The sequence below is a fragment of the Oncorhynchus nerka genome, linkage group LG20, assembly GCF_034236695.1.
Source record: "Oncorhynchus nerka isolate Pitt River linkage group LG20, Oner_Uvic_2.0, whole genome shotgun sequence".
Taxonomy (NCBI): Eukaryota; Metazoa; Chordata; class Actinopteri; order Salmoniformes; family Salmonidae; genus Oncorhynchus; species Oncorhynchus nerka.
The window spans coordinates 10,765,289-10,909,467 of NC_088415.1; the positions used below are offsets into that span (position 1 = coordinate 10,765,289).

Here is a 144,179-nt window from a genome sequence, read left to right on the forward strand (position 1 = left end):
GGTTGGACCTCTCCATCACGGTTGACAACTCCATAGTGTCCTCCTCCCAGAGTGCAAAGACCCTTGGTGTGACCCTGGACAACACCCTGTAGTTCTCTGCAAACATCAAAGCAGTGATTCGGTCCTGCAGGTTGATGCTCTACAACATCTGTAGAGTACGACCCTACCTCACACAGGAAGAGGAGCAGGTCCTAATCCAGGCACTTGTCCTCTCCCGTCTGGACTTCTGTAACTCACTGGTGGTCTGGGCTCCCCACAACCGACTACTCCGTTCTGCCACCTCTGGTCTCTTGGCCCGCCGACCCCTACGGGAGGGCAGCTCCCGCTCCGCTCAGTCAAAGCTCTTCTCTGTCCTGACATTGGTGGAACCAGCTTCCCCCTGAAGCTAGGACAGATACCTTGCCAATTTTCCCCAAAACATCTGAAACCCTGCCTCTTTAAAGAGTAATAATAATAATCCCCCCAACACACACAAAAAGAGCCTTTCCTGATCTAAACACTCACACTTGACTTTTCCCCCCCTACTAGCTCTGACTGCTGATAACTACTAAATGAGATACAGTGTACATACTAGAGTTGTGAAATGTGGTTGTCCCACCTAGCAATCTTAATATGAGCGCACAAACTGTAAATCACTCTGGATTACTGTCTGCTAAATTACTAAAAATGTCAAATGCAAAAGAGTAACTTCTTCCTGCAGACTGGGTTCCATAACAGTCTCATCCATCCTGTCTAACTGGGTTTTACAACAGTCTCATCCATCCTGTCTAACTGGGTTCTGTAACATTAGTCCCATCATCCTCTGACTGATATATGAACTTGCACATTCTGTTAATTTTGGTTGTTGAAAAATGTATCATGTTATTTAAATGCATGTTTTTGTATTTTCTATTCATTAAACAAAACTTATATATTCAATGTTTGCCACATTTGTTTTATATTTCCAGCTCATGGAATCCAAAATTATACAAGTGCATGTAAATTCATTTCTTTATTACTTTTTCATTAAAATGTGATAAAAATGTACATCATATACTATCAATAAGAAAATACTGACAATTTTCAGCACAAATCTATACCTTGATTTATCTGACAAGCAAAAATCATTGCTCATTATCTTGGAAAAAAAAAAGGAACAGACACAAACCAAATTCCGAAGCCTGGTTAGAGTTCTCTGAAACATACAGGTTTCTCCCAGCCTGGTTAGAGTTCTCTGAAACATACAGGTTTCTCCCAGCCTGGTTAGAGTTCTCTGAAACATACAGGTTTCTCCCAGCCTGGTTAGAGTTCTCTGAAACATACAGGTTTCTCCCAGCCTGGTTAGAGTTCTCTGAAATATACAGGTTTCTCCCAGGAAGAGGAATTCACAGTACAGGAAAAGTGTCATAATCTACACCCCTAGAAGCCGTTTGTACAGAAAATAAGCTATTTAACAAAATCACTTTTGAAAAAAGGGAAAGAACAGATTAGAAATTGAAATTAAACCATGACTTAACACAGTGGATCAGTTATAACACGTTAAAATGTTTACTGACTTAGCAATGAAAAGGAATATACAGAAACATGATTAGAAAATAAATAGTTGTGGTTACGATCCCCATGTCCTGTGTAGTTAAAACAATAATAAATTAACAGATAAAAATCTTTCCATTCTAAAATGTGACTCATCATGCCTTGAATGTTCCAGAAGTGTTTGGAATGAGAGAGAGCGAGAAAGCAATCCCAACTCTTCTACACCCTGTACCATAACAGAGAATAGAGTAGTACTGTACCTCACAGTATGAAAAGGAGGGCTAGTGGAGTTCACATGATACCCTACTCTGGGTAGATGGCATGTCTGATAGGGAGGGCTAGTTGAGTTCACATGATACCCTACTCTGGGTAGATGGCATGTCTGATAGGGAGGGCTAGTGGAGTTCACATGATACCCTACTCTGGGTAGATGGCATGTCTGATAGGGAGGGCTAGTTGAGTTCACATGATACCCTACTCTGGGTAGATGGCATGTCTGATAGGGAGGGCTAGTGGAGTTCACATGATACCCTACTCTGGGTAGATGGCATGTCTGATAGGGAGGGCTAGTGGAGTTCACATGATACCCTACTCTGGGTAGATGGCATGTCTGATAGGGAGGGCTAGTTGAGTTCACATGATACCCTGCTCTGGGTAGATGGCATGTCTGATAGGGAGGGCTAGTTGAGTTCACATGATACCCTACTCTGGGTAGATGGCATGTCTGATAGGGAGGGCTAGTGGAGTTCACATGATACCCTACTCTGGGTAGATGGCATGTCTGATAGGGAGGGCTAGTGGAGTTCACATGATACCCTACTCTGGGTAGATGGCATGTCTGATAGGGAGGGCTAGTGGAGTTCACATGATACCCTACTCTGGGTAGATGGCATGTCTGATAGGGAGGGCTAGTTGAGTTCACATGATACCCTACTCTGGGTAGATGGCATGTCTGATAGGGAGGGCTAGTGGAGTTCACATGATACCCTACTCTGGGTAGATGGCATGTCTGATAGGGAGGGCTAGTTGAGTTCACATGATACCCTACTCTGGGTAGATGGCATGTCTGATAGGGAGGGCTAGTGGAGTTCACATGATACCCTACTCTGGGTAGATGGCATGTCTGATAGGGAGGGCTAGTGGAGTTCACATGATACCCTGCTCTGGGTAGATGGCATGTCTGATAGGGAGGGCTAGTTGAGTTCACATGATACCCTACTCTGGGTAGATGGCATGTCTGATAGGGAGGGCTAGTGGAGTTCACATGATACCCTACTCTGGGTAGATGGCATGTCTGATAGGGAGGGCTAGTGGAGTTCACATGATACCCTACTCTGGGTAGATGGCATGTCTGATAGGGAGGGCTAGTGGAGTTCACATGATACCCTACTCTGGGTAGATGGCATGTCTGATAGGGAGGGCTAGTGGAGTTCACATGATACCCTACTCTGGGTAGATGGCATGTCTGATAGGGAGGGCTAGTTGAGTTCACATGATACCCTACTCTGGGTAGATGGCATGTCTGATAGGGAGGGCTAGTGGAGTTCACATGATACCCTACTCTGGGTAGATGGCATGTCTGATAGGGAGGGCTAGTGGAGTTCACATGATACCCTACTCTGGGTAGATGGCATGTCTGATAGGGAGGGCTAGTGGAGTTCACATGATACCCTACTCTGGGTAGATGGCATGTCTGATAGGGAGGGCTAGTGGAGTTCACATGATACCCTACTCTGGGTAGATGGCATGTCTGATAGGGAGGGCTAGTGGAGTTCACATGATACCCTACTCTGGGTAGATGGCATGTCTGATAGGGAGGGCTAGTGGAGTTCACATGATACCCTACTCTGGGTAGATGGCATGTCTGATAGGGAGGGCTAGTGGAGTTCACATGATACCCTACTCTGGTTAGATGGCATGTCTGATAGGGAGGGCTAGTGGAGTTCACATGATACCCTACTCTGGGTAGATGGCATGTCTGATAGGGAGGGCTAGTTGAGTTCACATGATACCCTACTCTGGGTAGATGGCATGTCTGATTACAGTGATCCAGTGTTTATGATTCTCATCAGGTATTTCTGCAGGTAAGACCCATTGCAGTCAGACTGAGGAGGAGAGAGGGGGGTGAGGGAGGCAACTGTTCCCAGTACATTTAGCTTCCCCATCAGAGAGGATTGTAAAAAGCAATAGGAGAAATGGACATCGATACACCATCTGCTCTCTGTGGAGTCTGTTAGCGTCATTTAATGTTTACATGTTGAGTACAGCCTTAGTCTAAATTCTCATTATACTTCACAACAAGCTCACTGGCAACTAAACACACAGAATAAAACTACATTCTATTGGAATGAGGATATTCTGCAGTGCTATCCTGTCTTTTTGTGTTTTGGGGAAGTCTGTTGGCTCTACACTAATGACATTCTAATGAACTTGCTGGTGTTCACCTTCCTAAACAGGTAGGTACAGTCATCAGGTGATGTCATGTGACCAGGAACAAGTGGGAATAGACCTGTGCTCACCTGATCCAAGTCATAATGCATAGCGCTAGACAAACTCCACCTTACTCAAACACAGAGACCGGGTCGGTATGTGTGAGAGCGTGTGCAAGACAAAATAATCTAACTTCTTTCTGCAGACTGGGTTCTAGAACTGTCCCATCCATCCTCGCTGGGGTCATTAGCGTCTCTAAGTTACATAACATCTCTGTAGTACTCTGTCACAGTCCAGCTAGTCATCTATACCAGTATCACATTCTGTTGAAGATCGACTGAGGGGTTACTCCAAACAATATACAATGAAATGGTGAATAAATACTGTACATGAAGCGAGGACACTCTTCAAATGTGAATGATTCAGGCCACATCCAAGTGAACTCAGAGTTGGAAAACTAAGAAAGCCACCATCTGTTGTTACAAATACATCCTCCCAAACCAGACAGATGAGAGAGCGAGAGAGAAAACATGCTGAGGTGAGTGAAGCGTCATGGTCTGAGAAATCAGAGAATCACATTTACAATCACATTCTGTCACACTACGTACACGAAGTGGGGAAATTGCCCTTGTCGTGAGGAAAGAGAAGTTGGATGAAAAACAAGATGGACCTTCATCCAGGCAGGGACAGCACACCTGTCAGATGAGGTGTTGGTCCGTGGCGGTGGATCGAGATACTTCTTTTCAACTAAATTTAAAAAATCATACAGTGAACCATTTTAGATTGAAATAAAACCGTAAAATAAATAGAATGAAAATATTTAGAGCGGAAATCTGCGGTTCAGAACAACAAAACTGACTCCCCGCCACTATTTTGGTAGAAGGATGGGGTTTATAGAATTGAAAACACTCTCGAACCCATGGACAGATCTACGGATACAAGGAATGACAATCCATGATAACAAAATGATAGTTCTAACCATGTTGAGGCTATACAGTGTTTGTTTGTATTTACCTAGTCTACAAACAAAGGGGTATGACAAGCTTCTATTTTGGATTCTGATGGGGTTCGACAATAGAACTAAGCTCACAAGGCTTTTATTAGTTATATTCTTAAAGAATCAATGAGTATGTATGTGTGTAATATATATACACACACATACATACATACATACATAATTCATTTAAAAGTCTAACATTGGATGAAGCAATTACAGATTGCCCCTTTAAGAGATTTTGTCATTTCAGTTGCTTTGTATAAATTGCTTCTAGTTTTTTTCTTGTGATTATCAACATTAAAAGCTTGGAGACGAAACACAGGAATAGTGGTTAATGTCCGGGTCCATGAAGAGAGACCCATATACATTGTTTCTCCTCAGACTAAAATCTGAGTGTTATTGCAGACCTCTACTCTTTGGTAGTTAGTATGGTAACATGTAGGATAGAAGCCATTACTTTTGTTCCCAAATCACAAGATGTAATCTCCTAGGGGAGTGGTTGTTGTCGTTTGCAAAGTGACAAGGCAAAAGCAGATTGTGAAATGTAGTCTCCTCTATCAAACAAACCAGGGCAGAATAGCTAGGGAAAGGTCAAAGCCTAAAGATATCTGCAATCATTCATTCATTCATTTGTTCATTCATTAAAATCAGTCCTTTCCTATGCTTCACAAAATTTTAAAAACAACAGTGTAGCATCTCATTGCTGCCCTCAAGTGGAAGACCACAGAAACACAGTCTCCCCCTCACGAAATAGAAACAAGTGCTTTTTATGGTTGTCAATGAGAAGTTGGAGGCCTTTCTCAGAGGCAGAGTCACTTTCCTCCTCCACACAAAACACCACGGGTAATCAATGTGTCTGTCAGACAGCATAGGGAGGGCGGTGTCGATACTATGGCAACGCATGTGTGGATGTTGTCGTTCTTTGTGTATGCATGAGGGTACGCTTCAGTGTAAGTCAGACTATGTGTTAGCGTTCCCGTAAATACTGTGCAACTTACGACAGTGTGTGTTTACAGTGTAATGACGGTGCCTTCCTCCTCTAAGCTCCTTCCCTCCAGGCCCCTGTCGGCAGTGCTGAGCGTGCCCAGTGAGCCGGAGAGGTTGTGGGAGGCCAGGGCTCCGTTGGTGGTGCGGAGGTCCAGGTGGGGCATGTAGCGAGGAATGAAGGGTATGGTACAGCTGGCCGAGGAGGTCCGTGGGATGGGCATGGCCTCTCCGTCCACCTCGATCACCAGGTCCTCATCATCCTCATCACTCTCCAGCTCCTCTGGATGGAAGTTCTGGATGATGTCTGCCGGAGTCGTCGCCACGGCAATGCCCGGGGAGGAGTAGCCGTAGAAACTGGTGCCACTGTCGGACGAGTGCCCCGAGCTCCCGGACGCTGCCCCGCCCCCGCCACTCCGTACGATGTTGTTGCGCTGGTTGGCCGGCTTCACCGTCACGATGAGATTGTGGCTGTTGGCGATCATCATGTCTGTCACCTGGTCCAGGGACTTGCCTTGCACCTCGATGCCGTTGACCTCAAGCACCTCGTCGTTGACAGCCAGCAGGCCAGTGCTCTCAGCCAGGCCCCCAGGCACCATGCGGGAGATGAAGATCCCAGGAACCTTCTCCAGGCCCTGGGGCGTGACCCGGACACTGGAGCCGTCTCGGATGTAGAAGCCCAGCGGTTTCTCCTGGCCGTGCTTGTAGAGGCGAACCCGGCGGTGTGTCTCAGGGAGGATATCCACATCGATGATGGAGGAGACGGGCCTGAAGTCCCTGGGCAGGCTGATGATCACAAGGGGCTTCTTCCGGTTGGCATCAGGCCGTAGCAACATGGCCGCTAGGACCATCTTCTTGGGACGGGTCAGAGAGTCCAGACCAAACGCAGAGTAGTCGGCTTCCTCTGGGGGAGGGAAGAGAACAATGCATCAGAACCATATCGATATCACACAATACAGGATCTAATCTCATACCGGAAATGCTTACTGATCTTTATGGTGGAACTATAAATCATTACTGACATTCTACCTCAGACTATGCTGTAGTTATGCAAAAGCGATGGTGTTGCTCTAAGCCTGAGGCCTAGGGTTCCTTTATCTTAGAGCCCCTCCCTTGCCTTGTAACAGGGCTTTCCCCATCTCTTCCCTGGGCTTATTCTTCATGTGTAGTAAATGCAAGCGTCGACTCAGGTCTCTCGTGGGTAGGGCTTTTGGAATTCTTCAGAGGCTTACTCACGGCAACTGAGCTGCTCTGAGAAATACCTGGACTTTCACCTGAGCATGGCGTAGAGCGGGGACAGGGTTCAAGACTCGATCAAAGGTCTAAGACGAGGGAGAAGCAGGGCCATGGCTCTCTAATGGTTAACCACCAGCATACGGATGCCAAACATTCATATCATAACGTTCATTCCCTCCTGGGTTGTGCCCCAGTCCCCCCCTTCATCGCTCTCTGTCTCTTCTTCCTCCCACTTGCTATGTATGTTCTGGAATGAATTACATTTTAAATTTCACCTTTATTTAACCAGGTAGGTCAGTTGAGAACAAGTTCTCATTTACAACTGCGACCTGGCCAAGATAAAGCAAAGCAGTGTGACAGAGTTCCACATGGGATAAACAAACATACAGTCAATAACACAATAGAACAATCTATATACAGTGTGTGCAAATGCAGTAAGATTAGGGAGGTAAGGCAATAAATAGGCCATAGTGACAAAATAATTACAATTTAGCAATTGACACTGGAGTGATAGATGTGCAGAAGATGAATGTACAAGTAGAGATACTAGGATGTAAAGGAGAAGAAAAAAAATAAGGGGATGAGGTAGTTGGGTGGGCTATTTACAGGTGCAATGATGGTTAAGCTGCTCTGTCAGCTGATGATTTTTATCATTCGTTCCAGTCATTGGCAGCAGAGAACTGGGAGTAAAGGTGGCAAAAGGAGGAGTTGGCTTTGAGGATGACCAGTGAAATATACCTGCTGGGGCGCGTGCTACGGGTGGGTGCTGCTATGGTGGCCAGTGAGCGGAGATAAGGCGGGGCTTTACCTAGCAAAGACTTAGATGACATGGAGCCAGTGGGTCTGGCGACGAGTATGAAGCCAGGGCCAACCAACGAGAATACAGGTCGCAGTGGTGGGTAGTATATGGGGCTTTGGTGACAAAACGGATGGCACTGTGATAGACTACATCCAATTTGCTGAGTAGAGTGTTCGAGGCCGTTTTGTAAATTACATCGGCAAAAATCATGGATCAGTAGGATAGTCAGTTTTACGAGGGTATGTTTGGCAGCATGAGTGAAGGATGCTTTGTTGCAAAATAGGAAGCCAATTCTAGATTTAATTTTGGATTGGAGATGCTTAATGTGAGTCTGGAAGGAGAGTTTACAGTTTAACCAGACACCTAGGTATTTGTAGTTGTCCACATATTCTAAGTCAGAACCGTCCAGAGTAGTGATGCTGGGTCGGGCGGGCGGGCGGGTGCAGCGATCAGTTGAAGAGCATGCATTTAGTTTTACTTGCATTTAAGAGCAGTTGGAGGCAATGGAAGGAGTGCTGTATGCTCATCTGATGCTCATCTGGAGATGTGTTAACACAGTGTCCAAAGAAGGGCCAGATGTATACAGAATGGTGTCGTCTGCGTAGAAGTGGATCAGAGAATCGCCAACAGCAAGAGCGACATCATTGATGTACACAGAGAAAAGAGTCGGCCTGAGAATTGAACCCTGTGGCACCCCCATAGAGACTGCCATAGGTCCAGATAACAGGCCCTCTGATTTGACACACTGAACTCTATCAGAGAAGTAGTTGGTGAGCCAGGCGAGGCAGTCATTTGAGAAACCAAGGCTGTCGAGTCTGCCCGATAAGTATGCGGTGATTGACACAGTCGAAAGCCTTAGCCAGGTCGATGAAGACGGCTGCACAGTATTGTCTTAAATCAATGGTGGTTATGATATCGTTTAGGACCTTGAGCGTGGCTGAGGTGCATCCATGACCAGCTTGGAATCCAGATTGCATAGCGGAGAAGGTATGGTGGGATTCAAAATGTTTGGCGATTTGTTTGTTAATATGGCTTTCGAAGTCTTTAGAACGGCAGGGTAGGATATATAGGTCTGTAACAGTTTTGGTCTAGAGTGTCTCTCCCTTTGAAGAGAGGGATGATCGCAGCAGCTTTCCAATCTTTAGGTAGCTCAGACGATACAAAAGAGAGGTTGAACAGGCTGGTAATAGGTGTCGCAACAATTGCAGAGGATAATTTTAGAAAGAGAGTATCCAGATTGTCTAGCCCAGCTGATTTGTAGGGGTCCAGATTGTCTAGCCCAGCTGATTTGTAGGGGTCCAGATTGTCTAGCCCAGCTGATTTGTAGGGGTCCAGATTGTCTAGCCCAGCTGATTTGTAGGGGTCCAGATTGTCTAGCCCAGCTGATTTGTAGGGGTCCAGATTGTCTAGCCCAGCTGATTTGTAGGGGTCCAGATTGTCTAGCCCAGCTGATTTGTAGGGGTCCAGATTGTCTAGCCCAGCTGATTTGTAGGGGTCCAGATTGTCTAGCCCAGCTGGTTTGTAGGGGTCCAGATTGTCTAGCCCAGCTGATTTGTAGGGGTCCAGATTGTCTAGCCCAGCTGATTTGTAGGGGTCCAGATTGTCTAGCCCAGCTGATTTGTAGGGGTCCAGATTGTCTAGCCCAGCTGATTTGTAGGGGTCCAGATTGTCTAGCCCAGCTGATTTGTAGGGGTCCAGATTGTCTAGCCCAGCTGATTTGTAGGGGTCCAGATTGTCTAGCCCAGCTGATTTGTAGGGGTCCAGATTGTCTAGCCCAGCTGATTTGTAGGGGTCCAGATTGTCTAGCCCAGCTGATTTGTAGGGGTCCAGATTGTCTAGCCCAGCTGATTTGTAGGGGTCCAGATTGTCTAGCCCAGCTGATTTGTAGGGGTCCAGATTGTCTAGCCCAGCTGATTTGTAGGGGTCCAGATTGTCTAGCCCAGCTGATTTGTAGGGGTCCAGATTGTCTAGCCCAGCTGATTTGTAGGGGTCCAGATTGTCTAGCCCAGCTGATTTGTAGGGGTCCAGATTGTCTAGCCCAGCTGATTTGTAGGGGTCCAGATTGTCTAGCCCAGCTGATTTGTAGGGGTCCAGATTGTCTAGCCCTGCTGATTTGTAGGGGTCCAGATTGTCTAGCCCAGCTGATTTGTAGGGGTCCAGATTGTCTAGCCCAGCTGATTTGTAGGGGTCCAGATTGTCTAGCCCAGCTGATTTGTAGGGGTCCAGATTGTCTAGCCCAGCTGATTTGTAGGGGTCCAGATTGTCTAGCCCAGCTGATTTGTAGGGGTCCAGATTGTCTAGCCCAGCTGATTTGTAGGGGTCCAGATTGTCTAGCCCAGCTGATTTGTAGGGGTCCAGATTGTCTAGCCCAGCTGATTTGTAGGGGTCCAGATTGTCTAGCCCAGCTGATTTGTAGGGGTCCAGATTGTCTAGCCCAGCTGATTTGTAGGGGTCCAGATTGTCTAGCCCAGCTGATTTGTAGGGGTCCAGATTGTCTAGCCCTGCTGATTTGTAGGGGTCCAGATTGTCTAGCCCAGCTGATTTGTAGGGGTCCAGATTGTCTAGCCCTGCTGATTTGTAGGGGTCCAGATTGTCTAGCCCAGCTGATTTGTAGGGGTCCAGATTGTCTAGCCCAGCTGATTTGTAGGGGTCCAGATTGTCTAGCCCAGCTGATTTGTAGGGGTCCAGATTGTCTAGCCCTGCTGATTTGTAGGGGTCCAGATTGTCTAGCCCAGCTGATTTGTAGGGGTCCAGATTGTCTAGCCCAGCTGATTTGTAGGGGTCCAGATTGTCTAGCCCAGCTGATTTGTAGGGGTCCAGATTGTCTAGCCCTGCTGATTTGTAGGGGTCCAGATTGTCTAGCCCAGCTGATTTGTAGGGGTCCAGATTGTCTAGCCCAGCTGATTTGTAGGGGTCCAGATTGTCTAGCCCAGCTGATTTGTAGGGGTCCAGATTGTCTAGCCCAGCTGATTTGTAGGGGTCCAGATTGTCTAGCCCAGCTGATTTGTAGGGGTCCAGATTGTCTAGCCCAGCTGATTTGTAGGGGTCCAGATTGTCTAGCCCAGCTGATTTGTAGGGGTCCAGATTGTCTAGCCCAGCTGATTTGTAGGGGTCCAGATTGTCTAGCCCAGCTGATTTGTAGGGGTCCAGATTGTCTAGCCCAGCTGATTTGTAGGGGTCCAGATTGTCTAGCCCAGCTGATTTGTAGGGGTCCAGATTGTCTAGCCCAGCTGATTTGTAGGGGTCCAGATTGTCTAGCCCAGCTGATTTGTAGGGGTCCAGATTGTCTAGCCCAGCTGATTTGTAGGGGTCCAGATTGTCTAGCCCAGCTGATTTGTAGGGGTCCAGATTGTCTAGCCCAGCTGATTTGTAGGGGTCCAGATTGTCTAGCCCAGCTGATTTGTAGGGGTCCAGATTGTCTAGCCCAGCTGATTTGTAGGGGTCCAGATTGTCTAGCCCAGCTGATTTGTAGGGGTCCAGATTGTCTAGCCCAGCTGATTTGTAGGGGTCCAGATTGTCTAGCCCAGCTGATTTGTAGGGGTCCAGATTGTCTAGCCCAGCTGATTTGTAGGGGTCCAGATTGTCTAGCCCAGCTGATTTGTAGGGGTCCAGATTGTCTAGCCCAGCTGATTTGTAGGGGTCCAGATTGTCTAGCCCAGCTGATTTGTAGGGGTCCAGATTGTCTAGCCCAGCTGATTTGTAGGGGTCCAGATTGTCTAGCCCAGCTGATTTGTAGGGGTCCAGATTGTCTAGCCCAGCTGATTTGTAGGGGTCCAGATTGTCTAGCCCAGCTGATTTGTAGGGGTCCAGATTGTCTAGCCCAGCTGATTTGTAGGGGTCCAGATTGTCTAGCCCAGCTGATTTGTAGGGGTCCAGATTGTCTAGCCCAGCTGATTTGTAGGGGTCCAGATTGTCTAGCCCAGCTGATTTGTAGGGGTCCAGATTGTCTAGCCCAGCTGATTTGTAGGGGTCCAGATTGTCTAGCCCAGCTGATTTGTAGGGGTCCAGATTGTCTAGCCCAGCTGATTTGTAGGGGTCCAGATTGTCTAGCCCAGCTGATTTGTAGGGGTCCAGATTGTCTAGCCCAGCTGATTTGTAGGGGTCCAGATTGTCTAGCCCAGCTGATTTGTAGGGGTCCAGATTGTCTAGCCCAGCTGATTTGTAGGGGTCCAGATTGTCTAGCCCAGCTGATTTGTAGGGGTCCAGATTGTCTAGCCCAGCTGATTTGTAGGGGTCCAGATTTTGCAGCTATCAGGATTTGGGTGAAGGAGAAGTGGGGGAGGTTTGGGCGAGTTGCGGAGCTGTTTACCGGGGTAGCCAGGTGGAAAGCATGGCCAGCCGTAGAAAAATGCCTATTGAAATTCTCGATCATCATAGAATTATTGGTGGTGACAATTTCCTAGCCTCAGTGCAGTGGGCAGCTGGGAGGAGGTGCTCTTATTCTCCATGAACTTTAATGTCCCAGAACATTTAGGAGTTTATGCTACAAGATGCTTTCCTAACTGCCTGTGAATATTGGTTCCTAACTTCCCTGAAAAGCTGCATATTGCTGGGGCTATTCAATGCTAATGCTGTACAGGATGTTTTTGTGCTGGTCAAGGGCAGTTAAGTATTGCGTGAACCAAGGGCTATATCTGTTCTTAGTTCTACATTTTTGGAATGGGGCATGCTTATTTAAGATGGTGAGGAAAGCACTTTTAAAGAATAACCAGGCATCCTCTATTGACGGAATGAGGTCAATGTCCTTCCAGGATACCTGGGCCAGGTCGATTAGAAAGGCCTGCTCGCTGAAGTGTTGTAGGGAGCGTTTGACAGTGAGGGGTGGTCGTTTGACCGCAGACCCATTAGGGACACAGGCAATGAGGCAGTGATCGCTGAGATCCTGGTTCAAGACAGCAGAGGTATATTTAGAGGGCAGGTTGGTCAGGATGATATCTCTGGGGGTGCCATGTTTATGGATTTAGGGTTGTACCTGGTAGGTTTCTTGATCATTTGTGTGAGATTGAGGGTATCAAGCTTAGATTGTAGGACAGCCAGGATGTTTAGCATATCCCAGTTTAGGTCACCTAACAGTACAAACTCTGAAGATAAATGGGGGGCAATTAATTCCCACATGGTGTCCAGGGCACAGCTGAGGGGGGTCTATAACAAGCGGCAACAGTGAGACACACATTTCTGGAAAGGTGGATTTTTAAAAGTTTGGGCAAAGACCTGGATAGCATGACAGAACTCTGCAGGACATCTCTGCCGCAGATTGCAACTCCACCCCCTTTGGCAGTTCTATCTTGGTGGAAAATGTTGGGGATGGAAATTTCAGAATTTTTGGTGGCCTTCCTAAATCAGGATTCAGACACGGCTAGGATCCGGGTTGGCAGAGTGTGCTAAAGCAATTAATAAAACAAACTTAAGGAGGCTTCTGATGTTATCATGTAAGAAACAAAGGCTTTTACAGTTACAGAAGTAAAATTATAGCATCTGGGGAATAGGAGTGGAACTGGGGGCTACAGGTCCTGGGTTAACCTGTACATCACCAGAGGAAGAGGAGGAGTAGGATAAGGGTACGGCTAAAGGCTATAAGAACTGGTCGACATGTTCTTGTAACCCATGGTGTGTTGTAGTGTGTTCTAGAGTGAATGACATGTTCTCGTATCCCATGGTGTGTTGTAGTGTGTTCTAGAGTGAATGACATGTTCTCGTATCCCATGGTGTGATGTAGTGTGTTCTAGAGTGAATGACATCATCAGTAATTGTGTGTGTGTGTGTGTGTGTGTTCTGGGATAGGGTGCAGGCAGGTTGTCGATAAGGAATCCAGCCAGCCCTCAGGTTGACAGATCCTCCCCCCCCCCTCTCCCCCCACCAGAAAAACAAAGGATCAAGTGTAGAGGAGTATCCCATTTCAGTTCTCATGAAACATAAGTTCATTGCCTCCTTACTGTCCGGACATTACAACTGTATGCATACAAAATATAGGTTTGCATATTCACAAAAACACACACTGATATGTTAATCCAAACTCAGCTAATCTGTATGATGTAAACACAGAGGAAGCCTGCAGGGCCTTCATAAATATTCACACTCCTTTGACTTACCCCACATTTTCTTGTGTTACGAAGTGGGATTAAAATGGATTTAATTGTAATTTTCTGGGGTCAAAGATTTACACAAAATACTGTGTCAAAGTGGATGTAAAATTATAATATTTGTAAAATAAAAACACTAACATGTCTTGATTAGAGTATTCACACCCTTGAGTCAATACATGTTAGAATCCTTTGGTAGCGATTACAGCTGTGAGTCTTTCTGGGTAATTCTCTAAGAGCTGTGAGTCTTTCTGGGTAATTCTCTAAGAGCTGTGAGTCTTTCTGGGTAATTCTCTAAGAGCTGTGAGTCTTTCTGGGTAATTCTCTAAGAGCTGTGAGTCTTTCTGGGTAAGTCTCTAAGAGCTGTGAGTCTTTCTGGGTAAGTCTCTAAGAGCTGTGAGTCTTTCTGGGTAATTCTCTAAGAGCTGTGAGTCTTTCTGGGTAAGTCTCTAAGAGCTTTGAACACCTGGATTGTGCAACATTTTCCCATTATTATTAAAACAATTCTTCAAGCTCTGTCAAATTGGTTGTTGATCATCGCTAGACAACCATTTTTCAGGTTTTGCAATAGATTTTCAAGCAGATTTAAGTTGAAACTAACTCGGCCACTCAGGAACATTCACGGTCTTCTTGGTAAGCAACTCCAGTGTTGATTTGGCCTTGTGTCTGTTGGAAAGCAGACCGAACCAGGTTTTCCACTAGGGTTTTGCCTGTACTTAGCTCCATTCCGTTTCCTTTTTATCCGGAAAAACTCCCCAGTCCTTAACGATGACAAGCATACACATAACATGATGCATCCACCACTATGGTTGAAAATATGTATAGTGGTACTACTCCGTGATATGTTTGGGGCAAATCCAACGACACAACACTTTGTATTCAGGACAAAAAGTGAATTGCTTTGCCACATTTATGCAGTTTTACTTTAGTGCCTTGTTGCAAACAGGAAGCATGTTTTGGAATATTTGTATCTTGCACAGGATCTCTTCTTTTCACTGTGCCAGTTAGGTTAGTATTGTTGAGTAACTACAATGTTGATCCATCCTCAGATTTCTCCTATCACAGCCATTAAACTCTGACTGTTTTAAATTCACCTTTGGCTCATGGCAACTGAGTCAGGAAGGACGCCTGTATCTTTGTAGTGACGGGGTCTATTGATACACCATCAAAGTGTAATGAATTAATTCACCATGCTCAAAGGGATATTTGATTTTGACCCATCTACCAAATCGGTGCCCTTCTTTGCGAGGCATTGGAAAACCTTCCAGGTCTTTGTGGTTGAATCTGTTTCAAAATCACTGCTCAACTGAAGGACCTTACAGATAATTGTGTGTGGGGGTTATAGAGATGAGGTAGTCATTCAAAAATCATGTTAAAACAACATTATCGCAACTTATGTGACTTGTTAAGCAAATGTTTACTCCTGAATCTATTTAGGCCATACAAAAGGGGTTGAATACTTATTGACTAAAGACATTTCAGCTTTTCATTTTGGGGTATTGTGTGTTGGCCAGTGACAAAACAACATTTAATACATTCAGGCTGTAGCAACAAAATGTGGAAAAAGGGGTGTGAAAAATGGGTGGTAGTCTAGCAGTTAAGAGGTTGGGCCCGTAACCGAAAGGTTGCTAGTTCGAATTCCAAAGCTAGGTGAAATCTGTCAATGTGCCCTTGAGCAAGGCACTTAACCCTAATTGCAGCTAGCAAGGCTTTCAGTCTCATTACAGCAACTAGCAAGGCTTTCAGTCTCATTACAGCAGCTAGCAAGGCTTTCAATCTCATTACAGCAGCTAGCAAGGCTTTCAATCTCATTACAGCAGCTAGCAAGGCTTTCAGTCTCATTACAGCAGCTAGCACGGCTTTCAGTCTCATTACAGCAGCTAGCGCGGCTTTCAGTCTCATTACAGCAGCTAGCGCGGCTTTCAGTCTCATTACAGCAACTAGCAAGGCTTTCAGTCTCATTACAGCAGCTAGCAAGGCTTTCAGTCTCATTACAGCAGCTAGCAAGGCTTTCAGTCTCATTACAGCAGCTAGCAAGGCGGTCAGTCTCATTACAGCAGCTAGCAAGGCTTTCAGTCTCATTACAGCAACTAGCAAGGCTTTCAGTCTCATTACAGCAACTAGCAAGGCTTTCTGTCTCATTACAGCAACTAGCAAGGCTTTCAGTCTCATTACAGCAACTAGCAAAGCTTTCAGTCTCATTACAGCAACTAGCAAGGCTTTCAGTCTCATTACAGCAACTAGCAAGGCGGTCAGTCTCATTACAGCAGCTAGCAAGGCTTTCAGTCTCATTACAGCAGCTAGCAAGGCGGTCAGTCTCATTACAGCAGCTAGCAAAGCGGTCAGTCTCATTACAGCAGCTAGCAAGGCTTTCAGTCTCATTACAGCAGCTAGCAAAGCGGTCAGTCTCATTACAGCAGCTAGCAAGGCGGTCAGTCTCATTACAGCAGCTAGCAAGGCTTTCAGTCTCATTACAGCAGCTAGCACGGCTTTCAGTCTCATTACAGCAGCTAGCACGGCTTTCAGTCTCATTACAGCAGCTAGCACGGCTTTCAGTCTCATTACAGCAACTAGCAAGGCTTTCAGTCTCATTACAGCAACTAGCAAGGCTTTCAGTCTCATTACAGCAGCTAGCAAGGCTTTCTGTCTCATTACAGCAGCTAGCAAGGCTTTCTGTCTCATTACAGCAGCTAGCAAGGCTTTCAATCTCATTACAGCAGCTAGCAAGGCTTTCAGTCTCATTACAGCAACTAGCAAGGCGTTCAGTCTCATTACAGCAGCTAGCAAGGCTTTAAAGAGTAATTTCTAATCTTTTACACACACCTGATCAAAGAGTAGACCTTTCCTAAATGTTATCCCTCCAACCCGCCACCACTGGTTTCCTATGGTCGATAAAGCAAGCGTAAATAGTCAATACCATGGAGCTAATGCCCCAGGACCCAGACTAATAGTCTGTGACAGTCTCGGTGAGTCCCTTTGGGGGTCAGTGTCATAACATCACAGTTACCTCTGGGCCGGGCCGCCGGGGTCACCATCACGCTCAGTGTTTTGATCACAGTTACCTCTGGGCCGGGCCGCCGGGGTCACCATCACGCTCAGTGTTTTGATCACAGTTACCTCTGGGCCGGGCCGCCGGGGTCACCATCACGCTCAGTGTTTTGATCACAGTTACCTCTGGGCCGGGCCGCCGGGGTCACCATCACGCTCAGTGTTTTGATCACAGTTACCTCTGGGCCGGGCCGCCGGGTCACCATCACGCTCAGTGTTTTGATCAGTTACCTCTGGGTCACCATCACGCTCAGTGTTTTGATCACAGTTACCTCTGGGCCGGGCCGCCGGGGTCACCATCACGCTCAGTGTTTTGATCACAGTTACCTCTGGGCCGGGCCGCCGGGGTCACCATCACGCTCAGTGTTTTGAGACTGTTGATCAGTCTCAACTCATTTTGTTCAACGGTTGGCTGATAAAATACACATCTCACCTGGAGATATGAGTTCACCTTTATGCTCAAGGTGACAAACGTTCAGGAATGCAATTGAGTAAGTTAGCATATGTGAGTTAATAATTAATCTAACCAATCAGTGATAACAGTGTAGGAAGTAAACACCAGCATAACCCTACAGGATGAGCGTTAGGGTTGGGCACAAGGCCTCCAGGGTGAGCGTCGGGGTTGGGCACAAGCCCTGTCCTACCCAAACATCACATAAAACCTACTGACCACGACCTGTCCTACCCAAACATCACATAAAACCTACTGACCACGACCTGTCCTACCCAAACATCACATAAAACCTACTGACCACGACCTGTCCTACCCAAACATCACATAAAACCTACTGACCACGACCTGTCCTACCCAAACATCACATAAAACCTACTGACCACGACCTGTCCTACCCAAACATCACATAAAACCTACTGACCACGACCTGTCCTACCCAAACATCACATAAAACCTACTGACCACGATCTGTCCTACCCAAACATCACATAAAACCTACTGACCACGATCTGTCCTACCCAAACATCACATAAAACCTACTGACCACGATCTGTCCGACCCAAACATCACATAAAACCTACTGACCACGATCTGTCCTACCCAAACATCACATAAAACCTACTGACCACGATCTGTCCTACCCAAACATCACATAAAACCTACTGACCACGATCTGTCCTACCCAAACATCACATAAAACCTACTGACCACGACCTGTCCTACCCAAACATCACATAAAACCTACTGACCACGACCTGTCCTACCCAAACATCACATAAAACCTACTGACCACGATCTGTCCTACCCAAACATCACATAAAACCTACTGACCACGATCTGTCCTACCCAAACATCACATAAAACCTACTGACCACGACCTGTCCTACCCAAACATCACATAAAACCTACTGACCACGGTCTGTCCTACCCAAACACATAAAACCTACTGACCACGGTCTGTTCTACCCAAACACATAAAAACTCACTATTTAGGTCAAAATCCTCTCAGAGTAGAAATGCTGAGCTAGAATCAGTTCAGCCTTTCAGACAATAATGAAGAAGATTATATGGACAGGATAATAGAGCAGCACTCCTATTGTACTCTGAGGCGCTTGATAAAACGGGGCCAGGAGTGTTTATCCTAAATCAGGTCATGTGATCAGCTCCTAGCCCTTAGATACAGCGAGGGGGGGAAAGTATTTGATCCCCTGCTGATTTTGTACGTTTGCCCACTGACAAAGAAATGATCAGTCTATAATTTTAAATGGTAGGTTTATTTGAACAGTGAGAGACAGAACAAAAAAAATCCAGATAAACACATGATAAAAATGTTATAAATTGATTAGCATTTTAATGAGGGAAATAAGTATTTGACCTCCTCTCAATCAGAAAGATTTCTGGCTCCCAGGTGTCTTTTATACAGGTAACGAGCTGAGATTAGGAGCACACTCTTAAAGGGAGTGCTCCTAATCGCAGCTTGTTACCTGTGTATAAAACACCTGTCCACAATCAGATTCCAAACTCTCCACCATGGGCAAGACCAAAGAGCTCTCAAAGGCTGTCAGGGACAGGATTGTAGACCTACACAAGGCTGGAAAGGGCTACAAGATGAGACCAAAATGGAGCTCTTTGGCATCAACGCAACTCGCCATGTTTGGAGGAGGAGGAATGCTGCCTATGACCCCAAGAACGCCTTCCCCACCGTCAAACATGGAGTTGGAAACATTATGCTTTGGGGGTGTTTTTCTGCTAAGGGGACAGGACAACTTCACCGCATCAAAGGGACGATGGACGGGGCCATGTACCGTCAAATCTTGGGTGAGAACCTCCTTCCCTCAGCCAGGGCAGTGAAAATGGGTCGTGGATCGGTATTCCAGCATGACAGTGACCCAAAACACACAGCCAAGGCAACAAAGGAGTGGCTCAAGAAGAAGCACATTAAGGTCCTGGAGTGGCCTAGCCAGTCTCCAGACCTTAATCCGACAGAAAATCTGTGGAGGGAGCCGAAGGTTCGAGTTGCCAAACGTCAGCCTCGAAACCTTAATGACTTGGAGAAGATCTGCAAGGAGTGGGACAAAATCCCTCCTGAAATGTGTGCAAACCTGGTGGCCAACAACAAGAAACGTCTGACCTCTGATTGCCAACAAGGGTTTTGCCACCAAGTACTAAGTCATGTTTTGCAGAGGGGTCAAATACTTATTTCCCTCATTAAAATGCAAATCAATTTATAACACTTTTGATATGTGTTTTTCTGGATTGTTGTTATTCTGATCATTTCTTTGTCAGTGGGCAAACATAGAAAATCAGCAGAGGATCAAATACTTTCCCCCCCTCACTGTAGGGCCCTGTGTTTTGAGCAAACAAGTGACATGCCTGGATTTAAACCTGTTAATAAAATATTTTTCATCAAACTGCCCCATTTGATTTTTTATGTCAGATGGTCCAGCACCATGCTTAGACAATTGCTTAAACTTCTTGTGTAATTCAAATTTTTCAATGATGCTTTAAAGTACAGGATAACATCTTGCTATGTCACATGATTGAACAAACACAGGGACCTATATCAGTCAGATATTAAGTCTAATACTTTCAAAAGGCTACCGTTACAATATCTATATCTCAGGAAAAGGGAGGGTCCTAGTACCGAACACTGTTCTGCCCGGTGACTTTATCCCTGACGGAGCCACTGGACATCCTGTATGTTGCTAGGTCACAGACAGAGCAGAGGGCCATGTCAGTGTTAATGGGACACCATTATCAGGTGACAGCAATTACTTTCACATAGCAACAGGACTGTCAATCACCCATAAACCCAGAGCCATACATTCTAAATCCATTGTTCTGTCATGACCAACAGAGCATTGGGAGTTAATGACGCTAAAACAACCAATGTGTCAGTCATCCAAATGTAGATCTGGAATATGGCTGTAGTTACTGTACATTTTTAATATTGTATGACTAGGTTTGTGTTGAACTCTAGAGAATACATCTGTTCTGCTCTGGACCGAATGTTGCTCAATAAGAACTGCTCTGGAAACGGTCTCATAAGCTGACGACAGGCCTGGATTTCCCACACATGGTGAGTACCATGGTGTTCCAGGCACAGAGCGATACAAACGGGGGAGGGAGTGCGTGGGGGAGAGAGGGTGCTTATTAAAGAATGAAGAGAAGGGGGAGGGGTGGAAAAAAGAAAGTGTTTCTATTCTGTGAGTAATGAACATACCTCCCTGGTACAGCTGAGATATGAGCTGTATGCTGATAAGAGAGGGAACAGGAGAGGATAGGGAACAGAAAACAGGAGAGGACAGGACAGGAGAGGACAGGAGAGGACAGGACAGGAGAGGACAGGGAACAGAAAACAGGAGAGGAGAGGACAGGACAGGGAACAGAAAACAGGAGAGGACAGGAGAGGGAACAGAAAACAGGAGAGGACAGGAGAGGACAGGAGAGGAGAGGGAACAGAAAACAGGAGAGGAGAGGACAGGGAACAGAAAACAGGAGATGACAGGAGAGGACAGGAGAGGAGAGGACAGGAGAGGATAGGGAACAGAAAACAGGAGAGGACAGGAGAGGGAACAGAAAACAGGAGAGGACAGGAGAGGAGAGGACAGGAGAGGACAGGAGAGGGAACAGAAAACAGGAGAGGAGAGGACAGGACAGGGAACAGAAAACAGGAGAGGACAGGAGAGGGAACAGAAAACAGGAGAGGACAGGACAGGATAGGGAACAGAAAACAGGAGAGGACAGGAAACAAATGAGGAGAGGACAGGAGAGGGAACAGAAAACAGGAGAGGACAGGAAACAGAAATGAGGAGAGGACAGGAGAGGGAACAGAAAACAGGAGAGGACAGGAGAGGGAACAGAAAACAGGAGAGGACAGGAGAGGGAACAGAAAACAGGAGAGGACAGTAGAGGGAACAGAAAACAGGAGAGGACAGTAGAGGGAACAGAAAACAGGAGAGGACAGGACAGGAGGGAACAGAAAACAGGAGAGGACAGGAGAGGGAACAGAAAACAGGAGAGGACAGGAGAGGGAACAGAAAACAGGAGAGGACAGGAGAGGGAACAGAAAACAGGAGAGGACAGGAGAGGGAACAGAAAACAGGAGAGGACAGGAGAGGGAACAGAAAACAGGAGAGGACAGGAGAGGGAACAGAAAACAGGAGAGGACAGGACAGGAGAGGACAGGAGAGGGAACAGAAAACAGGAGAGGAGAGGACAGGAGAGGAGAGGACAGGAGAGGAGAGGACAGGAGAGGAGAGGGAACAGAAAACAGTAGAGGACAGGAGAGGAGAGGACAGGAGAGGAGAGGGAACAGAAAACAGGAGAGGACAGGAGAGGGAACAGAGGACAGGAGAGGACAGGACAGGAGAGGAGAGGACAGGAGAGGACAGGAGAGGGAACAGAAAACAGGAGAGGAGAGGACAGGAGAGGAGAGGACAGGAGAGGACAGGAGAGGGAACAGAAAACAGTAGAGGACAGGAGAGGAGAGGGAACAGAAAACAGGAGAGGACAGGAAACAGAAAACAGGAGAGGACAGGAGAAAGGGGATACTCTAAGCATTCAACGGAAATGTGTCTTCTGCATTTAACCCAACCCCAGGTGGTTGCGGGGGGGGGGGGGGGGCTGCTGCACTAATCAAAGTTCCCGATATCAGCGCCTTGGGAGCCGTTGTTGGGGGTTAACTGCCTTGCTCAAGGGCAGAACGGGCGTTATTTCCACCTTGCCGGCTTTCGGTTACTGGCTCAATGCTCTTAACCGCTAGGCTACCTACCGCCCCTCCAGGGGAGAGTGTGTGAGAGAGGGGGGAGGGGGGGAGGAGAAAAGCAGTGGGGAGAATGAGAGGGAGAGAGCAAGAGAGGGGTAAGCCAGGTCTAAGGTAAAGGGAAGTAGTAGGAGCAGAGACCAGAAGAAGAACAAAATAACACACGGACTAAGCTTAAGATCCAATGATATAATTCATATCATGTTGTACAACAACACATTCATGAGCCAAAAGTGGCCCGGTAACATTCACAAAGTCCAAATGAATCTTAAATCAATTAGCAGGTCATCACTCTTCAACTGTTTCCATCTCCAGCATTATTACAGTACTGTAGTGTAGAGGGATCTTTCTGTACTGCTTTGTCTTATATGCTTCGTCTCGCCACCCTACTGCCCCTTTCTCTCTGTCCTTCCCTCAGTCTCTCCCTGCCTCTTGCAGTCTCTGCTTCGCCCTCTGTCCCCTTTCATCCAGACTGGCTTGGTTCTCCCTGTCCTGTCTCTCAGCGCTGTCTGATGGGGACTGATGATGCTGCTGCTGGGCCATGCCTGTGCTGAATTTCAGCTTCCTGCTGCGGCCTGTACACGCAGCCTCCAAGGTGAGGGGGAAGACAGAGGGGGAAGACAGAGGGGAGGAAGGGGGGGAGGAGCAGGCACGTGGGTCAGTAATTCCCTTCCCTATCCGGGCAACCCTGTCGCTCATTCTCCTGAACAAAGACTTTACTGGTGATGCAGCCTGGCTCAGAACACCTCGGTCTCCCTCACCACATCGCTCATCCTCCTGGGGTTCTGCAGAGACAGGGAGCCCAGTGGTCACTTTGATCTGGGCTCTGAGGGACAGGTTAGTGTAGAAATCACATATACATTTTATACTGCACCGTCTGCCTATTTAGAGCTGGGCGATGGAGACAAATATTTCCTCTTTCAGGAATACCTAGGATAGGATAAAGTAATCCTTCTCACCCCCCTTAAAAGATTTAGATGCACTATTGTAGTGGCTGTTCCACTGGATGTCTTAAGGTGAACGCACCAATTTGTAAGTCGCTCTGGATAAGAGCTCAGCACTAGTTCCCTCCCTCACCCCTCAGTAGCTCAGCACTAGTTCCCTCCCTCTCTCTCCCTCCCTCACCCCTCAGTAGCTCAGCACTAGTTCCCTCCCTCTCCCTCCCTCACCCCTCAGTAGCTCAGCACTAGTTCCCTCCCTCTCCCTCCCTCACCCCTCAGTAGCTCAGCACTAGTTCCCTCCCTCTCCCTCCCTCACCCCTCAGTAGCTCAGCACTAGTTCCCTCCCTCACCCCTCAGTAGCTCAGCACTAGTTCCCTCCCTCTCTCTCCCTCACCCTCAGTAGCTCAGCACTAGTTCCCTCCCTCTCCCTCCCTCACCCCTCAGTAGCTCAGCACTAGTTCCCTCCCTCTCCCTCCCTCACCCCTCAGTAGCTCAGCACTAGTTCCCTCCCTCTCCCTCCCTCACCCCTCAGTAGCTCAGCACTAGTTCCCTCCCTCTCCCTCCCTCACCCCTCAGTAGCTCAGCACTAGTTCCCTCCCTCTCCCTCCCTCACCCCTCAGTAGCTCAGCACTAGTTCCCTCCCTCTCCCTCCCTCACCCCTCAGTAGCTCAGCACTAGTTCCCTCCCTCTCCCTCCCTCGCTCAGCACTAGTTCCTCTCTCTCCCTCCCTCGCCCCTCAGTAGCTCAGCACTAGTTCCCTCCCTCTCCCTCCCTCGCCCCTCAGTAGCTCAGCACTAGTTCCCTCCCTCTCCCTCCCTCACCCCTCAGTAGCTCAGCAATAGTTCCCTCCCTCTCCCTCCCTCGCCCCTCAGTAGCTCAGCACTAGTTCCCCCTCTCTCTCCCTCACCCCTCAGTAGCTCAGCACTAGTTCCCTCTCTCTCCCTCCACTGGGCCTCAGTAGGTCAGCACTAGTTCCCTCCCTCTCCCTCCACTGGGCCTCAGTAGGTCAGCACTAGTTCCCTCCCTCTCCCTCCTCGCCCCTCAGTAGCTCAGCAATAGTTCCCTCCCTCTCCCTCCTCGCCCCTCAGTAGCTCAGCACTAGTTCCCCTCTCTCTCCCTCACCCCTCAGTAGCTCAGCACTAGTTCCCTCTCTCCCTCCCTCCCTCACCCCTCAGTAGCTCAGCACTAGTTCCCTCCCTCACCCCTCAGTAGCTCAGCACTAGTTCCCCCTCCCTCCCTCGCCCCTCAGTAGCTCAGCACTAGTTCCCTCTCCCTCCCTCCCTCCCTCCCCTCGCCCCTCAGTAGCTCAGCACTAGTTCCCTCTCTCTCCCTCCACTGGGCCTCAGTAGGTCAGCACTAGTTCCCTCCCTCTCCCTCCACTGGGCCTCAGTAGGTCAGCACTAGTTCCCTCCCTCTCCCTCCACTGGGCCTCAGTAGGTCAGCACTAGTTCCCTCCCTCTCCCTCAGTAGCTCAGCACTAGTTCCCTCTCTCTCCCTCAGTAGCTCAGCACTAGTTCCCTCCCTCCCTCCCTCGCCCCTCAGTAGCTCAGCACTAGTTCCCTCTCTCTCCCTCAGTAACTCAGCACTAGTTCCCTCCCTCTCCCTCCCTCACCCCTCAGTAGCTCAGCACTAGTTCCCTCTCTCTCCCTCCACTGGGCCTCAGTAGGTCAGCACTAGTTCCCTCTCTCTCCCTCCACTGGGCCTCAGTAGGTCAGCACTAGTTCCCTCCCTCCCTCCCTCGCCCCTCAGTAGCTCAGCACTAGTTCCCTCTCTCTCCCTCAGTAGGTCAGCACTAGTTCCCTCTCTCTCCCTCCACTGGGCCTCAGTAGGTCAGCACTAGTTCCCTCTCTCTCCCTCCACTGGGCCTCAGTAGCTCAGCACTAGTTCCCTCCCTCCCTCCCTCGCCCCTCAGTAGCTCAGCACTAGTTCCCTCTCTCTCCCTCAGTAGCTCAGCACTAGTTCCCTCTCTCTCCCTCAGTAGCTCAGCACTAGTTCCCTCTCTCTCCCTCCACTGGGCCTCAGTAACTCAGCACTAGTTCCCTCTCTCTCCCTCCACTGGGCCTCAGTAGGTCAGCACTAGTTCCCTCTCTCTCCCTCCACTGGGCCTCAGTAGCTCAGCACTAGTTCCCTCCCTCCCTCCCTCGCCCCTCAGCACTAGTTCCCTCTCTCTCCCTCAGTAGCTCAGCACTAGTTCCCTCCCTCTCCCTCCCTCCCTCCTCAGTAGCTCAGCACTAGTTCCCTCTCTCTCCCTCCACTGGGCCTCAGTAGCTCAGCACTAGTTCCCTCTCTCTCCCTCAGTAGCTCAGCACTAGTTCCCTCTCTCTCCCTCAGTAGCTCAGCACTAGTTCCCTCTCTCTCCCTCAGTAGCTCAGCACTAGTTCCCTCCCTCTCCCTCCACTGGGCCTCAGTAGCTCAGCACTAGTTCCCCCTCTCTCCCTCAGTAGCTCAGCACTAGTTCCCTCCCTCTCCACTGGGCCTCAGTAGCTCAGCACTAGCTCTCTCTCCGTCCCTGGCGGGGCAGCCCAGCTAACTTCTGGCCCATGGCTCCAGTGTTGTGTATGGCCTACTGTCCAGTTTAATCTACCCAGCAGTGGTGATCAGAGGCTAGCCACATTCCACTCAATGAAGCCCCCTCTTCCAGCTCCCCATCCCCCATCTAGGGCCTCACTCTGCATTCTTCACCTCTCTTCCGTTACGTCTCCCTGCCTCCATATCATGCCGTCTACTCGGTCTCTCTTAAAACCCACAGTCATCATGCTTCAATGATTGCTTTACTGTGTGGGTAGAGAGTATCTCTTACTAAAACACTATGCAGTGCTGTTCGCTCTTTACGAGGCATGGTTACTAATTCTATTCGCCCTCATAAAAAAAAAAAACACTTGTGCTTTTCACAACTGAAACTATGACGGTGATGACATTAGTTCAACAAAAACACACCCACCCAGATTCCCTGAATAACGACTGGGTTCAATCAGTATGGAAACCTGGACAGTCTCATGCTGTGCGGACAGGAGGTGAAGATACCGATTAAGATGATGTCATACCGCAACGGAATTCTCTTTTGACAAACCCTGTGTTCCACTTGTCCAACACACGTCACCTGTACACCACACCATCCCCGTGACAACTGATAAGCCTTAGCCACTGTATCTGAGAAGAGTAGTGTTGACGAGAACAGCTCTCGTTCTCTGGCTGACCACAATAAACAGCATGTTACACTGACCTCAGCAGAACCCGTGTGCCTGTGGGGCATGAGGGAGGTATGGGTAAAGGCACAGTGCTCTCGTGCTCGTCCCATTCAGTACAACTAAACAAAAACTATGTGAATTTAGAGCATACTGTACTGGGACCAGATGCAGCAAACTGGACTTTGCAAACAGCAACCAAGTTGTCATGCGAAGGACAAACACAATGCATCATTCATAACCCTTGAAGTTCACACAGAGTAAACCTCAAAACACAAAATGGCAAAACAAAAAAAGTTTAAACTATTATTGTGTGTGTGTGTGTGTGTGTGTATTTCCCCCAGCAGGCTTTGCAGTTCCCATCAGCCCTAAACAATACCCCTCTTCAGGGCTACCATGGTAACAGGTCAACAGGCGGGGACTGGTGGCACTGCACTGCAGCCGTCCAGACATTGTGTTTGTGTCCAAATGCTTTCAGTGTGACAAGCTATTGATCGAGAAATTACCTAGTGATTCTCTCTCTCTCACACACACACAATGAAACTTGACACCTTTTGCTGAAAGAAGCAAGGTGTTGTAGCAAATTATGCTGGTTGCAACCCCCCCCCCCCCCTTCCTGCATCAGCAGAACATGCAGTCAGGAGCAGAGGAGAAAACTGTGAATCTTAAAAATAAACTATATAAAATCAAATAAACTCTTCAAATGATTATATTGGTGACCACAGTCATTTGGCTGACCAATAACTTGCATTCAAAATTCCATGACCGTCACAGCTCTAGTCAAACATTACCATCAGCAGTGACAACTATCTTGTCCAGGAACAATCTTTCCCACATCATGAAGCCCCCAGAAGTGGCACGTGAACACAGAGAACATGATTCATTCAGATTATGTGAATACCACTGCGTGTTTAGCATAAGTGCGTTGCCAACATATTAAGTCCATACACAGTCCACAGAAGATGTACAATATTCCACATCAACAGCTTATCGGTAAAGCATTCCACACAGCAATACCATGACAACTGTCATTCTTCAAATATGCCCATGGAGAAAGATCCCTTTAGGCCTGTTTCCACAGGGACAATGTCAGCCATGGCTGGAGGAGAAACATTCTTGCTAAACACATACAGCGTTCTTCACCTCTCAAACAAACGTATAACATCTAGACACAACTCAGCAGAACACAACAGATGGGAGTAAAAGACAGGGACAACCTGCTTTTTACATCCTAAAAACAGGCTTAGCCCAGAGGAAGAACCCTGACACCATTTAGCCTAATGGTCCATAACCCATTAGTACAAGGAGACAATATGTGGACCGACATCAAGACAAGTCCCTATGGCTAGGCAGTTCGCTCTAACTTCTCCCGACACTGTTGGGGAAAGGTAGTGGGGAAAAATGTAAAGCGTGTGTGTGGTTGGAGGGGGGCTGCAGCCACAGAGACCCAGCATGACGTTAGTGTCTAGCGTGTAATTGAAACCCAGGGCCTACACGGTGTTACACAGAGACCACTGTAATCCCCTCCTGACAAAGTGGCTTAGCATCTATAGGTCATACGGCACAGCAAGAGAGCTTAGACTCACAGACAACAGCCCAGTGCCTTTGGATTCAACAGATCGCACTACATATTTAATAAGGAACGGGGCATTTGAGACTTTTTAACTATTCAAATAATTTCATGCCATTTTTTCAGATATTCCAGATACTCTAAAATAAATATTGTTATTGTCCGAATTATTATTTATTTATTCTCACACACACACACACACACACACACACACACACACACATAAAAATAAATAAATACTATACATACATATATATGTATATATATTTTAGACTTGATCAAATAAGCATAGATTGGTCACTTTTCTAATTTGGCACACAAACTAGAGGCTGTGACGTGAGTAACTTAGTCAAAAATAATGGCAACAATTGGGCTATAGGGGCCGTTGTTATAAGCCGTCTCAATTAAACCCTCATATCAGTCCGTTTCAAAATAACACCAAATTATAGGCATACATCTCTTCATTTGAGAAAAGCTAAGGAATTTGTTAAGAGATGGCTATTTTGTTATTGATAAATCAGGAAATTAGATTGTACGTGTCAAATGAAAACCTTTGTAAAATAGTGGCAGCAGCTCGACGCAACATTACAGAGGTTTGTTTTATTCAACTAAGAATTTCAAATGGTATATTCTTGTAGGTAGAAATGTCACATGGATCATTTAGACAAAGCTTTTTCATTGTTAAAAATCGTTTCCAATAACGAACACTCACTCAAGTAATCTAATGCCAATGTCCGTTTGGATATCTGGATATTCCATTATCCGTGTCCATCCCTACACTCAATTATGACGACAACAAGACTACGAAGACGGAGTTCAACACCAACGCTAAAAACAGAAATGATCAACAACAACAAATGACTGAACGGGCACACACACACAACTAAAGCTAAAATCACTGCTCAACGACTATCAACTATGTCTAGGATGCTACAGTACCACGGTGAGAGAGCAGGCTAAACCGAATACTCCCCGTGCAGTCCGAACATGATCTAGGCAGTAGCTTGATAGGCCTATTTACAGAACACATGTTGTCATACTGAAACAATCCAGAATGTATAGGCATTTACAATAGCAGAAGGCAATGACCATACAGAGTGTGGAATAGGACACTTGAAGGAAGCCTCAGAGATCGTTTAGGAAACGGGGGAAAGACTGGAATCACACACTCCTAGAATATTCCATGTGACTGAAAGCTGGTATGAATAAAAAACAAGCTAACTCACCTGAACAAGGAACACCTGTGTAACTAAGCAATTAAGAAATCCACTACAATCACCTTGCCCTCCATCAGCAGCGGGTTTGAATTTAGAATGGAAAAGTTATGCGTTTATGTAACAAATGTTAATGCATTGAAACGTGTCATATCGCATCAATTCGTTCTCTAATCAAACCGAAACGTGTGAAACTAAAACATATCCTTTCTGTATGGTATCAGGGCCATATGAAAGCAACAATTTCAAAAGAACTGTAACTGAGTAAAATCATTAAAGGAAATCGGTCGACTGAAATAAATTCCTTAGGCCCTATGTGGGAACACATATGCATGTGTTGGACACAGACAGCTTTAAAAAATAATAATAATAACATTTAAAAAAAGGGAAAAAAGTTGCTGGATATTGGCGGGAACTGGAACACGCTTTCGAACACGTAGATCCAGAGCATCCCAAACATGTTCAACAGGTGACATGTCTGTCAGTATGCAGGCCATGGAAGAACTGGGACATTTTCAGCATGCAGGAATTGTGTACAGATCCTTGCGACATGGGGAGGTGTATTACCATGCTGGAACATGAGGTGATGACCGTGGATGAATGGCACGACAATGGGCCTCCGGATCTCGTCACGCTATCTCTGTGCATCGAAATGGCCATCGATTAAAATGTAAATGTATATTTGTTGTCCACCCCACCATGGGGCATTCTGTTCACAATATTGACATCAGTGAACTGCTCACCTACACAACACCATACACTTTGCATGTTGCGTTTATATTTTATGTATCAGGGCCCATGTATCTAGATACGTATCCTTCCTTACCTTTCAGTCTGACCACATTATCCATACGGAGGATTACTGCACTGCCGGCGCTAGAAACATAAGCATTTCCCTGCTAAATGTGTACTCAACCAATAAAAATGTAAGTCGATATGTTGTACGACCTCTGTTCCATTAGCAACGTTGAAGATGTCATACTAATAATGGAGGGATAAAAATAAAACGTCCAAAATGTAACAAACTGCCCTGAGGCTAGGTTGTACCTTTCCTCTGCAGGAAGAGGCGTAGCACGGGGTCAGCCACGGAGATGGCTTTGCGGTAGTTGTCATCGTTGTTGATTGGCAGCAGGTCACCGTGGACGTCAGCATAGCCCACCAGCAGGTCCACGTTTGGGATCCGGTGCATGTGCTGTAGGAGCCTATAGAACTCATCAAACCGGCCCGGCTTGGACCGGTCCAGGGAGAACCGGCGGAATTCAGCCACAAACTGGGACACAGGAGAACGCAGACAGACAGACAGGAAGACAGACAGAGAGACAGAAATGTGACACACTTTGGATTGGAGGAATGATAATGACCTTGGTGTTTGTAGAAAGAATTTAGCAGGAAACAGTTAACAAACAAGAAAGACATTACACAGTGGTTGACATAGGCAAATTGCCTGTTTAAGCAGTAGGCCTCCTCTTCCAGAGCACACAGCTCTAAAGCAATTAACTCATGACTGCTGTGTGACAGAGCAGAGTTCACAAACCGGCAGGAGATTTTATTTGGCCCCAAACAAATTATTGTTGAAAATCACAACGAAATCGGCCCAAAGTGATTTTAATTGAGGAAATCTGTTCCCACGCATAGCTAGAGAAATAAACCATATGTGATCACATCCCCATGTTTATTTGACCTTTATTTAACTAGGCAAGTCAGTTAAGAACAGATTCTTATTTTCAATGACGGCCTAGGAACAGTGGGTTAACTACCTGTTCGGGAGCAGAACGACAGACCTTGTCAGCTCGGGGATATGAACTTGCAACCTTTCGGTTACTAGTCCAACGCTCTAACCACTAGGCTACCCTGCCGCCCCATGTAATCAAGGTTTGAATTGATTCTGTTTTTGTCAAATACTATCCGTTTGGGCCTCTTGCGGTCAATTAGCAGTGTACAAATTATTTATAATTTAATAACACCCCCCCCCCCCATCTGCTCAAGAAACAAATTGTCCGCAGCTGAATGTGTTTGGGGACTAGGGGTGTGCTGGTCAACTGTTTGTTCATCCGAAACCACCCGACTAGATGTGATAAAGTGAAAATCTGAGGCCTGCACCTAACCCACGCTGTAGGCTACAGTCAAATACCGCGGGTGCAGGACGGTTTTGACCGCGGGTGCAGGACGGTTTTGACCGCGGGTGCAGGACGGTTTTGACCGCGGGTGCAGGACGGTTTTGACCGCGGGTGCAGGACGGTTTTGACCGCGGGTGCAGGACGGTTTTGACCGTGGGTGCAGGATGGTTTTTTGCCTAATTTAGATCTGTTTCTGCTTGTAATTTCCAACATTTCTGTAGGCTGTTTGTTAGTCAACTTGTATATAATTAGATCCATGCACCTTCTCATCGGTCATTATATGTTGCCTTAGAAGACTAAATAAACCATTGCTCAACAGAATAATGTAATTGAAGCATTCATTCTATCAATCTATCTAGTTGACATCCATAAAGTTCTCTGTCATCTTTAGCAGAGCAGAGGTTTAGGGACCGGGGAGAAAATACATCTTTATAATAATCTTTAAAATACATCTTTAGCAGAGCAGAGGTTTAGGGACCGGGGAGAAAATACAACACAAAAAAAAGGGAAGATTTTCCGTACAAAAAAAAAAAAAAAAAAAAGTCCAAATGACATCAGTTTGACCGGAAGCAAGGAAATAGACACTTGTGAAAATGACCAAAAGTGTTTCTGATAAGATTTAAGCTCAGCTTCGATGCATATTTTGTGTGGTTGAAATGCTATCAGCATTTATGATGAAGACGGCCCCTGTAAAGATGGTACAGTATGTGGCTGAGCATTGAGTTCTATCAAGATGCAGAAAGAAAGAAATCATATTTCTCCACTCCTGTTCCCAAGTCCAAATAACAACATAACACCACTATCATCCTCTAACCACATCACCTGACCTAACAATCATCACACCACTATCATCCTCTAACCACGTCACCTGACCTAACAATCATCACACCACTATCATCCTCTAACCACGTCACCTGACCTAACAATCATCACACATAACACCACCATCATCCTCTAACCACGTCACCTGACCTAACAATCATCACACATAACACCACCATCATCCTCTAACCACGTCACCTGACCTAACAATCATCACACATAACACCACTATCATCCTCTTTAACCACATCACCTGACCTAACAATCATAACACCACTATCATCCTCTAACCACGTCACCTGACCTAACAATCATCACACATAACACCACTATCATCCTCTTTAACCACATCACCTGACCTAACAATCATAACACCACTATCATCCTCTAACCACGTCACCTGACCTAACAATCATAACACCACTATCATCCTCTAACCACGTCACCTGACCTAACAATCATCACACATAACACCACTATCATCCTCTTTAACCACGTCACCTGACCTAACAATCACACCACTATCATTCTCTAACCACGTCACCTGACCTAACAATCACACCACTATCATCCTCTAACCACGTCACCTGACCTAACAATCATCACACCACTATCATCCTCTAACCACGTCACCTGACCTAACAATCATCACACATAACAACATAACACCACTATCATCCTCTTTAACCACGTCACCTGACCTAACAATCATCACACACAACACCACTATCATCCTCTTTAACCACGTCACCTGACCTAACAATCATCACACCACTATCATCCTCTAACCACGCCACCTGACCTAACAATCATCACACATAACACCACCATCATCCTCTAACCACGTCACCTGACCTAACAATCATCACACACAACACCACTATCATCCTCTTTAACCACGTCACCTGACCTAACAATCATCACACCACTATTATCCTCTAACCACGTCACCTGACCTAACAATCATCACACCACTATCACCTGACCTTTACCAAACATGACCTTTCTGGCCCTCCATTCTATTTGTTTTCACCTCTCCTTCAGCAGCTTTTGTCTTATTGAATTAAACTTCGACAATGGCCTTTTTGCCTCCGTGGATTGACGTTAACCTTTCCTGCCCATTCCCAAAATCATTATTTGGCGATTGGCTGTGTACGCTATTTGGTACGGGTACAGTTAAGAGTTAAAGCTTAGGCCTACACACTAATAGCAGATAGGCTAAAATAATTTAAGACCTCAATGCAGAATATAGATATAAATTGCATAAGAAAGCTACCTTAAAAATCCATATGCATTTTTTTTCCTTCAGGGGATAGATCAGCTTTAATATTGCAGATAGATTGTGGCTTCCATCAATGTAATTGTCTGCATCATTTACAATCCCACATATTTTCTGTTGTTGTAAATATAAATATTTCTGAATATATATGTTTTTGAAAATATATATTATTTTCCCCTAACCCTTTCACCCCTCCCCTAATTGGAGTAAACTAATGTACAACAACACGTAGGCTTCTACATACTATAAGCATTTTACAGACAATTTATTTTACAATAAAAATTTAAATTAAATTGCATCCTTCAGCTACCCTCAACCCCCCTACCATCTCTCTCTGAAAACCATCCGGTTTCATTTGTATTTGTCACATATTTTTTAACTGTGCAGTTTCACAAAAGTTCTGAATCTACATATATTTTACGGAGACAGTATATTTTACATTAGGTATCGTTTCTCTTTATTCAACCAGCCCACCACCCACCCACCTGTCCTTCAGCCAGACAATATTGGATAACCCTAAACCCGTTCTGAGTCAACCTGTGCATCACTATCGGGGTGTCTAGAAGCCCAGAGCGATACTGATGATTATGTGTCCTTGGCTTATTAGTGTAAAAGACGAGTACAATCTGTGCGTCATTGAGTGAGAACGTTTGATATGCATCTGTGGGTGTGCCTGTAGTGTGTCACCTATACTAATACAACAGCAGATCCACATTTGTAATGTAATGTAATATATAGTAAAAAGAAAGAAAACCTGTGGAATGAGTTGGTGTGTCCACATATATATATATATCTTTATTTTTACTATTTTCAACATTGTGCAATAATAGTGAATAAGATCACAACTGTGAAATAAAACATACGGGAATCATGTAGTAACCAAAAAAAAGTGTTAAACAATTCAAAATATATATATTTAATATGAGATTCTTCTAAGTAGCCTTTGCCTTGATGACAGCTTGGCATTCTCTCAACCAGCTTCATGCTAGTTGAGAGGCAGTCCCCTGGAATGCATTTCAATAAACAGGTGTGCCTTGTTAAAAGTTCATTTGTGGAATTTCTATCCTTCTTAACACGTTTGAGCCAATCAGTTGTGTTGTGTTAAGGTAGGGTTGGTATACAGAAGATAGCCCTATCTGGAGAAAGACCAAGTCCATATTATGGCAGGAACAGCTCAAATAAGCAAATAGAAACGTCAGTCCATCATTACTTTAAGACGTGAAGGTCAGTCAATCTGGAAAATGTCAAGTGTAGTCGCAAAAACTATCAAGCGTTCTGATGAAACTGGCTCTCATGTGGACCGCCACAGGAAAGGAAGACCCAGAGTTACCTCTGCTGCAGAGGATAAGTTCATTAGAGTTACCAGCCTCAGCATGCAGCCCAAATAAATAAATACTTCAGAGTTCAAGTAACAGACATCTCAACATCAACTGTTCAGAGGAGAGTGTGAATCAGGCCTTCATGGTCGAATTGTTGCAAAGAAACCACTACTAAAGTACACCAATAAGAAGAAGAGAATTGCTTGGTCCAATAAACACAAGCAATTGACATTCGACGGGTGGAAATCTGTCTTTTGATCTGATGACTCCAAAATGTGAGATATTTGGTTCCAACCGCTGTGTCTTTGTGAGACGCAGAGTAGGTGAACGGATGATCTCCGCATGTGTGAAGCAAGGAGGACGAGGTGGTGTGATGGTGCTTTGCTGGTGACACTAAGTGATTTATATAGAATTCAAGGCACACTTAACCCAGCATGGTGCTGTTGGAAAAACATTCCAGGTGAAGCTGGTTGAGAGAATGCCAAGAGATATCATCAAGGCAAAGGGTGGCTACTTTGAAGAATCTCAAATATAAAATATATTTAGACTTTAACACTTTTTTAGTTACTACTTGACTCAATGTGTTATTTCATAGTTCTGACATCTTCACTATTATTCTGCAATGTAGAAAATAGTTCAAATAAAGAAAACCCTTGACTGTGTCCAAACTCGACTGGTAATGTGCATGTGGGCCTACACCACTGATAAATCACTGTGATGTTTATTGTCCCTTGCACAATATATATCAAAACACACATATTTAGCTCTGCAAAGGCGCACTTTTAAATGGATAGACGTTGGCTAAACCCTGTGATGGCACCCACAGCTACTAGCAGTGTTGTGGTTAGTGCTACACAATGCTAGATTCCGTGACCCCTTGTCTAACCAGCCTGGGGAAAAAAACAAGCAAATTTTATTCTTCTTTATCTGCACTTGGGAAACTAAAGACTGGTACTATTGTCATCCTTTTCACGTCTAGTCTTGAAAGCATCTCATTATTGACGAGTGCTGATTGATACATATAAGTTACTACTTGGAAGTAACCCGGAATTACTATTATGTGACAGTGCAATAGTAGTAGTGGCTATTCATTGAGGATATCGCAATCAAGGAAACTGTAGTTAATAAGTATGAAATATGTACCAAATAGCGAAACGTGTGTTTACTACAAGCGATCCATTGCGGAAGGAACCGAGATCAACTGTGACTCCTGCGCAAAGGACAATAAACAGCACAGTGATTTATCAGCGTCCTAGGCCAACAACCTTCAATACATATTCATTACCAACCAGTCAGTAGGCCATACAATCTGTGTCTCAGATGCTTTTGAATCCTACGGTTCTAGCATGTAAAACTTTAACTAGTTTGTAAATCATAAATGTATAACCAAACACATCCTATGCAATTGTGTAACAACCTCAATGGATCAACCACAGAACTGTCTGGTTTGCTGACAAGTATTGGCTCATGATGTGCCTGGCTGGGTAGTCACAACATTGCCTAATCCGACAATAAACTAATAATGGAATTCGTACAAATAATAGAACGTGATAAAACATTGATTCCAAGCATTGGCTACCAAACACATGCCTTCCTCACACCAATCCACATTTGACAATTGTTCATTCACTGGCTAGATAAACTGACTGGCCAACTAGTTAGCTTTCTAGATAGTTTGCAAACTGGCGCAGACGAGATAATTACAACATAACTTGCTGACAAGCGAATAAGCAGGTACATTTAGCCATGATTTGAAAGTAAGGGGTTTGAAGACTTCGATAACTCACACATACAATAGTTACATAGCTAGCTGTTTTGTGTTGGCAACTAGCTAGCTAATTTAGCAAACAACGCACCTTACTCTTCACCTCCACGGCGCCCAGAGTCCGGTTGCTCGGCACTCGGTGGTTCTTGTTCATCTTTCGCTAACAGGAGCGCCACAGCAAACACTTGCCCTCACGGGGCTGCCCTCTTCTGCCCTCTATCCCAAATTATATCAACACAAGTTATTCCAGTTAGCAGTGTGTCCTAATAAAATACTTAAATTATTGTCCTCCTCCACAACCAACCTGCTCTAAACTTATCTTCTCAAAACTCGCCGTCACATCGTCCGTTTAACCACTTCAACGCTGTCCTGCGTGACGCTTCTAACGCACCCAGGAAGCGGCCCCTGCCTGGAGCCTCGTTCCCAACACGCACACTCCCGCTACTGTCAGAATCAAGTCAAACTTATCTTGATCACTTTTAATAAGGTCCTGTACAATTCTATGACGCAACCGAAAAGTCAATAAATGTTTTGTCTTTTGTCCACATTATCTTGTCTACGTTTTTTAAAAATGTTTATCTGCATGTCATATATTGTGAATACATGTCTAAAATGCCATGTAAAGTATTTAAAGTACGAAGAAAGTAAAGCATAAGGAAATGCGCTAGGTTTTCTGTCACTGTCGTGTACATCGAAGATAAACCTTTGCAATTCACCTTGGCCAAAGTGAGGTCCTTTCCCGGACTGCTTGATGTTTGTATGTTGTTCAATTGCGCCATCTGTTGTTAGCGCAGACAGTTTCCTTCAAAATATATAATTCAGCAAAATACAATGAAATATCATTTTATTTGTCACGTGCTTCGTAAACAACAAGTGTAGACTAACAGTGAAATGCTTACTTACGAGTCCTTTTCCAACAACTCAAGAGTTAAATATAAAAATATATAAAATAGAAATAGTGACACGAGGAATAAATACACACTGAATAATGATTAACAAGAGTAAAATACCATGGTTATATACAGGCAGAAGAATATAGCACGGCTATATACAGGGAGTACCAGTTTCAATTTGCAAGTTCAATTTGACATACAAAATGTCAACCAGTAGCGTAGCCTGAAATTCGTTGGTAGGTAGGCCTGCTGAAATTTGGGTGGGCCCCACAATTTTTATAAAACTATTGTTTTGGGAAAACCGCTAACTTCCTGCAATTCTACACATTTTGCTATGGGGCAAAGATAAAAATGTGCAGTTTTATAGCTTAATCTTATGTTATTCTACACATTTTGCCATGCATTTTTTAAAGCTAATTAAAGCTCAAATATAGGTGTGTTGACACTTGTTTGCTAATTGAACAAATTAAGTAGGCAGTGTCAGTGCACATAGCCATTGAAGCCCAGTGACATATGCCTCAATGCAGTCACTCTCGTGGCTTCTTAGAAGTGTCGCTTTCAGCTAGTTATTTTTGGACCACCCATCTCATGAAAGTGAATGTCATTCCAGTGCATCTGAATGTTATTTCAGTGCACTGCTCGCTCGGAATTATATCTGATGGTGTTTGCATGTTTAGATAAAAATACAAATAATGTCCCGTTTTGTAACACTGACAATTAGAGAGCATTTAAACATGATTTAGATATTTTTTTTTTTTGTTGCTCAATCTGATTGGGATGTCCACATCAACTAATATGAATAATCCCGGAATATTTATGATTTATCTGGTGTCTTCAAATACTGTGACACATTGACGACAGATGGTATTGTTCCCTTTAATACTCATTGGTGTATTATTTCCATTAAAGCGCTTCACGGTTGGCTATTTGATAGGTCATTGCGATCTAAAGCTCCTGCTGAAGATGATGTGCTCCAGTCAATGGCTATGTCCCTGGAGTTTTATATTTTCTTAACAAGATCAGTTTGGTCAACAAATTGGACAACAGCCACGCCACGATGACACCATTGAACCATCGATATATGAAATCACCCTTGCCCGAAATAGATGTAACACAGACAGGTAAAAACTCATCCCCAAATACTGTGCTGACTGTTCCTAACCTTTGGTGCTCTTGTTGACGCCATACTTACAGTGTGTTGTGTTTAACACGAGAGACAGTACAGAGACACTCTAACTCCAGGGGGCACCAGTAGGAGCTTCAATTCCTCACTGCCTCACTCCATTCCCCTCCCCCTCTTCTCCCTTTCTTACTTCACTCCCTTCCCTCCTCCCCCTAATCTCCCCTCCCTCCCTCTCCTTCTCCTTTTCTCCCCTCCCTCCCTTTTCTCTTTCGTTCTCCATCTCCCTCCCCTTTCTCTCTCGTTCTCCCATCCCCCTCTCGGTCTCTCTTCCCCCGTCTCCCCACCCTCTCTTTCCGTCTTCCTTTCTCCCATTCCATTCCCTCCTCGCCTGTCTCCCTCGCCTTCTCTGCCCCCCTCCCCCTTTCTCTCCCAGTCTCCCTTCCCCCGTCTCCCCCACCCTCTCTTTCCTCCTCTCCCCGTCTTCCTTTCTCCCATTCTATTCCCTCCTCGCCTGCCTCCCTCCCTCCCCTGCCACCCCCTCCTATTCTCTCCCGGTCTCCCTTCCCCCTCACCCTCATTCTCCCTTTCCTCTCTTGTTCTCCCATCCCCCTCTGTCTGCCTTCCCCCTGCCTCCCCACACCCTCTCTTTCCTCTGCCAGTCTTTCTTTCTCCCATTACATTCCCTTCTCACCTGCCTGCCTCCCCTTCTCTGTCTCTCTTTCCCCCTCCCTCACCCCCAGTCTCCCCCCAGTCTCCCTCCCTCACCTCCCCCAGTCTCCCTTCCCCTCAGTCTGCTTAGCACTCCTGCTGCTCACAACACTGCAGATGAGGCCTTCACATCTCCCAGTCTGCTAGGCCTCTCTTTCAGCCTCCCCCTGCCACTCCCTCCCTCCCCTCATACCAGCATAGCAACACTGAGCAAGCCAGCAAGGGGGAGGATGCGCTCTCGCAGAGGGGCAATTTCCCTCCATCTTATATCATTCTTACCAGGAGGCTAGAGACAATCTATGCTATGAAATATAAGCACAAAACACACATTTGTAGCATAATGAATAACTCGTATATAAAATCATCACTATAAAACAAGCGGAGTCAATATGGAACTGTCATAATTTTTGGGGTTTGGCACCAGATTGATACACACTAGAGCAAATTAGCCTCAACAAAGGGTTAATACAATCCACTAACAAAGAGTTAATGCAATCTACTGTTGATTTCTCATCAACCATCACCACCTCAACCAGTAGTGGGTCCACTAAATCCCAGACGCCTCATGCTCCAGTCTCACAGAATAGCATAGCACACATGGACTAAACTCATGAACCCCTTGTTTTACACACCGAAAACTGTGTTTAACCTTGTGTAATTTACTGTCAAAATTAACTGTAATAATACCAGAGACAATAGGATTTGTACCACCAGTGACCGTTTACAGCTAGCTCATGGGTTACGTTTGGGAAAACCTAACTTGAAGTGCTACTTCTTAGGACAAACCATATCTAGTCTCCATTAAAAAAAAGGGGTGTGTCACATCAGAGTATAAGACATAGGAAAATAGGTTCGACTAGGAGAAGCACAATGCAACACTTTATTGTTCATAGATGCTCAAGTTAAAAACAAAAACAAATAAAATGGAAGATCACAAATTAAAACATACACACAGAAACGTCATATTAATAGCGAATGCTCTCTGTTTCAAAGGCGACAGCAAACGTCTCGGTGGTAAAATAGGGAATAGGTGAGTGAAGAAAGTACGGTCTAGACTACAAAGCACAGGGCTACAGAGATCAGTCGAAATGGCCCTTCCACTAACGGGGAGAAGGATATGAGGAAGTCTTTCAATAGAACCAAAGTTATTACTGCAAATAAAAAAGTATAATCAATCATAGTAAACAAACAGCGAAAAAAAAAGAAAAAAAAAAGAAATCAATTATGTTCATTTAAAATTTGCATTTATATATATAGATATATTATTTAGCAAAAACGCTACGGTTTTGTTAAAAAAATAAAAATAACAAAACAGAGAAAATACCAGTCACCAAAGCAACATCTAGCAAACCAATGTAGAACATACACAGCTAGCTTGTACACAGAAAGAAAATAAAATATTTCATGAGTACATCTATAGCAACTTCTCTCCAAACAGATCTAAAAGACTGTACAAATATACACTAGCTATTCCTGCATACCTGCAACGAAACAAAATGGGGGATTCTCTAGTTTCTCTTAAAAGCTAGTAAATCGTAATAACTCCAGTTATTTGCCACAGTGAAACTCGGCGCCAAATGGACAAGAATAAGTACTAATCTGAATTTTCTCGTAAAGTAAATAGAAGGCAAATCATTTCAGGGTTCTCTTACCCCCTGGAGGTAAGATATAAACTGTTCACAAATCTGACATCACTCACAGCTACTTTAGGACTGCAGAGCAGCTTTAATTGGCCTTTTGACATGACTTGTTTAAACATCATTGGATGGCTTGTGGAAGTGAAAAGGAAAAGAGGCTCTCCTTCTCACCTCGTCTCCTTCATGACACCATTGACCATTTCTAGCTCTAAAGTTCTGGTGAGGCAGAGCTGTTGGATCAAATGTAACGTCTCTGTGCGCGTCGTGTCATTTGTTTGTGTCAATTGGTCAGACCTGATGCTTGCCGAGTTGGGCCCTAGTTTTTCCACTTCCCGATTGACCCAGTTTGGCAACAGCTTCCTTCCCTTTAGCCTGCCTTTCCAGCAGCATTGAGCCATATCCATTCTCTACATGACCCTCTTCTTCCTCCTCCTCCTCCATGTCCTCTAGGTCTGGGCTGGAGTGGGCCCCTGTCCCTACCACCTCTCCCTCTCTCCCAGCAGTCAGCCTGTCATCACCCATGGAATTCACTTCTACTGCTCCCGTTTCATCCTCCTCCTTCTCCTCCTCACCATCATCATCATCTATTTCATCCTCATCGCTATCCGAGTCAATAGCTATGGGTTCTGAAAGATACTTAGGCCCCCTCTGTTTTAAGGTGCTTCCGATTGTCTTGTTTTGGTCGCTCTTGGCCCCACAGTTGGGCTGGGTTGTGACCCTGGCCTCACTGCCAGACCCTGTTGAAATACCCAGCTGGAGAGTAGCACCACCGTTCGCCACAGCCCTCTCCTCCATGCGCTGAATGGCCTGCTCAGACCGTCCGATGCACATGCTGGACGTCCGCCTCTCCACTGTCTCGCCACGGTCTCCTTTGCCCTCAAACAAGCACTCAGAGTCGAAGGTCAGTTCGTGGCTGAGCTGGTTGATGTCCTGCATGTTGAAGCCCAGCAACACCTCAGCCTTCTGGGTCTCACAGTCCCGCGTGCATTTCCTCCTGCGGTTGGTGAAGTGGCTGGAGATATCAGACTTCCACAACCACAGACTTGAGGCTAGTTTTTCCACCTCCCTACGCGTTGGGTAGGGCTCGCGGTTGAAGTACTGCGAAAGGAAGGCTTTCCGCGCCTCGTACGACTCATCCTCGTGACCTTTGGGGTCAAGGATCAGGTTGACAGGGTCATCTGGATTCTCTACAAAAGCTGCAGGGCTCTCTGGCTCTCCAGGCGGCAGCTTACGCCGCTTTGGGTCGTTTGGGTCACAGTTTTCGAAGCCGGCCCGTTTGAGGCTAATGCCCTGGGCCTGGGAGACCCTGGGGGAGGGCGCAGGCCTGCTATCCTGCCCGTTCTGGGTCTTCCCCACACCGCGGCAGTGGACGAGGTGCAGTGTGATGGTGGAGGCTGTCATGTTGCTTGTGTACACACCCAAGCAGTGGATACATTTGTAGGTGAGTTTTTTCTCCACCGGGTGCACGGTTTGGATAACCTGATGCCTCTCTCTCAGATGGTGTGCCAGTGCATCAGAGATGGGACCCTTGAGGATGGAGAAGCACAGCGGGCACAGAGTCTTGCCCACGTCTTTCTTGTACGGTACGGCCGCCTGAGGTGCACTCTTGGCAGGCGAGCCATCTTCTGAATCAGAGGGCATCTTTGGGGGTTGGCTGGGCACGGTCCTCTTGCCCGTCTGTGTGGACGACGAGGCACTCTGAGCATGGAGGGCCATGGACTCCTGCGGTGCGTCTCTCATGTTGTAGGTGGTGACAATCAGCTGGACGTTCTTGGGGTTGCCCTGCTGAAGAGTGAGGTCGAAAGTCAGAGGGGAATCGGTGCGCGGCCCCACCGTCTCGTCCGGGTGGGACTGTCGCATGTGCGAAACCATCTTCTCCACGTCGTTGAAGGTGGCGCGGCAGTGCGGGCACGACAGGCCGTGGATCAGCATGTGGTTGAGGAGTGTGTCGCTGGGCAGGTAGCGGTTGCAGTACAGACACTTGCTGGTGAAGTTGTGGATCTTCATGATGTAGTTGGCCACAGCAGGTACTTTCTCCGCCTTGTGCTCCTTCTCAAAGTGCGAGCTGTACACATTCTCAGGGAAGAGCTCGTTGCAGATGGTGCAGATTTTCCACTTCTGTGTGTACGACGTGCCCAGGACAGAGCTACCCCCCTTCCCCTTGGCCGTGACTGAGGCCACTGTGGCGGCAGCCGCCTGGACCCGGGAGTTGAGCGTAGACGAGGAGGAACTCACCACTATGGGGCTCCGCAAACCACCAGTGAGGTTCTGTTTGGCTGCTTGAGAATGCTGGGGCACAGACACTTTTGCGTTGCCAGGCAAAGTGATTCTCACCTGCTGCCCGCCTATAGAGAAGGATTGGGTAGTCCCACTCTTTAACCCAAACACCCCTTGCTTCAGGTGAACCCCAGACAGGAGTCCCGTTGAGCTCAGGCCTGACTTTGGGATGACGATCCTGCTGAGGTTCTGGGTAGAAACGGAGCGGACCCCCCCCACTGTGGTGGTCACTAGCTGACCTTTAGGTCCTACCCCGATGACAGTCTTCTCCCCCGTCTTCGGGGATACCACGATGACAGGTTTGGCGCGAGGTACCACCACGTTTGTGTGACCAATCATGGCGGTCACCTGGTAACCGATTCGCTCGTGGTCCTCAATAACATGCTGCACCAGTGCCTCATAGGTGCGTGGCAAAAAGAGGCAGCGCTTGCAATGGATGGTGTTGCTGTTGGCGTTAGCATTACTGCTGCGGTCTGTGTTCCCTGTGCCCGTGGTGTTACCTGCTGCGGCACCGTTGGGCGTGGCCTTTTCCTCAAGCTTAACCAGGTAGGGCTTGGCCACATGCTGAAAGTGTTCTCGGTAGATGTGTTTGCGCACCACGTTGTAAAGCGGGTCCCTGTAGGTGCACTTCTTGCAGTAGTACACCGCCTGCTCGATACTCTCTCCAGGCCTCTTGCCCAGCTGCATGCCGTCCTTCAGTCCACCCACTGCCCCCTGCATGCCCCCGGGGCCCTGGCGAACCACGTTGTTGGGCATGTGGAACAGCTTGATGTGCGTCTCCAGAGTCTTCTTGTTCCCATTGTAGGTGCAGTAGGGGCAGTTAAGCAGGATGCGGCTCTCGAAGTCCTCGCTGTGGACATTGCGGAAGTGACTCTTGTACGCTGAGAAAAATTTGGAGGAAAAAGGGCAGCCAGAACAGCAGAAAGGCTTTGATCTGTAGTCCTGGGAGACGGGGGAGATAGAGACAGTGGTCAGTCGTGTGATGACATTTACTCTATGTAAATAAAACGTTATTTATTGAAAATACAGACAATAACCCAGTTAAAAGCTTTTAAGAGACAAAAGAGCAACAACGCTAAAATACAAGGTGTTCCAGTGTGCCCCTCCAGGCAGGCAGTGAGCCACTCACCTGGGATTTGGTCAGTGAAGGATCCCACACACATACATCATCCCAGGTGGTGTGCTTGATGTAGAACTCGTTATTATCAGGGACATAGTCTTTGTAGTCCTAAAGGGGAGAGAAATACACGATTAATCACAATTCATATAGAGTCAATACAAAACGTCAAGTCTGATAGAGATTTGCTAGGAGTCGACGACCGATCATAGTTGCGGACTGGGCTCATTTATTATAACGTCAAACAGACGGGAGAAATGTGAGGCTTCCTAAGTTGATGGCTGAAATGTTTCTAGACTGATTAATTAAATTTGCTATTAATGAATGAGCTATTATCTCTTCAGTGTGATAATGTGTATCAAGGGGCATGCTCACACATGGATGGCAGAACAGATCAAACGATGTGCTGCTCACCTCAATGTGGTCTTTACAAAACTCCAGGCCAATGTCTCCCAGAACCCGCTTGACATTTCTCCTGGCTTTTCGTAAGCTGCCCAGGTTGTTGACCGGGAGCTGGAACATTCTGCCCACCTGGAAAAGGGAGGGACACAGGTAGGTGGACAGGGGAGAGCAACAGGTGAGCTCAGGGGTGTATTCATTAGACGAAGACCGTAGTAAACAGTTGCTAAATGTTTTGCAATGGAAAACATTTACTCCAAATGGAAAACGTTTCACAATAAAAACAAATTCAGGTAGGTCCCACCCCCGTTTCCTTCTGTTTGCTTCCATTTAGTTCCTAGTGAATAAACCCCAGGTCAACATATGAACTGATCATTGTTGTAGAGAGCAGCCTTCAGTAGACCCAAAACAAAAACCCTGGGGGATGGAAACACACTTCCCAAATAACACTAGAGCTAATATCCACTTCAGTGATCGTTACTCTACTGCCCCTTGTGAAACAATGCCACAAGAATACCTGCTGTCTGCCAGTCACCTTTTCATCATAAATCCATCAGTGGTTTACCTCAGCAGCATCACTCAAGTCTATCCTTTATGACCTTACCACCACCACCTTCATACATCTGTCTGTATGGGCTGTTTGGTTTGTTATATTCCAGCCAATGCTGCACAATGGGAACACTATAGAATTGATTCTCTATTCAAGTCAAAGGTCAGGACAAGATGCTTTAGCAACAAGCAGTACAAGGCCAAACACTCTTCATCCATCCACCCACCCATGCCATAGCTCTTGTTGTATGTTCCAGAAGATGGAACATTGCTGCTGAGCTGAACGTTGTCTGGCTGCCTGACTACCTTGCTGAGCTGAATGTTGTCTGGCTGCCTGACTACCTTGCTGAGCTGAATGTTGTCTGGCTGCCTGACTACCTTGCTGAGCTGAACGTTGTCTGGCAGCCTGACTACCTTGCTGAGCTGAATGTTGTCTGGCTGCCTGACAACCTTGCTGAGCTGAATGTTGTCTGGCTGCCTGACTACATTGCTGAGCTGAATGTTGTCTGGCTGCCTGACTACCTTGCTGAGCTGAACGTTGTCTGGCTGCCTGACTACCTTGCTGAGCTGAACGTTGTCTGGCTGCCCGACTACATTGCTGAGCTGAATGTTGTCTGGCTGCCCGACTACCTTGCTGAGCTGAACGTTGTCTGGCTGCCTGACTACCTTGCTGAGCAGAATGTTATCTGGCTGCCTGACTACCTTGCTGAGCTGAACGTTGTCTGGCTGCCTGACTACCTTGCTGAGCTGAACGTTGTCTGGCTGCCTGACTACCTTGCTGAGCTGAACGTTGTCTGGCTGCCTGACTACCTTGCTGAGGTGAACGTTGTCTGGCTGCCTGACTACCTTGCTGAGGTGAACGTTGTCTGGCTGCCTGACTACCTTGCTGAGCTGAACGTTGTCTGGCTGCCTGACTACATTGCTGAGCTGAATGTTGTCTGGCTGCCTGACTACATTGCTGAGCTGAATGTTGTCTGGCTGCCTGACTACCTTGCTGAGCTGAATGTTGTCTGGCTGCCCAACTACCTTGCTGGCTGAATGTTGTCTGGCTGCCCAACTACCTTGCTGGCTGGGCTTACTCCTGCCAATGTTTTCTCCCATGGCTTGTAGATGGCGCTAGAGGACAGCTCTGCCTCCATTATGTAAGGCCTCCATTGCTCTGCCTGCCCCCTTTTCTGCGATCACGGAATGGCGCCTCCTATTGAGTCAGCAGCAGAACCCAACATCTACAATGTGTCTACAGGGGAGTGGGGGCTGGGTGGGTAGCCGGCAGAGAATAGCCACTCAACAGCTGACGAGAGGAAGACAGTAGTAGTCTATATTTTACCCATAAACCTTATGTCCTATCTCATATATACAACAGAGCTCTGTCTGTCCTAAGAATCAATAATACCATTTGCTCTGGTCACCTCTGATCCTCCAAACTCACATTGCTTACCAAAAAATAAAAATAAAGTTGATTGTATCAGTCATATCCTGTCAGCAAAGGGTCATCTATGACCATAAACACCACATAAAGAGAGTTGGCATTTAAATAGAACACCTAGCATAAATGACCAAAAGGTTCAATCGAGTTCACCACCAGTCTTCATCCGGATTGCCCTCACACCAGGGACCATGTGAACAGAGGGTTGAATCAATAGAGTATGCAACTAACCTCCAAGACAATGTTGACACCGTACATAAAAAAAAGCTGGAACATTAAATCACATAGCAATTGTGATAGTTGCGTGACGTGAATAAAGGAGGCGGGACACTACTTTCTCATACGACATCACGACAGTCAAAATCAAACCTGCGATGTGCGGATAATAACCCCGTGTCACCTAGTCTCTCTCTCAAGTTGCTGAATGAATCTGGTAACGTTACCAGACTTGATTATAAATCCCGGTTCACTTTAAAAAAAAAAATAATGTTAGAAAAATACGGTTGCATTTGATAAGAGAAGCGACCTAATTAATATAGGTCAAATGTGACTAGTAATAACTAAGCGAGTAGGGGAGGTTATTCACGAGCTATCTCCATCTCCCCTCTTATTGATGTGGTTATGGCTTTGATTGAAGTCAATGATTTATAATTGTTTAATGTCTACATCTGGTTGACCAACGAAAGAGGATACACATAGATCTAACACGATTACTACATACATCTTTCCATCGTGGTACGCCAAAATAACATCTGATCTGGTATTATTCTCCACTCACGTTAGATTCGATAGGTGATAGTAGCTTGCTAGCAGTAGCTAGTGTAGTAGTGAGCCACCACAAAGGGAAGCGCACGTAGAAACACCGCGAACTAGCAGCTGCTAACCGAGTATAAGAAAAAGCTCTTCGGTCGGTGCTGATTCTGAGCGCCACTCAGTGCCCAAGTTTAGCGAGCCAAAAGCGGTGTCATGTTCACCGACAACTTATGATATACGCTATCATAATTGTATTTTTTATTTATTTATTAATGGATTGTCGCTTTCATTTAACTATTATATCATAATACTCCACGTTGTTTCATTTGTTATCCTCAAGTATCAACCCATGTCATGTTAAGATTATATATATATAATTTATCTTCTTCTTCCCCGACCGTAACTATGAACGAACAACGCATCATCATAACGTTACCGTGGCTAAACCCAGTTAGCTGTGTGTCCTAACTAGCTTGGTTATCTGAAAAGCGGAGTATGATGTGTTTACCTGGTCTCAAATCCGGTGCTCGCTTTTTGTAGTAAATTATATCACTTCAAGAGAAACAGGGAGACAATGCGTTAGGCACGTTCACTCCTATTGCTCCAAATACGCAGCCGGGGTTAACCGCCTTGCCGTCTTCTCTCCAAGCGGTCACACCACACCGAGAGAGGGAGCTCGACTCCTCTCACTACTGTCCGACACACACTATCCTTCTCGGCTACCGGGTATGGAGTGCCATTGAAACTAATTTAGTTAGCTAGATAAAACACATAGAACGCCCATTGTAGGGACATATAGTGTGGCTGGCGTTGTAGTAAATATTACGAGGAACCCCTCGTCCAAGAATGTGTTAACTCTGTGACTGTTCACTGATAACGCACTCCCGTCTCTTCCTATAGAGACAATACACCCCTAGCAGCCTGGAAACTGCCCTATCCAAAATGGCGCAAATGAAAGGGCGGAAGTGACATAGGTGTTTGATTAGCATTTTTTTTTAAACTCATTGTGATATCCATGAGTCGAACCTTATTAAACAACTCAATTAGTGTGTTAAATCAATTAGCTTTATATGCTCTTACCTTTCAAGACAGGCCTCAGATGCTGTCCTAGGTCGTTCTTCAACGTCTGTCAGGGGTCGGTAGTTTCTATGCCTGAGGGACTGGGGTAAACAAGCTCGAGCTGCATTTGCTAGATTTAACCAACAGCTGGCGCACTCTAGTTTAGCATGGTATGAACGCATGCGTTATAGGACTACATCTGGCTTCCTACATTGCAGAGGGTCGGATGTATACAGTGCCTCAGTACTCAGTGCCTTTGCACTTGCCCAACGTCAGAGTGCAATGAGAACAGTAGGTGGCGCTGTTCTATGATACGTTCCCATTACACTAAACTCACCGGGACTACTTTCCTGAGTCTGGGGTATTTCCCAAGCCTGAGTGCAAATTGTTCTCTGCTCATCTTACCATGGGCCTCTGGGAGATTGGGGTGGTGCAGGGATGGAGGGACCATATCATGTGAATACTGGATTTAAATTAATGGGTGATTAGTTATTGTCTCCTTCAAGGTCTCATCTTTTTAATGTTTAAGGATTATATCTTCCAAGGCAGCAAAGGCCAGGCCCATTGAAGGCCACTTCTCCCCATTGCACCATGTTCTGGGCATTACATTCCAAACTAATATAATCCTTTCAATGTTGAAACATGCAGGAGCCTAAGCATCCTGCCATATTGTGTTTGATTTGCAATTTTACATATTTTGTGAGAACTTCAGATCACTGGGTAAAGAAAGAAAATACTGTCACACTCACTGTTGTTAGTGTAGGAAACCAGATGAACACAGTGCAGGTTAAACAATGCGGCCAATTAGCACACTAACTATGTGTATTGTGTTTGTTTCTGCCTATGCACATGACAGTTTACATAGATTACAACGAAGTAAAGAGCCATGCAGCAACCAATTCAAAATAATAGGAAATAAGGTCAACTATTTATTACCATTGATTTTTTATTTATTATTTTTTTACAACAATCCCAGCTCTCTCAGTTTAGGGTGAATACAAATCTTTGAAAAATGTGAAAATAAGTTCATCTATAAGTATACATAAGGATCTTGTGACTGTATTCATCTGGAATTATGCTTCAAAATCTGTCTGTTTAGAGCACAGGAGGTCGGTGGCACCTTAACTAGGGAGGATGGGCTCGTGGTCATCTCTGGAGTGTAATAGGAGGAATTGTATTAAATACATCAAAACACATTCCAGCCATTATTGTACGCCGTCCTCCCCTCAACAGCCTCCACTGGTTTGGAGATACATCTTGACTCTAGGGAGGGGATATTAATTATCATCTGTACTTTTCTTGTCAATAATCAACGATTTATAAAAAAGGGCAGTCTGTCATTTTCCATTTTGATGTTGGCTAATTACTGCACTAAACGCCCTGACTTAATGACAACAACAAAAAACATCATATAAGCAGTGTTGCTGAGTCCAAACCTAGAGCATCATAAATCATGTTGTCGCAAAGAGAGTAAGCAGTCCTTTCAGGAACGATACGATTTCATTCCCTCCCAGTTTTGACTCCCCATAAACACGATCCACAAACGAAATCGGAACCTGTTTGGAAGACGGAAAAAAAAATCTAGTTTAACTTACATACAACCCATTGACATGACAAGCGTTCAAAATGGCGCAACGACACAAAACACACAAAGGGTTGAAAGGCCACACCTCTCCAACAGTGTAGTTCCCCTGTCTAGCACGACAATCATCTCCATCTGAAAGACGTAGCCTTTGGACACTCACCTCTCCAACAGTGTAGTTCCCCTGTCTAGCACGGACAATCATCTCCATCTGAAAGACGTAGCCTTTGGACACACACCGCTCCACCAGACTCTCCAGTACTTCCTTCTTGTAGAGCCTGATGTCATCATGCATTAGAACAAACACCCACGTGAGATAACACCCACTACGTTGCTGACGAATGAAAACCGCTCATCTCCAAAACATTCACTTTCCAGGAAATAGAAAAAAAGAAGAAAACTGCCATATTTTCCCGTTAACAAACATATAATTACGAAACTTCTTAATTAATTTTGAATTAATTTTATTGGTCCTGTTTAGAGAACTGCTTTCAATACATGTTCAATATTTGTATTTTTTTTATTGACATAAATGGAGTTACAAGGTTTTCATCCGACAATACTTCACAGATAGAGGCTGATGTGCAGGTGTGATAACTATACCTGCTGTTCTTCAAACGTATTTACATTTTGCCACTTACCTGAAGCTGCCAGTCAAGTCTGATGCCCCAGGTCTCAGCAGCACCTGTGTGACATAGTTAGCTCCCCGACTGTAAGAGAGATAGGAAGGGAAGGACAGAAAGATATGAGGAAAATTGAATATTTAATTAAACTCTCATGAGAGTTAGGTGCTTGCTTTGTGTGCTAGCACAAGCAGGAGAAATGGGGCAGCAGGGTAGCCTAGTGGTTAGAGCGTTGGACTAGTAACCGGAAGGTTGCAAGTTCAAATCCCCGAGCTGACAAGGTGTAGTTTTGCCCCTGAACAGGCAGTTAACCCACTGTTCCTAGGCCGTCATTGAAAATAAGAATTTGTTCTTAACTGACTTGCCTAGTAAAATAAAAAAAATACAATGCCAGCCAACAGTCTTAATGTAACAGAAGTGAGCAGATACCTGATGAGCTTCCTGCGCAGGTCCCAACCGTATACGCCACCGTCTCCTCTGTACCGGGTGCCTGACACCAGGTCATACCCGCCTTCTCTCTGTTTCCTTGGAGACAAACACATTCACATCCGCTATTTGGCAACTGACGATCATGTGGTAGAGATGCAGCGTATTAGTGAATGTGTGCATTTAAGAAAAATACACCCATTTTGGGATAAATTCAAATAGACTTATACTTACTCTGTGAATTCTGGGATAAATTCAAATAGACTTATACTTACTCTATGAATTCTGGGATAAATTCAAATAGACTTATACTTACTCTATGAATTCTGGGATGAATTTAGGCTGCAAACAAAAGATATAACGGATGAATTCAAAGGATTTCAAAGACCTTCAGTCTATGAAGCATTTGTATACAAATAGGCCTCAAATCAAATGTTATTTGTCACATACACATGGTTAGCAGATGTTAATGCGAGTGTAGCGAAATGCTTGTGCTTCTAGTTCTAGTAGCCTATTCAACCAAGCAAGTTTTATAACACCACAAGTTACCTCCTGAATAGTAAAATTAACTACATATAGTATTGGACTAAAACATATTGAATGTACAGGGTCCATAGCCACTATCCCACCCTGTTCGTCTGCTATTGTATTGTCCCCGGCAGATATACAGGAGATCCACTCACATGATGGGAGAGGTCTGCGTCCATTATGAAAACATAGTTCCCAGTAGCATGTTTAATGCCATGGATGTAGGCAGTACCTGAATGAAGAATCAAATGACATTATCAGACGCGTGTGTGTTGTGTGTCTGAGATATTGTGCTAAAATACAGATGCAACACTGTGTTCACTTCGATGAATGAGTATGTGACACTTGCCTAACCCTAGTTTCTTTGCTCTAGGTCGAAGGAGCTGAGGGAGAAAAAAAAACAGAACGAATGTGTATTGTCAGCAGGTATGTGAATGTCAAATTACAACTACTAATATATATTCCAATCACTTACTATCTTGTCCTCTCCGTATATCCTCTGTAGTTGTTCTGCCACTTCAAGTGTCCCATCTGGACTTCCATCATCAATTACAATAATCTCGTAGTTGTATCCACTGTAAATAACAAGCAAACAGATGTTTCAACTCTGCACACAAATATAATGCTAATCTGACAACTGATTAAAACAGGGACTTTACAAAGGGACTTTACATTGTTCCAGTTATATCTTCAGTCAAAATGTCTTACAAACGTGCAAGTTCTGTTCAAATTGAGTTAGTTAATTAACTTACAAGAATTAACGTTACTCTTTTAAAAAGGCACAACATGTAAAATGTGATTACAGTCTTTTTTGTCTATGGCGTACAATGTTTAAATAATTGACTGGCCCACCCACAACTTCCTTTTGTTGTTATGAAGAGGTAAGGCATTTGTAATAAGCTCATTAATTACGGTATTTTTTGTCATATTGTATAGGTAAATAAAGAAAAGAAAACAGGGGGTATTTCATAAAATTATATTACAAATGACCGGCTGAAAATCTCAGCAGCAGATTGTTAAAGTAAGCCATTGGCTGTCACCTAGCAAGTCTGATTTTTAGTGACAGCTCATCTCCGATTCTGGGCTACAGATCTTGTCATTGACTCTGGGCTACAGCTAGTGTAGCTAATGACTTGAAACGACTACTAACCTTTCACCGAAGTATTTCACCAGTAGCCACACAATAAGAGGTAGATTCTCACGTTCATTGTAAGTTGGCAACAACACCGAATATTTATCACCATTTCCCCGGCTCTGATGTGAACCTTTTCGGCTTGCCATGTTGGAATGTTGATCCGGATGCGGGTGCTCTCAGAAATATCCACCCCTGCAACAAATTCTTAAAATAATTTGTTCCTAGCAATATAGCTACCACTAGGTGGCGATCTTGCAACAAAGAATAAGTCTCTTGATTTTAGATATTGGATAATACTGATCATACATACACAACTGCCAATGTTATTCCCCAGTAACAATAGCCTATTTAATAGTACTGTCTTGCAATAACTACATAATATAATCATTATCTCATTGAAGTAAAAACTTGCCCACTGTTTGGGGATTAGGAAAGTTAGAACCAATGCAATTTTATAGACATGGTTGTGTTACTCTTCATTGTCATCCTACTGTAGAAACATGAAGACTATTTCTGTAAAAGCCAGTCTCATGGTCAAATGCGGCGCATGTATACACAAAGAGTGCATGAAAACATAAAACATGGATCATAATTAATAGACATACAAACATTTTCAGGGTGAAGTTGGGAACATCAGTTAACTACTACCAATACTTTCTCACAAAATATCCACTAGCTTCCATTAAAATGTTGTCTTATACAACATGTTAGAAATTTTGTTGACACACTTGGTTGACTTATTCAAATACGTACAAATGTACATTTCATCATTTTTTTTTTATGTAAGAGAAAACACTTGAAACGTTTGTGTTACATGAGAAGAGGAAGAGGTGAAGAGCAGGCACCAGGTCAACTTCCTTTTCCCCTTTATGGTGGAGCATGTGTCTCTGAGTCACCGACTAGCTCCAACGCACCAAATACGCTCTATTGTGGTGCTTCGTCAGCCCCAGTCTTTCCATCAGGTTCAATGGCATAAGTGCTTAAAATTGGAGATGATAGGAGATGGACCCCAATGTCACAAGAAAATCCATCTTTCAAGTGTGCTCAAGGCTGATATATAAAACATATGGGTCCTCTGTACAATTAGATGCAGATGAAAGCATGAACAGGTAAGAGACCATAGCACCAGGTAGCCTAGTGGTTAGAGCGTTGGGCCAGTAACTGAAAGTTTGCTGGATCAAATCCCTGAGCTGACAAGGTAAAAATCTGTCTTCCTGCACCTGAGCAAGGCAGTTAACCCACTGTTCCCCAGGTGCTGAAGATGTGGATGTTAATAATTAAGGAATTAGAGTTGAAGGCATTCAGTTGTACAGGTATCTATGTCCCCCCCCTTTCACCAAACACAATTTTTAAATAGTAAAATCAATTGGATGTGGAAATGTTATGATCATAGCTTGTCACATGGTACTGAATATGGCTGTTGTACCTGCTTGTGGTTGAGCACCTCTATGACAGACGGTGCTGGGGACCGATCTCTCCTGTCTGTCCGACAGCTCCTGCGATGCCTGGAGGTCCCGTCTGGCCATCCTCTCGACCTAGGAGACCTTCACAAACACAATCATAAATGGTCAGTAAGCAGCAATTAACCTTTTTGAATATTTTTATTTCAATGTTTTCCTCTAGGCTGCGATTACACAGGCAAACCAATTCTGATATTTTGCGATTCATTTGTCTATTGACCAATCAGATTAGATATTTTGCGATTCATTTGTCTATTGACCAATCAGATTAGATATTTTGCGAATAACTGGATAAAAGATCAGAATTGGCTTCCTGTGTAAACGCAGCCATAGAAAGACAGGTGCTGAAGGTACCTGCAAATCCTTTGATCCCCTGGTGTCCCTGGACGTTGGTCCCTAAGCGTTTTTTCCCCCCGGGGGCACCTCTTCACCTCGAGGAAAGAAGAACCCACTGATGAAAGACACTGATCGCCTAGAAGTGGTCTGACCAGGACTGACAATGTATCACCACCACTGCTAATTAGTGCTGAGCAATTAGTACTTTTTGAGGTCAGTTCGACATTGGTTCCATTATTAAAAAACAATACATTTCCGATTAAAAAAATGGACATTAAGTGCACTATGCTTTATGTTGGTTGAATGTTGTAACAACACAGAATAAAACAATTCATAAACATTCCATTATGGTAGTGACTTCCCATTACTGCTTATTACTTATTAACCATCATTTATTCACATTACTTTACTTTAATAAAATATTTGTTTTATTCAATGTAATGTAATGTCATCATCTCATCTCTATAGAGCTGCTGCCTATGCTGTCTGACAAAATCACTATTTTAGTAGTTCTTCAAAGTAAATAAGGCATACTTTTATGACTGCTGAATACAAACTATCAATCACTAAGATCCTATATTTTCAGGTAGAGATACGCCCAACAGTAACTGCTTTCAATCCATTTTGCACGTTCTCTCTTCTCTCCATCAACGAGGTCTCTGTGTCTGCTCCACACAGACTGAACAAGCTGACGCGCAATGGATCATGGTCATTGTACACTGAACAAAAATATAAACGCAACATGTAAAGTAAAGTTGGTCCTATGTTTCATGACCTGAAATAAAAAATCCCAGAAATTGTCCATGTGCACAAAAAGCTTGTTTCTCTCAAATGTTGTGCACAAATCTGTTTACTTCCCTGTTGAGCATTTCTCCTTTGCCAAGAGAATCCATCCACCTGACTGGTGTGGCATATCAAGAAGCTGATTAGACAGCATGATCATTACACAGGTGCACCTTGTGCTGGGGACAATAAAAGGCCACTCTAAAATGTGCAGTTTTGTCACACAGCACAATGACACAGTTGTCTAAGGTTTTGAGGGAGCATGCAATTGGCATGCTGACTTCAGGAATGTCCACCAGAGCTGTTGTCAGAGAATTAAATGTTAATTTATCTACCATAAGCTGCCTCCAACGTTATTTTAAAGAATCTGCCAGTACATCCAGCTGGCCTCACAACCACAGGTAACCACACCAGCCCAGGGCCTCCACCTCCACAGAGCACAGGTAACCACACCAGCCCAGGACCTCCACCTCCACAGATCACAGGTAACCACACCAGCCCACGACCTCCACCTCCACAGACCACAGGTAACCACACCAGCCCAGGACCTCCACCTCCACAGACCACAGGTAACCACGCCAGCCCAGGACCTCCACCTCCACAGACCACAGGTAACCACACCAGCCCAGGACCTCCACCTCCACAGACCACAGGTAACCACACCAGCCCAGGACCTCCACATCCACAGACCACAGGTAACCACACCAGCCCAGGACCTCCACCTCCACAGACCACAGGTAACCACACCAGACCAGGACCTCCACCTCCACAGACCACAGGTAACCACACCAGTCCAGGACCTCCACCTCCACAGACCACAGGTAACCACACCAGACCAGGACCTCCACCTCCACAGACCACAGGTAACCACACCAGTCCAGGACCTCCACCTCCACAGACCACAGGTAACCACACCAGACCAGGACCTCCACATCCGTCTTCTTCACCTGAGGGATCATCTGAGACCAGCTACTCGGACAGCTGATGAAACGGAGGAATATTTACTGTCTGTAATAAAGCTCTTTTGTACGGAAAAACCAATTCTGACTGGCTGGGCCTGGCTCCCCAGTGGGTGGGCCTGTTTCCCTATACCTCCCAGGCCCCACACATGGCTGTTCCCCTGCCCATTCATGTCAAATCCATAAAATAGGACCCTAATGAATGTATTTAAATTGACTGATTTTCTTTTATGAACTGTAACACAGTAAAATCGTAGAAATTGTTGCATGTGGCGTTTATACTTCTGTTCAGTGTACATAACCATGGGAATGCTTGTGCTGTGAATGTATCATGATACGTACTGTGCACCAGTTGCTCACAGGCCTGTGTGACTAGCTGGAAGATCATTGCCACGGACTGAGCCTCTCCCTAAAACACAGAGCATGTCTGTCAATCAATGGGTCAACAAGAGAGCACTGGCCATCTGAAAGTCGGACGTTACAGGAACGTGTAAGATAAAACTTCCCTTCTCTCCTCTCTCACCTTTATTCTCAGAAAGACCCCGTCAATCAAAAGGCAAACTACGATCAACTACTATCACTAGATGACGAGGTAGCATTGTGAACACCAAACTTCTGTGGTGGGCTGATTGTTGTTGCTCTGTTTATCCCTCAGTACTTTACGCCCCCCCCCCTTACCCACAGCCCCTGGGTGTCCTGGCATACCCTGAAACAGATGGATGTACGGTATGGATGGATGGATGAGGGGAGGAGGAATAGAGAGAGGGATCACTAGAGATCATCCATTCTTACTCTAGGTCCAGTCATCCCTGGTCCGCCCATGTTCCCCTCAACTCCCCTGAAAAACACCAGGAAAAGATCAAAGTCAGGGTCAGAGGTCAGAGCCGTTTCAGAATGATCCAAATACATTAGAGGAGTTACACAAACACAATACATGTTCTGCTGAACACTAGTCACTGTTGTGATGTATAGGACATGGTCTGCTGAACACTAGCCACTGTTGTGATGTATTGGACATGGTCTGCTGAACACTAGTCACTGTTGTGATGTATTGGACATGGTCTGCTGAACACTAGCCACTGTTGTGATGTATAGGACATGGTCTGCTGAACACTAGCCACTGTTGTGATGTATTGGACATGGTCTGCTGAACACTAGCCACTGTTGTGATGTATAGGACATGGTCTGCTGAACACTAGCCACTGTGGTGATGTATAGGATATGGTCTGCTGAACACTAGCCACTGTTGTGATGTATAGGACATGGTCTGCTGAACACTAGCCACTGTTGTGATGTATTGGACATGGTCTGCTGAACACTAGCCACTGTTGTGATGTATTGGACATGGTCTGCTGAACACTAGTCACTGTTGTGATATATAGGACATGGTCTGCTGAACACTAGTCACTGTTGTGATGTACAGGACATGGTCTGCTGAACACTAGCCACTGTTGTGATGTATTGGACATGGTCTGCTGAACACTAGCCACTGTGGTGATGTATAGGACATGGTCTGCTGAACACTAGCCACTGTTGTGATGTATAGGACATGGTCTGCTGAACACTAGCCACTGTTGTGATGTATTGGACATGGTCTGCTGAACACTAGCCACTGTTGTGATGTATAGGACATGGTCTGCTGAACACTAGCCACTGTGGTGATGTATAGGACATGGTCTGCTGAACACTAGCCACTGTTGTGATGTATTGGACATGGTCTGCTGAACACTAGCCACTGTTGTGATGTATTGGACATGGTCTGCTGAACACTGGCCACTGTTGTGATGTATAGGACATGGTCTGCTGAACACTAGCCACTGTGTAAGTCGCTCTGGATAAGAGCGTCTGCTAAATGACTTAAATGTAAATGTAAATGTATAGGACATGTTCTGCTGAACACTAGCCACTGTTGTGATGTATTGGACATGGTCTGCTGAACACTAGTCACTGTTGTGATGTACAGGACATGGTCTGCTGAACACTAGTCACTGTTGTGATGTATAGGACATGGTCTGCTGAACACTAGTCACTGTGGTGATATATAGGACATGGTCTGCTGAACACTAGCCACTGTTGTGATGTATAGGACATGGTCTGCTGAACACTAGCCACTGTTGTGATATATAGGACATGGTCTGCTGAACACTAGCCACTGTTGTGATATATAGGACATGGTCTGCTGAACACTAGCCACTGTTGTGATGTATAGGACATGGTCTGCTGAACACTAGCCACTGTTGTGATGTATAGGACATGGTCTGCTGAACACTAGTCACTGTTGTGATATATAGGACATGGTCTGCTGAACACTAGCCACTGTTGTGATATATAGGACATGGTCTGCTGAACACTAGCCACTGTTGTGATATATAGGACATGGTCTGCTGAACACTAGTCACTGTTGTGATGTATAGGACATGGTCTGCTGAACACTAGCCACTGTTGTGATGTATAGGACATGGTCTGCTGAACACTAGTCACTGTTGTGATATATAGGACATGGTCTGCTGAACACTAGCCACTGTTGTGATATATAGGACATGGTCTGCTGAACACTAGCCACTGTTGTGATATATAGGACATGGTCTGCTGAACACTAGCCACTGTTGTGATATATAGGACATGGTCTGCTGAACACTAGTCACTGTTGTGATGTATAGGACATGGTCTGCTGAACACTAGTCACTGTTGTGATGTACAGGACATGGTCTGCTGAACACTAGTCACTGTTGTGATGTATAGGACATGGTCTGCTGAACACTAGTCACTGTTGTGATGTACAGGACATGGTCTGCTGAACACTAGTCACTGTTGTGATGTATAGGACATGGTCTGCTGAACACTAGTCACTGTGGTGATATATAGGACCTGGTCTGCTGAACACTAGCCACTGTTGTGATGTATAGGACATGGTCTGCTGAACACTAGCCACTGTTGTGATATATAGGACATGGTCTGCTGAACACTAGCCACTGTTGTGATATATAGGACATGGTCTGCTGAACACTAGCCACTGTTGTGATGTATAGGACATGGTCTGCTGAACACTAGCCACTGTTGTGATGTATAGGACATGGTCTGCTGAACACTAGTCACTGTTGTGATATATAGGACATGGTCTGCTGAACACTAGCCACTGTTGTGATATATAGGACATGGTCTGCTGAACACTAGCCACTGTTGTGATATATAGGACATGGTCTGCTGAACACTAGTCACTGTTGTGATGTATAGGACATGGTCTGCTGAACACTAGCCACTGTTGTGATGTATAGGACATGGTCTGCTGAACACTAGTCACTGTTGTGATATATAGGACATGGTCTGCTGAACACTAGCCACTGTTGTGATATATAGGACATGGTCTGCTGAACACTAGCCACTGTTGTGATATATAGGACATGGTCTGCTGAACACTAGTCACTGTGGTGATATATAGGACATGGTCTGCTGAACACTAGCCACTGTTGTGATGTATAGGACATGGTCTGCTGAACACTGGCCACTGTGGTGATGAAGAACAATGAACTATAATTACAAATCACAGCATAGTTCATCAAATCATTATAAATAAGAATTAGTTCTTAACTGACTTGTCTTGTTAAATAAAGGTCAAATAAAAATAAAATACAATTCTCTCCCCTGGAGGTCCCTGTTTAGACACAGAACAGACAGAGAGGTCATACGTGATCTACAATGTTGTAATTGCATAATTATACAGCAGAGATCTGCAATATACATTCCCAAACCAGAAACCGTGGATTGATGGCAGCATTCGCGTGAAACTGAAAGCGCGAACCACTGCTTTTAATCAGGGCAAGGTGTCTGGTAACATGTCCGAATATAAACAATGCAGCTATTCCCTCCGCAAGGCTATTAAACAAGCTAAGCGTCAGTACAGAGACAAAGTGGAATCTCAATTCAATGGCTCAGACACAAGAGGCATGTGGCAGGGTCTACAGTCAATCACGGACTACAAGAAGAAACCCAGCCCAGTCACGGACCAGGATGTCTTGCTCCCAGGCAGACTAAATAACTTTTTTGCCCGCTTTGAGGACAATACAGTGCCACTGACACGGCCTGCAACGAAAACATGCGGTCTCTCCTTCACTGCAGCCGAGGTGAGTAAGACATTTAAACGTGTTAACCCTCGCAAGGCTGCAGGCCCAGACGGCATCCCCAGCCGCGCCCTCAGAGCATGCGCAGACCAGCTGGCCGGTGTGTTTACGGACATATTCAATCAATCCCTATACCAGTCTGCTGTTCCCACATGCTTCAAGAGGGCCACCATTGTTCCTGTTCCCAAGAAAGCTAAGGTAACTGAGCTAAACGACTACCGCCCGTAGCACTCACTTCCGTCATCATGAAGTGCTTTGAGAGACTAGTCAAGGACCATATCACCTCCACCCTACCTGACACCCTAGACCCACTCCAATTTGCTTACCGCCCAAATAGGTCCACAGACGATGCAATCTCAACCACACTGCACACTGCCCTAACCCACCTGGACAAGAGGAATACCTATGTGAGAATGCTGTTCATCGACTACAGCTCGGCATTCAACACCATAGTACCCTCCAAGCTCGTCATCAAGCTCGAGACCCTGGGTCTCGACCCCGCCCCTGTGCAACTGGGTACTGGACTTCCTGACGGGCCGCCCCCAGGTGGTGAGGGTAGGCAACAACATCTCCTCCCGCTGATCCTCAACACGGGGCCCCACAAGGGTGCGTTCTGAGCCCTCTCCTGTACTCCCTGTTCACCCACGACTGCGTGGCCACGCACGCCTCCAACTCAATCATCAAGTTTGCGGACGACACAACAGTGGTAGGCTTGATTACCAACAACGACGAGACGGCCTACAGGGAGGAGGTGAGGGCCCTCGGAGTGTGGTGTCAGGAAAATAACCTCACACTCAACGTCAACAAAACTAAGGAGATGATTGTGGACTTCAGGAAACAGCAGAGGGAACACCCCCTATCCACATCGATGGAACAGTAGTGGAGAGGGTAGCAAGTTTTAAGTTCCTCGGCATACACATCACAGACAAACTGAATTGGTCCACTCACACTGACAGCGTCGTGAAGAAGGCGCAGCAGCGCCTCTTCAACCTCAGGAGGCTGAAGAAATTCGGCTTGTCACCAAAAGCACTCACAAACTTCTACAGATGCACAATCGAGAGCATCCTGGCGGGCTGTATCACCGCCTGGTACGGCAACTGCTCCGCCCTCAACCGTAAGGCTCTCAGAGGGTAGTGAGGTCTGCACAACGCATCACCGGGGCAAACTACCTGCCCTCCAGGACACCTACACCACCCGATGTTACAGGAAGGCCATAAAGATCATCAAGGACATCAACCACCCGAACCACTGCCTGTTCACCCCGCTATCATCCAGAAGGCGAGGTCAGTACAGGTGCATCAAAGCTGGGACTGAGAGACTGAAAAACAGCTTCTATCTCAAGGCTATCAGACTGTTAAACAGCCACCATTGAGTGGCTGCTGCCAACACACTGTCATTGACACTGACCCAACTCCAGCCACTTTAATAATGGGAATTGATGGGAAATGATGTAAATATATCACTAGCCACTTTAAACAATGCTACCTTATATAATGTTACTTACCCTACATTATTCATCTCATATGCATACGTATATACTGTACTCTACATCATCGACTGCATCCTTATGTAATACATGTATCACTAGCCACTTTAACTATGCCACTTTGTTTACTTTGTCTACATACTCATCTCATATGTATATACTGTACTCGATACCATCTATTGTATGCTGCTCTGTACCATCACTCACTCATATATCCTTATGTACATATTCTTTATCCCCTTACACTGTGTATAAGACAGTAGTTTTAGAATTGTTAGTTAGATTACTTGTTGGTTATCACTGCATTGTCGGAACTAGAAGCACAAGCATTTCGCTACACTCGCATTAACATCTGCTAACCATGTGTATGTGACAAATAAAATTTGATTTGATTTGATTTGATTTGATATAGATACGTTCATTACAATTGATCACAATAAAAAATTAAAAAATTCGAAGGGCAAATATGATAAATGAATTCAAAATAAATGTAGAACTTTTTAAACACAGTGGAACAATAAGGAAGAACTAAATAAAGAAGAATTTCAGTTCAACCCACTGCTTTTCTCTGAACTGTATATATCCCAGAGGGCCACCATTTCCCAGGGGTCCAAATGCGCCTTCTGATGCCATTTTTCCTGAAGGGCCCATCACAACAGTAGTGGTGAACAGAGGTTAAAATATAGGAAAACCTGTCACAATCACATTCTGACAAGCTTGAACTGTACTGGATGTAAAATACAGCTGAACTATGTAGCAACTGTTGACTATGTAGCTACTGTCGACTATGTAGCTACTGTTGACTATGTAGCTACTGTTGACTATGTAGCTACTGTCAACTATGTAGCAACTGTTGACTATGTAGCTACTGTCAACTATGTAGCAACTGTTGAATATGTAGCCACTGTCAACTATGTAGCAACTGTTGACTATGTAGCAACTGTTGACTGTGTAGCAACTGTCAACTATGTAGCTACTGTTGACTATGTAGCAACTGTTGACTATGTAGCTACTGTTGACTATGTAGCTACTGTCGACTATGTAGCTACTGTTGACTATGTAGCTACTGTCGACTATGTAGCTACTGTCAACTATGTAGCAACTGTTGACTATGTAGCTACTGTCAACTATGTAGCAACTGTTGACTATGTAGCAACTGTTGACTGTGTAGCAACTGTCAGCTATGTAGCAACTGTTGACTATGTAGCTACTGTCAACTATGTAGCTACTGTCAACTATGTAGCTACTGTCAACTATGTAGCTACTGTCAACTATGTAGCAACTGTTGACTATGTAGCTACTGTTGACTATGTAGCAACTGTCGACTATGTAGCTACTGTCGACTATGTAGCTACTGTTGACTATGTAGCTACTGTTGACTATGTAGCTACTGTTGACTATGTAGCTACTGTCAACTATGTAGCAACTGTTGACTATGTAGCTACTGTCAACTATGTAGCAACTGTTGAATATGTAGCCACTGTCAACTATGTAGCAACTGTTGACTATGTAGCAACTGTCAACTATGTAGCAACTGTTGACTATGTAGCAACTGTTGACTGTGTAGCAACTGTCAACTATGTATCTACTGTTGACTATGTAGCAACTGTTGACTATGTAGCTACTGTTGACTATGTAGCTACTGTCGACTATGTAGCTACTGTCGACTATGTAGCTACTGTCAACTATGTAGCTACTGTTGACTATGTAGCTACTGTTGACTATGTAGCTACTGTTGACTATGTAGCTACTGTTGACTATGTAGCAACTGTCGACTATGTAGCTACTGTCAACTATGTAGCTACTGTTGACTATGTAGCTACTGTTGACTATGTAGCAACTGTCAACTATGTAGCTACTGTTGACTATGTAGCAACTGTTGACTATGTAGCAACTGTCGACTATGTATCTACTGTCATCTATGTAGCTACTGTCAACTATGTAGCAACTGTTGACTATGTATCTACTGTCATCTATGTAGCTACTGTCGACTATGTATCTACTGTCATCTATGTATCTACTGACAGCAGACAAATAGTGAGCAATATGTTTGGAACATCAAATCACAATACAATCGCAGTACATATAGAATCGTGAGAATCGCAATACACATATTGGCACCTAAGTATGGTGATAATTTTGTATCATGAGGCCTGGCAATTCCCAGCCCTAATAGTCTCGCTTCCTTTTTTAAATATGCATTATGCCTATGCATTATCGACCCCACCATACCAAATACCCTCCACCAATGCATTCACTCAGTCTAACTCTCCTCTCCTCTCCTCTCCTCTCCTCTCCTCTCCTCTCCTCTCCTCTCCTCTCCTCTCCTCTCCTCTCCCATCTCTTACTGGTGAAAAGTCTCTTTGTTGATGACTTTCACCAGGGTGTCATTAAGTACTAGGACCTGGAAGGCGTACTCCTGGCTGGAGTCCAGACCTGCCACTGTGGCCCGGCCGCATCAGCTCTGGTTGGTGCACCTCTGGAGGACAGAGGTACACTACATCAACAAAAGTATGTGGACACCCCTTCAAATGAGTGGATTTGGTTATTTCAGCCAAACCCGTTGCTGACAGGTATATAAAATCGAGCACACAGCCACGCAATCTCCATAGACAAACACTGGCAGTAGAATGGCCTGTACCAAAGAGCTCAGCGACTTTCAACGTGGCACCGTCATAGGATGTAAGTGTTAGCTGGAGTGGAGTAAAGTTTGCCACTATTGGACTCCGGAGCAGTGGAAACTGGTTCTCTGGAGTGATTAATCATGTTTCACCATCTGGCAGTCCGACGCACAAATCTGGGTTTGGCGGATGCCAGGAGATCTTTACCTGCCCGAATGCATAGTGCCAACTGTAAAGTTTGGTTGAAGAGGAATAATGGTCTGAGGCTATTTTTCATGGTTCGAGCTAGGCCCCTTAGTTCCAGTGAATGGAAATCTTAACGCTACAGCATACAATGGCATTCTGCTTCCAACTTTGTGGCAACAGTTTGAGGAATCCCCTTTCCTGTTTCAGTATGACAATGCCCCCATGCACAAAGCGAGGTCCATACAGAAATGTTTTGTCAAGATAAGTGTGGAAGAACAGAGCTCTGATCTCAATCCCATCGAACACCTTTGGGATGAATTGGAACGCCTAACATCAGTGCCCAACTTCACTAATACTCGTGGCTGAATGGAAGCAATGTTCCAACATCTAGTGGAAAGCCTTCCCAGACGAGTGGAGGCTGTTATAGCAGCAATGTTCCAACATCTAGTGGAAAGCCTTTCCAGACGAGTGGAGGCTGTTATTGCAGCAGTTTAGCTGGCGTGCTTCATTCAATAATCCACCGGCTTCTCTCCGTCAAAATGCATACAAAATGAATCCCAAACGTTACCAATAAACTTCTCCAAACAAGTCAAACAACGTTTATAATCAAACCTCAGGTACCCTAATACGTAAATAAATTATACAATTAAAGACAGAGAATCGTTATTTTCTTTACCAGAGATAAACAACAAAGAACACCCTCTCATCCACGTGCATGAAAACACTACAGCCAAAATGGGAGCCACTTAGAAAAACTACAAATTCTAGCTAATTTTTCCAAAAACAAGCCTGAAACCCTTTCCAAAGACTGTTGACATCTAGTGGAAGCCCTAGGAACTGCAATCTGGGAGGATTTCCCTTCATATTAAACATTAAAGCCATTGGAAACAGTGGTAGGCTGAATTTTCTGGATGGTTTGTCCCTCGGATTTTCGTATGCCATATCAGTTCTGTTATACTCACAGACATTATTTTAACCGTTTTAGAAACTTTAGAGTGTCTTTTATCCAAATCTACCAATTATACGCATATCCTAGCTTCTGGGCCTGAGTAACAGGCAGTTTACTTTGGGCACTCTTTTCTGAAAGGGGACGGTTCCACCAGTCTGACACGCTCTCTGACCTCACTCGGGGCATGGCTACTTACTATGCACCGTTTTTGGAGATTCTCTTAAACCTCCTAAAATCACATTTCTATCTTAACAAAAATACATGAATCATTTTTCATATTTCATATAAACTTGACAGATAAAGGGGATATACTTTCCAAGTTACAGTATTTACTTTACACCATTTTTAATGACATCACAAAATAGAAACCAATATGATATTAGTTTTCTATAGCTTGTCTCTGACATTTCCCCATGTTCTTATGTTAGAAATATTGTTCCAGTATTCGCTTTAGAAACTGTTTGAGTTTCGGGCGGGAAAAAGTCTGTTAACAAAGAAGATTCCTTGGTGGATTTTAAGAGGCAGGGAGAGAGACTTCTTCTACCTTAAATTTACAACAAGGCGTGAGGTGTCAAAACCCCCACACCAGTTCCCTCCTCTCCTCGTCCGTGGGTGAGAGAAGGTATGGTTATTGTCAACCATTGCCAAGCTAATTTGACCCATTGTGATCCTCACAGGTCATGACAGTGGAAAGGAATTTAATAGAAAGCAGACGTCAGGAGGTTGAAGTCGCCCAGTACGAAGAGCAGTGAGCCACCATCAGGAAATTCGCTTTTCAAGTTGTCAAGCTCATTGAGGAACTCTCAAAGGGCACCTGATGGGCGATAGATGACAATGTTAAGTTTGAGTGGACAGTGACAGCATGGAATTCAAATTAGGAGATGGACAGGTGAGAGAGAGAGAGAAAATAGATAATCTCCATGTAGGAGAAATGAGTAGCCCTGTTCTACCATCACAATGACCAGATGCTCTCGGACACATCAGATAGACAGTCTATCAGCTCTGGCTGGGTCACCTCTTTAGGCCAGATATATCAACACATCAGACAGTCTATCAGATTGTCATAGAGGTGAGAAAGCTACTGACAGACACATAGACAGCTGACAATGGTCCCTCCTCCCCTACATAATGGTCCCTCCTCCCCTTCATAATGGTCCTCCTCCCATTCATAATGGTCCCTCCTCCCCTTCATAATGCTTCCTCCTCCCATTCATAATGGTCCCTCCTCCCCTTCATAATGGTCCCTCCTCCCCTACATAATGGTTCCTCCTCCCATTCATAATGGTCCCTCCTCCCCTTCATAATGGTCCCTCCTCCCCTTGGTGGTGGAGGCGATAGTGTTGGTAGTGGAGATGGAGGTGGTGGAGGTGGTGGTGGAGGTGGTGGTGGTGGTGGTGGTGTGAGGTACATTTACATTTACATTTAAGTCATTTAGCAGACGCTCTTATCCAGAGCGACTTACAAATTGGTGCGTTCACCTTAAGACATCCAGTGGAACAGCCACTTTACAATAGTGCATCTAAATCTTTTAAGGGGGGGGGTGGTGAGAAGGATTACTTTATCCTATCCTAGGTATTCCTGAAAGAGGTGGGGTTTCAGGTGTCTCCGGAAGGTGGTGATTGACTCCGCTGTCCTGGCGTCGTGAGGGAGTTTGTTCCACCATTGGGGGGCCAGAGCAGCGAACAGTTTTGACTGGGCTGCGCGGGAACTGTACTTCCTCAGTGGTAGGGAGGCGAGCAGGCCAGAGGTGGATGAACGCAGTGCCCTTGTTTGGGTGTAGGGCCTGATCAGAGCCTGGAGGTACTGAGGTGCCGTACCCCTCACAGCTCCGTAGGCAAGCACCATGGTCTTGTAGCGGATGCGAGCTTCAACTGGAAGCCAGTGGAGAGAGCTAACAGTGTTAGAGAGAGCTAAGAGTGTTAGCAGGGCTGTGTATCTGTGGACGTGTATCTGTGGATGTGTATCTGTGGATGTGTATCTGTGGATGTGCATTTTGTTTGTAGGTTTTTGAGTAGGTTGTAAAACGTTTTCAGGCCTCCCGTTATGGAAAAGGAGCCCTCCCCTCCCACATCCCCATTCAAATCTGTCTCTTGTTTTCGTCTCATTGCCATAATTTCCATTGGGGACTTCCTAACAATCCTCTTCTTTCATGTGTCTCTCTCTGTTCTCCTCTCAAGCTGTCCCGGTCAGCTCAAAGCAGGCCCTGTGTTTTCTCCACTGCGATAGTCAGAGGGACTAGAAATTCGTTTAAGGCCTGGGGTCGAAGGTCAGTTTGAAGGCACCATATGCGCATGACATCATGGCCCGAACAGCACTGTGTGGCAGGGGCGCAGAGGACTGCAGACATGAATCACAGCACTCACTGTTGATGCCTGACTTTAGGCATCGCGTCATTCAGAGAGGTGGGGGCTGGGACAGGGGTAAGGGGCAAAGGTCTCTGTTCATATGGAAATGCTAAAGTAGCGTCCCTGCTTCTTGTTCTGGCAGAGGATCAGAGTGGAGCGGGAGACTGAGGGTCAAGGCCCCACACTCCCATGAATAACAACAACAACCCACGCGCTGCCAAAGACCCAGAAAGCATCAGCCATCACTGCACTGTTGCACACTGATAATAACACATCAAAACAGCACACAAAGTTTGTGCATTTTGCTTACATGAGGAATTAATTTTGCTGACATGAGTCTGCATGTCAGACAGACATCTACATGTCAGTCTGGAGAGAATGCACAACGCCAGGGGCTCTGTATGCTTCTACAGCTAAAGCCCAGGGGGTCATCTAGTCAGCACATCTAGACCTACATTATATCAAACTGCTATCAATGAGGGAACTGGAATGTGACCAGCAGCACCAGGTAAAGCCCCATTAGCACTGGGAAGAGGTGACCAGCAGCACCAGGTAAACCCATCAGCACTGGGAAGAGGTGACCAGCAGCACCAGGTATAGCCCCATTAGCACTAGGAAGAGGTGAGTAGCAGCACCAGGTAAAGCCCCATCACCAGGTAAAGCCCCATCAGCACTGGGAAGAGGTGAGCAGCAGCACCAGGTAAAGCCCCATCACCAGGTAAAGCCCCATCAGCACTGGGAAGCCAGGTCAGAGGCAGTTAAGAGGCATGATAAACCTGGAGACCAGAAAACAAAGGTTATGACAGTAGTTAATAGCATAGTTCCTCATTATTGTCATTACCGGTGAATATTGCCATCAGTGAATGAACTAGTTGAAGCACTACTACGCACTGCTGATTAGGAAGCACAGTTCCCCTTTTCAGACAGACTGCATGTAACAAGTTCCCTGGGAAACAATGTCTGTCAGATCAGTACATGAAAGCCAGGACAGTAAATGTAAATAAGTTTTGTTTTCTGAATAAGCTTGAATAATATTTATTCCACAAAATATGAATTGTGTAGAAACTAGAGCTGCACTTTCTTCCATTGCCTAGTCAAAGTAAATAAACATTTACTGGACCAAAACCCAAACCACCAATGACAGCAGTAAATGGCAAAGGCTAAAGTGAATAGTCAAATAAAAAGTGTATTATTTATTTTTTAGAGCTAAAAACATTCTTATTCATGTTCTCTAGTTACAAACCCAATACAGATGTCAGTGTTACCACATTTCCATTTGGTCAGTCAGAGGCAGACTGGCCGTAGGGTAGTTCAGGGATATAACAGATGGGTTGGTCCATCTTTGGCTCAGTGGGTCTGTCTAAATTGAGGGTTTTGTACAGAATGCTCATTATTTAGCTAATAATGGGAGCTTTGAGAGAAAAAAAAAATGGGCAGGTGTGGGGGCCTCGAGGAAAATAATGGGCCTTTGAGTTAGAAATGCCCGGGCCGGTTTCTCGTCCCAGTCTGCCCGTTGTTAGTGTCACCACATATCCAAACTCAGTGACTGGTCGTGTCTCCGTCCACCTGGGGGAATTGAGGAAGTGCTCACATGACCACAAGTTTTATAAGTTAAACTAAATCAGGTTTTCAGAGGGAGGTCTCTCCACAGGTTTTATAAGTTACGCCAACTAAATCAGGTTTATGAGAGCGAGGTATCTCCACATGAAATTAGATTCCAAATGAGAAAATCAAACAAAAGTAGGTAAAGGCCTGGCGCCTAGCAGTGCACATCATGAGAAAGAGATGTTAAATGTTATTACATGTTCGGCCAGCCAGTGTGAGCACCACTTAGCACACGCTGAGTGCCGCTATATGAAAGACTTTGGTGAAGAAATTATTTATAATGGTCTGAATAACTGTGCACATTTTTTAAAACATAAAGTAAGATCATCCAGCACATTGTAGCAGCAACAAAAACACAGTTTATTCAATCTCAAATCACACCCCTTCCTACATTGCAGATTACAACCAATTTGTTTTAACTCAGTAATTCAATCAATCAATCATTTGCATTTGAAAAAAAAATGTATTGAACATCAGTAATCCTTAATTCCTAGTAAACTTTTCCATCATTATTAAGGTTACCTGAGGTTTGGTCACTTCACATATTATAAGGTTAAAACTCCTGTTTCACATCACTGACAGCAACAGTATATGCATTTGATACAGTTTAGGGTGTCTGTCCGTTTACCGCTGGTTAAACTCTGTAATAGGTTTTGAACAAAAGCTGAAGAGAATGTTGGCTGAAGAGAATGTTGGCTGAAGAGAATGTTGGCTGTAGAGAATGTTGGCTGAAGAGAATGTTGGCTGAAGAGAATGTTGGCTGTAGAGAATGTTGGCTGAAGAGAATGTTGGCTGAAGAGAATGTTGGCTGTAGAGAATGTTGGCTGAAGAGAATGTTGGCTGAAGAGAATGTTGGCTGAAGAGAATGTTGGCTGTAGAGAATGTTGGCTGAAGAGAATGTTGGCTGAAGAGAATGTTGGCTGAAGAGAATGTTGGCTGAAGAGAATGTTGGCTGTAGAGAATGTTGGCTGAAGAGAATGTTGGCTGAAGAGAATGTTGGCTGTAGAGAATGTTGGCTGTAGAGAATGTTGGCTGTAGAGAATGTTGGCTGTAGAAGAGCGTAAGAATCCTTCCCTTCTGTTCTTCTGACCTCCCTGGAACATGACAGTCAGTCCAACATTTTGTTTGAGTCAGAGTAGAATCTCCTGCTCTTCGTCATTGTCCTCAGTAGCGGTCTCCTCCCCCTCATCTTCCTTCTGACGTAATAACGGTAGTTCCAGGTCTGGGCTGTTTTCGATGGGCAGCAGTCTCAACGAGTGAATTTGACCTGGAACTCATTAGAAAAAGAATACAGAATTACTGTATGTAAAGGCTAGCTAGTTGAAATACTGTACCTCGGAACCGTCGACAGAGCTGGCTTCGTTAACAAGCAATTACAACATACCTCATATACCGACTACACCAGGAACAGATGAACAACAATTTGCTTCATTTTACAGTGTAAGGTACCACATACAGCTTACTTATGGAATAGTAGGTTTTCAGTCCCAGGTGTAAGGCGATACCAGACAGCAAAACTCATCCAGTTCAGTCCACTCATCCTGTCCCCCATCAGGCCTTCTGCCAGCAGCAGGGTGCACACCTCCTACAGGGAGTGTACATTAGGGAGAGATGGAAAACACACGTTGACTAAAGAGAGTAGCAGAGGTGAAACCAGGAGTGTTTGTGAGACAGAGGGAGAGATGATGATTGTGAAAATAACCAATTCAAGTGAGGGAGCAGGTATGTGCAGAGCAGGGTTTGGAGCAGGTGTGTGCAGAGCAGAGTTTGGAGCAGGTGTGTGCAGAGCAGGGTTTGGAGCAGGTGTGTGCAGAGCAGGGTTTGGAGCAGGTGTGTGCAGAGCAGGGTTTGGAACCAGTTCAGGGAACAGAACAGAAAACAATAAATGTTTCAAGGAACAGAATCAGAAACAAAAGTGATCTATACTGTTCTGGAAACAGAAACCTTATATTAAAAACATGGGACCCGGGTAATAACATTATTTTACTTTCTGGGCATAAAATCAGTGCTTATGCAAAGCTCTCACCCTGTTACTCAAACGTATTCCACTGTCTGTCTGCCAGATGGAAATCTTTACCAGTGTGTGTTCATGTGTAGGTAACATGCCCCTCCCCCCTCCGAAGCATTGTCAAGTATCCTATCTGACTTTACAAGCGTGATTCAGAAATTAGGGAGAGAGATGGATTCAACTTTTCAATGCTAGCTAAGGATACTATAGTTATCCCATTTCACATTGGAATTATTAACTACAGAAAGGTAAGATGTGTTTTAATTTTTTTATTCTGGTGCCACTCTGCACACACACAAGCTTCAAGCTTGTTAGCTAGCTAGCTAGCCCAACGTTAGGCCAACTCTCTGAAGTGCAAAGACATTCAAAGTTCCTTCATAGAAGTCGCTCCTCCGTAGGTATAATTCTAACTTATTGGTGATGTAATTTAATGTTGAGCTAAATGTAAAAAAATATAAATAAAAGATTTCAGGAGGTTTGAAAAGGAACAGAAAATGAATAAACCGTTACTTTTTGGGGGGTTTGAACCAGTTCAGAACTTTTTGGGGGGTTTGAACCAGTTCAGAACTTGTTTGGGGGTTTGAACCAGTTCAGAACTTTTTGGGGGGTTTGAACCAGTTCAGAACTTTTTTGGGGGTTTGAACCAGTTCAGAACTTTTGGGGGGGTTTGAACCAGTTCAGAACTTTATTTTGCTGGTCAGAACCGTGGAACGGATCCAAAAAAAGAATGATTCTGTTCAGAACAAAAAGATTGGAAAATAAGTATGGTTCCAACCTTTGGTGCAGAAGGATACAGAGAGAGTTAATTTTTTTATTTAACCTTTATTTAACTAGGCAAGTCAGTTAAGAACACATTCTTATTTTCAATAACTGCCTGTTCAGGGACAGAACGACAGATTTGTACCTTGTCAGCTCGGGGGTTTGAACTTGCAACCTTCCGGTTACTAGTCCAATGCTCTAACCACTAGGCTACCCTGCTGCCCCAGGAGCCGAGTGACGTGATATACAGGGTTCTCATCCATACATTAAAGATCCCTGCTATGGAGAGAGTGAGACTGGAGGTCTTTGAGACTAGCAGGAATTCTGAGAAGACTAGGCCAAAGGCCAGTGACCCGCCTATACTCAGTGTGGCCAGACAGTAGAGCATGGGAGAGAGCTCATTCACACAGAACAGCTTCTCTGAGGTACTCAGGCTCAGTCCTGCCCGAAATAATCAGATGGAGAAATCGTTAGGCACTGACACACAACTAGTGCCTCTATGTCATGTCCAGACTGGCAGGCATGGACTATCATAAACAGGTTAGAGTAAAAGCCTCACCTTCATTGAAGAGGAAGAGTGGGAGGAGGCCCATGAACATCAGCGGCTGTAGGTGGTACATGGTGTCGATTGGGTTCTGGAGCCCTGTGGAGTAGAACGTGGAAGAGGCTGGTGTTTACGGGAATAAAAGCCTAATCAGGGAATAAAAAGACAAGTCTAAGACCCAACATGATCAATATGCTTTTTGGGGGGACAATTACCACTTTACTGTTTTAAAGCGGGGAAATAAAAATAAAATAAAAAGTTTTGCAAAAGTGTCTTTTTGTTCTTCTCCACACTGAATTCTCATTAAGTGCCATCCAAAAGAGCAACTGTCCAATAACTATGCTTCAAAATGCTCCGAGACACAAACTTTTAATTTGCGCTTTGTTTTACCCACATAATTTACACCACAAGGACTTAGTCCTATAGGGGCATTATTTCATTTTTGGATAAAAAGGCGTGCCCGTTTTAAGCGCAATATTTTGTCACGAAAAGATGCTCGACTATGCTTGGAATTGATAGTTTTGGAAAGAAGACACTCTTACGTTTCCAGAACTGCAAAGATTTTCACTGTGAGTGCCTTATAACAAAAGCTTCAGGCAAAACCAAGATGTTTGAGCGACCAGGAAATGAACAGGATTTCTGAGGCTACGTTTTCCATGATCGCCTTATATGGCTGTGAATGCGACAGGAATGAACGGACACTTTCTAGCGTTTCCCCAAGGTGTCTGCAGCATTGTGACGTATTTGTAGGCATATCATTGGAAGATTGACCATAAGAGACTACAATTGCCAAGTGTCCCGCACGGTGTCTGCGTGGAAATTGGTGCGCAAAAGTCAGCTACCAGTATTTTTCCATCCGAATCAGAGAACAAAGAAGGCTTCTAGGACTGCCATTTCAATGAAGAGATATATGACAAAACACCTTAAGGATTGATTCAAACAACGTTTTCCATGTTTCAGTCGATATTATGGAGTTAATTCGGAAAAAAGTTCGACGTGTAGGTGACTGAATTTTCGGTTAGTTTCGGTAGCCAAATGCATAGTAACAAAAATGTGTCCTACACAAGAATCTTTCAGGAAAAACTGGACATCTGCTATGTAACTGAGAGTCTCATCATTGAAACATCTGAAGTTATTCAAAGGTAAATTATTTTATTTGATTCCTTGGCTGGTTTTTGTGAATATGTTGCGTGCTAAATGCTAATGCTAAATGCTAAGCTAGCTATCACCACTCTTACACAAATTATTGATTTTCTCTGGTTCAAAAGCATATTTTGAAAATCTGAGACGACAGGATTGTTAAGAAAAGGATAAGCTTGAGAGCAGGCATATTTATTTCATTTCATTTGCGATTTTTAGAAATCGCTAACGTTGCGTTATGGTAATGAGCTTGAGGCTGTAGTCACGCTCCCGCATATGGGTTTGGGAGTACTATGAGGTTAAAGCGGGGAAATAAAAATAAAATAAAAAGTTTTGCAAAAGTGTCTTTTTGTTCTTCTCCACACTGAATTCTCATTAAGTGCCATCCAAAAGAGCAACTGTCCAATAACTATGCTTCAAAATGCTCCGAGACACAAACTTTTAATTTGCGCTTTGTTTTACCCACATAATTTACACCTCAAGGACAAGTTCTAAGATAAAAAACTGCCTTAGTGGAGCACGTGATGACACCTTTGATTGGGATCTGTTTCCCTGTTTGGGAATGTTTGAAGGATCTACATTTATAAGTGCCATTGTATTGAGCACAGCCATTACATTTGTAGTTTCCATCCAGTAGGGGCGCAAATACACGCTGTGCAGGGATATCTTGGGGTGGTAAATCAGAGCTTACCAATTGATCTCTGAGGTTTCTGCCCTGCGAGAATACGACCAAGGGAAAGGCCGAAAACACATTACCAATACTATCATCTGATCTTAGAATGTGCCAATGTTTGTGAACGATTCCCTTAATTTGTTCAGAGCACTTTGAATAGCAGGTAGTTAGAACGCAAGAATGCTTCTTTTTTTTTCTTTCTTTTTTTTCAATGGCAGTATTAATCTGACCATTTTAGTACCTTTTTTGCGTCTCAGCCATATTTCTGTCGAAATCTGATTGTTTTTTACAAATTCTTTTGATTTGACAGAATTGGCTGTAGGGCAAACTGTTTTTCAAGGGAAGTGGGTGACAACTATCAGCCCTCAACAAACTGTTAGGATCAGTAGGTTTCCTGTAAAGATCAGTGTATAGAACATTATCTTCACATAAGATCAGAAGATCAAAGAAACTGATTTGACGTGTATCATATTACATAGTAAATCTCAGATGCTCAGAACAGGAGTTAAGAAAAGCATGAAACGCCTGGAGCTGTTTAATATCACCCCTCCACAGAACAAAAATATCATCAATATACCATTTCCAAATAACGATGTTAGGCAAGAAAACATTTTTGAGAGGATGGAAAATGGACTGTTTCTCCATGTAACCCACATACACATAAGCATAGTTAGGAGCCATCCCATAGCAGTACCATTCGTCTGAATAAAGAAATGATTTAGAAACATGAAGTAGTTGTGTGTGAGTACTATTTCAGCTAATGTTATAATGCAGGGACTGGAAGGTAGTTCATTAGGGTCACATTGCAGAAGAAAATGTTCCATAGCTTCAATACCGCCCTCGTGTGGAATATTTGTGTATAACAACTCAACATCAAAAGTAACTAACAAAGTGTTATCAGGGAGAGGATCAAGAGATTCAATAATAGAGATCATACTAGTGGTGTATTTTACAAAGGAGGGGAGCTGTTCTGAGATCATACTAGTGGTGTATTTTACAAAGGAGGGGAGCTGTTCTGAGATCATACTAGTGGTGTATTTTACAAAGGAGGGGAGCTGTTCTGAGATCATACTAGTGGTGTATTTTACAAAGGAGGGGAGCTGTTCTGAGATCATACTAGTGGTGTATTTTACAAAGGAGGGGAGCTGTTCTGAGATCATACTGCTGGTGTTTTTTTACAAAGGAGGTGAGCTGTTCTGAGATCATACTGCTGGTGTTCTTTACAAAGGAGGGGAGCTGTTCTGAGATCATACTAGTGGTGTTCTTTACAAAGGAGGGGAGCTGTTCTGAGATCATACTGCTGGTGTCTTTTACAAAGGAGGGGAGCTGTTCTGAGATCATACTGCTGGTGTTCTTTACAAAGGTGGGGAGCTGTTCTGAGACCATACTGCTGGTGTTCTTTACAAAGGAGGGGAGCTGTTCTGAGATCATACTAGTGGTGTCTTTTACAAAGGAGGGGAGCTGTTCTGAGATCATACTGCTGGTGTTCTTTACAAAGGAGGGGAGCTGTTCTGAGATCATACTGCTGGTGTTCTTTACAAAGGAGGGGAGCTGTTCTGAGATCATACTGCTGGTGTCTTTTACAAAGGAGGGGAGCTGTTCTGAGATCATACTGCTGGTGTTCTTTACAAAGGTGGGGAGCTGTTCTGAGACCATACTGCTGGTGTTCTTTACAAAGGAGGGGAGCTGTTCTGAGATCATACTGCTGGTGTTCTTTACAAAGGAGGGGAGCTGTTCTGAGATCATACTGCTGCTGTTCTTTACAAAGGAGGGGAGCTGTTCTGAGATCATACTGCTGGTGTTCTTTACAAAGGAGGGGAGCTGTTCTGAGATCATACTGCTGGTGTTCTTTACAAAGGTGGGGAGCTGTTCTGAGATCATACTGCTGGTGTTCTTTACAAAGGAGGGGAGCTGTTCTGCAAGTGGTCTAATACAAAAGTCAACAAAAGTCGAGAGAGAGGCAGTTACTGCATCAATGCCCACTACAATAGGGCGCCCTGGAGGCTTTGTAACATTCTTGTGTAATTTCGGCAAAGTATAAAAAGTGGCAATTTTAGGGTGTTAAATAACCAAAAAGTCTAGATCTGACCAGAATTTAAATACCCATCTAGGGCAGTAAAGATCATGTTCTGAAATTGGGCAGTGGGGTCACTTCTGAGTTTCTTGTAAAAGGTGTTGTCAAGCAGCTGTCTATGACACTCATGTACATAAACTGTCCTATCCATGAGTACAACCGACCCACCCTTATCAGCAGGGCGGGTAAGGACTGACGTATCGGATTGTACAACCGACCCACCATTATCAGCAGGGCGAGTAAGGACTGACGTATCAGATTGTAGAACGGACCCACCATTATCAGCAGGGTGGGTAAGGACTGACGTATCAGATTGTAGAACGGACCCACCCTTATCAGCAAGGCAGGTAAGGACTGACGTATCAGATTGTAGAACGGACCCACCCTTATCAGCAGGGCGGGTAAGGACTGACGTATCAGATTGTAGAACGGACCCACCATTATCAGCAGGGCGGGTAAGGACTGACGTATCAGATTGTAGAACGGACCCACCCTTATCAGCAGGGTGGGTAAGGACTGACGTATCGGATTGTACAACCGACCCACCCTTATCAGCAGGGCGGGTAAGGACTGACGTATCGGATTGTACAACCGACCCACCCTTATCAGCAAGGCGGGTAAGGACTGACGTATCGGATTGTACAACCGACCCACCCTTATCAGCAGGGCGGGTAAGGACTGACGTATCGGATTGTACAACCGACCCACCCTTATCAGCAGGGCGGGTAAGGACTGACGTATCGGATTGTACAACCGACCCACCCTTATCAGCAGGGCGGGTAAGGACTGACGTATCGGATTGTACAACCGACCCACCCTTATCAGCAGGGCGGGTAAGGACTGACGTATCGGATTGTACAACCGACCCACCCTTATCAGCAGGGCGGGTAAGGACTGACGTATCGGATTGTACAACCGACCCACCCTTATCAGCAGGGCGAGTAAGGACTGACGTATCGGATTGTACAACCGACCCACCCTTATCAGCAGGGCGGGTAAGGACTGACGTATCGGATTGTACAACCGACCCACCATTATCAGCAGGGCGGGTAAGGACTGACGTATCGGATAACCCTTTATTAAGCAAGGAAATATGGGCAGGGCTCAATATCTTGCTTGATAAATTAATACCACTCAGTCCGGTGGGTTCTGGGACCGTGTGAAAGGTCCCCTCTGCCTCTGATAGTCGTTACACCGTCGGGTGTGACATCTCGTCGGTGCGCGTGTCCACGGCCACCTCCGCCCTTCCGTCGGCCCAGTCTCTCGTTGGATAAAAAACTGGTACAGGAAGCGGATGAGGCGCTGGTTGTAGAACATTGATCAGACGAGGTGGATAGAAGTAAGCAGCCTCCCTCCTGCGTCTGTCATGGAGAGGAGGACCTCTTTTATCAGGGTTTCTCCAGAAGTATACTTTATCCTCGGCCTTGTCTTTTTTTGTCTTGGTTGAATTTCTTGATTTTAAGTTCCTTTATTTCCAGACAATTTGTCCTGGAGCGCTTGGTTATGCCAATATGCCGTCAACATTATCATGGGTTCTGGAGAAACAGGGGGACTTGGGGGAGGGGGGGGTCAGGACAGAAGCCTTGCTTTTGTCCACATGCAGACATTTCACAAAGTGCGTAGAAACAAACTCAAATAGATGCAGTTGCCTTTCATCGTTTACATAAAGATAATGGAACATAAAGGTAATGGGACATAAAGGTAATGGAACATAAAGGTAATGGGACATAAAGGTAATGGAACATAAAGGTAATGGGACATAATGGTAATGTAACATAAAGGTAATGGGACATAAAGGTAATGGAACATAAATGCAATGTGACATAAAGGTAATGGAACATAAAGATAATGGAACATAAAGGTAATGGGACTGGCAAAACTACCTTTGCTAAATTATTATTGAAAAATCCCAAACTGTCCCTTTAAATACACAAAGGAAATTGAACTTCCCCCTACAGATTAAAAATATAATCCATTCACTTAATCATATAGCTCTTAACATTGAAAAGGGAGTGTTGCCTCCCGGGTGGCACGGTGGTCTAAGGGGGGTGGTAAAGCATTTAATGAGAATGGCCATGTGTAGACCATTCCGACTGTACACCTAGGAGCTGCATGAGAACAATAATGACTGGTGGTGGTGGTGGGGGGGTGACTCATTATTAGCCTTCAATACCTGTTCTATTTTTAACATAAGTACAGATCATTGTACTTATTTTCTTCAAAATTCAGCAACATCAAGGGTCATTTTTTCACAAAGGCCAGTTTTATTGCTTCTTTAAATCAGCACAACAGTTTTCAGCTGTGCTAACATAATTGCAAAAGGGTTTTCTAATGATCAATTAGCCTTTTAAAATAATAAACTTCGATTAGCTAACACAACGTGCCATTGGAACCCAGAAGTGATGGTTGCTGATAATTGGTCTCTGTACGCCTATGTGGATATTCCATCAAAAGAAAATCTGCCGTTTCCAGCTACAATCGTCATTTACAACATTAACAATGTCGACACTGTATTTCTAATCAATTTGATGTTATTTTAATGGACAGAAAATGTGCTTTTTCAAAAACAAGGATATTTCTAAGTGACTCCAAACTTCTGAACGGTAGTGTATATACAGTTTAAGTCAGAAGTTTACATACACCTTAGCCAAGTACAATTAAACTCAGTTTTTCACAATTCCTGACATTTAATCCTAGTAAAAATTCCCTGTCTTAAGATCACCACTTTATTTTAAGAATGTGAAATGTCAGAATAATAGTAGAGAGAATGATTTATTTCAGTTTTTATTTATTTCATCACATTCCCAGTGGGTCAGACATTTACATAACCTCAATTAGTATTTGGTAGCATTGCCTTTAAATTGTGTATGATGGCCACTCCAATACCTTGACTTTGTTGTCCTTAAGTCATTTTGCCACAACTTTGGAAGTATGCTTGGGGTCATTGTCCATTTGGAAGACCCATTTGCGACCGAGCTTTAACTTCCTGACTGATGTCTTGATATGTTGCTTCAATATATCCACATAATTTTCCTCCCTCATGAAGCTATCTATTTTGTGAATTGCACCAGTCCCTCCTGCAGCAAAGCACCCCCACAACATGATGCTGCCACCCCCATGCTTCACGGTTGGGATGGTGTTCTTTGGCTTAAAAGCCTCCTCCTTTTCCTCCAAACATAACAATGGTCATTATGGCCAAACAGTTCTATTTTTGTTTCATCAGACCAGAGGAAATTTCTCCATAAAGTACAATCTTTGTCCCCATGTGCAGTTGCAAACTGTAGTCTGGCATTTTTATGGCGGTTTTGGAGCAGTGGTTTCTTCCTTGCTGAACGGCCTTTCAGGTTATGTCGATTTAGGACTTGTTTTACTGTGGATATAGATACTTTTGTACCTGTTTCCTCCAGCATCTTCACAAGGTCCTTTGTCTCTGGGAGACAGAGTGCGTCTCCTTCCTGAGCGGTATGACGGCTGCGTGGTCCCATGGTGTTTATACTTGCGTACTATTGTTTGTACAGATGAACGTGGTACCTTCAGGCATTTGGAAATTGCTCCCAAGAATGAACCAGACTTGTGGAGGTCTACAATTTTTTTTCTGAAGTCTTGGCTGATTTATTTAGATTTTCCCATGATGTCAAGCAAAGAGGCACTGAGTTCAAAGGTAGGCACTGAAATACATCCACAGGTACACCTCCAATTGACTCTAATGATGTCAATTAGCCTATCAGAAGCTTCTAAAGCCATGACATCATTTTCTGGAATTTTCCAAGCTGTTTAAAGGCACAGTCAACTTTGTGTATGTAAACTTCTGACCCACTGGAATTGTGATACAGTGAATTATAAGTAAAATAATCTCTGTAAAAATTTTGGGAAAAATGACTTGTGTCATGCACAAAGTAGATGTCCTAACCGACGTGCCAAAACTATAGTTTGTTAACAAGAAATTTGTGGAGTGGTTGAAAAACGAGTTTTAATGACTCCAACCTAAGTGTATGTAAACTTCCGACTTCAACTGTACGTGTGTATGTATGTATGCAATTGAATAAATATGTGTGTATGTATGCAATTGAATAAATATATATACACATGTGTATGTATACAATTAAGTAAACATGTGTGTATGTATACAAATTGAATAAATATATATACACGTGTATGTATACAATTAAGTAAACATGTGTGTATGTATGCAATTGAATAAATATATTGGGGCAGCAGGTAGCCTAGTGGTTAGAACATTACAGCATTGGACCAGTAACCGAAAGGTTGCTAGGTAAAACGTTGTCGTTCCGCCCCTGAACAAGTTAGTTAACACACTGTTCTTTGGCCGTCATTGTGAATAAGAAGTTGTTCTTTAACTGAATGATAGTGAAGACATCAAAACTATGTAATAACACATATGGAACCGTGTACTGTAGTAATCAAAAAAGTGTTAAACAAATCAAAATGTATTTTATATTTGAAATTCTTCAAAGTAGCCCCACTTTGCCTTGATGACAGCTTTGCACACTCTTGGCATTCTCTCAACCAACTGGAATACATTTAAATTAAAAGGTGTGCCTTGTTAAAAAGTTAATTTGAGGTATTTATTTCCTTCTTGAGCCAATCAGTTGTGTTGTGACAAGGTAGGGGTGGTATACAGAAGATAGTCCTATTTGGTAAAAGACCCAAGTCCATATTATGGCAAGAACAGCTCAAATAAGCAAAGAGAAACAACAGTCCATCATTACTTTAAGACATGAAGCTCAGTCAATCTGGAAAATTTCAATAACTTTATTTTAATTTTAATGCAGTCACAAAAACCATCAAGCGCTATGATGAAACTGGCTCTCATGAGGACCGCCACAGAACAGGAAGACCCACAGTTACCTCTGCTGCAAAGGATAAGTTCATTAGAGTTAACTGCACCTCAGGTTGCAGCCCAAATAACTGCTTCACAGAGTACAAGTAACAGACATCTCAACATCAACTGTTCAGAGGAAGCATGGAGGAGGAGGTGTGATGGTGCTTTGCTGGTGACACAGTCTGTGATTTATTTAGAATTCAAGGCAGACTTAACCAGCATGGCAGCGATATGCCATCCCATCTGGTTTGCGCTTAGTGAGACTATCATTTGTTTTTCCATGGACAATGACCCAAATCACACCTCCAGGCTGTGTAAGGGCTATTTGACCAAGAAGGAGAGTGATGGAGGGCTGCATCAGATGACCTGGCCTCCACAATCACCCAAACTTTTTTACTTATTTTTTTATTTAACCTTTATTTAACCAGGTAGGCCAGTTGAGAACAAGTTCTCATTTACAACTGCGACCTGGCCAAGATAAAGCAAAGTGACAAAAAACAACACAGAGTTACACATGGGATAAACAAAAGTACAGTCAATAACACAATAGAAAAATCTGTATACAGTGTGTGCAAATGGAGTAGGGAGGTAAAGCAATAAATAGGCCACAGTAGCGAATTAATTACAATTTAGCAAATGAACACTGGAGTGATAGATGTGCAGATGATGATGTGCAAGTAGAAATACTGGTGTGCAAAAGAGCAGAAAAGTAAATAAAAACAATATGGGGATGAGGTAGGTAGTTGGATGGGCTATTTTCAGATGGGCTGTGTACAGCTGCAGCGATCAGTAAGCTGCTCAGATAGCTGATGCTTGAAGTTCGTGAGGGAGATAGAAGTCTCCAACTTCAGCGATTTTTGAAATTTGTTCCAGTCATTGGCGGCCAAAGTAGGTGTTGGCTTTGGGGATTGGGGACCTCAACCCAATTGAGATGGTTTGGGATGAGTTGGACCGCAGAGTGAAGGAAAAGCAGCCAACAAGTACTCAGCATATGTGGGAACTCCTTCAAGACTGTTGGAAAAGCATTCCTCGTGAAGCTGGTTGAGAGAATGCCAAGAGTGTGCAAAGCTGTCATCAAGGCAAAGGTTGGCTACTTTGAAGAATCTAAAATATTAAATAAATGTTGATTTAACATTTTCTAGTTACTACATGATTCCATATGTGTTATTTCATAGTTGTGACGTCTTCACTATTATTCTACAATGTAGAAAATAGTAAAAATAAAGAAAAACCCTTGAATTAGGTGTGATTTTTCACCTTGAGTATTCATACCAGTTACCTTTCAGTTACTGATCCAACAGGCTACCTGCCCTAAAATACCATGTTATGTCTCTTGAGGAGTGTGAGCCAGCCTCAGACTCACCTTCATTAGCCAGCCTCAGACTCACCTTCATTAGCCAGCCTCAAACTCACCTTCATTAGCCAGCCTCAGACTCACCTTCATTAGCCACTTGTTTAAAAAAGTAATGCCGATGGAGAAGACATAGAAAAAGAGGACCAGGCTCACAGACCGGTCTGTCCGGCATAGGATCTGGACAGGGCAAGCTATGGTGCAGGTTCACTCTTCCCCACAAAAACTACTGCAGGGGCACCATCTTCAAACGGGAGCAATGTACCACACTGTGCTGTGCTGAAGGTTGGACAGTTAAAAGGGAGGGAAGAGGGGGAGAGAGAGAAAGATGGGAGTAGTTGACAATATAATCAAATTACTGATATAATTTGCTGCTAGCTGAGCATGAAACCTGGTCTCAGAGCATTTCGTATTATTCTGTATGTAAATCCGAGAAGCTCCATTTGTTTGATATGATACGTTTGGTATCGTCAGAGATACATTTGAGGAGATGGGGAAACTCCATTGGAATCGTATTAACGCCCATTGTGTACGTTGCCCATGCTATGTCAATGGGCAGCGCGGTGCATTCTGGGTGATTCTGGGACTAAGGAGTGTTCTCCTTCAGGCAGTGAACAAGAGTCAATTGGGCACTAGCTCAAAAACCCAACACTAGCATTAATTTTGTCAACAATTAGTACAATATTACAAATCTTTTCCAAGATGTGAGATAATGAACTTGCTATCTGTAGTATTGTATAGTTTTGGAATTGTGAAATTACGTACTTCCGTGGAAAATCACAGTGTCTCTCTAATTATAACCTGACTTTGAGAAGGGATTGCGTGACGATCAGTTTAGCAACTGCGTGATGCAGCAAGACAATGTGAATGTGATTGGTCTAGTCTGCTGGGTGGGACGTTATACGTTCCTCCATTCATTGCCCAATGGGATTCATATCTCCTCCCTTCTCTAATATCTCTGGTATGGTTTACATAAAACAGATGGTTAAGGCAAACATTGGGTGGTTTGTTGGGGTAGGTGTATAACTCTTACGTCTAACAACCCAAAGGTTGCGAGTTTGAATCTCTTCACGGACAACTTTAGTATTTTAGCAACTTTAAGTACTTACTACTTTTTAGCTACTTTGCAACTACTTAGCTAAACCTTTCTCTAACCCTAACCATTTTAGATAACCCTTCCCCTAACTCCTAAACTTAACTCTTAGTCTAGCTAACGTTAGCGAGAGGGCTAACATTAGCCACAATTTGTAACATAACATACATTTTGCAGATCCATAACATATTGTTCATTTAGCAAAATCGTAACAAATAATACAATTTGTAATTCATAACATATCATACAAAATGGAGTTCAGGTTTAAAATACAGAATAGTATGAAATGCTCCGATACCAGGTTGCAGCGAGCATGTGACAGACTGAGTTGAACAATCTGTCTGACCAGTCTTATCAGTAAGCATACTCCAATGTTTATGTTGGCACAGGCATAGGTTTAAATGTGTGTGGTAGTAATACTATACACGAGCATGCAGATTTTACAAAAAATGGAATGATTAAACACTGTAGCAGAGATGTCACCAGAAATCGATTGCATTGCTGATGACACCGGAAAGCAGTATGTATGGGCAAACCACCGGGCTAGTAGTCGATAACTTGCTAGTTAGCTCCGGTTTGGCGCTAGCTGCACCAGAGATCTTATAAAACTGTGGCTCAACTTGCGAACGGCGGCGGTAACGTAAGCTAAGTTTGGCAGGTCCCGGTTGCCTGCTTCTTATTCGATGAGGTTTAACAGCGGTTGGCATCCAACATGTTGCATTTCCGCCACCTACTCGACAACTCCCGTATACTTTGCTCCCGTCGGCTGCTGTACAGCTAGGTCTAATTTAATTGTAAATGTACTCTTGTGAATATGAAATTTGGCAAAAAGAATAATGAAATTGATTACATTAAATTGTTTACAATTATTTCTATCGTAGGTATATAATCCTAGCAGTACATCTCTCCATAATAGGGTCAAATATTAATTAATATGTTAAACTATAAATCTACTGTCTTTTTGTATTTTTTATTGTATTTTATTTTTTATTATTATTTTTTATTATGAACACAACGAATACAAAAGAACAGAAATATACAAACAAGAGTACATAAACCTAACAGTATGACATATCAAGATTAATTTTCAAATTGTTAAATACTTTTATGGTGCATATTGCTTTTTTGTTTTTACATTTACTGATAGAAGTTTAATATTATTTTTTAAATTCTATCTTAAACAATGTGAAAGGGGGTTTGTTCTTTGCCCACTTCATTTTATGGACAAATAATCTTCCATTAAAGATAAACAAATTAACAATGAAAGTTAAATCAGGGTCCATATCATTTGGTTCAAAATAAAAGTTCAAATTAACATTTATAGTTGTTTCTTTTAAAATAAAATCTTCTAACTCACACAAAAATCTTCTGACAAAAGAGTAGTCCCAAAATAAATGGTCAAGAGTCTCTGGGTCACAATCACAAAATACACATTTATTATCACATTGCTAACAGAATTACAAAAGGGTTTTCTAATGATCAATTAGCCTTTTAAAATGATAAACTTGAATTAGCTAACACAACGTGCCATTGGAACACAGGAGTGATGGTTGCTGATAATGGGCCTCTGTACGCCTATGTAGATATTCCATTAAAAAAATCTGCCGTTTCCAGCTGCAATAGTCATTTACAACATTAACAATGTCTACACTGCTTTTCTTTCAAAAACAAGGACGTTTCTAAGTGACCCCAAACTTTTGAACGGTAGTGTATGTTAAGGTTCACTCTTAGTTTTCCTTATCGCCACTGTGGAATGTCCATGTTGATGGTCTTGGTTCTCTTGATCCATCCACCTGTCTTCTTTGTTAGTCAGGCCTGACGCCTTCATCACGTAGTTTATTCCTGTAATGTCATGTAATATGGCTGAAGATGCAGAATTTTATGCCAGGCCCCTTCTAATAGTGTAAAACAGACTCGTTAGATCTTTGACCACACACCCTCAAGACAGACTACATGTCCTCTGTCAAATCAAGACTGGAATTTTTACTCAAAACAAAAGTTGTAAAAGTATGCTAGACATTTATAGAATAAATCACACCTAGTTTGATGTTTCTGTGACCAACTGAATTAGTTACTGATTTATACAGCATTTGAAACTTTGTATGTATTCCAACAAATCAAAACTGGAATTTTTATTCAAAACAAAGGTTGTAAAAGTATGCTAAACATTTATAGGAAAAAAACATCTGTTTTTACGTTTCTGTGACAATCGATCAATTAGTTATTGATTTTTACCATTTTAAAATGACTTTTGGCGAATGTCTGTTGAATGTGTAATGTGTGAATATAAAACCAACTTTACCTCGGTGTCTTACCGCAGATTCTTTACATGAATACAGTGTCAAAAAAGATGCAACGGCGTTTCTGGGTGGTCGTTATAAAAAGGTACAATTTGAATGTATGCCTTTTTTCACACTTCTTCATATAGTGGTTTTCAGAGGCGATGGATCACTCTCCCTACCTGGTCCAGGATGACCTGAATCAAGTGCGCCCCATTCAATTACGGCAGAGCACAACCACTCCCTCAATGAAATCAAGACAAAGGAGATGATTGTGGACTACAGGACAAGGAGGACCGAGCACGTCCCCATTCTCATCGACGGGGCTGTAGAGAAGCAGGTTGAGAGCTTCAAGTTCCTTGGTGTCCACATCACCAACAAACTAGCATGGGTCCTCAGATCCTCAAAGTTATACAGCTGTACCATCGAGAGCATCCCGACTGGTTGCATCACCGCCTGGTATGGCAACTGCTCAGCCTCCGACTGCAAGGCACTACAGAGGGTAGTGCGTGTGGCCCAGTACATCACTGGGGCCAAGCTTCCTGCAATCCAGGACCGCTATACCAGGCAGTGTCAGAGGAGGGTCCTAAATATTGTCAAAAAGACTCCAGCCACCCTTGTTCTCTCTGCTACCGCACGGCAAGCAGTACCGGAGCACCAAGTCTAGGTCCAAAAGGCTTCTTAACAGCTTCTACCCCCAAGCCATAAGACTCCTGAACAGCTAATCAAATGGCTACCCAGACTATTTGCATTGTCCCCCTCTCCCCCACTCTTACACTGCTGCTACTCTCTCTTTATTATCTATAAATTGTCACTTTAACTCTACCTACATGTAGATATTACCTTACATTTACCTTGACTTACCGGTCCCCCGCACATTGATTGACGCTGTACCGGTACCCCCTGTATATAGCCTCGCTGCTGCAATTTTACTGCTGCTCTTTAATTATGTTTTTATTTTTAACTTAACACTTATTTTTCTTAAAACTGCATTGTTGGTTAAGCATTTCACTGTAAGGTCTAATCTTGTTGTATTCGGCGCATGTGACAAATAACATTTGATTTGAGCCCCACTCATCGCAGCTAGGTGGCAGTATTATTATTTTTCCAAGCAAAATAACGCCAAGACAAGTGCTGTATGTACTTCCGGTGGCAACTACAGCGAAGAAGAAATCGTTAATTCGGAGGTTTGGCTCCTAGGTTTTTATCATTGATATTAAGCTAAAATAAATATAAACACCTCGACACAAATCGTTTCATGATTCCAATTGCATCTTCCTGAAACGTTTGCGAAACACCTTTGGACACTGGGATTTGTAACTAGCCAGCTAAGTTAGCCACGTTATTAATTAGCTAGATAGCTAACGCTAGCTACAATTGCTAGCTCTAGTACACAGTTTGGCGCTGGTAGAATGGCGGAGGAGGAAGACGAAACCAATTTCGACGAGGATTTGGATGACGGGGCGGGTGGAACCGATGGGAGCCACGGCAAGCGAAAACGGTTGTTTTCTAAAGAGCTTCGGTGTATGATGTATGGGTTTGGAGACGACCAGAATCCCTACACGGAATCAGTGGACATCCTGGAGGACCTTGTGATCGAGTTCGTCACGGAGATGACACACAAAGCCATGTCCATCGGACGTCAGGGCCGTGTCCAAGTGGAAGACATTGTTTTCCTCATCCGGAAAGATCCAAGGAAGTTTGCCAGAGTGAAGGACCTCTTGACGATGAACGAGGAGTTGAAGAGAGCCCGCAAGGCCTTTGATGAAGCAAACTATGGTTCTTAGGTCCTGTGGTTGTAGAGGGATACGGGCTTCAACATTTTTTTTTTTTTTTTCGCATTGTCCATGCTGTTTATTCTGCTATGATTATTAAACATGTTTTTATAAGGCTCTTAACGTTTATTTTGTAGCAGATGTGGCCATAGAGATGTTAATTGACCATCCACTTGTGACTTCAGATATGTTTGTGCTCATGTCAAATGCCAATGCCTTACATATCTTTATCATCTTTGTGTGGCTTTCTGGCAGACTAGATGCTATGTTGCTGCCTTTCAGTTGGGAATTGCACGTTTGTTCACAAATAATTTCTCAATCTAATACCCGAGCTGACACTGAAAAAAATGGTCTGTACCCTTGAGCAAGGCACTTAACCCTAATTTGTTTTAGGGGGCTGCCTACTATGGCTTTTACCCTGTAAAACATCCCATTTCACTGCACCTATCCGGTGTATGTGAGAACCTAATACTGGAAAGTTCTCATTAAAGTCTGTCTGCTGAAGGATATTGCTTTGCAGTATAAATCATGTCATGTGAGCTAACTTTGCTCTTGTGAGAGGATTGTCCCATTCATCGCTAAGGATAGGCATAGTGAAATGAATACAGTAACTTACACCTTTTGACACCGTCTTCCATCCTTTACGGAGATATTTCAGGACATGGCCCAGAGGGGAGGTTAATGTAGACTTTCTATATGAATCCATGGATGGGTTTTTGTTCCGGAACCATTTAACTTGCTCCTACACCTTTAGACAGTGGATATATAGTGTTATCGTTGAATTAACTATTTGGCCTGTTCTGTTATTAAATGTTTGCAAATGAATGCACATGGACCTAACTGCACGCAATAAAACTGCAGGACTGAGTTTATCATTTGTCTCTTAACCCTGGGTTTCCCCAAACTCTGTCCTGGAGCCCTCCCTAGGCACACCTTTTGTTTTTGTAACCAAGGACTACACAGCTGATTCAAACAACCAACTCATCAAGCTTTGAATCAGCTGTGTAGTGCTAAGGCAAAAGGTGCACCCCTGGGGGCAGGACCAACTTTAGGAAACGCTGCCTTAACCCACTGTATCAGTACTCTATTTTAAGTGGGACTCCTTTGGCTACTTAGTTTGCATAATCAATATATTAAAAACTTGCCAGGATTTCCCCCTGATGGTATATATTTATTTGTATTTTGCAATGAGTAAGTAGGCCTAGCTTCACTGCTTTCTAATCTGGCTTGTTATTTTGGTCCAAAACAGTAACAACGGCATCAAAGACAAGATGGATGTATGAATCAAAGTAAAACTAAAACATTTTGACATTCCTCAATAATAGCCTACAGACCAACTTCCAGTGAGCATGTGTTTATTAATATCTCCTTTCAAACTATTTGTTATTACAGTGACGTGATTGGTCTAAGCAGTGATCACAAGCAGCCCATTAGACTACGTCCTGACTAAGCTCCCAGCTTCAGGCTGTTGTGCTGAGTGCCTTTGATGCACTGAGCCATTCTGTAGAGTTGCAGTTATTTTCACATCCCGGGCCTTGCCCAACTGATTTGGGGAACAGCAGCAGCTTGGCGTCATAATCACAAGCAGGAAGGGCTCAAAAGCTCTGGTAACTTCCACCAGGTGCCTGTCGAACAGGTCTAGTTGTTTTTCGAGGTGGATGAACGGGGGCAATGGACCAGATAGGGAGGGTGAGTTGGAGTGGGTCAATAGAGGATCGGAATAGGTCAGCAGGGGTCAAAGGAAGGAGGAATGTCCATGAGTCTCCGTTTTTACTGCACATTTTCCATCATCTTGAGGAATTCTGAAAAATTAATCCATTATGAACAAAACATGTAAATGTATTTCAGGGTCAATTAAAAAGTCCCTCTGTATCCATTATGAAAATGCAGGTCAATATGTAGGCTAATTAGCCAATCAGCACCACAGTTATAATCAAAGGCATCATCCCTATGTCCTACCGTCAAAGTCCAGCATGCCATCAGCGTTCTTGTCTCCATCCTTCAGCAGCTCATCAATTTCCTCCTCTGAGATTTGTTCGCCAGAGCTGCGGATGATGATGGCGAACTCTTCTCTGTCGATATAGCCGTCGGCATTCCTGCATAAGTAACACATTGGAAGGAGTTTACGAGCCTTTCGACATCATTTGAAAGCTGACTGTAATTGCACACATGTAAACGGTAACCTCTTCTCCCCAAGCCTGTAACGTACTTGTCGAACACACGGAAACATTCCGCTAACTCTCCCTCGGACTTTCCGGCCTGGTCCTCCTTTAGGAGCCTCACCATCATGACCAAGAACTCCTCGAAGTCGATGGTTCCGCTACCTGAGGTGAAGGGCCAGATTACGCATCACGCTCGAATAAAAAAAACTACTACAGACAATGTTAACAGGTACTTATGAAACACTGGTCACAACACGGGCATTGGTTTCCCAAAACGCAAGCGTTCCATTTAGGTTTATATATACACACACATTCATGTAGGCTAACATTAGTCCATTTTAGATTCAGCAGTTTCTCACCATCCTCATCGACCTCCTCAATGATTTCATCCAACTCCTCTCTTGTCGGATTCTGGCCCAACATCCTCATGACCTGACCCAATTCCTTGGTGCTGATATCACCGCCACCGTCGGTGTCAAACATGTCGAAGGCAGCCTTGAACTCTAGAATGATTAGGCCATAAGTATCGGGAAACGAATTATTATATTCATTAGACCTGACGTGAATTAACGGCAACATGATTTGCTATGGGCCTACTCACCGTTAAGCATCTCCTCGCTCAAGTATGAGCGGGCCTCCTGTTGCGCGTCAGTCTAGAGGAAAAACAGCGCCACATGTGTCAAGTCATTGTAGTGACCATCTCTCCAAGACAACATATATATTTTTTGAAGCAAAAGTTATTGGCTATTAGCATTCGTGTGTTTGTATTGACAGTCACACGTGCCCTGCCCAAAAAGGGTAGGTTAGGCCTATACGGCCTACGGACAGCTCTTAGGCCAAGTGAAAATGTGCCATGCTATTTTAGGCTCAACTCTACACCCCCCCCCCCCTCCTCCCTCCGTATATGGCCACACTGACATACAATCCGACAGAATTTTGTCGCATAAGCACTATCCGCAGCCTTGCTGTCGGACTCCCTTTTAGGTTGCGTGCCTGACAAGTACCCACATCTACCCTGCGCCCCCACAACTTTCATGTTCCAGATATAGATAGATATCTACTTTATATATCTATACACACACTATAAACTTAGATATATAAAGTAGATATATATCTATACACTGTAAACATATTCCACTTTATGCACTTTATATTTTTTGGTTAACCAATTTAGTGATTGTTATCAAGATGATTGAGAAATCATGAGCTAATTACTGTACTATTTCAATCGGTTGTTTTATACCTTACACTTTATATTGAGACAATACATTGTTGAAATTATTCTCAAATAAATCATTTCAAAATTAGGCTAATTTAATTTTAATTGCCCTAATTTCTTTACCCATCCAAATGTAACATTGCACATTTAACCTATACAAACTCGCTATTCATTATGCTTTTATTCGTGTAATTGGTTGCATGTGTTCAAGTCATTGTTCTTACCATGGTTGCTGATTAGCTTTCCCCTAAATATCCAGTAAATATAGCCCAAAGGAGTGGTCAATCCGCGTGCACCTCAACAGAAAGACTAGACGTCAAGTGAGTTTAGACACACTTTAAACCGGTCACCTAAGACACGCCCACTGATGCTCACAGGACTCCAGATTTAGAATCTTGAACTTTTTAGGGTTCTAAGGCCCCCCACCAACCAATAAAAGTGGAGAGTGGTGGTCTTGAATCTGCAAACATTTAATTGATGGGGTAAACTTAGCTATTAGGAAGTTTTGGGAAGTTTTCAGGTACATGTCACTATTGAAAGGAGCACAACATTTCTGGGCATTGAAGTAAGACTTTTTTATTAGTATCCATCTACCAGTTGTTTCTTTTGATTGTAAGTCAAGTGTCAAACTCATTCCACGAAGGGCTGAGTGTTTGCTGGTTTTCGCTCTTCCCTTGTAATTGATTGATGAATTAAGGTAAATAATTATTAAATAACTCCCTTCGCCTGGTTGTCGAGGTCTTAATTGAAAGGAAAAAACAAAAACCAGCAGAGACTAGGCCCCCCCAGGCAATGAGTTTGACACCCCTGTTGTAAGTGCAGCAGGTTTGAGGTGCCTGAATGTAACAGTATGCCTATCTATTCCCTGTCAGACACAATGTTTTAGCTCATCAACCTAAACTAATTCCCTCTCCGGACCCACTCTCCAAGTTTAAACCTTTTTTGCAGATTTCCAGAAGGGAATGAAGCCTGCCCTTTTAAGCAATCTCTGAAATTATTGCATTCTGAAACAAGGTGTAGCTTATGTCCAAGCATGCACTTGTGATTTCAAGCAAACATGGTGATTGCTGTTACCATACTTTAAACCAAGGTAGGCCTCTGCATTGCTGATAAAGAAGGGTGGGCCCAGAGTGGTTTGTGACTGTGGGATGGCGTTTCCTTCTGGGCGTGAAACCCTACCCTGTGGAAAAGGGCTGCAGAAGCTGGAAGCTGGCAGTGCTATGCCTTGAATAGCAGACGATTTACGGTTGTATGGGGACAGGACAGAGACGGAGCACGCCCTTAATCACAGTATCGGATCCAATAGACAGGCCAACCACTCAATATTTGACTCTCCTTGTATGGTGGTAGTTTCCTGAGCAGAGATAATAAGGCCTGATGTCTTAGAGGGAGGAGGAGCGGTGGGATACTGGGGTATTATGGGGAAGAAGGGGGTGGGATGTTGTTAGTGGTGGTGGCGAGGAGGGGGGAGGGTTTAATGGCTATATACTCAGGGAACAGAGGCTATCCACCAAAATAAGGATTTGGTGGGGTGCTGCTACGACACATTACAAACCTCCTCTAGGTTCTTATTCCAGACATCTTCAAGGTACGCTGTTGCATCTGGTAGCGGTGTCAGAGCCCCCGGGGATGGCATCTTACAATACTGATATGGTATTTGTAACCTCTTCATGGAGACAGAGCGGTGTCAGAGCATTCTTGTCACTGTTAACTGCTGCAGTCTCGTTTTTTGATCATCATGGATGACATCTCTCAAGTGATGAAAAGATCATTGATTTTGCAAGTTGCATTTAGCTACTCAATTAGAAGCTTCTGAAAGTTTTCTTCATCTGTACAGTCTTTTTATTTTAGTTAACTGTTTTGGACTTTGCTCCTTAACCTAATGTTGTAGGCTTATTTCTCTTTCATCCGTTTTCATGAATCTTTCAAGATTCATCACACGAAAAACGACAACAAAGGACCTCAGAAGGATTAGGCAGAGCCAATCAGGATGACTGTTTTTTTTTCTGTGGACTTTGGAACAAAGGTGTTTTCAGAAACCAAGGACACTGACTAGTGGGAATAGTTATTATATGGGAATAGGAGAGAGGAGGAGAACGTGGAATATACGGGGTGAGGGAGGGCTAGGATACCTGAAATATTGCAGTCATAAGTCAGGGTGGGGGAGAGTGGCAAGGCAAGGCAGGTGGGGGCTAGGATACCTGAGATGTTGCAGTCATAAGTCAGGGTGGGGGAGAGTGGCAAGGGACGGGGGTAGAAGTAGCTGTGGTGGGGGGGAGCATTCTGTTTCAGTTAGAGTAGGGCTGATAGTGTTGCATTATGAGAGAAACGGTAGACTGGAGTCATACAGAAGGAGCAGACAATGATCCAGTCTACTGGATCAACATGACAACAAGGAGATGGAAACATATGTTAAAGATGAAAGCAGATTTATTTTGAAAGTACTCTGTACAGGGTTGAGACTGCAAGAGGGGAGAGACGCAGAAAGGAGAGGAGCCAGTTGGCGAGTCACGGAAGGAGAGGGGCGAGACGCAGAGAGGAGAGTGGGAGGGGTGAGACACAGAGAGGAGAGGAGAGGATAGGGGGAGGGGGAGACGCAGAGAGGAGAGGGGCGAGGGGAGAAACGGCGAGGGGAGGGGTGCGAGAGGCGAGACACAGAGAGGAGAGGGGCGAGGGGAGAGACGCAGAGAGGAGAGGAGAGGGGCGAGAAGCAGAGAGGAGAGAGGAAAGGGGAGAGGGGCGAGGGGAGAGACGGCGAGGGGAGGGGTGCGAGGCGAGACACAGAGGGGCGAGGGGCCAGAGGGGTGTAGCATTTCTTGAGAGGGAGCAGGTGTAAAGAGACAGCTGGGTGGGAAGTGTTAGGTTGCGGGGAGCGGAAAGACCCTTCGTCTTAAAAGGGTTGGACGTATATTTATAGCCACAGAGTCAACATGACTGAGATCGGCAGCATCGAGGAGGGGGTAAATAACCTTCCGCTATTGTCTTTTCTCAAACCCTATTTTAGCTTTACTGTAGTGTTTTGGGGTGGAATCATTACTGTAGTTGTTTTGGGCAGACTCCTTACGATATCTATATATATATATATATATATTTATATATATATCTATACCCTGTGTATATGATTAGGCAGGGAAGCTGGCATGGGTGGGCATAGGCCCACCCACTTTGGAGCCAGGCTCACCCACTGGGGAACCAGGCACAGCCAATCAGAATGAGTTTTCCCCCACAAAAGGGCTTTCTTATAGACATAAATACTCCTCCGTTTCCTCAGCTGTCCGGTTGGCTGGTCTCAGACGATGCCACAGTGAAAGAAGCTGGATGTGGAGGTCCTGGGCTTATGGTAGAGAAATTAACATTACATTCTCTGGCAACAGCTCTGGTGGACATTCCTGCAGTCAGCATGCCAATTGCAGAGTGGCCTTTTATTGTCCCCAGCACAAGGTGCAGTTGTGTTTATTTAACTATGCAAGTCAGTTAAGAACAAATCCCACTGTTCTAGGAACAGTGGGTTAACTGCCTTGTTCAGGGGCAGAATGACAGTTTTTTACCTTGTCAGCTCAGGGATTCAATCCAGCAACCTTTCGGTTATTGGCTCAAAGCTCTAACCACTACGCTACCTGCTGCCCTGTGTAATGATCATGCTCGTTAATCAGATTCTTGATATGCCACACCTGTCAGGTGGATCGATTATCTTGGTAGAGGAGAAATGCTCACTAACAGGGACGTAAACAAATTTTAGCACAAAATCTGAGAGAAATTAAGCTTTTTGTGCATATGAAAAATCTCTGGGATATTTTATTTCAGCTCATGAAACATGGGACCAACACCTTCCATGTTGCGTTCATATTTTTGTTCAGTATATATTCTAGACTTGGACTTTTTAAAAATATTTCTTCATTTCTATTTAAAAAAAAAACTTTGTATAGTCTGTATTTTTTATTGTATTGCTAGATATTACTGATATTAACACAAGCATTTCATTGCACCTGCAATAACATCTGCAAATCTGTGTACGCCATCAATAAACTTTGATTTGATTTGTAGTGTTTTTGGGTAGACTCTTTACTGTAAGTAGTTGGGAAGACTCAAAAAGAAAATGTGGCTTTCATTTTTGTATTAGATTTTTTTTCCATTCAGAAACAGTTGTTCTTTTCTTCAAGCAGGAGAAGTGACACATGGAAAGGGTCACAAAGGAATGTTGGTCTTGTTACTGTACATTCTCCATCATTTTCAGAAATTCTGGAACACAGAAGAAAGGGGTTCATTGGTTCCTCTCCCACCAACTACTACTGAGAATACTTTTATCCCTATCCACCTCCCTCTCTGCGGGATATGAAAACACCTTACTGTAATCATCAAACTACAACCTTCTACCCCAAGCACAATATATAGTATCCCCCTATAAACCTGTATGTGTCCAGTCACCAGAGGACCAATGTTATATATGAGCCCTTTCATGTTAATGTTTATGTCATGTGGATGTGGTACTTCCGTGATCCCAGACCTCAACGTTGTATTCTGTTGTGAATATTTGTTGTAGAGAAACCCAGAACAGCGGGAGTTGAGTTTAGTCAAGACATGTGGTCATAAATATTAATTAAAGAAATAAACTTGCCTACACAAATTACCATAGTTTAAACAGTCAACTGTGTGTGTGTGTGTGTGTGTGTGTGTGCGTGTGCGTGTGCGTGTGCGTGTGCGTGTGCGTGTGCATGTGTGTGTGCGTGTGTGTGTGTGCGTGTGCATTCCAGTCTATATTTACCCACAGACCGTGCACCCAAATTGCCCCTGTTATTCCCAAACCAATCACTAGTCAAAGTTACTATGCTATGGTTTACCATTGACTATTAGTCATCTACATGTTTATGTTCAGTTAGCACAACACATGAATGTGAATGATATTTCCATTGCAGCAAATGAAGCCTGTGTGTGTGGGAGTGAGTGTCTTACCATCAAAATCAAGCCTGTTGTCTTTGTTTAGGTCTGCGTCTGTCATTAGCTCGATACATTCCTCCTCTGTGACTGGCTCTCCAGTGGCGGCCAAGATGTCATTTAACTCCTCACGGTCAATAAAACCGTCACCGTTTCTGTTGTATTGGGCAGAAGATAAGACCAGTTGAGATACATGAGAATAATGTAACACATAGCTGCTGTATTTGTCATTAGAGCTTCTGAACGAGGTCCTGTGATTATCCATCCATCAGATACTGTGTGGTATCCCTGGTTGGTTATGGTGAACCACGGGTGAGAAACCTTTGTGTCAATAAGGACGAGACTCCAGGAGTTATGATTCAGGGGACGACGTACTTGTCGAAAATACGGAAGACCTCTGATAACTCTTCCTCGGACTTGCCGGCCTGGTCCTCCTTCAGGAGCCTCACCATCATGACCAAGAACTCCTCGAAGTCGATGCTGCCGCTACCTGGTGTTGGGAGGAGGGGAAGACAACCAGGGGCTCATGAGATGAAGCAGGGACATGGGATGTATGAATAATAGTATTAATACCCTGGCCAGACATTTGACCCAGTCAGTTATTTTACCATCCTCATCGACCTCCTCGATGATCAGGGCCAACTCCTCTCTGGTCGGGTTCTGGCCCAACATCCTCATCACCTGACCCAACTCCCTGGTGCTGATGTCACCGCCACCGTCACTGTCGAACAGGTTGAAAGCAGCCTGGAACTCTGGAGGGGAGAGTTGGTGTTTACTGAGACAAATTCTCACCTGTTGACCTTAATGTCCTCTTGGTACAATCAGAGCATTTTAAAGTGACACATTTAGTTGACATTAGGACTATGACTACATAAACACGACCCAAATAGCTGAATGTGAAGTGATACATACAGCATGGTTGTAAATCATGTATCTCAATAAAGTTAGGAACAAGCAGACATGTGAATAGGTTATTTATTACACATGTGGCTTACCGGCAATCATGTCCTCGCTCAGGAAGGAGCGGGCATCACTCTGTGTTTCAGTGGGCTAGAGGGGGAGGACAGGGGAAGTTGTATTCATATATATGTTTTCTCTCATGTACTAGTTCACTGTGCCTGTGGTGTTATATCATTATATATTATATATTAAAAGAAACCTTTCTGAGAAGATTAATACAAGCATTGTAGAGCATGGTTGGAGTCAATTCAAGTGATTTGAATTTAAACTTTAAAAAATGCAAATACTTTTTAGTTTTTTGAGAAGTGATTTAAAACAGATTGCCTTTTTTTCAATTATTGAATTGGAATTTCAGTTTATTTCCTGAATTGACTGCCTTCAATTCTAATTGACTGCAACTGTGCCGTAGAGCTGTCATTGAAGAGAGCATGTAGGATTCAGACCACAGTCTTGACACCCTACAGCTGCAGGCAGCTGCTATCACACTGTATGGGATGGGTCATTTAGTACATTTTAATAAAAAAATACTTAATTTAACAAATCAGTTAAGAACAAATTCTTATTAACAATGACGGCCTACCCCGGCCAAACTCAGACGACGCTGGGCCAATTGTGTGCCGCCCTATGGGACTCCCAATCACAGCCAGTTGTGGTACAGCCTGGATTTGAGCCAGAATGTCTGTAGTGATGCCTCTAGCACCGAGATGCAGTGCCTTAAACCTCTGTGCCACTTATTTCTGTCATCACCTCCACCTACCTACCATTGACTGGCAGCAACTCCTCACACATCTACATCAAGCTAAATGACCAGCTACATTATGACAATTTAACAAAATATTAAATGTTCACAAACTTTCCACTTTTAGCACCTTATTTTCATTTATAAACAGAACCAACGGTCCATAAACAGAACCAACGGTCCATAAACAGAACCAACGGTCCATAAACAGAACCAACGGTCCATAAACAGAACCAACAGTCCATAAACAGAACCAACAGTCCATAAACAGAACCAACAGTGCTGCACATATTTGTACAGGTTCATGGTAGAAAATAAGAATCTAACAACATTATTTATTTCCTTTCAATGTCATTAATGAACATATTGTATAACTGTTAAGAAGCAGCAGAAAAGCAATATAGATTATTTCCAAGAAAAGTAATGAAGCAATATAGGACTGTCTGTCTGTCTTTGCTCCTTGAACCATATGGGTTCAACAGCAAAAACATATGACAGCTACTTGGTACACCTCCAGGGAGAGTTGATAGTCAATCACAGTCATGTCCCACCATTCTGCCCCTACTCTGATTCATTCATCCTCTTTAACAACTCCTTGTACTCTGAGCAGCCCCCCCCGCAACCCAATCCCTCACATTCATTATCCTGCCTCCCTCTGGCATGTCAAAAGATTATGCCAGAGTCATTACTAGTGTCTATGTCTACACTGTGACACATAGACACAGATATGCTGGCCATCCACCTGTCAATCACTCACTTTGTCACTATCAATCACTTTGTCACTATCAATCACTTTGTCACCATGTTCTGTCTAGCCAGCACCACTGTCTCAGTAACCTTTGGTGACCATGGTGGCCTAGGAAAAACCTTAACAACGGCATACACTACCACGTGAATTGAAGTACATACAGCCGATATTATACCGTATGATGTTTGCTCTATGGTACATGCAACTTAATATCACTCATACAAGCAAATAGAAAAAAACGTTTTAAAAAGTAAAAAAAAAAAAAAAGGAAAGATCTTGGTGCCACAAGAACAAAACTAGAGCCTTCAAACGGTAAAATCAGTCGCTCTCTTTACGTAAATTGTTTGGTCTAGCTGTACTCCACAGCTGGGCCAACTGGTGTGTGTGTGTGTGTGTTGTTTGATCACAGGCAGGACTAGTCCATTTTCAAATCAATCAGTAATATCCATCTTCAGCAATGCCCATCTATTCCCCACAATGGAAAAAAATATCAGCAAAAACTTTTTTTTAAAGAAAAAAAGAAATCCGACATCATCTGTCGGAAAAAAAGCAGAATGAACGAAACAGTCCTAAAACATCTGTTCATGAAAGATTCTTATCTTCGTTCGCTCTCGGTTTCTCCCTCTACAGAATCTTACCATGGTGGCTGTCTCCGCTGCAACAAACAACAGAGAGAAAGGGGGAAGTCCAGGGAAAGAGTGGCTTTCTGATACACCGTTGATAGGCACAGTACTATGACTACCCAATAAGTACCCCTTATCTAGGTAACTTTTGTCTGAATATGATCAGGATTGGGCAAGAAGCCCTTTGCCTGGACTAGCATCAACCAATCGTCTTGCTGCTTACTTTGCAACGCCACAAAACCTCCACCTCACTCATACCCCCCCCCCTCTCCTTAAGCTCCCTCCATATTTAGCTAAAGGACAAGAGTAGCCAGTCTCAATGACATTTATTATGGCAAGTGTTCAATTGACCATCTAACAGCAGATGGACACTGTCTGTCACACACACATACACACAAGCATGTACATACACACACACACACACACACATGCACTAGCCTTGTGTTGTATGTGGGATGGGCTGGACATGAGGGGGAAGGGTTTTCTGTCTTCACTCAGTCTGCACTCTTCACGATACTCACGGCCTTGGACTTGTGACATCTGTAAACGACATGCACATGAAGTTATGATCTCTCATCGAACAACGGTGACATCAAATCAACCATCCCGACGATCTCTTTTTCGCCTCATTGAGAATCGCCAAACGCTGACAGATCAGAGGTCTCAACAAGGATATCAAACCCATCTAATTATACAAGAACTTAGAAGTCGACAACTACTTTGAAGACTGTTATATCTTGATATTTTAAATGTAACTGTAGATATCAGTTTCATGTCTGTGTGTTTGTGTTCTATCTTTCTCTCGCTGCTTGCTCTTTGGCTGTTCTTACAGACCAATCACAAGGAGTGACCTTGTCAGCCACTAATCTCCCGATCCACTTCATTGGTCTTCCATGCCCGATCAGGTTTCTCTCATGGTAATCCTTCAAGATCTTGAGTTTCGTTGGCTTTGCAAATATACAGTATCTGTTCTCAAGGCCCATCGGTGTGTGTTATAGACTGGCAATCATAATCAGACTTACGCACGCACGCACACGCACACACACACACACACACACACACACACACACACACACACACACATACACATAGATATTACTGCACTGTCGGAGCTAGAAGCACAAGCTACACCCACAATACCATCTGCTAAATATGTGTATGAGACCAATAACATTTAGATTTGATTTCATTTGACATAAAACACTGAACATACAATGCTACCGAAAGTCACACTAAGGCACTCACACAAAATACACTACTAAAGTTTCCAGATGCACACACACACACACACACACACACACACACACACACACACACACACACACACACACACACACACACACACACACACACACACACACACACACACACACTCTTACACACAGACAGGTCATTCCACGAGTAGAATACAGAAATTGTGCACCAATATTGAATTTTAAAAGTCTGTCTATATTAAATGAAGTGCAATTTAATATAGACCACATTGAAAATTCATTATATATGTATATATATATGTATATATATATTTTTTTTTTCATGTGAATAAAAACTTGCTAAGTGTCAAGAATCAGCATGACCCTCATCAAGTATTTCCAACTTCCAGGAAGATTTTAAAATCACTCAGCCCCAAAATGTCTTCATCATCATTGTAAAGCCCAAGCTTTATTTTTGCTCAAGTCATTTCTGAACATTATTATTTATATCATGTGATTCATTTACATCTGCCCCTGATTTTAAGGTCAACCCTGTTATGTGAACTGAACTCTTGTTTTAATATGGTGAAATTATTAATTTAAAAATATAGATTTTTACAAAAGAAAAATTGAACATCTACTAGTCAAATCAAAGTGTGAAAGCAGCTAAACTGGTTATAGTCTTTTTGGACATTTTCTGGTGTTTTGTGGGGGGAAGCTGAGCAGGTGGAGCTTAACACGTCAACCCTGTTACCCAGAGATAGACAGGCTAGAATAACACATCAACCCTGTTACCCAGAGATAGACAGGCTAGAATAACACATCAACCCTGTTACCTATAGATAGACAGGCTAGAATAACACATCAACCCTGTTACCCATAGATAGACAGGCTAGAATAACACATCAACCCTGTTACCTTATAGATAGACAGGCTAGAATAACACATCAACCCTGTTACCCATAGATAGACAGGCTAGAATAACACATCAACCCTGTTACCCAGAGATAGACAGGCTAGAATAACACATCAACCCTGTTACCTATAGATAGACAGGCTAGAATAACACGTCAACCCTGTTACCCATAGATAGACAGGCTAGAATAACACATCAACCCTGTTACCCAGAGATAGACAGGCTAGAATAACACATCAACCCTGTTACCTTATAGACAGACAGGCTAGAATAACACATCAACCCTGTTACCCAGAGATAGACAGGCTAGAATAACATGTCAACCCTGTTACCCAGAGATAGACAGGCTAGAATAACACATCAACCCTGTTACCTTATAGACAGACAGGCTAGAATAACACATCAACCCTGTTACCTTATAGATAGACAGGCTAGAATAACACACCAACCCTGTTACCCAGAGATAGACAGGCTAGAATAACACATCAACCCTGTTACCCATAGATAGACAGGCTAGAATAACACATCAACCCTGTTACCTTATAGATAGACAGGCTAGAATAACACATCAACCCTGTTACCCATAGATAGACAGGCTAGAATAACACATCAACCCTGTTACCCATAGATAGACAGGCTAGAATAACACATCAACCCTGTTACCCAGAGATAGACAGGCTAGAATAACACATCAACCCTGTTACCCAGAGATAGACAGGCTAGAATAACACGTCAACCCTGTTACCCAGAGATAGACAGGCTAGAATAACACATCAACCCTGTTACCTTATAGATAGACAGGCTAGAGTAACACATCAACCCTGTTACCTATAGATAGACAGGCTAGAATAACACATCAACCCTGTTACCTATAAATCAAATCAAATCAAATCAAATTTTATTTGTCACATACACATGGTTAGCAGATGTTAATGCGAGTGTAGCGAAATGCTTGTGCTTCTAGTTCCGACAATGCAGTGATAACCAACAAGTAATCTAACTAACAATTCCAAAACTACTGTCTTATACACAGTGTAAGGGGATAAGGAATATGTACATAAGGATATATGAATGAGTGATGGTACAGAGCAGCATACAGTAGATGGTATCGAGTACAGTATATACATATGAGATGAGTATGTAGACAAAGTAAACAAAGTGGCATAGTTAAAGTGGCTAGTGACATAAGAATGCAGTCGATGATCTAGAGTACAGTATATACATATGCATATGAGATGAATAATGTAGGGTAAGTAACATTATATAAGGTAGCATTGTTTAAAGTGGCTAGTGATATATTTACATCATTTCCCATCAATTCCCATTATTAAAGTGGCTGGAGTTGGGTCAGTGTCAATGACAGTGTGTTGGCAGCAGCCACTCAATGTTAGTGATTGCTGTTTAACAGTCTGATGGCCTTGAGATAGAAGCTGTTTTTCAGTCTCTCGGTCCCAGCTTTGATGCACCTGTACTGACCTCGCCTTCTGGATGATAGCGGGGTGAACAGGCAGTGGTTCGGGTGGTTGATGTCCTTGATGATCTTTATGGCCTTCCTGTAACATCGGGTGGTGTAGGTGTCCTGGAGGGCAGGTAGTTTGCCCCCGGTGATGCGTTGTGCAGACCTCACTACCCTCTGGAGAGCCTTACGGTTGAGGGCGGAGCAGTTGCCGTACCAGGCGGTGATACAGCCCGCCAGGATGCTCTATAGATAGACAGGCTAGAATAACACATCAACCCTGTTACCTATAGATAGACAGGCTAGAATAACACATCAACCCTGTTACCCAGAGATAGCTAGGCTAGAAGGGTTTTAACAGTTACATTGTGTTTGTTCATCTTGTGTATCGCCATGGGGGGATGTGTGAAACTTACTCCTCAGCCTGAAGTGTCCCCATTTACGTCAGCGAATAGCCAGTGAATAGATTAGCTTTTTGCTTGGCGCAGACTGGTAAGGTGCTTCAGGAGGGCAGTCATGTGTGCTAGCAATGCAGAGGTCCTGAGTCTAGTCCCCTTGAGTTTGAAAAACAGATTTTTTAAATTAAGTTGAACATGTGCTCTTTATGGCAGAATGTTACAATTAGGTGAATGTAATCTTTAAAAAAAATGTTTTTAAACAATTTTACAAAATCGACTTTATTTCATGGAATGACCCAGGCGTTATTACTGTCTCTTTAGATGTCAAGACTTCCTGTAAACAGACCAATGCAGAGCTCACTGTCAAACAGAGAAACACAGTGGGAAGTGAGGAACAAATCTGATCCACCTGTCAGATCAATTTCACTGATGACATGTAACACAGTGACACAGACTAGCATTCATTTAACAATAAATCCGTTTTCTGTAGTTGGTCATGGGATACTGTAAGATTATGTCCACTTCATCTACAGGTGACTTTGTTGAGCTTCACAATCAATGTTAAATACTTTCATGTGATTTGGACATGATGTGCGAAAAATGCTAATATCGATCCCATGACTTGGAATGGAATTTGTACCACAAATGCTAAACCGTTAGCATGTGGAAACAGTGCCAGGGAAACTAAACCAAAGCACGGATTGATGTCATACCTTGTCGTTAGATTGCTTACAGGGTAAGGAAACCAATTTGTCATTTTGTAATTGGGTTCAGCTGTCCCTTTAAGCTGTATTTTATTTGACATTTTTCTCCGAGTCAGGTGAACTCGTGCATACCATTTCCATGTGTCTGCTTGCAGTATGAAGGACAGAAGGCTGTGTTTACACAACTGCCCTAAGAACCCAAATTCGATTTCCTTTCTAGATCCCTTTTTTTCTTACTGTCGTCACTCAGTTTTACATGTGATCCATATCTGATTTTTTTTCTGTTCACACATTAGGGAAAAGATCAGATAGGTATCAGATATGCAAACAATTGGCAAACGATCTGATTTAGGCTGCCTGTGTAAACGCAACCTTACGACCATGATTGACTATACAGCGATACTTTGCCCAACCACGCTAGCTTTGCTCATCATGTGGGTGCTAGCAAGCCGACAGCATGCTTGGTAGTGTGTTAGGTATGAACAGCCAATCTAGTAGGGACTGGAAGCTATGGTGAGCTTCAATTGGTCAATCACGCCACAATATTGCAAATATTTGCATAAAGCTCTTTAGTCCCACCCTGTTCACATGCTCTCGCTGGATTCGCCCAACAGTCCGCTGCCCGTTCTACCTCTCATTGCTTTCCTTCCATTGAAAATTAATGGATTCCAATGTCATCCCTAGTCAATTCAGGTCGTTAGTGCATTCACACTGTACAAACACATCGCGCGGTGAAACATCAGAAGCCATTCACTTTTAATAGAAGGAATACAAGAGAAGCAGGGACCATTGAGTGACGTGAGCATGGGCAAGGGGGAACTTGGGGAACGCTGAACTGTATGCATATCCTCTGTGATATCACGGTGCGAGTGACCAATCAAAGCTCACCATAGCTTCCAACCCTTCCTGAATTGTCTGACAATGGCTGTTGAAACGTAGCACTACCTAGCTGGCTTGCTTGCTTGATAGCACGAGGTTAGCGTGGCTAGGCGAGTGCCGCCTGTATAGTGTGATGCTCTGTTAGCGATAGTTAGGCGAGAAAACGCTAACTTGCGTGACTGCGCTAGTTAGCATTGGTTCACAAAAACGACCTCTAACTTTCTTCATTCTGCACGCTGATACATAGATATGGTATCGAAAAATGAATCCAATTGTATCCAATTGTTTAGTAGCTACTATCTTGTCTCATCGCTACCACCGTACGGGCTAGGGAGAGACGAAGGTTGAAAGTCATGCGTCCTCCGATACACAACCCAACCAAGCAGCACTGCTTCTTAACACAGCGCCATCCAACCCGGAAGCCAGTCGCACCAATGTGTCTGAGGAAACACCATGCACCTGGCAACCTTGGTTAGCGCACACTGCGCCCGGCCCGCCACAGGAGTCGCTGGTGTGCGATGAGACAAGGATTTCCCTACCGGACAAACCCTCCCTAGCCCTGACGACGATAGGCCAATTGTGCGTCGCCCCACGGACCTCCCGGTCGCGGCCGGTTACGACAGAGCCTGGGCGCGAACCCTGAGTCTCTGATGGCACAGCTGGCGCTGCAGTACAGTAGGTATAGTTTTAAATGTACTTATGTATCCCAAAGTATATGTAATTGCTAAACTTTGCTTAAGTATCAAAGTAAAAGTATAAATAATGTCAAATTCATGATATTATGCAACCGGCGCGTTTTTTGATATACTCTGCTCAAAAAAATAAAGGGAACACTTAAACAACACAATGTAACTCCAAGTCAATCACACTTCTGTGAAATCAAACTGTCCACTTAGGAAGCAACACTGATTGACCATAAATTTCACATGCTGTTGTGCAAATGGAATAGACAACAGGTGGAAATTCTAGGCAATTAGCAAGACACCCCCAATAAAGGAGTGGTTCTGCAGGTGGTGACCACAGACCACTTCTCAGTTCCTATGCTTCCTGGCTGATGTTTTGGTCACTTTTGAATGCTGGCGGTGCTTTCACTCCAGTGGTAGTATGAGACGGAGTCTACAACCCACACAAGTGGCTCAGGTAGTGCAGCTCATCCAGGATGACACATCAATGCGAGCTAAGGTTTGCTGTGTCTGTCAGCGTAGTATCCAGAGCATGGAGGCGCTACCAGGAGACAGGCCAGTACATCAGGAGACGTGGAGGAGGCAACACTTTAGAAACTAAGTTTGTGTTTAGTGAGTCCACCTGATCAGATAGAGGGGATGACCAGGGATGTTCTCTGTTTAGTGAGTCCACCAGATCAGATAGAGGGGATGACCAGGGATGCTCTCTGTTTAGTGAGTCCACCAGATCAGATAGAGGGGATGACCAGGGATGCTCTCTGTTTAGTGAGTCTACCTGATCAGATAGAGGGGATGACCAGGGATGCTCTCTGTTTAGTGAGTCCACCAGATCAGATAGAGGGGATGACCAGGGATGTTCTCTGTTTAGTGAGTCCACCAGATCAGATAGAGGGGATGACCAGGGATGTTCTCTGTTTAGTGAGTCCGTCAGATCAGAGGCAGTAGGGATGACCAGGGATGTTCTCTGTTTAGTGAGTCCACCAGATCAGAGGCATTAGGGATGTCCAGTGATGTTCTCTGTTTTGTGAGTCCACCAGATCAGATAGAGGGGATGACCAGGGATGTTCTCTGTTTAGTGAGTCCACCAGATCAGATAGAGGGGATGACCAGGGATGCTCTCTGTTTAGTGAGTCCACCAGATCAGATAGAGGGGATGACCAGGGATGTTCTCTGTTTAGTGAGTCCACCAGATCAGATAGAGGGGATGACCAGGGCTGTTCTCTGTTTAGTGAGTCCGTCAGATCAGAGGCAGTAGGGATGACCAGGGATGTTCTCTGTTTAGTGAGTCCACCAGATCAGAGGCAGTAGGGATGTCCAGTGATGTTCTCTGTTTTGTGAGTCCACCAGATCAGATAGAGGGGATGACCAGGGATGTTCTCTGTTTAGTGAGTCCACCAGATCAGATAGAGGGGATGACCAGGGATGTTCTCTGTTTAGTGAGTCCGTCAGATCAGAGGCAGTAGGGATGACCAGGGATGTCCTCTGTTTAGTGAGTCCACCAGATCAGAGGCAGTAGGGATGTCCAGTGATGTTCCCTGTTTTGTGAGTCCACCAGATCAGAGGCAGTAGGGATTACCAGGGATGTTCTCCTGATAAGTGCATGAATTGGAATATTTTCCTGTCCTGCTAAGCATTTAAAATGTAACGAGTACTTTTGGGTATAAGGGAAAATGTATGGAGTAAAAAGTACATTATTTTCTTTAAGAATGTTGTGAAGTAAAAGTTGTCAAAAATATGAATAGTAAAGTACAGATACCCCAAAAAACTACGTAATTAATACTGAACCAAAATACAAACTCAACATGCAAGACTGTCAAGGAAATCATATGAGGAAATCAGTCAATTGAAATAAATTCATGAAGCCCTAATCTATGGATTTCACATGATTGGAAATACAGATATGCACCTGTTGGTCACAGATACCTTAAAAAAAGGTAGGTGCGTGGATCAGAAAACCAGTCAGTATCTGGTGTGACCACCATTTGCCTCATACAGTGCGACAGTTGTCCTTCGCATAGAGTTGATCAGGCTGATTATGGCCTGTGGAATGTTGTCCCACTCCTTTTCAATGGCTATGTGAAGTTGTTGGATATTTGAGTGAAACACACTCGTTCGTACATGTCGATCCAGACCATGGGCTAGCTTATGCCTGCCCATACCATAACCCCACCACCACCATGGGGCTCTCTGTTCACAACGTTGACATCAGCAAACTGCTCACCCACACGACGCCATACACACTGTCTGCGGTTGTGAGGCCGGTTGGACGTACTGCCAGATTCTCTAAAACGATGTTGGAGGCGGTTTATGACAGAGAAAAGTACATTCAATTATCTGGAAACATCTCTGGTGGAAATTCCTGCAGTCAGCATGCCAATTGCGCACTCCTTCAAAACCTGACAGCTGTGGGATTGTGTTGTGTGACAAAACTGCACATCTTAGAGTGGCCTCTTATTGCCCCCAGCACAAGGTGCATCTGTGTAATGATCATGCTGTTTAATCAGCTTCTTGATATGCCAGAGAAATGCTCACTAACAGGGATGTAAACAAATTTGTGCACAACATTTTTATTACAGAGATAAGTCAATTTGCACATGCCTTAAATGGACGTAATATCCTGAGCTCGACGTGATTCAACCACAGACATACATTACAGTAACTGTAAGCACTTCATAACCTTATCCATTGCGTCAGTCAGAGTTCAGTGCAGACACAAGAGGGTCCCTGGCTGAATCCATTAACACATTTGAACAGCCTCATCATGAACAGCCAATTTGTCCAGAAATTCTTTGTGCGTTGCATAGGAATGCCTTAATATTGGGCAAATTCTCTTAATCTGTGCATGAAAGGGGAAGTCAGGAAATGTTAATAAGTCTTTATCTACGTTTCTCTTGCCTGCGCAGTGCGGTTCACAAGTATGCATTATACTACTGTATAACATAGTTAGGGAAACCAAGGTCTTGGCGTACTCAATGCAGATTCAGTTATCTGTCATCACGGACTTTGAGCTACCCAAAGTGTAACAACACACCATTCTGGCTGGCCCCTAATCATTCACCCCAACTGCAGTTGCACCTCGTAAGTAGCAGTCAATCTATCTCCCCTTCCTCTCATACCAAGGAGGGGGCTCAGCTAACACATCCCTTCCTCTCTCCTTCCTCTCTTCTTCCTGCTCTCTCCTCTCTCCCTCCTCTATCTTTCCTCTCTCCCTCCTCTATCTTTTCTCTCTCTGTCCTCTCTCCCTCCTCTATCTTTCCTCTCTCCCTCCTCTCTCCTTCCTCTCTCATTCCTCTCTCCGTTCTCTCTCCTTCCTCTCTCCCTCCTCTCTCATTCCTCTCTCCATTCTCTCTCCCTCTCTCATTCCTCTCTCCTTCCTCTCTCTGCCTCCCTTTGGACCACTGATGTCACCTCTGCTAGTCCAAATGTCTAATCTATCCTTGACAGACGGAACCAGCTGATCTCTCGGCCTTCACCCTGCCTCTGCTTCACTATTTCTCTCCTTCCCTTAACCCCTCCCCTCCACCTCCTCCTCTTTTCCTCACTCTATTCTTGGACATTCCCAAGAAAAGCAGCTGGAAGCTCCGCCAGTCCTGTCACATGAAGTTACAAACTAAATAAGGCTAGAGGAGGCATGTGTACTCCTCCCATCCATCCATTTCTCACTTCCCTACAGGAGATGGTTTAGTGGACTTACGCATAGACCCCCCCCCCCCCCCCCCCCCCCCCCCACGGGAGTCTCTGTTGTATTTATAAGCAGGAGGGCAAAGAGTAGGACTACAAGAGGCAATATACTGTTACCAAATCCATTATTATAATGTGTGGAGGAGTTGGTTTTTGTGCCTACAGCTGGGTTTCTATCTTGTCGAGACGCTCATCATATGTTTCTTTGCGAGAAAAGCCGATCCATGTATTGGTAGGATAAGTGGATGGATTTACAGATCAGCGTAAAGAAAATGTGTAGAATATTGTAGAGGAATACGTTTACATTTTTTCCTGAAATTCCGTTCAATATATCAGCTTTTATAAAAAATATAAAAAATATCATGTCACATTTGCATAACATTCATTCCTGATTTGGATAGGATGTAAAGTGTGATGTAAAACCAGGGTAGTAGCCTACCTAACCTACCCATAACCCTCTGAGCCAACATGACCTCATCAGGGCAAGCAGGCTGGGGCCAGACTGATCCCTGCATTGCAATGACTGGTCTGAGCCACCAAGGTATAGTCTCCACAGATGGTCCTGGAGACAAATAGTCCTGTAGGAAGGACACAGAGGTTCATTTGGAATTGGACCCAATAATCAAAATACAATGACAGATGTAGTAGTGGAACATCTATCATTCTACCTCTTAGTTCTCTCATGTCCCTCTTAACTGGGAAATATGTCTTCTGACCTCAATGGGACTTAAATAAATTAGCGTTGGCATTTCATCACAACTCCATTAGTGAACTGAGAATTTGGGGCACAGATTGGGATGGATATATTTTTCTAGTGGTCACTGTTGAATGGATGCTGATAACATCTCCTTTGTGGTTAAAAGGTGCCATCTAGTCGTTCTTTACCAATTTCAATGTTGGAAGAAATCAATATTGGTGCTGCCGCAAATCCCAGAGAGAAAAACCGTTTATATGAATTGGATCGTTCCACGAATAAAGTGCCTTTTTACGTTCCTTTGATATGTTGAAATTGTTCACCAATACTGCATTTAAAAAAAGCCTGTTATATTAAATGAAATGCCCATTAAAATAAATCACATGGGAAATTCTATAAATCAGATATTTTTTTTACATGAATAAAGACTTGATAAAGTATCATGTGTGTTAAAATGTCCCACATCATGTGTGTTAAAATGTCCCACGTCATGTGTGTTAAAATGTCCCACATCATGTGTGTTAAAATGTCCCACATCATGTGTGTTAAAATGTTCCACATCATGTGTGTTAAAATGTCCCACGTCATGTGTGTTAAAATGTCCCACATCATGTGTGTTAAAATGTCCCACGTCATGTGTGTTAAAATGTCCCACATCATGTGTGTTAAAATGTCCCACGTCATGTGTGTTAAAATGTCCCACGTCATGTGTGTTAAAATGTCCCACATCATGTGTGTTAAAATGTCCCACGTCATGTGTGTTAAAATGTCCCACGTCATGTGTGTTAAAATGTCCCACATCATGTGTGTTAAAATGTCCCACATCATGTGTGTTAAAATGTCCCACGTCATGTGTGTTAAAATGTCCCACGTCATGTGTGTTAAAATGTCCCACATCCTGTGTGTTAAAATGTCCCACATCATGTGTGTTAAAATGTCCCACGTCATGTGTGTTAAAATGTCCCACATCCTGTGTGTTAAAATGTCCCACGTCATGTGTGTTAAAATGTCCCACGTCATGTGTGTTAAAATGTCCCACATCATGTGTGTTAAAATGTCCCACGTCATGTGTGTTAAAATGTCCCACGTCATGTGTGTTAAAATGTCCCACATCATGTGTGTTAAAATGTCCCACGTCATGTGTGTTAAAATGTCCCACGTCATGTGTGTTAAAATGTCCCACGTCATGTGTGTTAAAATGTCCCACGTCATGTGTGTTAAAATGTCCCACATCATGTGTGTTAAAAAAAAAGGTTTGAACCCTCTTAACCCCAAAAGGTTTGGGGGTTAAGCCCTAGTTATTTCTGTTGCTTTGAAGATGATTCATTATGTTAACGTGTGTAACGCTCGTCTGAAGAAGAGGACCAAAGCGCAGCACGTGTTCATGATAATTTATTCAAACTGAACACTGAAACAAAGTAGAACAAAAAACGAAACAGTTCTGTCTGGTGCAGACACAAAACACAAAACAACTACCCACAAAACAACTACCCACAAAATAACTACCCACAAAATAACTACCCACAAAATAACTACCCACAAAACACAGGTGGGGAAAAAGATGCCTAAGTATGATTCCCAATCAGAGACAGCTGCCTCTGATTGAGAACCACACCCGGCCAAACAAACAGAAATAGAAAACATAGAAATAAAGAAACTAGAATGCCAACCCTAGTCACACCCTGGCCTAAAATAGAGAATAAAAACCTCTCTATTGCCAGGGCGTGACAACGTGATCAGTGATTCATTTACATCTGTCCCTCATTTTAAGGTAAACATGAACTGAACTCTTGTTTAAATATTACTTTTTATTTTTTTTATTCCAAAGAAACATTGAACGAGTTAAAAAATTTAATATCACATGCGCAAGTAGGGTAAAATGCTTTTCTTGAAAACTCAAAACCCAACAATGCAATAATCAATGACATTGTAATACTAGACAAAACACATGCGAAATAAGAAGACATATGAAGAACATAATAACTAAGTAAGTAAGAATACTATATACAGGGTCAGTTCAATACCATACTATATACAGAGTCAGTTAGTACCATACTATATACAGGGTCAGTTAGTACCATACTATATACAGGGTCAGTTCAATACCATACTATATACAGGGTCAGTTCAATACCATACTATATACAGGGTCAGTTCAATACCATACTATATACAGGGTTAGTTAATGCCATACTATATACAGGGTCAGTTAGTACCATACTATATACAGGTTCAGTTAATACCATACTATATACAGGGTCAGTTAATACCATACTATATACAGGGTCAGTTAGTACCATACTATATACAGGGTCAGTTCAATACAATACTATATACAGGGTCAGTTAATACCATACTATATACAGGGTCAGTTAATACCATACTATATACAGGGTCAGTTAATACCATACTATATACAGGGTCAGTTAATACCATACTATATACAGGGTCAGTTAATACCATACTATATACAGGGTCAGTTAATACCATACTATATACAGGGTCAGGTTAATACTATATACATGGTCAGCCAATACCATACTATATACAGGGTCAGTTAATACCATACCATATACAGGGTCAGTTAATACCATACTATATACAGGGTCAGTTAATACCATACTATATACAGGGATAGTTAATACCATACTATATACAGGGTCAGTTAATACCATACTATATACAGGGTCAGTTGTTACCATACTATATACAGGGATAATTAATACCATACTATATACAGGGTCAGTTAATACTATATACAGGGTCTGTTAATACCATACTATATACAGGGTCTGTTAATACCATACTATATACAGGGTCAGTTAATACCATACTATATACAGGGTCAGTTAATACCATACTATATACAGGGTCAGTTAATACCATACTATATACAGAGTCAGGTTAATACCATACTATATACAGGGTCAGTTAATACCATACTATATACAGGGTCAGTTAATATCATACTATATACAGGGTCAGTTCAATACCATACTATATACAGGGTCAGTTAATACCATACTATATACAGGGTCAGGTTAATACCATACTATATACAGGGTCAGTTAATACCATACTATATACAGGGTCAGTTAATACCATACTATATACAGGGTCAGGTTAATACCATACTATATACAGGGTCAGTTAATACCATACTATATACAGGGTCAGTTAATACCATACTATATACAGGGTCAGTTCAATACCATACTATATACAGGGTCAGTTAATACCATACTATATACAGGGTCAGTTAATACCATACTATATACAGGGTCAGTTAATATCATACTATATACAGGGTCAGTTAATACCATACTATATACAGGGATAGTTAATACCATACTATATACAGGGATTGTTAATACCATACTATATACAGGGTCAATTAATACCATACTATATACAGGGTCAGTTCGATACCATACTATATACAGGGTCAGTTCAATACTATATACAGGGTCAGTTAATACCATACTATATACAGGGATAGTTAATACCATACTATATACAGGGATAGTTAATACCATACTATATACAGGGTCAGTTCGATACCATACTATATACAGGGATAGTTAATACCATACTATATACAGGGTCAGTTAATACCATACTATATACAGGGTCAGTTCAATAATATATACAGGGTCAGTTAATACCATGCTATATACAGGGTCAGTTCAATACTATATACAGGGTCAGTTAATACCATATTAACAATGTGCAGGGATGCTAGTGATGTGATGGAGGTAGATATGTATAGGGGGGACTAGGCAACAGGATATAAGATGACCAGAGTAGCAGCAGCTTGTATTTGAGTGTGTTTGTGTGTAGAGTCAGTATAAATCAAATCAAAGTGTATTTGTCACGTGTGCGGAAATACCACAGGTACAGTGAAATGTTCTAACCAATAGTGCAAAAAAGGTATTAGGTGAACAATAGGTAAGTAAAGAAATAAAACAACAGTAAAAAGACAATGAAAAATAACAATAGTGAGGCTACATACAGTAGAGAGGCTATATACAGTAGAGGGGCTATATACAGTAGTGAGGCTATATACAGTAGACAGGCTATATACAGTAGTGAGGCTATATGCAGTAGACAGGCTATATACAGTAGTGAGGCTATATACAGTAGACAGGCTATATACAGTAGCGAGGCTATACAAGTAGTGAGGCTATATACAGTAGCGAGGCTATATACAGTAGTGAGGCTATATACAGTAGTGAGGCTATATACAGTAGAGAGGCTATATACAGTAGTGAGGCTATATACAGTAGTGAGGCTATATACAGTAGTGAGGCTATATACAGTAGACAGGCTATATACAGTAGCGAGGCTATACAAGTAGTGAGGCTATATACAGTAGCGAGGCTATATACAGTAGTGAGGCTATATACAGTAGTGAGGCTATATACAGTAGTGAGGCTATATACAGTAGAGAGGCTATATACAGTAGAGAGGCTATATAGAGTAGACAGACTATATACAGTAGTGAGGCTATATACAGTAGACAGGCTATGTACAGTAGTGAGGCTATATACAGTAGACAGGCTATATACAGTAGAGAGGCTATATACAGTCGTGAGGCTATATACAGTAGTGAGGCTATATACAGTAGAGAGGCTATATACAGTAGAGAGGCTATATACAGTAGAGAGGCTATATACAGTAGTGAGGCTATATACAGTAGTGAGGCTATATACAGTAGACAGGCTATATACAGTAGAGGCTATATACAGTAGAGAGGCTATATACAGTAGACAGGCTATATACAGTAGAGAGGCTATATACAGTAGACAGGCTATATACAGTAGAGCGGCTATATACAGTAGACAGGCTATATACAGTAGAGAGGCTATATACAGTAGAGGCTATATACAGTAGAGAGGATATATACAGTAGAGACTATATACAGTAGAGAGGCTATATACAGTAGTGAGGCTATATACAGTAGTGAGGCTATATACAGTAGAGGCTATATACAGTAGAGAGGCTATTTACAGTAGATAGGCTATATACAGTAGAGAGGCTATATACAGTAGAGGCTATATACAGTAGAGAGGCTATATACAGTAGACAGGCTATATACAGTATAGAGGCTATATACAGTAGACAGGCTATATACAGTAGACAGGCTATATACAGTAGTGAGGCTATATACAGTAGAGAGGCTATATACAGTAGACAGGCTATATACAGTAGAGAGGCTATATACAGTAGACAGGCTATATACAGTAGAGAGGCTATATACAGTAGAGGCTATATACAGTAGAGAGGCTATATACAGTAGTGAGGCTATATACAGTAGAGAGGCTATATACAGTAGACAGGCTATATACAGTAGAGAGGCTATATACAGTAGTGAGGCTATATACAGTAGAGGCTATATACAATTGAGAGGCTATATACAGTAGTGAGGCTATATACAGTAGAGAGGCTATATACAGTAGACAGGCTATATACAGTAGAGAGGCTATATACAGTAGAGAGGCTATATACAGTAGAGAGGCTATATACAGTAGTGGGGCTATATACAGTAGTGAGGCTATATACAGTAGAGAGGCTATATACAGTAGTGAGGCTATATACAGTAGAGAGGCTATATACAGTAGTGAGGCTATATACAGTAGTGAGGCTATATGCAGTAGACAGGCTATATACAGTAGTGAGGCTATATACAGTAGACAGGCTATATACAGTAGCGAGGCTATACAAGTAGTGAGGCTATATACAGTAGCGAGGCTATACAAGTAGTGAAGCTATATACAGTAGCGAGGCTATATACAGTAGTGAGGCTATATACAGTAGTGAGGCTATATACAGTAGAGAGGCTATATACAGTAGAGAGGCTATATACAGTAGTGAGGCTATATACAGTAGTGAGGCTATATACAGTAGAGAGGCTATATACAGTAGACAGGCTATGTACAGTAGTGAGGCTATATACAGTAGACAGGCTATATACAGTAGAGAGGCTATATACAGTCGTGAGGCTATATACAGTAGTGAGGCTATATACAGTAGTGAGGCTATATACAGTAGAGAGGCTATATACAGTAGAGAGGCTATATACAGTAGACAGGCTATATACAGTAGTGAGGCTATATACAGTAGTGAGGCTATATACAGTAGAGAGGCTATATACAGTAGTGAGGCTATATACAGTAGAGAGGCTATATACAGTAGTGAGGCTATATACAGTAGTGAGGCTATATACAGTAGACAGGCTATATACAGTAGAGAGGCTATATACAGTAGACAGGCTATATACAGTAGAGAGGCTATATACAGTAGTGAGGCTATATACAGTAGACAGGCTATATACAGTAGCGAGGCTATACAAGTAGTGAGGCTATATACAGTAGCGAGGCTATATACAGTAGTGAGGCTATATACAGTAGTGAGGCTATATACAGTAGAGAGGCTATATACAGTAGAGAGGCTACATACAGTAGTGAGGCTATATAGAGTAGACAGACTATATACAGTAGTGAGGCTATATACAGTAGACAGGCTATGTACAGTAGTGAGGCTATATACAGTAGACAGGCTATATACAGTAGAGAGGCTATATACAGTAGTGAGGCTATATACAGTAGAGAGGCTATATACAGTAGAGGCTATATACAGTAGACAGGCTATATACAGTAGACAGGCTATATACAGTAGACAGGCTATATACAGTAGTGAGGCTATATACAGTAGTGAGGCTATATACAGTAGAGAGGCTATATACAGTAGTGAGGCTATATACAGTAGAGAGGCTATATACAGTAGTGAGGCTATATACAGTAGTGAGGCTATATACAGTAGACAGGCTATATACAGTAGAGAGGCTATATACAGTAGACAGGCTATATACAGTAGAGAGGCTATATACAGTAGTGAGGCTATATACAGTAGTGAGACTATATACAGTAGACAGGCTATATACAGTAGAGAGGCTATATACAGTAGAGAGGCTATATACAGTAGTGAGGCTCTATACAGTAGAGAGGCTATATACAGTAGACAGGCTATATACAGTAGAGAGGCTATATACAGTAGAGGCTATATACAGTAGAGAGGCTATATACAGTAGAGGCTATATACAGTAGAGAGGCTATATACAGTAGAGAGGCTATATACAGTAGAGAGGCTATATACAGTAGTGAGGCTATATACAGTAGTGAGACTATATACAGTAGACAGGCTATATACAGTAGAGAGGCTATATACAGTAGAGAGGCTATATACAGTAGTGAGGCTCTATACAGTAGAGAGGCTATATACAGTAGACAGGCTATATACAGTAGAGAGGCTATATACAGTAGAGACTATATACAGTAGAGAGGCTATATACAGTAGAGGCTATATACAGTAGAGAGGCTATATACAGTAGAGAGGCTATATACAGTAGTGAGGCTATATACAGTAGAGGCTATATACAGTAGAGAGGCTATATACAGTAGTGAGGCTATATACAGTAGTGAGGCTATATACAGTAGTGAGGCTATATACAGTAGACAGGCTATATACAGTAGACAGGCTATATACAGTAGAGAGGCTATATACAGTAGTGAGGCTATATACAGTAGTGAGGCTATATACAGTAGTGAGGCTATATACAGTAGAGAGGCTATATACAGTAGACAGGCTATATACAGTAGAGAGGCTATATACAGTAGAGAGGCTATATACAGTAGTGAGGCTATATACAGTAGTGAGACTATATACAGTAGACAGGCTATATACAGTAGACAGGCTATATAGAGTAGAGAGGCTATATACAGTAGAGGCTATATACAGTAGAGAGGCTATATACAGTAGAGGCTATATACAGTAGAGAGGCTATATACAGTAGAGAGGCTATATACAGTAGTGAGGCTATATACAGTAGAGGCTATATACAGTAGAGAGGCTATATACAGTAGTGAGGCTATATACAGTAGTGAGGCTATATACAGTAGACAGGCTATATACAGTAGACAGGCTATATACAGTAGAGAGGCTATATACAGTAGTGAGGCTATATACAGTAGACAGGCTATATACAGTAGAGAGGCTATATACAGTAGACAGGCTATATACAGTAGAGAGGCTATATACAGTAGAGAGGCTATATACAGTAGTGAGGCTATATACAGTAGTGAGACTATATACAGTAGACAGGCTATATACAGTAGAGAGGCTATATATAGTAGAGAGGCTATATACAGTAGTGAGGCTCTATACAGTAGAGAGGCTATATATAGTAGACAGGCTATATACAGTAGAGAGGCTATATACAGTAGAGGCTATATACAGTAGAGAGGCTATATACAGTAGAGGCTATATACAGTAGAGAGGCTATATACAGTAGAGAGGCTATATACAGTAGTGAGGCTATATACAGTAGAGGCTATATACAGTAGAGAGGCTATATACAGTAGTGAGGCTATATACAGTAGTGAGGCTATATACAGTAGACAGGCTATATACAGTAGACAGGCTATATACAGTAGAGAGGCTATATACAGTAGAGAGGCTATATACAGTAGACAGGCTATAACAGTAGCGAGGCTGTAACAGTACGGAGGCTATAACAGTAGCAAGGCTACATACAGACACCGGATAGTCAGGCTGACTGAGGTAGTATGTACATGTAGATATGGTTAAAGTGACTATGTATATATGATAAACAGAGAGTAGCAGCAGCATAAAAGAGGGGTTGGGGGGGGCACAATGCAAATAGTCCGGGTAACCATTTGATTACCTGTTCAGGAGTCTTATGGCTTGGGGGTAAAAACTGTTGAGAAGCCTTTTTGTCCTAGACTTGGCACTCCGGTTCCGCTTGCCATGCGGTAGTAGAGAGAGCAGTCTATGACTGGGGTGGTCGGGGTCTTTGACAATTTTTAGGGCCTTCCTCTGAGTGGGTATGTGAGTGGGTGTGTTTGTGTCAGTATAAATGTATGCGAATATTATGTGTGAGTGAGAAGATGATGGAGTGAGTGTGTGTGAGTGTGTATGGCCCTGTGTTAGTGTGTAGGGCCCTGTGAGTGTGTAAGGCCCTGTGAGTTTGTAGGGCCCTGTGAGTTTGTAGGGCCCTGTGAGTTTGTAAGGCCCTGTGAGTTTGTAGGGCCCTGTGAGTTTGTAGGGCCCTGTGAGTGTGTAAGGCCCTGTGACTGTGTAGGGCCCCGTGACTGTGTAGGGCCCTGTGAGTGTGTAGGGCCCTGTGACTGTGTAAGGCCCTATGACTGTGTAAGGCTCTGTGAGTGTGTAGGGCCCTGTGAGTGTGTAGGGCCCTGTGAGTGTGTATGGCCCTGTGACTATGTAAGGTCCTGTGAGTTTGTAGGGCCCTGGGAGTGTGTAGGGCACTGTGAGTTTGTAAGGCCCTGTGAGTTTGTAGGGCCATGTGACTGTGTAAGGCCCTGTGCGTTTGTAGGGCCCTGTGCGTTTGTAGGGCCCTGTGAGTTTGTAGGGCCCTGTGAGTGTGTAAGGCCCTGTGACTGTGTAGGGCCCCGTGACTGTGTAGGGCCCTGTGATGTTTTAGGGCCCTGTGACTGTGTAAGGCCCTGTGAGTTTGTAGGGCCCTGTGAGTGTGTAAGGCCCTGTGAGTTTGTAGGGTCCTGTGTGTTTGTAGGGCCTTATAACTATGTAAGGCCCTGTGAGTTTGTAGGGCACTGTGAGTTTGTAGGGCCCTGTGAGTTTGTAAGGGCCTGTGACTGTGTATAGAGAGAGTGCAAAAGGTCAATAAAGATTCAAGGTTTATTCAGATAATCCGTTTAGGTATTTTGTTAGCTATTTATCAGTCTTGGGGATAGAAGATGTTCAAGAGCCTGTTGGGCCAGACTTGATGCACCGGTACCACTTGCCGTGCGGAAGCAGAGAGAACAGTCTATAGCTTGGGTGGTTGGAGTCTTTAACAATTTTCAGGGCTTTCCTACCACACCGCCTGATACAGATGTCCTGGAAGGCAGGGAGCTCAGCCCCAGTGATGTACTGGGCTGTCCGCACCACCCTCTGTATCGCAATGCAATGGAGGGCGGTGCTATTGTCATACCAGGCAGTGATGCAGCCAGTCAAGATGCTTTCAATGGCACAGCTGTATCACTTTTTGAGGATTTGAGGTTTCATGCCAAACGTTTTCAACCTCCTGAGGGGGAAGGGGCGCTGTTGTGCCTTCTTCATGACTGTGCGCGTGTGTTTGGACCATTTCAAGTCTTTAGTGATTTGTACACCGAGGAAGCTCTCGACCTCTCGACCTGCTCGTGGGTGAACAAGGAGTACAGGATGGGACTGAGCACGCACCCCTGAGGAGTCCCCGTGTTGAGGGTCAGCGTGGCGGAGGTGATATTGCCTACCCTCACCACCTGGGGTTGGCCCGTCAGGAAGTCCAGGATCCAGTTGATGATTGAAGCTTGATGATGAGCTTCGAGGGGACAATGATGTTGAACCCTGAGCTGTATTGAATGAACAGCATTCTCACATCGACAGGGTAGCCTAGTGGTTAGAGCGTTGGACTAGTAACCGGAAGGTTGCAAGTTCAACTCCCCGACCTGATAAGGTACAAATCTGTCGTTCTGCCCCTGAACAGGCAGTTAACCCACTGTTCCTAGGGGGAAAATAAGAATTTGTTCTTAACTGACTTGCCTAAAGGTAAAATAAATAAAAAATAAACTTATCTCGATGGGTGAGGGCAGTGTCGAGAACATTTGAGATTGCGTCATCTGTGGATCTGTTGTGGCGTTATGCAAATTGGAGTGGGTCTGGGATGATGGAGTTAATGTTTTCCATAACCATCCTCTCAAAGCACTTCATGATTACAGAACTGAGTGCTACAGGGCAGTAGTCATTGTGGCATGAAGCCTTAGAGTTCTTGGGGACAGTGATGATGGTGGTCATCTTAAAACATGTGGGGATTACAGACTGGGACAAGGAGACGTTGAACATTACCATGAATACGCCTGCTGGCTGTTCTGCTCTGAGAACGAGCCCTGGAACACTGTGGGGCCCAGCGGCCTTGCGGGTGTTGACCTGATTAAAGACCCAGTGCCGGGCCCCTCAGAGAGCGAGATCACCCAAACCTCTGAGTCGGTGACGGCCCTCACACCTGTAACGATGTTGTTGTTGTCAAAGAGTGCATAAAATGCATTGTCTTCGTCTGGTGTCGTTGGGCAGATTACAGCTGGGTCTTCCTTTGTAATGGACTGTAGCCCCTGCTACATGTGGTGGCCATCGGAGCCTGTGTAATATGATTCCACCTTACTTCTATATTGTCCTTTTGCCCGTTTGATGACTTTGCGGAGGTCGTGGCGGGACTTCTTGTACTTATTCCTGTCCTCTGCCATAGCCTCAGCCTTGTCTGCAGTAGCCCTGTCCTTTAGTTAAGCGCCAACCTCGATGTTAATCCAGGGCTCTTGATTGGGAAAACAGCAAACGTGCACAACATCGCCAATACATTTTCTAATGAAGCCGGTGACGGAGGTGGTTCACTCATCAATGTTATCGGTGGCGTCTCGAAACATATTCCAATCAGCGCTAGCAAAGCACATGGGTATTTATAGCTATTCAAGAGCAAATCATCAACCCTGTTACAATCAACTCTGTTGGCACTTACTAGTCTTTCTTCTTGAGATGGGAAAACATGTTTTTTTAACCAAGTTACACAACCCAAACGGCACTATCTCAGTGGATTGACCCAATTTATACTTAATGTTGCTGAACTAGGCCTACAAAATTAGCTAAATGTTTGAATGCTTGTCTTTAAAACGATTCACTATCACACACAAGCACACACAAGCACACACGAACACGTGTGCAATTTATATAATTACAGTAATAACTCTTTACATTTACATTTACATTTAAGTCATTTAGCAGACGCTCTTATCCAGAGCGACTTACAAATTGGTGCATTCACCTTATGACCTCCAGTGGAACAGTAGTGCATCTAAATCTTTTCAGGGGGAGGGGGGGTGAGAGGGATTACTTTATCCTATCCTAGGTATTCCTTAAAGAGGTGGGGTTTCAGGTGTCTCCGGAAGGTGGTGATTGACTCCGCTGTCCTGGCGTCGTGAGGGAGTTTGTTCCACCATTGGGGGGCCAGAGCAGCGAACAGTTTTGACTGGGCTGAGCGGGAACTGTACTTCCTCAGTGGTAGGGAGGCGAGCAGGCCAGAGGTGGATGAACGCAGTGCCCTTGTTTGGGTGTAGGGCCTGATCAGAGCCTGGAGGTACTGAGGTGCCGTTCCCCTCACAGCTCCGTAGGCAAGCACCATGGTCTTGTAGCGGATGCGAGCTTCAACTGGAAGCCAGTGGAGGGAGCGGAGGAGCGGGGTGACGTGAGAGAACTTGGGAAGGTTGAACACCAGACGGGCTGCGGCGTTCTGGATGAGTTGTAGGGGTTTAATGGCACAGGCAGGGAGCCCAGCCAACAGCGAGTTGCAGTAATCCAGACGGGAGATGACAAGTGCCTGGATTAGGACCTGCGCCGCTTCCTGTGTGAGGCAGGGTCGTACTCTGCGGATGTTGTAGAGCATGAACCTACAGGAACGGGCCACCGCCTTGATGTTAGTTGAGAACGACAGGGTGTTGTCCAGGATCACGCCAAGGTTCTTAGCGCTCTGGGAGGAGGACACAATGGAGTTGTCAACCGTGATGGCGAGATCATGGAACGGGCAGTCCTTCCCGGGAGGAAGAGCAGCTCCGTCTTGCCGAGGTTCAGCTTGAGGTGGTGATCCGTCATCCACACGGATATGTCTGCCAGACATGCAGAGATGCGATTCGCCACCTGGTCATCAGAAGGGGGAAAGGAGAAGATTAATTGTGTGTCGTCTGCATAGCAATGATAGGAGAGACCATGTGAGGTTATGACAGAGCCAAGTGACTTGGTGTATAGCGAGAATAGGAGAGGGCCTAGAACAGAGCCCTGGGGGACACCAGTGGTGAGAGCACGTGGTGTGGAGACGGATTCTCGCCACGCCACCTGGTAGGAGCGACCTGTCAGGTAGGACGCAATCCAAGCGTGGGCCGCGCCGGAGATGCCCAACTCGGAGAGGGTGGAGAGGAGGATCTGATGGTTCACAGTATCGAAGGCAGCCGATAGGTCTAGAAGGATGAGAGCAGAGGAGAGAGAGTTAGCTTTAGCAGTGCGGAGCGCCTCCGTGATACAGAGAAGAGCAGTCTCAGTTGAATGACTAGTCTTGAAACCTGACTGATTTGGATCAAGAAGGTCGTTCTGAGAGAGATAGCGGGAGAGCTGGCCAAGGACGGCACGTTCAAGAGTTTTGGAGAGAAAAGAAAGAAGGGATACTGGTCTGTAGTTGTTGACATCGGAGGGATCGAGTGTAGGTTTTTTCAGAAGGGGTGCAACTCTCGCTCTCTTGAAGACGGAAGGGACGTAGCCAGCGGTCAGGGATGAGTTGATGAGCGAGGTGAGGTAAGGGAGGAGGTCTCCGGAAATGGTCTGGAGAAGAGAGGAGGGGATAGGGTCAAGCGGGCAGGTTGTAGGGCGGCCGGCCGTCACAAGACGCGAGATTTCATCTGGAGAGAGAGGGGAGAAAGAGGTCAGAGCACAGGGTAGGGCAGTGTGAGCAGAACCAGCGGTGTCGTTTGACTTAGCAAACGAGGATCGGATGTCGTCGACCTTCTTTTCAAAATGGTTGACGAAGTCATCTGCAGAGAGGGAGGAGGGGGGGGGGGGGAGGGGGAGGAGGATTCAGGAGGGAGGAGAAGGTTGCAAAGAGCTTCCTAGGGTTAGAGGCAGATGCTTGGAATTTAGAGTGGTAGAAAGTGGCTTTAGCAGCAGAGAGAGAAGAGGAAAATGTAGAGAGGAGGGAGTGAAAGGATGTCAGGTCCGCAGGGAGGCGAGTTTTCCTCCATTTCCGCTCGGCTGCCCGGAGCCCTGTTCTGTCTTTCTATAAGCAATTCAATACTCGCAGCTACCACAGATGTGAGTGACAGGTGATTTAGGATACTCAATCTTCTATTTATAACCAAATATATGAAATATAATTAAGTCATTATTAAAGTAACTGTTCAGTGAAAATCTCAAATTCTGTTAACTCATATCCAAATAGAGTTGTTGACTCATCCTATACTTGCATTTGTGGCCAAAGCGTAAATTTGAGAAAAAAAACACTTTAAAAAACACCTCAAAACTTGTATCTCAATTAGACCATTTAAAAAATGCTTGCTATTTCCTCATAGAGGATGATGTCAACCTCCAACCTCCTGAGGAGGATGAGCTGGCCAATCAGAGGTCTACGTTCATATTTTTCATGATCGATATGCTCCCACACCATTCTATTATTGGGGTAGACCTTCACCATTTGTCACGCCCTGACCTTAGTTATCTTTGTTTTCTTTATTATTTGGTTAGGTCAGGGTGTGACAAGGGTGGTTTGTGTAGTTTTTGTATTGTCTAGGGATTTTGTATTGTCTAGGAGTTTTTGCTTGTCTAGGTTTTTTTTTCAATCTAGGTGTTTATATGTCTGTGGTTGCCTAGATTGGTTCTCAATCAGAGGCAGCTGTTTATCGTTGTCTCTGATTGGGAACCATATTTAGGTAGCCATATTCCTTGGTTATTTTGTGGGTTGTTATTCTATGTTTACTTGCCATATTGCTTCACGGTTCGTTTTGTTTAGTTCTGTTCAGTGTTCTCTCTTTTATTAAAGAGTTATATTCGCTTACCACGCTGCGCCTTGGTCTCCTCACTATGACGACCATTCCAACACAGAAAAGCTGCTTTTTAACATACTTCATTACCATTTATTGGAAGGAAAACTATTTTACACAATTACTTTAAATATATATTTTTTTATATAGAAAACTAGTCGACAATGTCAATTACAAGGATGATGAAGGTGATGAGGATGAAGGTGATGATGACTATTTGGTTATTTTTACTGTCATATGGTGACTGGAAGCAAATTTAGCAACAGATAACATGAAAGTCTGCAACCGCTGATTCAACAGGTGGACACAGTCTCAGCACCCTTCTAGAGCTTGCACGAGAGAGAGCGCGAGAGAGAGAGAGCCAGAGAGAGCACGAGAGAGAGAGCGCGAGAGAGAATAAAGGAGTAAAGCCATGCGCTCTGCTCAACCATGGCTCATAAGTTCATCATGAATTCCACTCAGGTGTTCAACCACACGGGTCCATGCGTTGCTCATACTTTTGAGAACGGAACGGAAGATGACAAGCGCAACTTCGACCTAGGAGGCTGCCTCTTTTTGTTCATAATGCCATTTGATGCAGTCGTGAATGTGCTGGTTTTTGTGTTCTTGATGCTCACAATCCTGTCTTTGGCTGTGAACGGATTCACTTTGTTGGGACTGGGACGCTCGGAGGACCTATCTTGGGAGCCACGCTACACCCTGCTGAAGAACTTGATTCTGAGTGACATGGTGCAAACCATCAATGTGGGCCCCTTTGTGACCCACTGCTTACTGCAGAGAAGCACAATGAACTTTAACACCTTGTGCCTCCTCCAGTATTTCACCGGCAGCGTCTGCATCTTCAGCACCCTCATCACCATCACCTGCATGGCCATTGAGCGATACCTGTATGTGTGCCATGCCATCCACTACCTGTCCATACTCACCCCTCTACGCCTGCGCCTCTCCGTCGGCCTCACCTGGGTCTTGTCCATCAGCGTTGGCTGCGTTAACTTCACCCTGCTACACCAGGGGGAAGGGGAGTACGGCACAGCAACGTCTGGACTCATATGTGAGCCTGACACAGTGGAACGCCACATGGGTTTCCCCAGGGCAGCGGCTATCACCCGCAAGCTGGTGGGCTTCATCTTCACCCTGCTCTGCCTCCTCAGCTACTTCTTTGCCTATGTACGGATGTACCAGGACGCCCGCAACGCTGTGGTGCCCTTCAACACGGTGAACACGCGGGCGCGCAACACTGTGCTTTTCTACTGTGGGATGGTGTTCCTGCAGCTACTCCCTATGTTCCTCAAGATCACCTCGGATGCTCTGTGGGAGCTAGAGGGCACAGGGGCCATGATGACCGCCCTCTCCGGGGCTGGGACCTCGCTGTCCGCTGGAACTCTGCACATCTCCCTCCTGATCCTCATCATGGTGCCTCCCTGCATCAACCCACTTATCTTTGGCATTCGCAATTGGGAGGTACGTCAGGCGCTGTTCAGACTCTTCCACTGGAAGGGAAACCCCCCTGAGCTGGAGCTGGAGAGGACGTGGGTGAGGTCACAGCACAGGGCAGGTGTGTTGGAATGAGGCAGAGGAGAGGTGGGAGAGGTGTCTCCCAGAAATGGTAGCTGAGAAGAGAGACGATGAGATGCATTCAATTTGGAATAAGACAGACACAGAAACTTGCGAAGGGAATTTACAGTAAGGACCAAACTACAGTAATGACCAAAGTACAGTGAGGACCATAATACAGTGAGGACCATAGTACAGTGAGGACCATAATACAGTAAGGACCATAATACAGTAAGGACCATAATACAGTAAGGACCATAGTACAATAAGGACCATAATACAGGACCATAATACAGTAAGGACCATAATACAGTAAGGACCATAGTACAGTAAGGACATAATACAGTAAGGACCATAATACAGTAAGGACCATAATACAGTAAGGACCATAATACAGTAAGGACCATAGTACAGTAAGGACCATAATACAGTAAGGACCATAGTACAGTAAGGACCATAATACAGGACCATAATACAGTAAGGACCATAATACAGCGAGGACCATAATACAGTGAGGACCATAATACAGTAAGGACCATAATACAGTAAGGACCATAGAACAGTAAGGACCATAGTACAGTAAGGACCATAGTACAGTAAGGACCAAAAATACAGTAAGGACCATAATACAGTAAGGACCATAATACAGTAAGGACCATAGTACAGTAAGGACCATAGTACAGTAAGGACCATAATACAGTAAGGACCATAGTACAGTAAGGACCATAATACAGTAAGGACCATAGTACAGTAAGGACCATAATACAGGACCATAATACAGTAAGGACCATAATACAGCGAGGACCATAATACAGTGAGGACCATAATACAGTAAGGACCATAATACAGTAAGGACCATAGAACAGTAAGGACCATAGTACAGTAAGGACCATAGTACAGTAAGGACCAAAAATACAGTAAGGACCATAATACAGTAAGGACCATAATACAGTAAGGACCATAGTACAGTAAGGACCATAGTACAGTAAGGACCATAATACAGTAAGGCCCATAATACAGTAAGGACCATGGTACAGTAAGGACCAAAAATACTGTAAGGACCATAGTACAGTAAGGACCATAGTACAGTAAGGGCCATAATACAGTAAGGACCATAGTACAGTAAGGACCAAAAATACAGTAAGGACCATAGTACAGTAAGGACCATAATACAGTAAGGACCATAATACAGTAAGGACCATAAGTACAGTAAGGACCATAGTACAGTAAGGACCATAATACAGTAAGGACCATAGTACAGTAAGGACCAAAAATACAGTAAGGACCATAATACAGTAAGGACCATAGTACAGTAAGGACCAAAAATACAGTAAGGACCATAATACAGTAAGGACCATAGTACAGTAAGGACCATAATACAGTAAGGACCATAATACAGTAAGGACCATAATACAGTAAGGACCATAGTACAGTAAGGACCATAATACAGTAAGGACCATAGTACAGTAAGGACCAAAAATACAGTAAGGACCATAATACAGTAAGGACCATAATACAGTAAGGACCATAATACAGTAAGGACCATAATACAGTAAGGACCATAGTACAGTAAGGACCATAATACAGTAAGGACCATAATACAGTAAGGACCATAGTACAGTAAGGACCATAATACAGTAAGGACCATAATACAGTAAGGACCATAGTACAGTAAGGACCATAATACAGTAAGGACCATAGTACAGTAAGGACCATAATACAGTAAGGACCATAATACAGTAAGGACCATAATACAGTGAGGACCATAGTACAGTAAGGACCATAATACAGTAAGGACCATAATACAGTAAGGACCATAATACAGTAAGGACCATAATACAGTAAGGACCATAGTACAGTAAGGACCATAATACAGTAAGGACCATAGTACAGTAAGGACCATAATACAGTAAGGACCATAATACAGTAAGGACCATAGTACAGTAAGGACCATAATACAGTGAGGACCATAGTACAGTAAGGACCATAATACAGTAAGGACCATAGTACAGTAAGGACCATAATACAGTGAGGACCATAATACAGTAAGGACCATAATACAGTAAGGACCATAGTACAGTAAGGACCATAATACAGTGAGGACCATAGTACAGTAAGGACCATAATACAGTAAGGACCATAATACAGTAAGGACCATAATACAGTGAGGACCATAATACAGTAAGGACCATAATACAGTAAGGACCATAGTACAGTAAGGACCATAATACAGTTAGGACCATAATACAGTGAGGACCATAATACAGTAAGGACCATAGTACAGTAAGGACCATAGTACAGTAAGGACCATAGTACAGTAAGGACCATAATACAGTTAGGACCATAGTACAGTAAGGACCAAAAATACCAGTTTTATAATATTATACTAAATGTATAATTATCTGTACCATGCAATGATAGTTGGCCAAGGCGTGCTATTTCATCAAGCTTCATTACAAGTATTGGTGTAGTGTTTCGGAAGGCATCTGATATTGTATTGAGAAAAGTGGTTCTCATTTACAAGGACGAAATGCTTGTGTTCCTAGCTCCAATAGTGCAGTAGTATCTAACAATTCACAACAATACACACAAATCTAAAGTAAAAGAATGGAGTTAAGAAATATATAAATATTAGGACGAGCAATGTCGGAGTGGCATTGATTAAAATATATTAGAATAGAATACAGTATATATATATGAGATGAGTAAAGCAAAAATATGTAAACATTATTAAAGTGACTAGTGTTCCATTATTAAAATGACCAGTGATTCAGGCAGAAGATGAAAGGAATATGTTTTGCCCCTGTCTTCTCTGTCCCTGTCTTCTCTGTCTTCTCTGTCTCTGTCTTCTCTGTCTTCTCTGTCTCTGTCTTCTCTGCCCCTGTCTTCTCTGCCCCTGTCTTCTCTGCCCCTGTCTTCTCTGTCCCTGTCTTCTCTGTCGCTGTCTTCTCTGCCCCTGTCTTCTCTGCCCCTGTCTTCTCTGTCCCTGTCTACTCTGTCTTCTCTGCCCCTGTCTTCTCTGCCCCTGTCTTCTCTGCCCCTGTCTTCTCTGCCCCTATCTTCTCTGCCCCTGTCTTCTCTGTCCCTGTCTTCTCTGTCCCTGTCTTCTCTGCCCCTGTCTTCTCTGCCCTTCTCTTCTCTGCCCTTCTCTTCTCTGTCTCTGTCTTCTCTACCCTTGTCTTCTCTGTCCCTGTCTTCTCTGTCCCTGTCTTCTCTGTCCCTGTCTTCTCTGCCCCTGTCTTCTCTGTCCAAGCAGTGAGGATGAGAGCAACACAGTGGGATGTGGATAAATGTTTTAAGGTCAAATGCAGCCGTTTAAAAAAAAATCTCAATATCAAATATTTTCTGGGGAACAATTAAGAACCTTACTGTGATTGTTTTCAATTCAAATGGTCAAAAATAAACAAAAATAGCTTCTTAGCAAAGAGTCATTTCTCAAGCAATAATTTAGCTTGGACTTGTCTGGGAGTGGAGTGGGGAGGGGAAAACTGACAACGATCTGTTATTGGCAGAGAGGTTTGGAACTCTCTTTCTTATTGGTCTATTGCTTATAGGTCTCATTGATCAACAGGCAGGTGTTGTATTTTATATTGAATGTTCTGAGAGTATGTTATTATATCTTATATTATTGTTTATACAGGAGCAGCTGTCTTCTTGGCCAGGTATCCCTTGGATAAAACTCAGGTTGGCATTTATTGTCATGAAGGCAGCTCTGCAGAGTGGTCACTAGCTGGCACAGCCACAGAGTCATGAAATTGGATGTTAAACCAAACCCAAACCACACTGATTTAAAAACTAACCCTAACATTAACCACACGGCTAACCCTAATGCCTAACCCTAACCTGAAATTGCGACCAAAAAGCAAAAAAAATGTTCCACATTTTTTACAATATAGCCCATTTTGACTTTGCAGCTGGCCCATCTAGCAGGAAATAGATCAGTTCAGCCTACAGGACAAGATTCATGACAATAGCCCTGCGGGAGATAATTATTAATTAAAAAAAATATATATTTTTGCGTTTTTCTAGATATAAATGGATTTAAAACATTGTCTCCTAAAGTTTCAAAAGCTTTGACTATTATCCAGAAACTGCCATAACATATTTTGTCAACTTCGATACATAGGCTACTCTTGTTTTATAGTTATTTTCCTCAAGTGAAACAAGGTCAGGTGATTTTCAGACGATCACATCTGGATTACTCAACATTAAAATGAAACGTGTTTTTAAAATGAATCTATTGCCATGCGAATGGTGAATAATTGTATTACTGTTATAAGATTGTCCTTAGTATTTCTATTGTCTTTCATTCTGTTTTTGCTTCCAATTGAAGCAAAAGTGTTCTGGTTAGATTTTGCATTGACATAATGAACCCATATTATTTTATGCACTACGTAATCTGTGTAAATGATTGCTTTCAGGGTTTATTCATCAACTGATTGTGATGTCACATTTTCAGACATAAATCTATGCCATACAATGCAATGCTGTTGAATAAAGATCTATAATTTGATGTATTGTGTAGTTATTATTTTCGTGGAGATAGGTGTCACCGGATATTGCATAATAATTGATAATTGGCTGTTAATAAATTGGTGGTTCAGGTTGAATCAATACCCTGTTGCCTGGTAGAAATTAGGAATCATTTGACCTGCTGCCATTTCCCATATTTCCATGTCCTCCGCAGAGCCATTGGGTACTATCTTACGCCCCCTAGTGGGACATCCTTGTAATGTCAAACATGTACTCAAATCAAAGTCTATTGGTCGTGTACATAGTTTAGCAGGTGTCATAGCAGTGCAGCGAAATGCTTATGTTACTAGCTCCTAACAACTATTCCTAGATGATATTACTTGACTGAGTTGATACATCTCCACGTGTGGAGGTGCTGGTTCCACCACTATCACTAGCAGGCCCGCTAGTTTCTCGAAGCTCCGCTACAGATAGCTTCACAGTTGGGTGCACAGTTCATATATGCCGTTGTAGGTTGTGAGTAGAACCGGCATTATATGAGATTTTGTTTTGGCAAATTCTACACCGTGCTCTAACATTGTCTACATTATTAAAATGCATCCAAATGCTACTGTGCTTCCGACTCATTTTCCAGCTGTTGTTTTCACAGCTGTCCTTCCTCTCTCTCCTCGGCTGCTAAGTGTGTGACGGTGAGTGAGTTGGCTCGACCCTCCCTCGTGCATCTTTTGTTCATTGGTTACACTGCGTGTCTGATTGACAGGAACAACAGGTGAGGCTGTTAGTCTGAGCAGACAGTCAGTGTGTGTGTGTGTGCGCTTGAGCATTTAGGCCTATATTATTATTATTTATTTTTTTGTACTTTGAATTAGTTAATTATATATATATATTATATTATATTATACATATTATAATATAGCCCTTGGTTCTCCCCAGACCTGACTGCCCTTAACCAACACAAAAACATCCTATGGCGTTGTCACGTTCTGATCTTTATTTCCTTTGTTTTGTCATTATTTAGTATGGTCAGGGTGTGAGTTGGGTGGGCAGTCTATGTTTGTTTTTCTATGTTTTGGGGTATTTCTATGTTTCGGCCTAGTATGGTTCTCAATCAGAGGCAGGTGTCATTAGTTGTCTCTGATTGAGAATCATACTTAGGTAGCCTGGGTTTCACTGTGTGTTTGTGGGTGATTTTTCCTGTCTCTGTGTTTTGCACCAGATAGGGCTGTTTTTGGTTTTCCACGTTTATTGTTTTGTAGTGTTCATGTTTATCTGTTTTTATTAAACATGAATCAATATAACCACGCTGCGTTTTGGTCCGCCTCTACTTCAGCACAGGAAAACCCTTACAGGCGTTCTGCATTAGCGTCGAACAGCCCCCGTGATATGCAGCTGTTCAGGGAAGCTAGAAACCATTATACACAGGCAGTTAGAAAAGCCAAGGCTAGCTTTTTCAAGCAGAAATTTGCTTCCTGCAACACTAACTCAAAAAAGTTCTGGGACACTGTAAAGTCCATGGAGAATAAGAACACCTCCTCCCAGCTGCCCACTGCACCGAAGATAGGAAACACTGTCACCACTGATAAATCCACCATAATTGAGAATTTCAATAAGCATTTTTCTACGGCTGGCCATGCTTTCCACCTGGCTACTCCTACCCCGGGTCAACAGCACTACACCCCCCACAGCAACTCGCCCAAGCCTTCCCCATTTCTCCTTCTCCCAAATCCGTTCAGCTGATGTTCTGAAAGAGCTGCAAAATCTGGACCCCTACAAATCAGCCGGGCTAGACAATCTGGACCCTTTCTTTCTAAAATTATCTGCCAAAATTGTTGCCACCCCTATTACTAGCCTGTTCAACCTCTCTTTCGTGTCGTCTGAGATTCCCAAAGATTGGAAAGCAGCTGCGGTCATCCCCCTCTTCAAAGGGGGGGACACTCTTGACCCAAACTGCTACAGACCTATATCTATCCTACCATGCCTTTCTAAGGTCTTCGAAAGCCAAGTCAACAAACAGATTACCGACCATTTCGAATCTCACCATACCTTCTCTGCTATGCAATCTAGTTTCAGAGCTGGTCATGGGTACACCTCAGCCACGCTCAAGGTCCTAAACGATATCTTAACCGCCATCGATAAGAAACATTACTGTGCAGCCGTATTCATTGATCTGGCCAAGGCTTTCAACTCTGTCAATCACCACATCCTCATCGGCAGACTCGACAGCCTTGGTTTCTCAAATGATTGCCTCGCCTGGTTCACCAACTACTTCTCTGATAGAGTTCAGTGTGTCAAATCGGAGGGTCTGCTGTCCGGACCTCTGGCAGTCTCTATGGGGGTGCCACAGGGTTCAATTCTTGGACCGACTCTCTTCTCTGTATACATCAATGAGGTCGCTCTTGCTGCTGGTGAGTCTCTGATCCACCTCTACGCAGACGACACCATTCTGTATACTTCTGGCCCTTCTTTGGACACTGTGTTAACAACCCTCCAGGCAAGCTTCAATGCCATACAACTCTCCTTCCGTGGCCTCCAATTGCTCTTAAATACAAGTAAAACTAAATGCATGCTCTTCAACCGATCGCTACCTGCACCTGCCCGCCTGTCCAACATCACTACTCTAGACGGCTCTGACTTAGAATACGTGGACAACTACAAATACTTAGGTGTCTGGTTAGACTGTAAACTCTGATGAATAATGAAAGGTGGTACACTGAGCCCCCCTCAGTGCCAGTGCTTCTAACGAACAATGAAAGGTGGTACAAGGTAAGGGGATGTGAGGGGTTAAAAAGTCCTTAAGATGTCATTTTGTTTTTCATGAACTACTGTTACTTAGTATATTACAATCTAAGTGACAGTACTCTTAAGTACAGATGTTCAGTACTCTACCCGCCTCTGCCTGTCTCTATACCCAGAGGGAGTGTGTCGGTTCTTAGTTGTCCACAAGTTGACCTTTGGCCTTTTTGGTATGTCAGTGCCCTGTTAGCCACTGTATTGCATTAGCTTCGCAGTGGCTTGCATAAACCTGGCCAAACAAGACTATTATTTGACCATGCACTAAACACATGCCTTGATATTACATGCCATAGTCATTTGAGAGCCATGTGTCTAATCAGAGACAAGACATGCACACAACCCAGTTCATTAGAGGTTATATGGGAACCTGCTCCACAGACTCCAGTTCATTAGAGGTTATATGGGAACCTGCTCCACAGACTCCAGTTCATTAGAGGTTATATGGGAACCTGCTCCACAGACTCCAGTTCATTAGAGGTTATATGGGAACCTGCTCCACAGACTCCAGTTCATTAGAGGTTATATGGAAACCTGCATGGTTCATATTGGCAGGGTTTAAGCCAGGGGTCTGTGTTGTGTTGTTACCATGGCAATCTACCATGCTGCAGTAAATTATGAATAGATTCTCAACTAGTTCCATAGTCCATTGTCAGAAGGATCTGCAGAGAAGAACGGAAGAAACTCCCCAAATACAGGTGTGCCAAGCTGGTAGCATCTTACCCAAGAAGACTCGAGGCTGTAGTCTCTGCCAAAGGTGCTTCAACCAAGTACGGAGTAAAGGTTGTGAATACTTATGTAAATGTGATATTTCTGTTTCTAATTTATAATACATTAGCAAAAATGTATAAAAAAATTGTTTTTGCTTTGTAATTTAGTGTGTGTGTAGATTGATGAGGGGGGGGACTATTTAATACATTCTAGAGTAAAGGCTGTAACGTAACAAAATCTGGAGAAAGTCAAGGGGTTTGAATACTTTCCGAATGCACTGTATGTGCGACTGAGCAGATGATGCAGTGTGTGAGTATGAAGGACCCTGAGAGTTTTTTATTTTACCTTTATTTAACTAGGCAAGTCAGTTAAGAACAAATTCTTATTTTCAATGACGGCCTAGGAACAGTGGGTTGTCAGCTCGGGGGTTTGAACTTGCAATCTTCCGCTTATTAGTCCAACGCTCTAAACACTAGGCTACCCTGCAGCCTCTACACTCTAACCACTAGGCTACCCTGCCACATCTACACTCTAACCACTAGGCTACCCTGTGCATAGAGACCCCCCCCCCCAAAGGTCACAGGTTTAAAGCAGTTCTTCATTCAAGAGTGGTCCAAAATTCACCCACAGCGATGTGAGAGACTGATCAACAACTACAGGAAGTGTTTGGTTGCAGTCATTGTAGCCAAAGGTGGCATAACCAGTTATTGCTTGTAAAGGGAACATTTACTTTTTCACACAGGGGAATTGGCTGTTGCATAACTTTGTTAATTTCTTAATTCAATTTAATAAGGTAAACCTTTATCTAATATTAGGTTTTGGTTGAAGAGCTGCTAACATTCAGTATTGAAAATTTGGGAAAATCAGAAAGGGGGCAAATGCTTTTTCACGGCACTGTACAAGGAAAGGGGGTACAGGACAAGGCCAGAGGAAGTGAGCGATAAAAAGTGCTTAAGCTGTCAATTGCAAATACAACATATAGCATACATTTTTCACATGCAAATAGCACTTTTCGGTAGTGTTCCAAGCATGTCAGTTCCACTCGAAGCAATAAGCGCAATCAGTCATGACAACAAAATCTTAAACAACAGAGTAGGCTAATTAGTCCTTTGTTTTTGGGTTATGCTCAGGTAAAACCAGTGCTTAACCTCTCAGATTTGGCTTTGTTTGTTCCGGCACCTATTTGCCTTGATCCGGTACCTCTCGCAGCATGATGTGTATTCATTGTTTCACTGTTCGCACTGTAACCCTTCTAATAAAAGTGATCAGTGTCAAATCAAGAGGCCTCGTTATTTCTAGAAAAAAAAGCCCCCCCAGAAAGACCGTCACGTAAAAACGCCGTGATCCTTCTGTGTAATCGTCATATCCTGCCAAACTGGTTCCAGACCTGCTCTCTTATTTGTACATAGAGGTTATGGGGAGGGCCGGTGTTGTAAGCAACTGATCTTGACACAGGTCTTGGTAGTGGTGGACAGCTAGTGAAATGGTAATCGAGTTTGAGGACATTTTTCAAGTCCCCCCCAAAAATCCAGAGAAAGATGGTGAATCGAACCCAGAACGAGCCAGAGAACTGTGAAGGGAGTGAAGGGCACACTGTTCCTGATGGCGATGCCTCAGCTAGCAGCGCTGCTAGTCACCAACAGGCACCTCTACTAGCGAGTCAGACTCAGCAGGAGAGGGAGACGGGGAGCTGGTGGGGGAGCTGGACAGTGCATAACCAGACGAAGTGCTCGGAGCAGGTGCAATTTGCAGTTTTGTATTTGTATTTATGGAAACCCATTACTCTTGTGGTACAGTAAAATTAAGGCAGTTTATACAACATTACAATACATTCACAGATTTCACAACACACTGTGTGCCCTCGGGCCCCTACTCCACCACTACCACATATCTACAGTACTAAGTCCACCACTACCACATATCTACAGTACTAAATCCACCACTACCACATATCTACAGTACTAAATCCACCACTACCACATATCTACAGTACTAAATCCACCACTACCACATATCTACAGTACTAAATCCACCACTACCACATATATACAGTACTAAATCCACCACTACCACATATCTACAGTACTAAATCAACCACTACCACATATCTACAGTACTAAATCCACACTACCACATATCTACAGTACAAAATCCACCACTACCACATATCTACAGTACTAAATCCACCACTACCACATATCTACAGTACTAAATCCACCACTACCACATATCTACAGTACTAAATCCACCACTACCACATATCTACAGTACTAAATCCACCACTACCACATATCTACAGTACTAAATCCACCACTACCACATATCTACAGTACTAAATCAACCACTACCACATATCTACAGTACTAAATCCACCACTACCACATATCTACAGTACTAAATCCACCACTACCACATATCTACAGTACTAAATCCACCACTACCACATATCTACAGTACTAAATCCACCACTACCACATATCTACAGTACTAAATCCACCAACTACCACATATCTACAACACTAAATCCACCACTACCACATATCTACAGTACTAAATCCACCACTACCACATATCTACAGTACTAAATCCACCAACTACCACATATCTACAACACTAAATCCACCACTACCACATATCTACAGTACTAAATCCACCACTACCACATATCTACAGTACTAAATCCACCACTACCACATATCTACAGTACTAAATCTACCACTACCACATATCTACAGTACTAAATCCACCACTACCACATATCTACAGTACTAAATCCACCACTACCACATATCTACAGTACTAAATCCACCACTACCACATATCTACAGTACTAAATCCACCACTACCACATATCTACAGTACTGTGTGTGTGTACGTATAACCCCTGGCTTGTTTTAAAGAATTCAAAGTTGGGCTGTACAACATGAACTAGCACAATACAGTCAATTACAATCCACTGCCGATCTCAAAGTGGAGCCTTACCATGACAGCTTCCTGAGTAGAGAAGTCATCCAAAGAGCTCTCAGAGTGTGTGAACTTATACGGTTTATTTTTGAATTTCCAAGGAAACAGTTCATTGTGATTACTGATTACTGTAGTGACCCTGCACCCTGCTATTCTTGTAATAATTGAACAACATACATAAGCTATAGTTTAAATAAATGTACTTTCTTCTTGAATGCAGAGCAAAAGAACTGGAGACTTCTTCTTCTGGTACCTGCACAGTGAGGTGTCGGGCTGCCAGTTCTGTTGTTGGAGACCTACCTGCTGGGCAGTGGCCATGGTGTTGGAGACCTACCTGCTGGGCAGTGGCCATGGTGCTGGAGACCTACCTGCTGGGCAGTGGCCATGGTGCTGGAGGCCTACCTGCTGGGCTGTGGCCAGGTCATTCTGAGCAGCTTCATGACTGAGAGGTGCAGGCCGTGTAGGCTCTATGTGAGGTGGTCAAGAGACTACCCTGACAAGACTGACCTCCCATCCACAGGTGTGGTTCTGACCTCTGACCTGGTATGTTGAGCGTAGAACAACAATAAAACATTTAGTCAACCTCCCATTGGGTCATAGTGGAATAAATATATTGCTGTGTACTGTGGTTATTCAGTTGGCCTTAGAGTGTTACAAAATGAAATTTGTTCGAGAGTTTGGTTACACTTATTGACTACTACTTTCTTGATGTTTGTTTCTCAGTTGCCCAGAGGCTTCAGGAGCTCCTGAGGACATGGAATCTCCCATCATACTTTCAAATGCCCTTTGACCCACGCATCAGGGCAGGCAGCATCCTGGTAAGGTTTTTTTCAGTGTCTGTATGGCAGGAAGGGACATTTTTAACCCTAGTGTGTTTTTGCTGTCACTCTAACGTCAAGGATTCCTGAGTTGAACTTAAACTTGATTTATTTTAATTATCACTGTTGTTGATTGTCATTTCAACTGTTGTTGATTGTCATTTCATAATCATAATTCGCTAACGGTCGCTTCTCTCTGGCCGGTACCAATCCCAGTCCGCCAATCTCTACAACCCTAGCTGAACACCTGCAAGGTTATGGCCTCCAAGAAGAAGCCTCTGTGGCATTTTCCCGCATGGACTCTTCATGTCCTCCAGGTCCCCCTGTAAGAACAATCTTCAAACAGGGAGATGACCTTCGGCAGGAGATTCAGGTGAGGGAAGACTAGATAAATGATCGCCAGAAAATATGATCTTTAAAAGTGATTATATGATTGAAAATGTTTCTTATTTAATAATTTAGTCCTTTTTGATTAACATTCGATTGATCATGTTGCATGTTAACTTTAGACATTTCACCAAATAATAATTAAAGGAATATTACTCAAAAAAATACTTAAATATTCAGTCTCCAATTGAATTGCACGGGTCACAATCATTGATGATTGGTAGATGCTAAGTGGGATCCTTGGGAATACCATATCCTAAACATTAACCTAACCCTAAGATTTCTTTATTCGTACTCTTTTCTACATTGTAGAATAATAGTGAAGACATCAACACTATGAAATAACACACATGGAATCATTTAGTAACCAAAAAAGGGTTATATCTAAATATATTTTATATTTGAGATTCTTCAAAATATCCACCCTTTGCCTTGATGATAGCTTTGCAGCTGTGCTAGCATAATTGCAAAAGTGTTTTCTAATGGTCAATTATCCTTTTAAAGTGATAAACTTGGATTAGCTAACACAACGTGCCACTGAAATAACAGGAGTGATGGTTGCTGATAAGGGGCCTCTGTAGTTCCATTAGGATATCCAACATCAATCCAACTTTACCTCTGACATTACCATTGGGTCGTGATAAGCTGCACTCCAAATTGATTTACTTTTGTGCTGCCAGCTGTGGGCAGGATTGAAACAATTCCAACCATAATTTATGTTGTGAAGAAGTCACAAACGCAAGACTGACTTTATGATCAAAATGATCCGACTGGTGTGTGACTGTGGCAAATATTTTACACTTTGAAGTGAATTTTGGCAGTAGAATAAATGTTTCTAAATAATATTGGCAGGGTAGCCTAGTGGTTAGAGTGTTGAGCTAGTAACCAAAAGGTTGCAAGTTCAAATCCCCAAGCTGACAAGGTACGAGTCTGTTGTTCTACCCCTGAACAGGCAGTTAACCCACTGTTCCTAGGTTGTCAGGTAAAAATAATAATATTGAGGCTGTGTTCTAATTGAGAAGTTGGTTTTTCAGGAGCAGTTCCTTTTTGAAGTTTATTTTTGCATCACGGTGTCCTTGTTTTTTCCTTTTTGTACCTGTTTAATTGTACAGATATTTCTTCTTCCATGCTCCGACCACCCTTCCATTGTAGCCAGAGTACAGACCCTCACACTGGCTGTCTATGAATGCATTATTTTCAGGTTCTGTTACTCAACGGAGCATCATGATGCCAAAAATATGAGCTCATTTAACCATTTTAAACATTTTGTTCATCTACTGTCTGATTTAACGATCTAATTACACAGATAATTAAATGGGATCTATACATCAGGAAAAATGTATGCTTCCATTGGTTCAATGTTCTTCAGTGTTTTCCTTTTTTCAGCCCTAGAGCCAAGTCCATTCCTGGAAACCCAATTCAATCTAATTCATTGCACTATGCAGGTTTTCATTGTAAACTTCCATTATAACAAGAATGCTACAAATGTCACAATATAATTATTTTTAATGGTTAAAAATAAGTACATAAGTGTTGTTGATTTGTCATCGACCAATTTTTGTGTTGGGAGTTACTAATTAGTGTACCAATTAGATATGGTAATTAGAGTCTGTTTTGACCAGCAGTTTTGACATTCACAGTGGGCCCCAGGGAACATAGCAGCAGAACACACCACTAGATACACACGTTGTACGTCTCTGGTGACCTTCTCATTAGTGTTGACATATTCTGTTTTATCTCGTCTTTAGTTTGACTAAGTGAAAAATCTAATCTGTGCTCAAGACCAAAATAAAGTTAAGCAGTTTTTGCATTATGACTTTTCTACACGTACTGTAATTTCAGTTGTCATTGGCAACTGTTTTTTATGCACAATGTAAAAAAATTGTTAAAAAAAAAATCAAGGTAAAGTCATCAATAGTCCTTTCACATGATGTCCCTTTTGCTCCTGCATCGCTTGCTCTTTGTATGTGGTTTTAGGTTGGGTATCTGTAAAGCACATTAAACTAAAGAAATCTCCAGATGCCTGAGATTCATGTTATTAATCCCAACACAATCGGCAGTGATACAACACACTGGCATTGACAGGATATACAGTTGAAGTTGGAAGTTTACATACACCTTAGCCAAATACAGTTTTTCACAATTCTTGACATTTAATCATAGTAAAAATTCAGTTTTAGGTCAGTTAGGATCACCACTTTATTTTCAGAATGTGAAATGTCAGAATAATATAATTATTTATTTCAGCTTTTATTTATTTCATCACATTCCCAGTGGGTCAGAAGTTTACATACACTCAATTAGGATTTGGTGGCATTGCCTTTAAATTGTTTAACTTGGGTCAAACGTTTCAGGTAGCCTTCCACAAGCTTCCCACAATTATTTGGGTGAATTTTGGCCCATTCCTCCTGACAGAGCTGGTGTAACTGAGTCGGGTTTGTAGGCCTCCTTGCTCGCACACACTTTTTCAGCTCTGCCCACACATTTTCTATAGGATTGAGGTCGGGACTTTGTGATGGCCACTCCAATACCTTGACTTTGTTGTCCTTAAGCCATTTTGCCACAACTTTGGAAATATGCTTGGGGGTCATTGTCCATTTGAAAGACCAATTTGCGACCAAGCTTTAACTTCCTTACTGATGTCTTGAGATGTTGCTTCAAAATATCCACATAATTTTCCTACCTCATGATGCCATCTATTTTGTGAAGTGCACCAGTCCCTCCTGCAGCAAAGCACCCCCACAACATGATGCTGCCACCCCTGTGCTTCACGGTTGGGATGGTGTTTTTCGGCTTGCAAGCCTCCCCCTTTTTCCTCCAAAAATAACAATGGTCATTATGGCCAAGCAGTTCTATGTTTGTTCCATCAGACCAGAGGACGTTTCTCCAAAAAGTATGATCTTTGTCCCCCCCATCTGCAGTTGCAAACCGTAGTCTGGCATTTTTATGGTGGTTTTGGAGCACTGGCTTCTTCCTTGCTGAGAGGCCTTTCAGGTTATTTCGATATAGGACTCGTTTTACTGTGGATATAGATTATTTTGTACCTGTTTCCTCCAGCATCTTCACAAGGTCCTTTGCTGTTGTTCTGGGATTGATTTGCAGTATTTGTACCAAACTACATTCATCTCTAGGAGACAGAACGCGTCTTCTTCCTGAGCGGTATGACGGCTGCGTGGTCCCATGGTGTTTATACTTGTGTACTATTGTTTCTACAGAAGGACGTGGTACCTTCAGGCATTTGGAAAATGCTACCAAGGATGAACCAGACTTGTGGAGAGCTACAATAATTTTCTGTGGTCTTGGCTGATTTATTTTGATTTTCCCATGATGTCAAGCAAAGAGGCACTGAGTTCCAAGGTAGGCCTTGAAATACGTCCACAGGTACACCTCCAATTGACTCAAATGATGTCAATTAGCCTATCAGAAGCTTCTAAAGCCATGATATAATTTTCTGGAATTCTCCAAGCTGTTTAAAGGCACAGTCAACTTAGTGTATGTAAACTTCTGACCCACTGGAATTGTGATACAGTGAATTATAAGTGAAATGATCTGTCTGTAAACAATTGTTGGAAAAACTACTTGTGTCATACACAAAGTAGATGTCCTAACCGACTTGCCGACACTATAGTTTGTTAACAAGAAATTTGTGAAGTTGTTGAAAAACGAGTTTTAAATGACCCCAACCTAAGTCTATGTGTCACGTCCTGACCTTAGTGCCTTTTTTATGTCTCTATTTTAGCTTGGTCAGGGCGTAAGTTGGGGTGGTCAGGGCGTGAGTTGGGGTGGTCAGGGCGTGAGTTGGGGTGGTCAGGGCGTGAGTTGGGGAGGGCATTCTATGTTTTTGTTCTTTGTGTTGTATTTCTGCTTTTGGCCTGGTATGGTTCCCAATCAGAGGCAGCTGTCAATCGTTGTCTCTGATTGAGAACCAAACTTAGGTAGCCTGTTTTCCCACTCTTGGTTGTGGGTGGTTGTTTTCTGTTTAGTGTATGGCACCTTGGTCCTCTCCTTCTTCCACCTACGACGATCGTTACAGTATGTAAACTTCCAACTTCGACTGTATATATATATATATATATGAAACTGGGATAGAAGGATGAGATTCATGGTCCTCTTACTCACTTTTCTAATGTACATCAACAGTATTAATAGTATTTATCCATATGGACATACTAACTGAAGTTGCTTTTTTGCTCGTGCGTGTTTCAGTAGCACAGAACAGGATGTAGACCAATCATACTGTGTTTAAAGGATTACAAAGACTACAGAGCAATTATGGACCCTGCCATAACATTATTTTGGACAGCTTAAGTGGGTGAGATCTGGTTTTAATAACATCATTTCTATAGTGTGTAATGGCTAGGTTGTTAGAATCTTCTCCATTTCTCTTGTTCAAGCAGCCTTTGCAAAATACCCTGAGTGCACTTTAATCTATGGCAAATTATCATGATAAATGTCACATTTACATCACCTTGTCAAAAGTGAATAATTGTAATAGTCAAGTCCCAGAAGTCTAAAGAAATTTGGCTTAACACCGAAAACCCTCACAAATTTTACAGATGAACAATTGAAGCACCTGGACACCTACAGCACTCGATGCCATAGGAAGGCCAAAAATATCATCAAGGACATCAACCACCCGAGCCCCTGCCTGTTCATCCCGCTATCATCCAGAAGGCGATGTCAGTACAGGTGCATGAAAGCTGGGACCGAGAGACTGAAAAATCGCTTCTATCTCAAGGCCATCAGACTGCTAAACAGCCATCGCTAGCACATCAGAGGTGTCTGCCTATAGACAAGGGGGGGTGTATGTGTGTATGTCTATCTTCAATGTTGTGTTCTCTTGCAGAGAGGATCCCACTGCCAATGCCGACACCCATGCTGATGTCTCTGCTGCAGCAGCCTGTGGATAACCTGTTATGACACGGTGTAGCGCCCTCTGGTCCCTCAGGATGGGGTAGAGAATGCCCCCAAATCACCCCATGTTTTGGAGGGGAAATACTAACTGACACCAGCTCATAAGAATGCCCACTGGAGGTAAACCCCTTCACTTCCTCCTGATCTCAGTCTGACCTCTGTGAGAGCTCTGCAAGGGAGTGGAGACACATGTATAGGAGATGGAGACAGATACAGACAGTCAGAGAGAGAGAGAGAGTGTGAAAGGACAAATGTTAACTTGAACTATTGTTAATATAGGGGACATAATATATGTCTCATAACATATGAGACAAATGTGTGTCCTCTATTGGAAATAACATAATGATCAGCAAACATCTACCCTGTCTATTGAGACACTAAATATATAAGCACACATTTCTTCGGCGACTATAGAGACTCATTTTTGCTTGTCTTTTGATTTGGCCAACTTTCCGTCTCTCTACTCCACTTTACAGGGATGTGAAAGATGCTGCCTGGGATCTGTGACCTTTGCCCTTTCCCAGCGTGACTGATTTCCTCTGGTGTTCAGAGTGGACTAGGGTTTTCTAGCATAATTTGAAATCAACTGTGTTGAAAGAGATGGCACCTCGTCAGGCAAGATTCGGAGAGGCCTCAGCCATCAAACCGCTCTATAGGAGCTCATGTTATGACAACTCTTCCTAGGGCTTGGGGTACATTTCATTGAAATGGTTTACAGTGCAGTCAACATTTGCATTTTCCTGTGTTTTATATATGTTTACACACTATGAAGTTGGAATAACACTGTGAAATTGTAA

General features: G+C 43.7%; 7 protein-coding genes across 8 annotated transcripts; 2 read left to right on the forward strand and 5 right to left on the reverse strand.

The window, feature by feature from the left end:
• Nucleotides 1-976: 976 nt before the first annotated feature.
• LOC115101948 (partitioning defective 6 homolog beta-like) lies at nt 977-37,155 on the reverse strand. The gene is made up of 4 exons (XM_029621410.2): nt 36,822-37,155; nt 36,609-36,733; nt 30,263-30,485; nt 977-6,827 (listed from the first exon to the last, which is right to left on the reverse strand). Exons 2-4 carry the CDS (start codon nt 36,669-36,671, stop codon nt 5,950-5,952), a joined length of 1,164 nt encoding a protein of 387 aa, XP_029477270.1. The 5' UTR covers nt 36,672-36,733; nt 36,822-37,155; the 3' UTR covers nt 977-5,949.
• Nucleotides 37,156-40,107: 2,952 nt separating this feature from the next.
• On the reverse strand, nt 40,108-48,628 carry LOC115101949 (activity-dependent neuroprotector homeobox protein-like). Of its 2 annotated transcripts, none has more exons than XM_029621412.2 (4): nt 48,480-48,628; nt 44,687-44,803; nt 44,285-44,383; nt 40,108-44,097 (listed from the first exon to the last, which is right to left on the reverse strand). In XM_029621412.2, the coding sequence occupies exons 2-4, from the start codon at nt 44,792-44,794 to the stop codon at nt 41,167-41,169; spliced, it is 3,138 nt and encodes a 1,045-aa protein (XP_029477272.1). In that variant the 5' UTR covers nt 44,795-44,803; nt 48,480-48,628; the 3' UTR covers nt 40,108-41,166. The 2 variants fall into 2 exon arrangements, with proteins under 2 accessions (XP_029477272.1, XP_029477271.1); XM_029621411.2 differs by lacking the exon at nt 48,480-48,628 and adding an exon at nt 47,908-48,344.
• A 756-nt stretch (nt 48,629-49,384) lies between these two features.
• Nucleotides 49,385-52,933, reverse strand: LOC115101612 (dolichol-phosphate mannosyltransferase subunit 1-like). Its single transcript, XM_029621074.2, has 9 exons — nt 52,768-52,933; nt 52,093-52,192; nt 51,967-52,000; nt 51,773-51,849; nt 51,406-51,431; nt 51,093-51,188; nt 50,682-50,750; nt 50,204-50,318; nt 49,385-50,014 (listed from the first exon to the last, which is right to left on the reverse strand). Exons 1-9 carry the CDS (start codon nt 52,896-52,898, stop codon nt 49,910-49,912), a joined length of 753 nt encoding a protein of 250 aa, XP_029476934.1. The 5' UTR covers nt 52,899-52,933; the 3' UTR covers nt 49,385-49,909.
• A 34,561-nt stretch (nt 52,934-87,494) lies between these two features.
• LOC115101953 (transcription initiation factor TFIID subunit 13-like) lies at nt 87,495-89,011 on the forward strand. Its single transcript, XM_065005212.1, has one exon. The coding sequence runs from the start codon at nt 87,777-87,779 to the stop codon at nt 88,149-88,151; it is 375 nt and encodes a 124-aa protein (XP_064861284.1). The 5' UTR covers nt 87,495-87,776; the 3' UTR covers nt 88,152-89,011.
• A 466-nt stretch (nt 89,012-89,477) lies between these two features.
• On the reverse strand, nt 89,478-91,853 carry LOC115101951 (troponin C, skeletal muscle-like). Its single transcript, XM_029621414.2, has 6 exons — nt 91,745-91,853; nt 90,903-90,954; nt 90,661-90,804; nt 90,349-90,463; nt 90,099-90,235; nt 89,478-89,941 (listed from the first exon to the last, which is right to left on the reverse strand). Exons 1-6 carry the CDS (start codon nt 91,745-91,747, stop codon nt 89,910-89,912), a joined length of 483 nt encoding a protein of 160 aa, XP_029477274.1. The 5' UTR covers nt 91,748-91,853; the 3' UTR covers nt 89,478-89,909.
• Nucleotides 91,854-93,932: 2,079 nt separating this feature from the next.
• On the reverse strand, nt 93,933-99,684 carry LOC115101950 (troponin C, skeletal muscle-like). Its single transcript, XM_029621413.2, has 6 exons — nt 99,538-99,684; nt 97,448-97,502; nt 97,061-97,204; nt 96,828-96,942; nt 96,471-96,607; nt 93,933-95,759 (listed from the first exon to the last, which is right to left on the reverse strand). The coding sequence occupies exons 1-6, from the start codon at nt 99,538-99,540 to the stop codon at nt 95,728-95,730; spliced, it is 486 nt and encodes a 161-aa protein (XP_029477273.1). The 5' UTR covers nt 99,541-99,684; the 3' UTR covers nt 93,933-95,727.
• Nucleotides 99,685-125,200: 25,516 nt separating this feature from the next.
• LOC135562765 (olfactory receptor 5AN1-like) lies at nt 125,201-126,340 on the forward strand. Its single transcript, XM_065005100.1, has one exon. The coding sequence runs from the start codon at nt 125,201-125,203 to the stop codon at nt 126,338-126,340; it is 1,140 nt and encodes a 379-aa protein (XP_064861172.1).
• The last annotated feature ends 17,839 nt before the right edge of the window (nt 126,341-144,179 follow it).

Bases quoted from the DNA above. Each gene is read 5' to 3' on its own strand.
- LOC115101951 (XM_029621414.2), bottom strand. The intron at 90,464-90,660 runs GTGAGAAACTGC...CCTTCACCTCAG, and splicing joins TGAGGAGGTCGATGAGGATG to GTAGCGGAACCATCGACTTC. The intron at 90,236-90,348 runs GTACGTTACAGG...TTACTTATGCAG, and splicing joins TGTTTCCGTGTGTTCGACAA to GAATGCCGACGGCTATATCG.
- LOC115101949 (XM_029621412.2), bottom strand. From the start codon at position 44,794: ATGTTCCAGCTCCCGGTCAACAACCTGGGCAGCTTACGAAAAGCCAGG. The intron at 44,384-44,686 runs GTGAGCAGCACA...TCTCCCCTTTAG, and splicing joins TTTGTAAAGACCACATTGAG to GACTACAAAGACTATGTCCC. The intron at 44,098-44,284 runs GTGAGTGGCTCA...CCCGTCTCCCAG, and splicing joins CTTCACTGACCAAATCCCAG to GACTACAGATCAAAGCCTTT.
- LOC115101953 (XM_065005212.1), top strand. From the start codon at position 87,777: ATGGCGGAGGAGGAAGACGAAACCAATTTCGACGAGGATTTGGATGAC.
- LOC115101950 (XM_029621413.2), bottom strand. The intron at 97,205-97,447 runs GTAAGCCACATG...TCTCCCCTCCAG, and splicing joins GAGCGAGGACATGATTGCCG to AGTTCCAGGCTGCTTTCAAC. The intron at 96,943-97,060 runs GTAAAATAACTG...TCCCAACACCAG, and splicing joins CGAGGAGGTCGATGAGGATG to GTAGCGGCAGCATCGACTTC.
- LOC135562765 (XM_065005100.1), top strand. From the start codon at position 125,201: ATGGCTCATAAGTTCATCATGAATTCCACTCAGGTGTTCAACCACACG.
- LOC115101612 (XM_029621074.2), bottom strand. From the start codon at position 52,898: ATGGCAAGCCGAAAAGGTTCACATCAGAGCCGGGGAAATGGTGATAAA. The intron at 50,751-51,092 runs GTATCTGCTCAC...TCTCTCTTACAG, and splicing joins CTGCGCAGGAAGCTCATCAG to TCGGGGAGCTAACTATGTCA. The intron at 50,319-50,681 runs GTAAGTGGCAAA...TGATGACATCAG, and splicing joins GACTTGACTGGCAGCTTCAG to GCTCTACAAGAAGGAAGTAC.
- LOC115101948 (XM_029621410.2), bottom strand. From the start codon at position 36,671: ATGAACAAGAACCACCGAGTGCCGAGCAACCGGACTCTGGGCGCCGTG. The intron at 30,486-36,608 runs GTGCGTTGTTTG...CCTGTGTCCCAG, and splicing joins CCGTGGAGGTGAAGAGTAAG to TTTGTGGCTGAATTCCGCCG. The intron at 6,828-30,262 runs GTACAACCTAGC...TCCCTCCCCCAG, and splicing joins CCTCTTCCTGCAGAGGAAAG to AGGAAGCCGACTACTCTGCG.